The 144179-nt window shown below is 40.0% G+C and overlaps 3 protein-coding genes across 29 annotated transcripts; 2 read left to right on the top strand and 1 right to left on the bottom strand.

Moving 5' to 3' along the window:
* Positions 1–30763: 30763 nt before the first annotated feature.
* On the bottom strand, positions 30764–76556 carry LOC107402258 (uncharacterized). Its single transcript, XM_076575310.1, has 4 exons — positions 76266–76556; positions 75466–76221; positions 55244–55359; positions 30764–33633 (listed from the first exon to the last, which is right to left on the bottom strand). The coding sequence occupies exons 1-2, from the start codon at positions 76554–76556 to the stop codon at positions 75466–75468; spliced, it is 1047 nt and encodes a 348-aa protein (XP_076431425.1). The 3' UTR covers positions 30764–33633; positions 55244–55359.
* Lrat (lecithin retinol acyltransferase) lies at positions 44100–55502 on the top strand. Its single transcript, XM_006985310.4, has 2 exons — positions 44100–50321; positions 54935–55502. The coding sequence occupies exons 1-2, from the start codon at positions 49782–49784 to the stop codon at positions 55088–55090; spliced, it is 696 nt and encodes a 231-aa protein (XP_006985372.1). The 5' UTR covers positions 44100–49781; the 3' UTR covers positions 55091–55502.
* On the top strand, positions 75751–123824 carry Rbm46 (RNA binding motif protein 46). 27 transcript variants are annotated; one of them, XR_013052130.1, is made up of 8 exons: positions 75833–75937; positions 88483–88535; positions 88650–88811; positions 89582–90049; positions 90563–91345; positions 101866–102006; positions 116441–116500; positions 121883–123824. XR_013052130.1 is itself a non-coding variant. In XM_076574301.1 (7 exons), the coding sequence occupies exons 3-6, from the start codon at positions 88661–88663 to the stop codon at positions 116494–116496; spliced, it is 1458 nt and encodes a 485-aa protein (XP_076430416.1). In that variant the 5' UTR covers positions 75833–75937; positions 88483–88535; positions 88650–88660; the 3' UTR covers positions 116497–116500; positions 121883–123824. The 27 variants fall into 27 exon arrangements, 21 of the variants coding, with proteins under 21 accessions (XP_015859305.1, XP_076430423.1, XP_006985371.1 ...); XR_006073188.2 differs by lacking the exon at positions 88483–88535 and having other exon boundaries at positions 75751–75937; XR_013052133.1 differs by lacking the exon at positions 88483–88535 and having other exon boundaries at positions 75759–75937; positions 122916–123824.
* The last annotated feature ends 20355 nt before the right edge of the window (positions 123825–144179 follow it).

The raw sequence follows: 144179 nt of genomic DNA, 5'->3' as shown, positions 1-144179 counted from the left end.
TTAATAGAAGATCAGGACTTGCTTTTAAAAATAGAATTTGTCCATTGTAATAAAGGAAATGTAACTATTTTCAGTTTGGAGGAGAAATTATTTTGATTACTTAATAGCATTCTTTTTCCATGGTATTTAAAGGTAAATGAAAGCCGCCCACAGTTTAGGGCTTTGATCCACAGCCTTTGATTAATGCCATACCACATGGGGAATATTTAGCTTTGTACAAATAAAAATTAAAATCCCATTATTAGACACTCTTGAGAAATATAGTTTGAGAAGGTGATTATTGGGGTTGAAATATGCCCTTGTGGCATAAAATGAAACAAGAGCTGTGGTAGTGGGGGCCCAGGGATGTCACAGCTACATACACGAGGAACACCCAGTCTGTCCTGAGGAATCTCAGGGAGTGCTATTTCGAGTGAGAATGGGAAGATTGCTAGCAGGGATGCTCCTGTGGAAGCAATTCTAGAGGGCACAGTGTCTGTGAATATTCAGAGATGACTGGGAGTTTGGTCTCCTACAGCTGCTGCAGAGAGGTGAGGTTGACCCAGGGAGAGGTGTTAGGGCGTCATAGACTAGAGAAGCCTGGCCTAGGATGGAATTAGTGAGATCAAGAGAAATGGGGAGCATGAAGAGGGAGGGGAAGTAGAACTTAGAGGACCTTTTCGTTAATTTGACTTGAGGAGCATCAAGGACCACTGTGGACATGGATGTGGTGTAATCCATCAATGGAGAAATATGGGAGGAAAAACAGGGTTGGGTGGCTGTGGGACACTTCAGCATGTCTGCATGGCATGTGAGACAAAGCTTGAGGAGATCTTAACATATAGCTACTGATTTCATACCAACATATAAAGGGTTTATAAGAAGGGAACATCTTTCAGAGAAGGCTTACAGTGATCCACCAGGAAGGAGAAGAAAACGTGGGACAGAATGCAAACACAAAAACAAAAGCAAAAACAAACCTCAGAAATAACTTCAAAATGGACTGAATAATCATGATGTCAAATGCTATGCAAAGGCCAGATAGGATGAGCACTGAGAAGTCCCCTTCGGGTTTTATAGCAAGAATGTTGCTGATGCCCTTGGCATAACCTCCCAGTTAACTGGCCAGGGTGGAATCCAGACACCGTTTGGTTGATCAATGAGTAGGAAATAATGGTGACAGTTGTCTCAGCAAGAATGTCTGTGAAACAAAGAGGCAGATAGCGAGTAGCTGGAGGATGATGGGCAGTTCGACACAGTTTCAGTTTTTACTTAATATGGGTGACTGAATTTAAGCAGCAATGATGTGACGTTACCAGAAGAGAGCAAAAGCTACTGATAGGAGAATAGGAGGAGGCCCAAGAGACTGGAAGATTATGGGGTACACAGTCTGGAAGAGGGAACGGTCCTGCTTCAATTGTAAATGAGTGGGGAAGTGGTTTCCAGAGCATGCTAGTCAGAAGGGTGCTAGTACACTAGTACCGACAGCAGAAAGCCTGAGCAGTGACTCCTTCTCATAGGACGGGGAATGCAAGGGGTGAGTTGCATGCTCTAGTCCTTTGAAAGTTACCTCTGTGGGCACTGTGGTTGACATCACCTTATTTTTTGACTTCTTGTATGGTCACCTGTAGCTGCAAGGGAGGCAGAGAAAGCACTGCCATGCTCATGGTGGGGAAAGGAAGGGAGAAAAGAGCTGGAAATGGCCATTGGGTCAGCTGAACAGCAGCATCTGCACAGTATTGCACAGAAAGAACAGCTGGCAGTAGGTGTGATGCTTCTGTTTTCTCCAAAGCTGAAGAGAGGCTTCTTTTTTGTATCAACTGAGGAATAGAATAATTGACTGTGATTTAAAACAGGAAAGACCCTCTATGGAGGTTTTGAGAAATTGAGGATGAAACAGTGAATCCCGAGTCATCCCAAGGATCAGTTAGGAATTAGGGATTCACAGGGCACATGCCTGTAGACTGCCAGAATGTTGTTCCCTATGGCACATCCCAGTGTTCAGGGATGCAAAGTGATGTTCCAGTTGCTGTTCTTGGTTTAGGATTCTGTAGGTCAGTGGGTTTTTCTAAGTACAAACATAAGCCCTTATCAAGGAACTGGACTTCTAAAACATGTAAATAAAAGAAGAGATAAGGGGACAGAGTATGTACATTGAGGCCATTTGCCAAGCCAGAGAGCAAGGCTTGAGGATATTCACACAGGAAGAGGCTTCTTGAAGATTTATTTTGTACCATTACATTTTCACCATACTTTAGTCTTTCAATAAATAAAACAGAGTAGTGGTGATTTAATTTTGTATGCAATTTACCATTATGCAAGATGTATGTTCACAAAATAGTGAGATGCTGTTTGTTCTTGCGGGAAGGCCTTGCTGTGTGGTGCACTGTACTGGCCTAGTGCACAGTCTCCCACATGACGTCCCAGTTTCAGGATTTCTTTACTCTCCCCTGCCTTAGGCAGCATCAGTATCAGTAGTCTAAGTTACAAGCATTTCCCCAAGATGGGATCTAGCCTGCCCTGCTTCAGTGAAACAGTGATGCTTTCAGAGTTAGGATCATTTCTGACTTGGAAAAATGAGACATGAGACATGTGTGCCATCATCCTGGGCTCGGGCCTCTGGTGATGAATACAGTCCTGCTAACTCTACTTACATCAGTGCTGTCTATGGACTCTCTGGACTGTTTGTTGTTGCTTACCCCTGGCCACTAAACCTAACTGGAAATGTTCATGACTGACTTTCTAATAGAGCCTGACTGGAAGTGAGGCCACTGACCTGGGGAGTCACCACTCTGGTTCTGGCTCACAAGCCCATCCACTCCCCTGCAGGGCTAGGTCACCATTTCTTATCTTTCTTTCATCCACCTGACTCCACTCATCTCAGCTGATGGCTTTGCATCATATTTCACTGAGGTAATGGAAGAAAATTTCCTTCCTGCCTCTTTCATAATCTGGTGATTTTCTTGACTATCTTCAGCATGCAAATCTAACCACCTTTCGCCAGTTCCACACCACTCACCCACAATCAGCCTTGCATGAGTCTCTGACAGCACTCACTGTTCCTACCACTGCCTATGTGTGTGCACCTACAAACACACACACACACCACCACTGCCACCACCACCACCACCACCACACACATACACCCACACTCTACCACCACCACCACCACACACACACCACCACCACAACCACCACCACACACACCACCACCACAACCACCACCACCACCACCACACACACACACACACCACCGCCGCCGCCGCCGCCGCTGCCACCACCACCACCACCACCACCACAACCCACCACCACCCACCACCACTATCACCACACACTATTATCACAACAGCCAGGGTGATCTTGTGGCATCAGCCAGATCTCATGTCCTCTCCTTGAAACTCCTGGTAGCAAAGACAAGAGTATTCACAAGCCACTCCCCCACTCCCCCACCTTTAGTTCTGCAGACATTCCCCCATTCCACACAGCTACTTCTTGTTTCTTCACACATATCAAGCATGCATCTGCCCTCAGTACTGGTTGTCCTTCAGCCGGCAATCTCTTTCCTCTTTCTGACTGACTTCTTCTCTTATGTATAAAACAGCAGTTCTTTCTCTCCAGTCCTCCCATGCTTTTGCTCCCCTGTGCACCTGTCACCTGACATCTTACTACTTAATTACCTGTCACACCCACCCCATTCCAATGTAAGTTCAGTGCTGGCAAAAACTTTTCGTGGGTTTTGTCTTCTTCTGACCACGGCTATCTCAATGCTTAGCACTGTAGGTGCCAATAATTAGCTAGTAAGTCATTTATCCTAATCCTTGCTGATGTTTCAGCATCTCTAGGGTTTTGGTTTGGGTTTTTAAATTTTGTTTTAGGTTGAGGCAGTGTCTCATGTATCTCAGTTAGCCTTGATCTTTCTGGTTGCTGAGGATAACCTTGAACTTCCAATCCTCAAGCCTTCCAAGTGCCAGGATTACAGGTGTGTACCACCATTCCTGGCTGATGGGATTCTGGAAATCGAACCCACAGCTCATGCATAGTATGCAGGCACTAAATCCCCAGCCCAACATTTCAGTATCTTTAGATGAAGTTCATAATGTCTTCTAAAAATAAGACTTAAACTTTTTAAATACTAATTGTAAGTATTAACTGAACTCAATTTCTTGACAGCAAGCATTTTCCTAGTGACTAAAGCTATGATGTAGGACTTGGCTGTGGATCTCTTTATGAAAAAAAAAATCTCATTATGAAAGTAACTTTGAGCTATTTAGGCCTTGGTATGCTGACAAGTTAATCAGATTTCAAGTAAAAGACAGCCTCTAAGGCTCAAGAGGAAGAGAAACACGGAGTATGGCTTGTCTATTGCTACTTTAGAAATGCATTTACAGGCAAACAAAACTTAGAGAAATTTTATTCATTTTGAATTTTTTGTAAGCCCCCAAATGATCTGATTTGTTTTTCTTTTGGTGTGTGTGTGTGTGTGTGTGTGTGTGTGTAATGAGGGACAGAACTGCACCCTCGCACATGGTAGGCAAGTGCTCTACCACATAGCTGTATCCTTAGCCTTGATTTGCTATTTTGACATACTGGTAATTTGTACTGTAGTCATGGCAGAAGGAATCCAAATCACTTAAGAGGCCACATACTTACCCTGATTCTAATCCTCTGTGATCACGTGGTGTCAGGAATGTGCTTTGTAAAAGCAGGATTATTAGAGGGAAGCAAGGTGATGCTCATTACCTCTTTCTTTTATTATTATTAAGAAACTTTTTATTCATTTTACATACCAAGCCCAGATCCCCCTCTCTTCGCTCCTCCCCTCAGCCTTCCTCCCTCAACCCACCCCTCATTCCCTCCTCCAACAAGGTAAGGCCTCCCATGGGGAGTCAGCACAGCATGATACATTCAGTTGAGGCAGATCCATGCCCCTCCTCCCTGCATCAAGGCTGTGCAAGGTGTTCCACCAGAGGTAGCAGGCTCCAGAAAGCCTGCTCATGCACCAGGAATGGATCCTGATCCTACTGCCAGGGGGCCCCTTGAGCAGACCAAGCTGTACAACTGTCTCCTGTATGCAGTCCCATGGAGGCTCTATGCATAGCTGTTGGTCTAAAGTTCATGAGTTCCCACTAGCTTGGTTTGGTTGTCTCTGTAGGTTTCCCCATCATGATCTTGATGCCCCTTGTTCACAGAATAACTCTTCCCTCTCTGACTGGACTCCTGGAGCTTGGCCTGGTGCTTGGCTGTGGATCTCTGCATCTGCTTCCATCAATTACTGGATGAAGGCTCTATGATGACAGTTAGGGTATTCACCAATCTGATTGCTGGGTAAGCCAGTTCAGGCACCCTCTCCATTCTTGGTAGTAGTCTAAGCTGGGGTCATCCTTGTGGATTCCTGGGAACTTTCCTAGCACCAGGTTTCTCCCTATCCCCTTGATGTCTCCCTCTATCACTGTATCTCTTTCATTGCTCTCCCTGTTTCAGCTTGACCATCCTGTTCCCTTATGTTCTCTTCCCCCATCCCTTACCCTCTATTGCGCGCCCACACCCCCAGTTTACTCATGAAGATCTCATCTATTTCCCCTTCCCAGGGTGATAAAATGCATCCCTCTTAGGGCCTTCTTGTTACCTAGCTTCTCTGGAACTGTAGGTTGTAATCTGGTTGTTCTTTGCTTTACAGCTCAAGGACACTTGCCCAACTATGTTCACAGCAGCATTATTTGTAATAGCCAGAACCCGGAAACAACCTAGATGCCCCTCAACTAAAGAATGGATAAAGAAAATGTGGTACATACACACAATGGAGTACTATTCAGCAGTAAAAACAATGATATCATGAAATTTGCTGGCAAATGGATGGAACTAGAAAATATCATCCTGAGTGAGGTAACCCAGACTCAGACAAACATGGTATGTACTCACTCATAAGTGGATACTAGATGTAAAACTCTTAGGAAGTCATTTTTAAGGAAAATATCAGGCTGCTTGGTCTGAGATTTCAGGACTTCTCTCAGTACTGACTTCAAGGCTGAGTCCTTACCAGAGTTATGCTGGGTTGTGTCTAGGTCACTCTCTTTTGCTGGGCTGTCTGGAAATCCCTTTTAGTTCTTGGGAGTGTGTCCTGTGTAGCACCCTGTCTTGTCTGCACACAGCAACTGGAGTGATTTTGTGTTGGAATCCCACTGCCATTAACACAGATGTGGCCTGAGGGCCTTGCTCCAGTCTCTGGGCTCTCCTCCTCCCTCAGCCCCAACTCAACTGCTCCTTGACCATGCCATGCCCAGGCCTTTAGTTCTCGCAGCCCCATCTCCCTGTAAGCTCTGCTCTGACAAGTCTCATCATCTGCTCTTCTGTCAACAGCACCATCCCCAGAGAGCCCCTCTGTATGCCACAATTAAGGCAGCCCCTCTTCAGCTCACTCTCTAGCCTATCAGCACACTGTTTTCATCCTAAAATTTACCACTGTCTTGATGTATTTCTGTGCTTGCTGCCTGTCTCTCCCATTTCAGTGTGAGCTCCTAGAGTATGTTGTTTCCAGAAGCACTGACTCCGGTACCGGAGTAGTGTCCGGCTTACAGTAGGTGCTCAGTAACTATATTCCTTGGATGAATGGATGAATGAATCAGAGGAGAACCAAAACTAAAGGAAAAATGCAGCATCCAGATAACTACTGCTCTCCTGGGGGATGCCTTGGACTATGCCTGCTCAAGACCTGGAATGCAGAATTCAAAGCATTCATTGTTTAGTAACTCTTATACTAAAATAGTTCTGGCTCTGTGTGCTGGTACATGCCTAAAGTCCCAGCACCTAAACAGCTGAGGCAGGAGGATTACAAGTCTGTACCCTAGCCTGGGCTACACAGCAAGACCCTGTGAAGGATTGTGCTCAGTTCAGTGTCCTGACCACACTGCCAAGTTTTCCTTCAGGTCGAAGCCAAAAGTTTAAAAACAATTTCCCAGCAAGTCAGCAGTACAGACCAGAGCGGGTAAGGCCTACTGTTCATGGATTAAACAGTAAACAAAGAGAATAAACTTCAGGCATAAGCAATTTATTTTCCACTAAAATTTAAAAGCCAATTTTGCATTAAAAGTTTATTTTTTTTACAAATCCTGAAATAGGCAATAAAAAGTCACCATGCATTTTCTTTTAGACATATTCAAAAAGACAGAAATCAATTGACATTACATTCATACTAGAAATCAGTCTCAGATATAAATGTGTCTTGGTTAATACCAAAAATACATATACAGGACTGGTCAGTGTGTATATTTGGTTGTTGATAGTTATTTTCATATTAATTTAACACTTTTCTTCTACATAGTTTGCTTGCGAACAATTATGAAATTCCATGTGACCTAGATAACAGGAATCTGCAGCAGGGACTCATTGCTGGAGCACTGAAGCAGAGTTCCATAGCTGTAAATGATTTCACTAATAGGAAGGGAAGAAGACATACCGCCCCCACCCTTGCCATTGACCCTTGTTTCACATTCAAATGACCGCAGTTTGACACAAACATGACAGCTGGTTCAAACAGCTTGAGATTTCAAAGTGCTTGAGTACATATAAATATTATGACTGATCGCATAAAGTGTTGGAAGACATTTTAAGAAAGGTCCTTGGTTTAACAGCTTGCATTCTCCTTTCTCAGTTAAATAAGAACATCGTAATTTTTGTTTCATATTTTGGGTTTAGAGGAGATAGAACAAATAAAAACATGAAGTTGAAGACGACAGCACCAACATTACAGGTTAAGAGTGGATGCAAACTGTTATTTTGTGAAACACTTGAGGTCCAGATTTCTGCAGGTTGATGGCAAGGCCGATTCTGCTCCAGATTAACTTCTGTGATGAAACAGCAATAGCATAGAAAAATGCATCTCCAAAAATGTATTTTACCTCCTACTCTATTTTCTGAGCTGAGACTATAGGGCAAAGCGAGCATTTGGGAGTCAAAGGCATATGAGACAGAGGTCCTTCTTGTACTTGGGACTCAGAGTCTCCAAGGCACACCTGCCTTCAAGCGTGAGTTCTTAGACATCGTTCTCATCTTTACTTCCCAAAGCTTAGTCGTTTCTTTTTTGTTTTAATTGTAAAAATTACACATTAGTTCTTTAGGGGTTTTGACCCAGTAGTCTGTGGACAAGAAAAGCATGGGATGACTGAGGAAGCGATTAGGACACTAGAGCGGTAAACAAACTCCAGAAAGATACGGTTTGTTATTGGCCACGATGGAGTAAGTTTATCAGCAGCACAGAGTTCAAGCAGAGGCTTTCCCATGAGGCTCTGAACATTTCCCCAAGCATTAGCTTCAATTAATGAAGAAGTAGTTGAGGGCGCCTGAGGGTACAGTCAGTTGACAGTGTGCTAGCAAACATAGGGCCATGGAATCGATCCAGCATCATATAAACTGGGCACAGGGGTGCATGCTTGTAATCTCAGCACCAGGGAGCTACAGGCAAGAGGATCAAAAGTGCAAGGCCATCCTTAAGTACACAAAAAATTCAAGGGCAGTCTGGGCTACATGAGACTCTGTCTCAAAACAAATATAGAGCAGGAAAAGCAGACAAAAAAATAATTGAGAAAAAATGAGTGTGCCCAGGGCCACACAGTCTAGGAATGACTATGGATCTAAGGGTGGAGGCTTATAGAGCAGACAGAATGTAGAGCCATTTTTGAGCAGGCAGGTGGGCATGGAAAGAGAAATATGTCCATAGAACAAGCTGCGATGTATGGTTTTAATCTGTGCTTCTAATATTTTAAAACAGGTATACACATAGCATAGGATTCAAGCAATACAGCAAAAGATCAAATGGGAGTGAAGTAAGCTTCCCACGGCAGGTCCCATTTGTGTCCTCGTCCAGAAGAGGACCGCTTTCTTATACATTCTTCCGGCGACACTTTGTGCAGAAACAAACCTTCCTTTTCCTGTTAAAAGCAGCCTTCATACAATGCCGTCACTTTTCACCCAGGACATGGAAATCCTATTGTTCTACGGCTGTCTTTCTTTCCTAAAGAGATTATGGACTTCATTGCTTCAGTCTTTTCCCCAGATGCATTACGTGTGCACCTGCCAGGTCCTTGTTGATGGGCATTCAGAACTGATGGGTAGTGGGATGGATGGGATGGCTGTGTGTGCTCTCTTAATACATCCCCTATGGTGTCTGTGGCTTTCTTTTGAGATAAGGTCTTGTTATGTACAGAGATAAGGTGAGGTTGGCTTTGAACCTCTAGAATCCTTTTATCTTTGTCTCTCAAATAGTTGGGACTTGAGTTGTATGCACTTGGCTTAATGTGTACACTTTCATTGAACTTGTAGTTTACATTTCCAACAGGAAAAAAAAAACCACATTTAAAGGGTATATTAATTTCTCCTTTGTTTCAGTAAGGAAATGCTCTGACAAAAACATCTTAAGGGAGAAAAAGTATTTTGGCTTATAGTTCCAGAAGGATAGCATCCATCCTGGCAGGAAAAGCATGATGGCCAAAACCAGGAAGCTGCCTTGTCACAGTGTATCTACACTCAGGAAGCATCAAGAAAACAGCAAGTTAGACTTATCGTCTATAAAACCTCAAATCCCATCCCCTGTAATGTACTTCCTCCCGTGAGACCCCACCTCCTAAACAGACCCAACCTTCCCAAGTAGCGCCGCCAAGTTGTCAAACACATGAGCCTAAGGGGGACATTTCACATTGAAAACATAACAGAGGCTTAGAATGTCGTCACATGTCACATGATCCTTTGCTTGGAAGCATTCTGTGTATTTCTTTGTATTCAGGTTAGAGTGCAGTCCTGGTTGTTATGACCCTGTTTGGACAGGGCTCTGTCTTTTCAAAGCCTTTTGGGAACTTCTGTTCTGCTCCCCCATTCCAGCCCTGCTGTTGACTCCTGTGCCATGCTTTCCCCTTCACCTTGTAATGAGAAGATAGATGCCCCTTTGTCTTGTTCTTCCTGTCGCCAGAAGTGCTTCCTTCTGTCCTTCATGCACTCTTCCTCATCACCAGCAACTTCTGTAGAGACAACTCTAGTCTAACTTAGGCTCTCTTATTAGTTGCTTTCACAGAAGATGAATGATATCTGTCTGCATTTTGGCTACTATCTCCCCCATTACCACTGTTTGTTCGTTAATAATAACTGAAGAAGCATTTTGTTGAGATTATGGAGACTTCAGTTCTAATCTACTACAACCACTGTGGTCTCGGTATACACACAACACATGCGAACATGCTCAGCCCAGTAGGTTTCTTGTAACATCATTTCTAAGGATTTAGCTGCAGTTCTTGTGCCTCTATTGGCTAGGCCAGCAATCGACCACTGAGCTACACAGTGGCCTGCTTGCCATAATGTTTTATGGGGCATTGTCTTTAATCCAAAATTTGGAGAATTTGGAGTTTGACTTTTCAGTTAATACAAGTTTTTTTATATTCTTGTTTTTTAAAATTAACTATAAATCTAGAAGGTATATATGAGCAAACAAAAATAAAAAGGTTTCCCCCCCCCATTTTATAGCTCAATTGACAGGGTTATATTTTAAGAGAAAACTAAGCTTTTCTGACTTCATTTCAGGCTTCCAAATGAAACAAAGTTCTCTTCAGGAAGAGTACCTCTCCAAGCACAAAAAAAGGACTTTCTATCTATAACACGACAGAAAAATCTCTGGTAGGTCTTAAAACAGGCAAAATGGTTTTTATTGCCCTTGAGACAGGGTTTCTCTAAACAAACAAATAAAACACCCACCAAGGTTGGATAAAGCACAGGGGCAAATAGCCAAACGAATGGAAACACATGAACTATGAACCAATGGCTGAGGGGCCCCCAACTGATCAGGCCCTCTGAATAGGTGAGGCAGTTGATTGGCTTGATCTGTTCGGGAGGCATCCAGGCAGTGGGACCGGGTCCTGTGCTCATTGCATGAGTTGGCTGTTTGAAACCTGGGGCTTATACAGGGATGCTTGGCTCAGCCTGGGAGGAGGGGAATGGACCTGCCTGGACTGAGTCTACCAGGTTGATCTCAATCCTGGGGGGGGGGCTTTGCCCTGTAGGAAGTCGGAATGGGAGGTGGGCTAGGGGGAAGGGGAGGGTGGCAGGAAGGGGGAGAACAAGGGAATCCGTGGCTGATATGTAGAACTAAATTATATTGTAAAATAAAAAAAAAAAAAAACACCAAAACAAAACTAACCCCCCGGGGTGGGGGTGGGGTGGCACAGTCCTTTAATCCCAGCACTCACCACTCAGGAGGCAGAGGCACATGCAAGTCATATATTTTAACACGATTGAATTAAATGAATCTGACTGGATTCAGTAAACTTGATGAAAAATTGTCTTCCCAGGTCTTAGCTATTTTAGATGTAGTAATAATCTGCCCCTATTCTAAGAGAATTCCTCACTGTTAAATTACTTCTCTCTTTACTTACTGCTACTTACTAACTATGGACCTTGAATTTTAAATGTTTCCTGAAGAGGTGAGTGACCCTTTACAAAAATTAATTCCTCCCATTACTTTTGATCATCCTAGGGTTTCATAGGAGTTTACCGCACTCTTTAAGAAGGAATTTTTTTGTGTGTTTGGTTTTCCTTAGCAGTAGTTGGAGGGTTTCCAATGGTAGCTTTCTGACAATAAGCCCTTTGTGCACTGCCCCTCAGTTTCCTGCAGGTTCTGGAGGGAGGGGACAGGACTGCAGTGGCGATCAGCGGCCCAGCCTCCTGCCTGCCTTGTCCATTAGCTCCCCTGGGCTTTAGAGGCAACTTTGCTGTGTATCTTCAACAGTAGCTTGCCTGTATCTAAGTGCCACCGGGGCTTCGTCATGTAAGAGGCAGGTGAATTGAGGGTAAAGTCCGTGGGAGATAAGCGACTTTCCTAGCAAGTTCCACAACAGCACTTATTAATCACTTTTTGCAGCCACCATTTTACAACAGGGAGACTTTGATTCATTGACACAGGCATTTGACGTCACATAGAAAACTCGAGGAAGAGGCTCACCTTCTCTGGCCATCTTCTATCATAGTCCAGCTTCACTGGGCAATTCTTTCTGCTCATGGAGAGTGAACAGAGTTCTGATAATTTAGTGGAGTTTTCTAGCTGCTTCATGTTCTAGTGTGTTGAGATGAGGTAAGATACGCTATATTTGGGTTCTGGATTCCAGTATGTACTGGTATCCAGAGTTCATGAAATCCTCTCTCTTTCCAAGGCAGACTCAAAAGTGTCTTCTGTTTATTCTTTTGCCTCCTAGGCCCCGAGCAAAGGCTTCCCATGCACTCCTTTTTCCAAACTGCCCTTGACAAGGTCTCCTGCGGCCTCCATTGTGCAGAAGGCAGAAGTCCACCAGTGTCTTCCCCTGACCTGGGTCCTGACCACCATTTAGTGTGTGGAGGCACCACTTACTTTCTTCACGTGCCTTCTGAGGCACTAACTCTGTGTGGCTGTTTCCCACCTGATGCCTGAGGCTCCTCCATCTCTTTGGATGGCTCCCTCTCTGTCTTCCTGACTTTATTAGAAGTCATCTCCAGACACGCAACTTGTCACTTCTTTTCTAGTGTCACCTTCTCCCTTGATGGCCCCATCTTGTCCTTGCCTTGAAACCACCAACATGCCAAATTCCTTTCTCTAGCCTCTGTATCTGTCCTGGGTACCATGCTCACACGCCTGCCCGCTCTCTACTTCAGAAAGTTGTCTGGCAAACATCTCAAACCTAACCTGACCCCAACTTTCTTCCCACTCAACTGGCTCCCCCTCTTTTTACTAGTGAGAAGTGAGAAGCGAAAGCCTTCATGCCATCCCTAAGCATTCTCTTAGTTTTGTGGCTTGTGGGTAGTCCACCTGGGATACTATCATTACTATTCCCCTGTTTCAGCTGCCTTCGCCTGTGGTAGGAATTGGCACAATGGTCATCTGCCTTGTCTCCCTGTTTCTACTCCCCACTGCCATCTGTTTTCAGAAGAATGACTCTTTAATCACGTAAACAGCTGACTCCATTCCCGTCTTCAAAAGCCTCCACCTCCAGCAAGAGCCAAAGTCCTTTGAATGGCCAGACAGCAGACAGGCTCCTCCATGTCTGGGCTGCTATCCTAGCCTTCTGTAGGCACTCAACCGGTTTCCTTCCTGTATGCTGCTGCCTCAAGGCTTACTCTTGAGTTTTCATTGGGTGCATCTGCTCATGGTGCCCTCACTAACTGCAGGTCTTGCTTTGAAGGTCACCAAACAAGGGTCCTATTTCATAGTGTCTAATGTCTCCCAGTACCTCAAGTCCGCCTTCTGGTCTACCTGACCTTCTCAATGTTGTACTTATATTTTCCATCTTATTTAAACCTACCTCCCTGAGCATACTCCCACTCACATAGGCAATCCCGAGGGCAGGAAGCTCCCTTACAGCTTATTGTTGTCCCCTTGCTACTGAAGGAATTCCTGATGTACCATAGGCCCTTGGCATGTTTCTAAAAATGAATGCACAGTTTAAAACGTTGTCATTTCTGGGCACCTGAGGTGGGGGTGAATCCACACTATCTGCTGAGAGCTGAAACTGTAGCAATACAAGAATTGTAGTATGTGGGCTGACCAGGCAGCAGACACCAACTGAGTGGCGTGTCACTGAAGATGAGGAAGGAACAAGAGTTGTCCCTGTGATCATAAGCTCACAAACCTCCCTCCACTCGAAATTTTGATTATATTTAATATATAAAATGGAAATTAAAATAATCTGTGTATTAACATATAAAGAATACTGATTGCAATCTCCTCTCCTCTCCCCTACTCTTCTCCTCTCCTCCCTCACTTCTCTTTATGTTCCAGATGGTCTGGAATTGGCGATCTATACCAGGATGACCTCCCACTCAGTTATCTGACTGCCTCTGTCTCCCAAGTGTTGAGGTTAAAGGTGTGCCACCATGTCAGCCAAGTAAGAGCTCCTTCTCTGCCCACTGTAGGCCTGAGAGAAAGCAGCAGCATGGCTCACCTGGGCCCCCATTTACTTTTGCCAGTTGCACCCCCTTCTTACTGCCAGAGTTGATTGCTAACCCGAATTTGGTGTTCACCATTCCTACAACACTTTTTCTACATATGAATTCCTAAAACACAACAGCGTTCTATGTGTTCAAATGGTATAGAATGAAGATTTTCTTTTTTTGCATTCTTCGCAGGTGTCATCTGTGTTCATACACACACACACACACACACACACACACACACACACACACACACACACGTAACTGTTCCTTTCCATTTCTGTATAACATGCCCCTCACTTGTTCATTACATTGTTAACTTCCAGTTTTCCTTCATTTGACAACCTGTCCAACAGAACTTTTTGGAATAATGTACATGACTGTATTTTTGCTCTAAAAGGACCACATCCACCAGGCAGATATGGCTACTGAGACCTTGAGGTGTACCTGGGAGCTAAAGGCTTGGCAGTATCATTTATCTAGTCTTAATTGATATGGTTAATTGAGCAATGAATGGAAAAGTACCGTATTGTCTCAGATGTGAATGGAATTAATCTTGGGAGTACCTATCAGCTGCTGTATCCTCATTGTGGGAATCTTTCTAGAATAAGGAAGGACTCAGGTATCAATGAGAGAGGAAGAGAGGATATTTCACTGTTGGACTGAAGACAGGACAGCTCCTGAAATGCTTTGATACCTGGTTCAGTTTTTATTCTCATTTTATCTTCTAAAACCACAAGGTGGGACAGGCAAGCATGGAAGACTTTACTGTGTATATGTAGCACAATTTCCTCTTCCATTCCTCTACAGCTGCACATTCCTCTACTGTGCCAATGGCCTCACTGTTTTCAATACTGCCATAATAAACATGATGTGCAAGACTCTGATCTCTTGATATGCAAGAGTGACACAGCTGGATCACATGGTGAATCAGGCATTGGCTTCTTAAGGAATTAGATTTCTATAGTGACTAGAATAGTTTACATCCCTACCAGTACTGTGTAAGTACTTCACCAGCACTTATTGTTACATGTTTTCTTCTCTTTTCTTTTAATTTTTTGAAAGGATTTCTCTATGTAGCCCTGATCTCTCTAAGTATCCCTGGTTGACCTGGAACTCACTATGTAGACCAGACTGGCTTTGAACTCATAGAGATCCACCTACTCTCTCTCCTGAATCTTTTGGTTAATTTGGAAAAAGGTTCATTGATCTTGTTTATCCATTTCTTTCTTTCTTTTTCAGATTTGTTTACTTCATTTGTATGAATGTTTTGCTTGCCTATGTGCATGCCTGGTGCCTTTGGAGGCCATAAGAGAGTGCTGGATCCCCTGAAACTGGAGTTAAGGATGGTTTTGAGCCACCATGTGGGTACTGAGAACCAACCCAGGTCCTCTGCAAAAACAAATGTCTTAACTGCTGAGTCATCTCTCCAGTCTCTTGTTCATCCTTTTAAGGAGCCAGTTCTTTGCTTCTCTGATATGCTGTCTAGTGTTTTTCATTTTCATCTCATTAGTTTCTGCTCTGGCCTTCATTATTTCTTTCTGTGTACTCTTTTTAATTTTGTAGACTTTTCTAGAAATTCAGAAACACCGATACTTTGGTAATCATATCCTAAAAACCTATTTTTCAAAAATACACACGTCTTTTGACATATATGAGAAGAACACATCTTAAGGCTTTTGACCTTAAGGCCAAAACAGCAGAAGAAAATAGGCCAATGTCCCACATGCCATCTCATCAATGCAAAGAGATGGAGTCATGAGAAATGGATGCAAGGAGAGGGGAACCCAGCCCGGCGCCAACTGGGAGACTGACTTCACAGAGGTAAAACCAGGCCTATATAGCTATAAATACTTGCTAGTTTTCACAGATACCTTTTCAGAATGGACTGAAGCTTTCCCAACTAAACATGAGACAGCTGTCATGGTGGTCAAGAAGCTGCTGGAAGAAATTATCCCGAGGTATGGCCTCCCTGTGATTTTGGGCTCAGATAACAGGCCTGCATTCATCTCACATGTAACACAAAAATTAGTTAAGGCTATGGGGACCAGCTGGAAACATCACGGTGCTTATCATCCTCAAGGTTCAGGCTAGGTAGAAAGGATAAACAGAACCCTGAAGGACACCTTAACTAAATTAACCCTTGAGAGTGGCAATGGCTGGATGTCTCTCCTCCCCTTTGCTCTTCTTTACCAGGTTCGCAATTCTCCTTACACTCTAGGCCTGACCCCATTTGAGATCATGTATGTCAGGCTACCACCCATTCTGCCTCATGTCAGAGCAGAACTGCTGGCTAAATTTAATGACTGAGGATTTCTCTCCTCCCCATAAGTTCTGTCTCAGGTGCAGAAACAACTTTGGCCTCAGCTGCGTACAGTCTATGAGAAGGCACTGCCTCCTATGCCCCACCGGTTCTGGCCACGGGACCTGGTAATCATCAAGAGACACAGGAAGGAGACCTTGGATCTGGGCTGGAAGGGATCTTACACTGTCACCCTGAAAACACCCACAGCTGTCAAAGTGGATGGGGTCCCCACTTGGACTCATCATTTCCATGTGAGGCCTGTGGACCCGCACGCTGGTCCTAAGGACTATGCTCCAGAGGAAATCAACTCTGGACTTTGGAAGGCCAATGCATATCCACAGTACCCACTAAAACTGAGAATCCAGAAGGTCACTGACTCAGATTAGTGATAGGCTTGTCCCTATGTTTCCTTAGCATATGCCTGCTGGGCTTTCCAGTTAGGTCACCATGGGGACCAAGACCCACACCTATCCTTTAATCTCACATGGAAAATCAATGCTGGCTCAGTAAAGTTCCTGAACCAGACTTCCCATGCAGCCCCTTTTGGGGACCTGGTTTCCTTATCTATACTTTGACTTGGGGACACAAAGTGGACTAGGGTAACTGATGCTAAGTTACAAAAAGTCACTCATTTTTATGTTTTCCCTAAATATGATAGAGATAAGGCCCAGATAGAGACCCATGGGAGAGCCAATGACTTTCTATGCTTCATGGAACTGTGCCTCCACAGATCACACCTGATGAAAGGTCCCAAAGGATGGAAACTTCACAAGCCTATAAACTTAGAAGAAAAGCCTCTCAAGGATTTGAGATAATGCACTACTCAAGGTGGGAATGAGAGGGCCAGGGAGCCAGACCAGAGCCATGACAGGTTTCTGATAGCCCAGCCAGGGACCAGGACTTAGTTTTGGTTAACTGGAACTGGCTGGAGCTGAGTAAGCAGTTCTTGGGAAGACCACAATTCAAGGGCAACCAATCAGCAGGTGCCCCACAGCCTTCTGCTGGCTCAGCAGGAGCGCCCCCCCAAGCCTTCTGCTAGCTAAAGATGGTATGTACCCACTCATAAGTGGATACTAGAAGTAAAGCAAAGGATAACCAGACAACAACCCACAACTCCAGAGAAGCTACCTTACAAGGAAGACCCAAAAAGGGATGCATGGAACACCCTGGGAAGGGGAAATAGATGAAATCTCCATGAGTGACATGGGGGTGAGGAGTGGGCAATCGAGGGTACGGTGTTGGGAATAAGAACATGAGGGAATGGGATGGTTGAGCTAGAGCAGGGATGGAGAGGGAAAGCAATGAGATACAATGATAGAAGGAGATATCATAGGGACAGAGAGAAACCCAGTGCTAGGGAAGTTGCCAGGAATCCCCAAGGATGACCCCAGCTTGAACTACTAGAAATAGTAGAGAAGGTACCTGAACTGAACTAGCTTGCCCCAGTGATCAGATTGGTGAATACCCTAACTAAGCTTTTCCCCAACGACTGATCACGCAGAACTCCAGGAATCCAGTAGGAGAGAGAGAGAGAGAGGAGGGATTCTATGAGCAAGTGCATCAGGATTATGATGGGGAAACTTGTAGAGACGACCAAACCAAACTAGTGGGAACTCATGAAAGTTGGATCAATGACTGTGGAGCCTGCATGGGACTGGACTAGGCCCTTTGCATGGCGAGATAATTGTGTAGCTTGATCTGCTTTGGGGGGGGGAGCTGGTAGTAGACTCAGAATCCATCCCTGGTGCATGATGGGGCTTTTTGGAGCCTGCTACCTATGATGGGACACCTCGTGCAGCCTTGAGGCAAGGGGAAGGGCTTGAACTTGTCTCTACTGGATGTGCCTTCCCATGGGAGGCCTTGTCTTCTTGTGATGGGGGTCGGGGGTAGATTGGAGGGATAGGAGGAGGGAAGAGGGGTATCTTTGATTTTTGTAAAATGAATGAAAAAATTTCCTAATAAAAAAAATACTTGAATTTGTGAAGACTAAAAAAAAAAAAAAAAAAAAAAAAAAAAAAGATAGCTTTCCTTACCCTGCAGCTGGAAGGTCCCTAACCACTAAAGTCCCCAACCAATCAGCTCCAAGACTAATATTTCCTCCACTAATCAGCACCAGATGAATCCCTCCTCCCTGGAATTCCCTAAACTGTGCTTAAAAGGAGCTTGCGACCTCACTTCAGGGTGGCAATTTGCCACCCCAACATGTTGGAAATAAATGCCATTGTTGATTGCATATGTGACTGATGGTCTTTCTTGGGGGATTCTCTTGGACCCTAACAATATATATCTCTGTCTCTGTCTCTGTCTGTCTATCTATCTATCTATCTATCTATCTATCTATCTATCTATCTATCTATCTATCTATCTATCTATCTATCTTGAGTAAAGAATGAAGGACTGAAAAATGGTTAATGGGGCTAGAGAGATGGCTTAGAAGTTATGAGCACTTACTGCTCTTGCAGAAGACCTTGGTTTGGTTCCTAAAACACATGCCAGGCTGCTCACAGCCATCTGCAATTCTAGCTCCTGCAGATCTGACACTTTCTTCTGGCCTCTTTTGGTGCCTCTGCCCCACATAAATAAAATAAAAAATATCCTGTCAATAAAAGGAGCCAGAACAAACAAACAAACAAACAAACAAACAAACAAACAAAAATCAAGCCACAATCCCAGCACTAGGAGACTTTAGGCAAGAATACTGTCACAGATATGATTTATAGGTATGAACACTTAATTTTTATATGATTTTGTTAGTCTAATTCTTGTGAACATAGTTGCCATGAACATTCTTGTACACCTCCTACTATTCATATACCAAGGTTTATCTGGGTTATTGATGTAGAAGTTCAATTAATGAATTATTGGGCATGTGCATCTTTATTACATTAATTGAGCCAAGTGTTTTCCAGAATTCTAATATATGTTCATACTTGCAATTATTGAGCAATTGAAAATCTCTCCACATTGTGATATGGATTTTCTCTATTTGACATAACCTGATAATTCCATCACCATTTTGGAGTAGAGGTTACCCTGGCTTGGTAGCCATGGCAACAAACTGAGTAGACCAAAGAGGTACCACTTCATTGTAAAGTGTCACAGGACCCTCCCCTGGTATTCCACCCATCACTCTTCGCTGCCCTTTCCCTGCAACAAGTGATCTTGGGAGGTGCTAGAGTAAAATAATGGAAAGTTAACTGAAAGTGATACTCCAGCTTCCATGAAGTCATCATCATGATGGGGAAGGACATTGCAGTGATGCAGTTGTTACGGGGTCACTCATGTACAATAAGTGCCCCCTGACCCACACTCTGGGTCTTTCCAAGCTGGCTTTCCAAGCTGAGTTTCACTGGAATTGCTCCTTTGGTCTAGGTTTGTGCTCTATCTGGGTTGAAGAGACATTTGTTCATAGCTCTCTAAGTTAACATATACTCCAGTATATTTTACAGTGGCTGTTTCATTGCCACCATATGATGGGGTTTAATCTTTTATTTTCTTGTTTGTTGCCATTCCTGCTGCCTTTGGGAAATTCACACTGGTGTCTTTTGTTGTTGGATCACTGTCTTTTTCTTAGTGGTCCTGAGTTCTTCAAGTTCTCTTAATTCTGTGTATTCTGGAAACCAATCCTTTATTAAGCATGTGTGTTACGAATTAGTCCCTTCACATTCATGGTTTTGTTGGGTTTACTGGTAAGTAGGATTGTTCAGTGTGTCAAATTTTTCAATGATCTGCTTCAGATGTCTTCTGACATAAATCTTTACCTATTTGTCAGCAATTGATTCTCCTTTATTTTCTTCTCAAAGTTTTATCTCATATGTTTAAGCTCCTTAGTCCAACCTGAAGCTCCAAATTATACTTTCCATAATTGCTTACAGTAGCTGTGTTTTCTTTGTTATCTGGCAATATATTAGAACAAGAGTGTGGATAACATCCAGTCAACCTGAATTCCTTTTTTCCTTGTTACATTCACTTATTTATGTTGTGTGCATGCTGTTGGTGGTATGTGTTTGTGTGCCATGGTACACATGTTGAAATATCAGCAATAGCTTATGGGAATTGGTTCTCTCCTACCATGCAGGTGCTGGAGACCAAACTAAGGTCATCAGGCTCAGTGGCAAGCACCTTTACCTGCTGAGTCTCTCACCAGCCCCAACCCGCATTGTCCTGCCTGCATGCATGCCTGCACACTACAATAGGGCACCAGATCTCATTACAGATGGTTGTGAGCCACCATGTGGTTGCTGAGTATTGAACTCAGGATCTCTGAAAGAGGAGTCAGTGCTCTTAACCTCTGAGCCATCTCTCCAGTCCCCAACCTGCATTCTTGAAGTAAATTCAACTTGAGCACTACGCACATTGTGAAATTTAATTTGTGATTTTTAAAAAATATATATTCAGAAGGAAAGAGTGATTTATTATTTCCCTTGATTTAGGTCTCAAGGTTATTTCAGCCCAACAAAACCTGTTAATGTTTTATTTTTAAGAACATTTTACCAGTATTAATACATCTGTAGTACCAATGTATTACTGTGTGCTTATATGGCCATCCAACTATACACTTGGTATTATGAATTCTATTCTAATATACATACATATATATTATACTTCCATTAAGTATTGCATATTTTTAAGAGCTTAATGAGAAGCCAATAATAAATTCTTGTAACTCCCATCACCAATTTTAGTAAGGGAGTTAGGTAGGCAAAAAAAAATAATCCTTTCAGTTTAGAAAATAAATAAAGCCTTCATGATTTCTTTGGTGTAGGTCTGCGTTGGCAATCTGATTTTGATCTTTTGAAAAGTGTGCATATATGAAACTTGAGGGCTTTCCGGTTGAGATCAGGAATAAGACAAGGAGGTCCCTTGTCACCATTCATTCTTTAGATCACAATGAAAGTTCTGAATAATAAAGTATGACAAGAAAGGGAAATGAAAAACACAGGGAAGCAATAAGTAAAACTGTTATCATTGACAAGTAACATAATTGTCTATGTGAAAAATCTGATGGAATCAACAAATAATATGTATTTGACCCAATAAATGATGAAGTCTCAGTGTAGAAGGTTAATATACAAATATATGGGTGGAGGGAACAGATAAGCAACCCTTGGTTGCTTATCAGAGATTGAAAGTAAGTCCCTATTGCTGAAGATTCGTCGTACTTTGGACACAAGGCCCAGAGTACCTGAGCTGGATCTGACATTAAAGCCTCCACCCTTAAGACTAGCTTTCATAGTACTAGAAGGTGTTATGCAAGCTTCCAAGGGAAGGAAGCAACCAACAGTTCTACCCCACTGTGATGCCTATGAACCACAAGGATGGCATGCCTGGCATGATAACCCTAAGGGTACAGTAGTGGAGCTTATATCTTGGTGGTAACGAATAGCTCTCTAATTGGAGTTAAGGCCTGCTCAACAAGAAGGAAATCATGCCTGGCACTGGAAGCCTAGCCAACTGCCTTTGGCTAGTGAGATCCCAGAGGGATCTACAACTGCCTACAACTGCCACTTTAGTATACCATCATCAGTCCTAACTGCATTCTAAATAGTTATCTTTATGTCCCTTAGGTGCCCTGTCCCAGTTGGTACATCTACCACACATCTCCTGCACCCCAGGCTCAGGGAACACAGCACAAGAGGGAACAGAAAGTGTGAGGAGCAGGGATCTGCTGACACAGTCATCTCCTGGAAATGACAGAGAAGCTACACCCATGATATCTCAACAATATGGCTGCCTAAACAAAGGTGAAGATGTACAAAAACAAAAGACACACTAACATGAAAGGGAGGAATTACAGGGCCCCACCTGTAAGATGAATTGCTAACCGGTCTTAATAAAAAACCCAGAGCCAGATATTGGGGTAAAAACAGAGAGATCAGAAAAGCAGAAAGAAGCCAGCCATGTTCTTACCACTTGGAAATCCTCAGCCAAAGAGACCTACCTCTTGTATACCCATGCCTATATGCCTTTCTGTTCTACATCTCACTTCCTCTCTCCACACAGCTACATCACTTCCTGTCTGTCTGTACAGTCCCCCAGACCTCTATGGTTAGTGCTAGGCTCTATTCCCCAGTGTGGCCTTGAACTCATAGAGATCCAGATGGATCTCTGCCGGGGACTAGTCTCAGCAGTTTCAGGGGTCCGAAGGATGGGATACCTGGAAGGTGCAGTAATGACTCAGAGACAGTCCTCGTGCGAGCTGACAGGTCACTTCGGGCTTCTGCAGCTGCTGAGTAGCTTCTCTGCCACAGCTTCCTTAGCTTCCTTAGCTTCCCTAGCTTCTGCTTTTGCCCTGGTGACCTCAGTCTTTTATGATTATAAGCAAGGGGGAACAGAAAGAAAAGGGAAAATCACCCAATACAGAATGTTCTCATGATTCCAAAGGTTATTCTTCGAAAATCACCAATATATTCTTTATCATCTTTTACTAAACACAGGAACTATCCCAGACTTAACACCAAAGCAAGCATAATCTATTTTTATTATTAATGATTATACAATCTTCTGAGCACTTGACCCAGAGGCTAGCAACATGCAATTTCACAAAAAAGGTAAAAATAAGCACAGTGGTCAATGTACCAGACAGTCATTTCCTTCTCACACAGCCTGCTCTGACCTCAAGACCCCTGCAGCCGCCTAAGTTCTTCCTCAGCCCTCTGCAAACACCCAGCCCCATGACTGGTGGGCCACAATGACCTTAGACAAGAAATCTGTCCCTGAAAGTCAGCAACTTCTGTCCTTCTATATCCAACAATTTCAAGGAAGACCTAATCTAATTTATAGAGCTTCTATGAAAGGAAGCTCACCTTTCTTGGCAGCTCTTTTCAATCTAGGAACCCAATAAAGCTTGTAGCAATCACTCCATCAGTTGTCACATTATCTCCACACTCCTTCAGGAGGAATAAAAAAATGTCTGAATTAAAGTTGCCATCTCCCGTTTTTTGGTGGAGGCCACTATTTTCCTCCTATTCTAGGTTCCCACACTTTTAGTTTGCCATCCCATCTATATGTTACTCTGTCCACAGTCATTAGCCAATACCCCTTAGGGTCTCAAGTTTTACACAATGCCCTTGGAATATCCTCAGAAACTGGATTATTCATCATGGCCAATTTGAGTCCAGTGTGTTGATACACATCATACCATGGGCTATAGTTGACCATACATTCGGTACAGTTTATCCAAGCCTGAAAAGCTTCCCCAGGCTGCAGGTTCTTTTCCATGAACTGCACAACTGCCTTAACCCAAGCCTGGGTGATCACCTCTGTATAATTTCCTGTGAAATTTACTTCACTCCTTTCCTGCATCACAGAAGTCACCATTAATCCAGGAACACAGAACATGAAGATCAGATAGAAGAAGAAGACTAGTATTACTAGAAGAAGAAGTATTTATGTGGAGGAGGACATGGCACTTGCACGCCATAAAGCAGGACCTTGGGACACGCAGGCATTTCTGCCTTGGCCCTCTAGAGGCCTGCTAAGAGAAGATCTGGGTATTGATGGTCCACAATCTCAGGTCCCCTTTTCTCCAATCTCTGCTGGCAGCACGCCAGCCATCTTATATGCCGTCCCTGGCAGATCTCTGCCTCCCGAATGTTAGGATAAAAGGCATGTACTACCATTGCTTGACTTCTATGTTTAATATAGTGGCTGGCTTTTTCCTCTGATCCTCAGATAAGCTTTATTAGGTTGCACAATATATTGGGGGACACATTGTATCACCACACCCACCCATAGTTAAAAAAATACTATAAGTACCACATAATGCTAATTAGAGGGGGAACTAGTTTTTCCTGGGGAAGAACAACCTAATTGGCTAGCCAGTACCAAGTGATCAGTCCTGAAATCATATACATAACAAGTAACACTGAATAGAAGGAGCAGGTTGCATTTACATATTTAGGCAGACACACACACACTAAAGAGAGACCATGATTTTGAGAAGGAGCAAAGTTTCATACATGGGAAAGATTGTAGAGAGGAAAGGGAAGGAGGAAAATGATGCAATTACATTTCATTTTAAAATTTAAAATAATTATAAATAAACAAAAGAAAAATGCTCTGAAATCTTTGAAATATTTTGATTTGATCTAACCTAGAGGACTTAAAAGCATTTACAGTGTAAATAGCTATTTTATTTTTTAATCCCCTTATTATAATAAAAAACTATTAAAAATCTAATCCAAGAAAGGAAACAATTTTGAAATGGTTCAATTTGTGCTGCTCAGGTCGTCATGGGTGTGGGCCCATCAACTAGAGTGTGGACAACCTATGGGGGGCACACCCTTAAAGAAAACGGATACTCCCTCTTCCAGAAGGCATCAACCAGCAATAGTTTAAAGGGCTTTTCTCACATATTAATGTGAAGAACTATGAATGTGTCTGCCATCGGCCCCAGTGGCGCATAAACAACAAGGAAGTGAATGATAAGCTTGTTTGTAGCTGCTGCATATCTCTATCTGGAGGATTTTGATAGTCTCTTATCAAATATGTTAATGCCTCTGTTTCCCCATATTTCTTAACATTTGGAAAGCACAATCCCTAAGTGAGACACGGTGACTCAGTTCTTGCCTCCAGCATCTACAATGGCTGCTTCCAACTTTGCCAGATCACTTTGTAAAATGGATGAAGGCTCTCATGCAGAAGTCTGTTTGTCCAGAACTTACACTGGAGAGAAGCACAGACAACATGTAAGTCCCCTGTATATTAAAGAAATGGTGGCACAGCTGAGGGCTGGAAATTCAGCTCAGCGGCAGAGCACTTGCTTAGCATGGGTGAAGGTCTAGGTGGTATTCTCAGTACTGTGAAAAAGAAGCCAACACCAATGGCACGGTTTAAACCAATGCTTTTGTCTTGATATCTATAATCAAGAAAAGGCCTGAGTTTTGAGCAGATTAGACAGAATGGAAAGGGCACAAGGGCACCAAATAGAAACAGATCAGCTTAAAGATAAAATGGTTGTGGCCTTGCAGTCTACCCAGCCAGCATTTATGACCTCTCTACTCCACATGCTCCTGGTTTTCGCAGCACTTGAACTAGGCACAAATCAGATCAGAAGTCCATTGCAAGGGTCATTTTAATATGCTCATTTACTGAGTAAAAGTTGCAGGTGCTGACTGCAGTAGTTTATAACACACAGAAGGAAAAGTCAGGGTCTTACCCTCAAGTAACCATACAAATTATGCAGTCATACAAATCGCGTTAAAAGACATGCTACTGCAGGTTGCCTGCTACCGTGTGATTTGACTATGCATTGGTGTATGAGCCAGATCCACCACACCCTGATAAACAGAAGAAGGAGCTGACAATGCTCATTGCACAGACAGCTCCATTGTGTGCACCCAGCCTTTGGGAAGAGGTGTTCCTCAGACCTGACTGAATTCTCAGAGGACTGGGAGAGCAAGCTGGAAATGCTTTTCTAGGGAGATGACTGATGAAGCTGTCATCAGTCACCAATTCTCAAGAAACAAAGAGCCTTTGATTCCAGCCTAGCCTGGGGATACACTTGTTAGTTCTTCCACTTTGCTTGCCCCTGACTACTAGGTAGAGTTCATTTGCTTGTGACTGCCAGATACCTGACTACCACCCTACCATCTGCAAGCAGAGACAGGACCTCCTCAGAGGGCTTGCCCAGAAGTAGAGAAGTGGGAATAGGTCAGGCTTTTCTCACACTAAGTGGACTGAGTGTATTTATAAGTGCACATGCATGTGAGTGTAGATGCACAGTGGCCAGAAGTCAGTCTCAGGTGATCTTCCTCAGACACCATTCATGCTGAATATTTTTGAGACGGGGTTTCTCACTAGCCAGGAACTCACTGAATAGGTGAGGCTGGTTGGCCAGCTAGACCCACAAACCCAGCTGTCCCCAAAGCTGGTATCACAAGCATGTAATACTAAGTCCAGATTTTTAAAGAAATGTTGGTCCTGAGGAGAGAACTCATGTCTTTGTGCCTGTAGGCCTACAACACACAAAGAAGTATTCATGAAGACTCGGAAAGCTTAAAAAACAGAACTTCTAAGTTGGGTGTGCAGAACTCATCAGTTAATGCTGGAATTATAAGTTCAGACTTCCTCATGAAACATTTTGTTTCTACTTCTGAAATGAAAACAAAACAAAAATATTTCCTTAGTTGACATACACATAATAGAGAACATGTTGAATCTTAAAAAGAAATGGGTGTATTTATTTTTATGTTATGTGTTTAAGTGTTTTGCCTCCATGCATGTGAGGCACTGCAGGTGTTGCTGGTGCCTGCAGAGGCCAGAGAAGAGCACTAGATTCCTAAAACTGGCCTTATGGATGATCATACAGTCGGTGCCATGTGAGTGCTGGGACCCTAACCTGAGTCCTCTGCTAGAATGGATAGTGCTTTTCACCACTGACCCATCTCTCCAGCCCCTGAATCTTTAAAACAACAACAACAACAACAACAACAACAAGATACCACATTTATACTGTTTATACTGGAGACATAGGACTTACCAAGTCTACCAGGATGCATGATAATTTGTATGACACGATCACCTTGATGACTTGGTGTATTCTATAAAAGCAGTTTAATTCTTTTTCCTTCAGGGTTCAAAAACAAGTGACAAATGTGCACGCTACTTTGACAGGAAGAACTGATGTGGGGGTTGGGCATGTTAAAGTCTGGGCGTGACATACATGAATGAACTGGGGCTGGGTACATTCTTCAGTGACTAAAGTGATGTTCATGGAGAAAACTGATGAGCCTTGAGTTCTGCTTGGCCAAGAAAAACATAAAGATTATTATTGCATAAATCAAGGATATGCTTAGCACAGTGGAATTCTAAGGTTTTAGCATGAATTCATAGGTGTGATCTTATCCAGGTCAGGGAGACATAACCCTCCAGTCAAGAACAGAAGGGCATACAAAAGTAAATCACTATGGAAAAATAATCACAAATGGGATGTTTTCATTAGAAAAATGGAGAGCTTTGGAAATGTCAGCTTTCCAGAGACAGTTTCATGAAACCCAAACAAACAAGCAACTCTACTCTTATCTGTTATAGTCTTCTAGGATCAGACCTGCTTCCAGCATTTTCTATTTTCTATGCTGTGACTGTTACTGATTGAAGGGGCTCTAGCAGTTCCAGCATGGCAAACACTGCCGACAGGTTTTGCCCTTTTAACCCCTTCCCTCTCCCTTGCTAAAAACCTTACATCCCTAAAGCTACCCTCCAAGGTCTATTCCCTTATTTGGCCACTGACTTATTCCAGAGACGAAACACCAAGGTCCACCCATCACAATTCTTTATTTGGCTAGTATGTCCTATCAGGATTTACCAACTCACCCTAGCACAGACTCTCCCCTTAAAATCCCACTCCTGCAGAAACAGCCTCTCTTGCTTGCTGGCTGCTGTTACTGTCTTTGCAGGATCTCCCCATCCTTCTTGCCCCTCCAGGATAGTCTCCTTTGTGCTAAGAATTTGGTGTCTGGGTGTGTCCTGCACCGAATCTGGGGAGTTGACCTCTCTTTCAATGACGGTTGCCTGTTGTTATTACTTGGGGCTGAGGGTGGTATCATTTCCTCTGGGAACTATCTTCTTAATTCCAATCACTTTCCTCACTTACATGAAAAAGTTGTTCTTTGCTGTGATCCTTTAAGCACCCACAGTACCAATGTTCCCACCATTTTCCTTCTTTAGTTTCTCTTTCTCGTGGCTGATTTGGATTTTCCTTCCAATGTTACCACTTACCGGTTTTGCTGCTGCTGTTGTTATTGTTTTTTGGTGCAGTCTCCTTTTTATTGCATAGCTGTGTCTGTCAATGACTTATGAACTTATCATTGGAAGTCAAGTAGGCAACACAGCACTCTTTCCCTCTCCCTCCCCCACCTCTCTGTGTATGTGTGAAGTGAATACTGACTACACAACTACACTCAAGTAATATATCATGGTTAACTAGAATAGGAATTGTGTGCTTGGAAAACTGTTCAAATGATTGTAGTAACTGAAATTCATGCTCTTTTGATCTGTGCAAAGGCAAGATTGCCTGTGCATGTGAGACACAGGAGGGTGAAGCAGTTGGTCACATTGCATATAATCATGTGAGCTCTGTGGTTAGACTTCAAGTCATTGGGTTTGGGGACAAGCACCCATGTGTTTTGATCTAGTTTTTTGTCTGCATATGCTTCTGATATTTGCTCTAAGGATTTTTATAATTCAGAGTTGTAGTAGTTACATTTCTATCATTTGAAGGAGAAAAGGCTTATTTTGGCTCACAGAATCACAGGTTTCAGCCCATGGTTGCTTAGCTGTATTGCTTCTGAACCTGTGGAAAAGCAGCACAGCATGGTGGAAAGGAGTATGTACTATATAAAGGAGATATGGACTCTAAATGTCCTTCATGGGATGGTCCTGATGATGCAACTTCCTCTCTACCACATCTGAAAACACCAAAGATTGGCACCCAAGCCTTTAACACATGGGGGCTTTGGAGGATGTGTCCAAAACATGACAAGTTCAAATGATGTAATATGAACCCCTGGGGAACAAAAGCCAAAATTCTAAACATCCTTGGGTCAGAAAGTCCATTTTGTTATACGTTATAGAATTAATAGTCACTGACTGAATGTATAAATTGGCCCTTTGCCAATCTTCTCATTCTTTTCCTTGGTCCAGCCTTTGTTATCACCACCTTTCTGCTTTTTATTTACACATATGCACCTGATTTATACTGTAAGGAAAACCTCCTCAGCTTTGAAAATTCTCTTTCTCCGTTTTTTTTTTTTTTTTAAACTGGATCTTTTCCTTTCTCCTTGGAATAACTTCTCTGGCACTTTATCCTTTTTAACTCTGGAGACTTTGGAGAATGCCATTCACTAGCTCTTCATGGTAATCTCAGAAGTAAATAGGCTCTCTTTTAATCAATGCTCCAAAGTAGAAGATAAACACCACTGCTTCAGTAAAAAAAATGGAGATGAGAGTGTCCTGATGTCACTGTCTAGTGAATCTACACACTGAAACGAATCAAGGTGCCAGAATCTCAATTTTCCTAAACAATGTCTCCATTTCATCTTTTCCTGGCAAGCCTTGGATTATGGCTGCAGGCAGTGCATGTTCTTCTGCTTTACTAGCAGTTGCTGCCAGGTTGTATGACCTGGGCTCAACTGATTAGTCAATCCTTCACTACTGATGATAGAAGGGTTTGCACTCTGGAACAAACTAAGACACTCAGTGTGTGTTGATGGTTTGCCTTTCAAGGAACTGCTAATGTGACAAGAGTTCTCTCTTGTGATGCACAAATACTCTATCAGTGAGCCACACATCCTTTTGAATCTTCAGCCCATGTTATTGTTTACTCAAAACAAAATAAAAAGCAAAAGTTAAACTCTAGCCCCCACTACCTCTAGAACACCAGCTTGCATTGGCCTTTTACAAATAATTCTGTTTAATTCTTATTTTCCTTGGTGTTTCCTGAAGTATGTCAACTTTGATTTCATGAGAGCTAAAGTGTTTGGAAATTAATCTCTTACAATTCTTGATTTGCTTTTCTGTCAGTCTGCATCTTGTGGTTGCAGGGAACAGCTACAGTGATGGGTCTTCACTAGAGAAGATTGCTCAGACATGAGTTTAAGCAAATAGAAAGTTTTTATTAGTTGGCCATCCAGTACACTGGGTATTTGGGATCCCAGTGTAGCCCTGAGCCTTTCTCAGGGTAAGTTTTTAAGCACAAAAACGATGTCCTGGGTTGACATACTTCAGTTAATAGTAACAGTTAGCCAGAAGCAGAACTATAGGAGCAAAAAAGCAAGTTTAGTACATTTAGAGACTTTCCTGTATCTGTGGACTTGGATGGACTAGGCCTTTGTTTTAGTGTTGTTTTATAGCCTGAATGGTACTTCCATCATGGTGTCAGTTGTGCTAGAGTCTCAGGGTCTACTAAGGCCCTGTTACAGTGGTGTATGTTTAGTTTCAAAAATTAAAGGAATGAGGGCAGGTGGGATGGCTCATCAGGTAAAGGAGCTTGTCTCAACATCTAACCACTAAAACTCACAGGACTGTATATGCAATTTGACCAACGGCTTCAAGCTTCTGCCACTGTAACTTCCCTGCCATGGCTCACTGTACCCTGGACTATAAGCCAAAATATCCCCTTCCTAAGGTTGCTTTATAAAAGTATTTTATCAGAACAACAGGAAACGTAACTACTTCAGAAGTTAGTTATCTATATTCTAGGACTTTTGGCTCTTGTCTGCATCCTGGGAGACACAAAAAAGTAGAAGACACTGTCACTATTCTCCAGAATGAGCTGGGAATATCCACCAGACACTCTGCACACTTGTTACATTTACAGCATTTGGGGCACCTCAAAGTCAATATGTGACCGCTGAAATATGCTAAATTGGGTGGATCAAACACTTAGCCTGGAGTATAGGAGAGCTGTGTGAAATGGGCTAGAGAGAATCTTGACAGAAACAGTACTTGACAGATAGGGATACACCTTCCCATGGTATTAAAATACAAACCTCAGTATAGTTTAAAAATGCAGGTAAAGAAAATGAAGGTTATCAGACTTAGTGAAGGATGTTGCATATAGTGGTTTATTGCCTTCCTTTCAAAAACCTTGATATCATTGTATCATATGGCAGAGAAATTCTTTTGAGTGACTTGGAAACCTTTCTTGGTTGATCAAAATGACATATAGATACTAAAATGTATAGCATTTCTGAAAATTACAGGTTTACAGACTATAAAATATATTTAAAATATAGGATATTGTATGCATATTAAACGTCTACATTATATTTACGTTAACTGACATGATTACATTGTTTTCTTTAAAACAGTTGTTTCAACTGCAAACTACCCAATTATTTTATTTTATTATTTCATTATTATTTAACTTCATTTTCTGATAGTGAGTTGACTTACACAATGCATATAACTTAACAGTTTCACTTACACCCGATGACAGAGAATCAGTTGTGTTAATTTGCATTCTAGAATCAACACTTAGAACAGCAGAAGCTGTGTGTGATCTAGTAGGTGCTACTTTTATGTAGCAATCTTTCCTGAAGTCTTTGACTTTGGAATGAGGACTGGCTTATAAACACATCTCAAGATTTAAAACAATTCATCTGTGTTTCCTACTTGGATAATAGCAATGATGAAAGTGTGCATGATTTCTGGAGACCTTTCATCCAGAAATGAAGGTCCCACACTCATTCTGTACTCCATCTTACTGGAAGCCCTGCAGTCTTAAACATCTGCAAGTGTGCTATGGAAAGCTACTGGAGCTGAGTGTGCTAATGTTCTTTAATGGACAAGAGACAGAGCTGCGCATCATGTTTAGAAGCTTTCTGAAAGACTTTGAGGAAGCCAAGCAGGTAGTCAAACCAGATAGATGGCCACCTATGTTTTATGTGGAAGGAATGTCTGAAATGGACAGAGATTACACAACTGAAGATTAATTGACAAGGCTTACTTCAAGACTATAATCCAATACACTGGGTCAAAACAGTCATAAGAATTGGCAGGTTGAAGTTCATTGACTTTGTCAGCAAAGTTGGATCCAAGAAGGCTAAAGTAATTATCAGATGAGTTGGTTATCAAGGTGCACTGAGGCATGCTTAATGCATAAGACAGTCTGATAAGCAGGACCTGAGGTCTAGCTCTCAGATATAGGCAGGCACTAGTTCTCAGAGGTTATTTCGATAAGAGGCTGTATTTATCTGAGTTCTTTTCTGTATTTGGCAGTTCTAAGTCTTCCATATTCCTCAACAGTGGTGTTCCTACATCGGCCTTTCCAGAGCGGTGTTTGTGAATATAGGCAGTAGGTACAGGTTCAAATTCCTAGGCCCCTTTCTCTTTTTGTTAGATGGAGGTGGTCTTCTTGGAGACCTCAACAGGAACTCTCTAAAAGGTCAGGCAGGGGCACTTGTTTCCTTTGTCCTCCTTGCCTGGCTCCACTTTAATTCCCACCATCTTGGGCAAAGAGCCAGGCTTATAAAGCTAGGTATTTTATTGGGGTTTAGTAGAACATTGCCTACTTTAAAAAAAATCTTAGAATCAGCATCACATTTATACAACTGTATTTAAAATGCAACAATGACTTTAGAAATGCACATGTTGAGAATGGAACAACAGGGGTAGACTGAGAATTCACAGCCAAGGAGAGGCATCTAGGATTATTTCTATTCCCAAATCTTTATCAAAGCTTTTATGATTATTACATTCTGAACTTAGGTTCCTGGGGTAGGTCAGATAGTGTAGCAACTTGATTTGCCTGTGTTGTTAGGTTATGAAATGTTAGCTGAGTGATTCTTAACTCAAGTATCTGGAAATGAGACTAGGTGATTTTGCTTATTACAATCCCTGGGGAACAATACTAGTATTGAGTGAGCAAACCAGTGAGGTTGTTTTTCTCACAATACACAGGATAAAAAGCCTGAATAACTAAAAATTACCCTTGCCAACGGGGAGATGGCTCACGTTGTGTGAGCATGTGGAACTTAGTTTGGATCCTCAGAACCTATGTAACGAGCTGGATGTGGCCACATGTACTTATACCCCAGTGTTAGGGAGAGAGGTGGAGACACAGGCCAGTCTAGCTATAGAACAGGAAGCTCCAGGTTCAGTGAGAGACACTGTCCTAAGAGCATAAAGCAGAGAGAAATAGAGAAAGATTACCAACATCCTCTTTGCACTAGAACATCACATGCATGTGTGCATACACCACACACAACACACATGCATGCAGATTCCTCTGCCCAGAACTTTTCAAGCACTAGAATGATTGACATGACTGTGGTGATCTCTAGTTGGTTCCCAGGTTCAGTCATAATAACTATACTTTTTCTATTCTTCTCAAACCTACTTAAATGTGCTCAGTAGCTGAACACCTGTCTAGCATGAGGGGAACCTTGTGATGCTTACCTGATGCTATTCACATTAAACAACAAAAATTTTAATCTCCCTCTCTTTCCATGATGATTCTTTATCTATGTTTACACCATTATCCTTCCTCTCTCTTTAAAAAATAAACCATTTATCTCTTTTTCAAAGAGAACAACTGCTCCACTTCCATGAGACTTTGGTCTCATCCCAGGCCATCCCATTCTGTGCATTGCTGTGCTATCTTGCCCTATCTCATCCCATGTCACGTGTTACAGTTTGCATCTGGAATATCCCCCAAGGAACCATGTGTTAAAAGCTCGGTTGCCAGGCCCTGACACTACTGTGGAGTGTGAAACCATAGGTGGGGACAGGATCCTGGGGAGGAAGTCAGGGAAGTTAACCATAGATGTGCCCTTGAAGGGGCACATGGGACTCCCTTCTCTGCTCCCTGTGCAACTCCGAGGACATGAGGGACGTAGCCTCCCGGACATGCTGCCTCAGCATAGGTGAAAAGCAATCCGGCCAAGTCACCAGGACAGAAACACCTGAAACTGTGAGCAATAAGGGAATCTCAGACATTTCATCTGTGCAATGCAAAGTGAATATACCACACCCTGTCATCCCATCCCACTCCATTGTATCCCACTCTCATCTCTCTTTCAGACCCTTAATGCTTTAACAGCCCCCATCCTCCTTTTGTGATTGAGTACTCCAATACCGAATATAAAATGAAATTTGAACTGCTATTCCGTGCCCTGGAATTTTCCCCCTGTCATTCTTTGGTCTGGAGCTCGGCATATACAGCTGCTTCATATGGCCACTAGCTCTATTTCTTCACCATACGGTGATCTTCCAAGTTCCTTAAAATCCAATTTGTGCCTCCTAAGTGTGGCTACCCACTCACTCTTCAGATTCCTTGGATTTCTCTGCAAATGGGCCCTTCATAAACCTATCACTGTAGATCACTCCCTTTCTTGCTTCAGCTTACCTCTTGACCTCCCACAGATCTCCCTAAAATCTAATTTAGTATTTCCTGTCTGTCAACATATGCCCAGGATTGTGACTGCTGCCTATCTGGGTTCCTTTCCCCTGCCCCTCCATACACAGACATTAGACATTGGCCCTCCTCCACCATTCCCAAAACTGACCACAATGAAATCCAAGATATTCTGCTCCTCTCCTCCCCTCCTCTTTCCTCCATTTCTCTCTTTCCAGCTGAGGATTGAACCCAGGGCTTCCCTCATGCTAGACAGGTGTTCAGCTACCGAACACATCCCAAGCCTTGACATAGTTTTTATAGTGCTGTAGTATGATGATCATTTTTACATATGACTATCTCCACTACTGGCCTAAGAACTCCATAAAAACAAAGATTACTTTCTACTAATTATTTGGTATATAGCATGTATAGTGCTTTAAAGGTGTTCACTAGGGCTTGGTTGGTGTTGTACCTTCGTGGTAGAACTCTTGATTTACATGTGTAAGTTTGTGGCTTCGATCTCCAGCACCAGAAAACAAAAACAAAAACAAACAAACAAAAAAACAGTTGCATAATCAACAAGTGAATGTGACCCGAAATTCCTTTGTGAATATAGGGTATATTCTAGAGCAGTGGTTCTCAACCTGTGGGTTACGACCCCTTTGGCGGTCACAGAAATCCTGCATGTCAGATATTTAAATTACAATTCATAACAGTAGCAAAATTATAGTTATGAAGTAGCAATGAAATAATTTTATGGTTGGTGGTCACCACATGAGGAACTGTATTCAAAGGTTGCATGCAGCATTATGAAGGTTGAGAATCACTGCTCCACACAGTGTTTAGCACAGCTATAGATACTAAACAAGCTACTTTCCTGTTTTATTGAGATAAGGTCTGAACTTTGCAGCCCAGGCTAGCCTCAAATGAATGCTCAGTTATCCTATTCCAGTGCCCTGAGTGCTAGAACTGCTGGCATATGCCATCGTGGTTTTGTTTCCTTTCTTTCTTGTTTTTAATAAGCCTTTTCCCCTAAAGCTACCTTCTGCAGTCTTTTCTAGTAATGTTTAGCAGCATTTCCTTGTAACCCAAGTTGCAAAACTCCATCTTTCTAATCCTGTCCTGAGCATAAAATCTGAGTCACCTAGACTGGTATGTCCACTTCAGAGATTTCCTTTAATTCAGTTCTACTCTCACCATACTAACAGATACTTCCTCTTAGAACAAGATTTCTCAGCCAGTCTCACTGTAACCCACCACAGTGTAATAGAAGGTATTTAGATGGAAAAACAAACAAACGAAAAGATCTTTCCACAATTTCTTTGCCTAACTTTCCTGGGTAAGTAGTGTTAGGCCACCTTAGCAGAGCTCACAGATCTCAGCAGATTAAGCCACATCACTTTATTGTTCATATTTTATGTCCATTACACGTCAGCAGCAAGATTGCTCATATTTAGGGACTCAGTGGCTCGAGCTGATGCACACTTGACAGATGCAGGAGAAAGCTTCAGAGTGCTTGCTTGCCTTGATGAGGAAGTAACACATTTGCTGGCTTTGCACAAGTGTCCCTCAAAGGCCCATGTGCTAAAAGTTTTGGTCCTTCACAGGTTATGCTATGGAGAGGAAGCTGGAAGCCTTTGGCAGGTGGAGCATAATGGAGGTTAGGTCATCAGGGGTGTGTCCATCTTGAAGATATTTGACATGTGGTTCATCTCTTTCGTCCTCTCTTCATTCAGAGCATCTCATTCTGGCATGCTCTCCCACAGACCCAAAGAAACCATGAGCCTAAATAAACCTTTCCTCCCTTCATGTTGATTCTCTTAGGCCTTTTGTCACAGTGACAGAAAGCTAACACATATTTTACTTCTGCTCTCCTCTAGAGTGGTTACGATATCATATGATACCAATGAATGAAGAAAAATAAAAGGGAAAGGAAAGGACATGACTGCTCCTAGGTCTGGTGGAAAAGAAAGTTTATTGTAGATAAAAAGAAGAGCACAGCCAGAGGCAGACATCTGGGAGAGTCCAGAGTGGTCATGACCCTGAGCCATGTGGGGAGAAGGGGAGGGAAAGGAGAGCCAAAAGAGAGGAATCAGGTACAGCGGCCAGGAGGACAAAGGCACAAAAGGGGCAGGAGACCAAACTGTCTGCACTATACAGGGAAGAGCCTCTGGGGGAGGGGCAGCCCAGACCCTGAGCTGGAGAGTTCTGGGTAGGGGGCAGTGCATGCCAGCCCTACCCTCTAACAGGTAGGGATTGAGGGAGGCTGGGAGAACCCAGAGGCCAGGTCTGCTTTGATATGTTAAATAGGGACCTCAGTGTTTATCCATGTTTCAAAGTTAACCACCCCTCCACAAGAGTCAGGAAATGCAACGGATCATGAGACTGGAAATATTTGGCCAGCAGCAGCAACCGCCCAAACCGCTTCCATGTCCTTTATAGTCTTCACTGGCTCACTTTTTAGTCAAGCCTCTGCATGGCTGTTGATATTGTCAACTTGTTAGGATCGAGACTCACTCAGAACATAAACCTTTGGGCGATTAGGTGAGGATTTACCTGGATTAGATTAGTTGGGGTGGGAAGATCCACCCTAACTGTGAGCAGCTGCATTCCATGATAGGTCTTAAAGCAACCTGTGACCCTGCTGTGGTGGTTTAAATAAAAATGGCTCCCATACGTCCATAGGAGGTAGCACTACTAGGTGGTGGGGCCTTGTTGGAGTACTATGGTTTGTTGGAGGAAGTGTGTCACTATGGGGGTGGGCTTTGAGTCTCAGAAGTTCAAACCAGCCTAGTGGTTGGTCTCTGGCTGCAGTCTGTGGATCTAGAAAACATTTAGGAATCAGGGCTTCCACCTGCACTGTGCTGCATGCAAATCTCTCTTTAAACAAAGCGAATGGTCACTCTGCCCTAATAACATTTAGAATCCCTTAGTAACTCCCTTTTGGTCAAATGCATACTGGAATGTATCCGGGAACTGGGGACAGTGGGTCAGTTTAGCCTAGAATTGTTTTGAGTGAGTGTGTAGTATTGTGTCCTGTGAGTGAGCTTTTAGTTAAAAAACAAACAACCTATTTACCACCTTATACCTAGCATGAGTGGATGTTCATGATTAAAATCAGGTCCACCAGGGGAAAGAACATGCACATGAAAGGAGAGCAAAGGCCCAAGCCCCAAGCCTATCAATCAAAAAAGCAAGCAAGCAGGCAACTAAACAAACAAAAACAATCACCTATACTCCATTCCTACCAACTAACACATCTTTTTGGACCCACAGTAACCAGGAACTCTTAAGCAAATCTCATTTACCCCATGGTCCCCTTCAGGGTATCCACTCTGTACTTTTTCTTTGCTTCTGAATATATCCTTTTTGAAAACAAGATTCCAATAACCTGGAAACAGAGACCATGAAGTCCCAGAATGAATGAAAACTATATCTGCATTATTCTTCCTGACAGGATACAATGTTCCTGGATGTGTCCATGTTCCTTTTCACATTCCTTACTGCCATGGTGAACTGTATCCCCTAACTGAATCACAATGACTCTTCTTTACATTGCAAAGGTCATGCATTTTGTCACATCAATGAGAAAAGAACAATTGAGTCAACTTTGTGGCCATTCATTCTAGCAATTCACTCAGGGACCAGTAAATACATACTGATTATTGGCTATATTAGACACTGTGATAGAACTGGGGAAGCCACTGTGGCCAGGCTCTAGGGAGGGAGGGAGATGGTGAGCAGTGAAGTTCATTGCTGTGCAGGATCACGGAGGGCAGGCACCAATCCCCTGTCTGGTGTGTGTGCCTGTTAGCAAGAGAGGAAGTGAAGGAGTCAGGAGTGAGAGGGAAGTAGAGATGGAGGGAGAGGGAAGAAGTAAAGGAAAGAAAAGAGGGGCAGAGAGAAGGGAGGAGGAAGGGAGAGGGTGGAAAGGACCTAGGGAAAAAAAAGAAATATGTGGAGGGGTAAGAAAGGGAGAGAAGTGAAGGGGGAGAAAGAGGAATGGGGACAGAGAGGAAAAGAGGGAAGAAGTGGAAGGGGAGAAAGAGAAAGGCAGAGAGAAAGAGAGAGAGAGAGAGAATGCGAGCGAGCACACAAGAGCACATTAGGGCTAGTGTCCTGAGAAACAAGCAAAGGGCATTTTGTACAGAGATGGCAGTGGACAGGAACCCCAGGGAGGAGAAGGGAATGGGGCAAAGGCAGCCTGAGCTCTGGGGACAGGGATAACTTTAAGTGAGGCTAAAGGAACAGGTGAGGCTGAAGAAGGGAGCTCCTGAAAGAACATGTAAGACTTTGACTTTAAAGAACTTTGCTTTCTTCAAAACATAATCAAATACATGTCTCTGAGCTCACTATTTCTTTCAAGCAGTTTTCCCTTCTTTTGGGGCATTTAAAAACACACTGAATATTACAGTAATTTGAGGTTCATTTATCTTGTATAGAAGTCACAGTGTTCTATTGGTGTGTTAATGGAAAGTATAACTACTAGGACCTGAAAGATGGTTCAGTGAGTGCAGTGGTTTGAATAACAAATGTCCCCATAGCCTTGGACATTTCAATACTTGGGCCCCAGTTGGTGGTGCTGCTTGGGTAGCTTAGGAAGTGCAGTCCTGCTAGAGAAAATATATCACTGGGTAAACTTTGAGATTTTAGACAAATGTACTTCTAAATAAATAAGCACTCATAAATACCATTGAAAGTTGAATTGCCTCCAAGTGAGGTGGTATACACCTACAATCCCAGCACTTGGGAACCTAAGGCAGGAGGATCCTGAATTTAAGAACAGGCCGAGCTACAGAGCAATTTCAAAGCTAATGTGTAATATATACTAAAATCCGGTTTCAAATAAATAAATAAAATTTAATTTTTCTAAGCATAAAAATGCTAGGTCAGGGCTAAGTCCACACATACCATCTGAGTCCTGGAAAGCACCAGTGTCCACTCTGCAGAAGAGAAAATATGATAGAAAGTAGAAACAACTTATTCATAAAATGGAGAGCTAAAATACAGATCATGAAGAATGGAGATACTGGTATTAATGTATGAATGCTATAGAAATACTGTACCAGAGACTCAAATACTTTCAATTCCAGTGTTCTGTTCAAAGAAGCATCAAACTCATCAAGATATTCTTGGTCTTTAAAATATGAACCATTGGGGCTACAGTGCTATCTCAGCAGTTAAGAGCACTTGCTGCTCTTGCAGAGGATCTGGTTTGGTTCCCAGTACCCACATGGCAGGTGAAAACCATCTGCAAGTCTATAATTTCAATTTCAAGGTTTCTGACCACCCTCTTGCCACTTTCTTTGGCAGTGCATGTGCGTGTGTGTGTGCACGTGCACGCGCGTGTGCATACACACATACACAATGTACATACATACATGCAGATAAAACACCCATACACATAGTTGACATTTTAAAAAGAGTGAGCCCTTTCAAATATATCATCAGTTCAATATCAGAGCAAAGTTCCAAACCACATGTAGGACCCATTTTATTTATACCTTGCAAGCATCAACATCTAACTTTATAAAAAGAAACAGTGCAAAGCAGAGTATCTGCTCCTTACAGCAAACAAGGCTGACAGGCATTCCATTGGTGAGGAAGACTGATATATCACAGGGTCAAGGCCACAGATCTGTGAGCTGAATTGCCTGGGTTTGAATCTAGCCTCAATCACTTTAACTGTAGCATATTATTTCATCATTATGTGTTATGCTCCCACCCAGAAACACAAGTCTTTTGAAAGGAAAAACTAGTGAATAAATACTAAAACCCATCACTAAATCATTTCAATAAATGATACCTATTGACTGAACTGATTAGCTCAATACATACTCAGGTACTTTTACACATAGGATATTGTCTAAGTCTAAATGAATTTTTAAAAGATTCATTTTACTCTTATTTTATGTTTGTATGAGTGACATTTCTGCATATACAAGTATGAGTAGCACGAAGTTCCCAAGGAAGCCAGAAGAGGGCATTGGATCCCCTGGAAATAGACTGGGGCCCCTCATCTGTGGGTGCTGGGAACCTCTACAAGAGCAGCCAATGTTCCTGTTCCTAACCATTCAGCCATCTCTCCAGCCTCTCCCACCATGACCTTTAATGTTATTGATTTGAACTTATTTAGTGAGCTTAAAGAACTAAAATCCAGTGATGGCTTTATTTCCCACTCAATTTATGTACCATGTGCTTACTTTGAATATTTAACTGATAGTAAATAGGAATGTGTTCTTATGCTGCTAATATGAAGTGTGAGACATTGTTTAAATAGAAGGGGAGAAAGGACACAAACAATACATGATGATAAGGGTTGGATTCATGGATCAATCAACAACTCTGTGTCAGAGAGAGCAAGTGTATTTATATGGAAGCTGATTCATGAGTGCATTGGCCTCTGTCAGATCTTATGTTTATTTGTTTGAGGTGTAGGGCATGGAATTCCAGGGCTCACACATGCTGGGCAAGAACTACACCACTGAACTGTATCAGAGACCTATTTTATCCTGTGAGCTTCCAAAGTATATATTGTTCCTGTTACACGCTGCTCTCTATTGATGTGGATAACTGATACACACCAGGCACCACGGAGCAGAGATACGTGTCCAGAACAGGAGGAAATTAAAACACGCTAGGGAGGTTTCTGTATTACCTGAAATTCACAAGCTGACATATCTTTACATATAACTGCAGCCATGGAGCTGGAAAGGGACTGTTCAACAGGTAAAGCTACTTTCCTCGAAGCCCGATGACCTGAATTCAATCCCCAGAATCCATATAGTGGAAGGAGAGAATTAACTTAGTAGTTCTTTGACTTCCACAAGTTCACATGTACACGTACACACATACACATACACACACACACACACACACACACACACACACACACACACACACACACGGAGAGCGGGAGGGAGAGAGGGATGGAAGGAGGGAGGGAGGGAGGGAGGGAGGGAGAGAGAGAGGAAAGTTTAAAACTATCAAAAATATAATTGTATCATTATGAAAGTCTGCTTCATACCAGCCCAGTAAATGTTCAATTTTCTTATTAAGCCCACATTCCACTTGATTAAATGTATTAAAGAAAAATGAGTCAGTTTATGTTACTATTATTACTAATATTGCTAATTATTACTAATATTATGTTATTAGTCATCAATTTATAAAAGAAATAGTAACATAAAGGGTAGGTTCTCTTATTTAAAATGAATCTATTAAAATAACAACTTAGAAATTGCTCTTAATGTGATCTTTGTTTGAATAATAATGAATGTATTCAGTTCTGTATAAAATTGGTAGCTGAAAGTGCATGATGGGAAAAGAAGTCACAGACTTCAATAGTAAAAAGTTTGAGAGAAAAAAATAATTGTCCTTTATGGAAGCTATGATTATGATTAATTAAAAAAATCTGTGTGCATATGGCAAAACAAAGTGAAAAGGTTGTTTTCAAAGATGATGAATTTAAGTCTTCTGTCAGACTTAAAGCTAGATCAAATGTTCAGGCTGTAGTTCAGTAGATAAAGCATTTTCTAATCACCACATAAAATTGGTTGTGGCAGTACAAGCCTAAAATCCTAACACCTGGCATATGGAAGCACTGGGATCAGGAATCAGGGGCATGAGCTAGCAACATGGCTTAGCAGATAAGGTACTTGCTTTGCACACTGGAGGACCTGAGTTCACACACACACACTTCCACTTCTATTATTACTAATGAAGAAAAGCAAAAGTTCAAGGTCATCCTTAGAGACATTATTGCCAAAACAATTGGTATTGGTTGGTATTAGGTAATTTAGAGAAGATTTAAGGGTTTGTTCTTGTTTGGATGTGGTCAGGATGCACAAGTGAGTCTACAACTGAGTGCTCAAAATAAATCATACAGAAACTAAAGCTAGAGATGCAACTGGCAAAAAAGGCAGAGACATTCCCACTAGCCCCAACGGAGGGACTTTAGGGTACACGCTCAACGATGGCAGTGCTTGTGGTTCTGTCTCTCTGCTGTGGTGATAATGGTATCTTATCATAAGGTCATAGAGTGGCCTTGACTGAAGTAAATCCGAGGGATAATTCAGGGGCTGGAGATAATGGCTCAGCAGTGAAGAACACTTGCTGCTTTTGCATCAAAATCAGTTAGTTCCTAGCACCCAAAGGGGGAGCTTAAAACTGCCTGTAATCCCAGTTCCAGGGCATCTGACACCTACCTCTGGCCTTTGTGGGTGCTTGCATGCAGATGGTACATATATATACTCTATATACATACATACATACATACATACATACATACACACACACACACACACAAACACACAAAGGCACATACACATAGTCTAAGATAAATAAACCTTAAAGAAAAGAGGAAGCCTGGGGTTTGATTCTAAGCATCACCCTGTCTCCAGCAACTCCGAGGCTGCTCTGGTGTCTTCTCAGATCCTAGATGCTGGGAAAATCACCATCCATAGCTAACATACACTCAAAAGGACACACAACCACTCTTGTGGCATTCCTGCCAAAAAAGCACCATCTGAAACTCAGCATGGAGAAACACAAAACACAAACTGACTAATGTCTGAAAAAAAAACAGTAGTTCTGTGTTCTGCCACATGTCAATATCATGAAAAGGGCAGTTTTAGGTGAAAGGACACCAGCAAGACATAACAACAGATGGCAAGGCATCATTTGGACTCTTTTTTTCCCTAAAGGCCATTACTACAGCAATCAGAAAATTCTGAGGAAGTCTGAAGATGAGATGATTATACTGCTAATAATTTTCTGACTTTGATAATTCTAGTGTGATTGTGTTAAGGAATGTTTTATCCTTTGAGAGAATACAGTGAAGGGTTGAGGGATGAAGGGACATCATGGTTATACCTTCTAATAGGTGGGGAAAATGTATGTGCAGACATGTGTCCACATCTACAGGTAAAGGGTAAATCAAGATTTGGAGAATATGGATGAAGATCATGTGGGAATTCGTTGTACATTTTTGCAAATATTCTAGAAATCTATTACTATGGCAAATTATAGGCTAAAAAAAGTGTCTTCCTTTCCCTACTTATTGAGTCCTTTCCATTTTAGTGTTGAACATCATGAGTGAGCTCAGCTATGTTCCTGAATTGTCTAACTGTCACACTGGCTAGAGAATCAGAAAAAAGGTCTACCCAGGGACCCCCAGTGGCCATAGGTGGCAGTGTCTCAGAGGCAGACAATCCACAGTCACCATATTCTCCTAAGAACCAGAAAGGACAATAGAAACCAAGGAATTGAATACCCACCCAACAAACACAAGACCAGATATTAGTTAGCATCTAGAATTATAATCAGCCCAATCCCACATACCCAGACACCTGGGCATTGTGTAAAATCACATTAACAGTCAGGATAATATGTCTCCATTAGAGCAAAGCAATCCTAGTACAGCAGACCCTGAGAAATACAATATAGCTGGAGCACAAGACAGGGACTTCAAAATAGCCATTATGAATATGTCAGAAGTCCTTAAAGATAGTATGAATAAATCCATTAATGAAATCTGCTATTGTGAAAACACAAACAGTAGAATGAAATGCAGAAAACAGTTCAAGACATGAATGCTGGCTAAGATGGTCCAGCCTCACAGGGTACTTCCAGCCAGGACTTCAGATAAACTTTGCATTTTCCCATTGCACAAAGACTGGACAACAAATAATACAACTAACTCTCCCAGGACTTGACCATTATCCCAATTTTCTCAGGGTCTCCTAAAAATGCCAGTGCTCCCAGACAACAGGAAGCAGTCTAGAAAACATGAAGCCCATAATGCCAAGAGGTGAGGTGGATGTTTTTTGGTCATTCAATGGGTTGTAGATGTTTGTCAATAGATGTCTGGGTTGGTTACAATTTGTTCTTGGTCATGGTGAGGAAAAAAGCTAAACAAAGGAGATTAGATTCAGGGATCTCTTTCTAAAGGGTAAAGGGGGGATATAGTATAGAAATGATGTGATAAAAAGATGAATTGTTGTATCTACTCTTTTTTTTTTTTTGGTTTTTCGAGACAGGGTTTCTCTGTGTAGCTTTCCGCCTTTCTACTTTTGAACAATCACTACTCTCAAATATTTTACATTGGTATGGATTTTTGTATATTTATACAAATTTAATGTTATTTTTGTTGTACAGTATAGATGTTTCTACTCTTGTTTAAGATATTTTTGAATATTGACAGAAATTTAAGGTTATTTTTGTTAAAACATACTGTACATATGTTTCTACTCTTGCTTAAGGTATTACATCTATGCAGCTCATTTAAAAATGTAATGTAAATTTCTAGTCCTTGAAAGTTATTACTATAAACTATTTAGGATAATAAAGAAATGCAAGTTAACAGTCACTTATAACAGTCAAACTTGTAGTCATATTAGGCATGTTTTCAAGGTCAAATAGAGATATATTTTAGATAGACAGGTGGTCTTCAAACACTTCAGAGATTTACAGAATATGGTATTTAAGATGTTTAATAACTTCAGTCTTTCATGACAATGAGACCCGTCTACTCCTGGCAGCACCAACTTACTTAAAAGAAGATGATGATGGACATCGAAGAAACACCATATGGAGTTTGCTTTCAATGTGGCAAAAATAGCCACTGGGTAAAGAAACTACTCTTGCTTCAACTGCTGACAGTATGCTGTACAAACTAGACAAGCAGGACACAAAGGACAAAGGCTGCCAAACTTCGCCAAGATAGGGCAGGACAGTCCTTCAAAATTCCTGTTTCATGGAAAGGTCTGCCAGACATTCTGCAGGATACACAGGAAGGTGACTGCTGAACTTTTCCAGGTTTAGGCAGGACAGTCCTTCAAAATTCCTGCTTTGTAGAAAAGTCTGTTGGATATTGTAGGTCTGTAGGCCAAAGATGGATGCCCCAACCTTACCTTGGGTGACTGTCCAGGTCCAGGCAACCTCCTGTTTCTGTCATTTCTTTTAGTTTTGGAAGTTGTGTGCTATGCACTTCCTTTTTACTAAGGTAATATTATATCCTTCTGGGGTCTTTGATGGAGTTGAAGACTAGATAGTCATAGTTGTAGTTTTCCTTAGTTATGATAGAAGGTAAATTAGGTACAGAGCTTTGGACTCATGAAGATAAAATAAATAATGGAGTATTTTCTCCAAATATGCCAAATACAAATGAACTGGATGCTGTAAATATAATTCTTATGTGATAATTGTTCTTGTTTATAGTTTTATTATATTAGAGTTAAAACCTTTCCTTTTTATTTAGACAAAAAGGGAAATGTTGTGGAATAATCTTTTTGTACACTGTGAAGATTTGTCACTTAGATTGGCTTAAAAAAAAAGCTGAACAGCCAATAGGTAGGCAGGATTTTGGGTGAAGAAAGGACACTGGGAGAAGAAGGACAGAGACACAGAGAGTCGCCAGCCAGAGATGGAGGAAGCAGGATGGTAGCATGGGCAGTACGGAGTAAAGGTAATAAAGCCATGAGGGTCAAGAAAAAAAAATTAAAAACTTTTTAAAATTGAATGAAGATGAAAATACAATATACCCAAACTTATATGCCACAATGAAGGTGGTTCTAAGAGGCAAGTTCATAGCACTAAGTACCTAAGAAATAAATTGGAAGACATTTCATATTAATAGCTTAATAGCACAAATGAAAGCTCTAGAGTAAAAAGAAGAAATAAGTTCCAAAAGGAGAAGTTGGCTATAAATAATCAAACTCAGGGTTGAACTCAATAAAACAGAAACAGACCAAATTACAAATAATCAAGAGAACAAAGAATTTGTTCTTAGGAAAATCGGTAAGATTAACAAATCCTTAGCCAACTAACTAAAAGGCAATGAAAGAAGATCCAAATTAGCAATGCCCCATGCCCAGCAGTAGATGGCCAACACAAAACAAACACAATGGCACTTCCGGAGGAACCTAAGTCTCATAATGGTTTGTCAGGGCATTTTTTTTTAACCTTACAGGTCCTTTGAGTAAATATTATGTGTTTTCTGTTGTTATGGGATTCCTGTGTGTGTGAATGTGCATGTGTCTACATTTATATGTCTTTCATGTGCTTTTTGATTTAGCTCCTTTTCTTCTGTTTTTCCTCCATTGCAATTTGTTTTTGTTTTATCTTATTTTATCTATTGTTATTCTTTAGATGCCTATTTGTTTTCTAAGAGAGATAGAAGGGGTGTAGATATGAGTAGGAGAGTAGGTGGGGAGGAATTTGGATGAGTTGGGGAAGGGGGCACTAATCATAATATATTGTATGAAAAAACTATTTTCTATATAATAGAAAAATAGTATCTAGTTATTTATATATAGTGCTCCAACCTGAAGCTGACTGTAGGTTTCCTTGAAGGTAAAGACTTTAGTAGTCCTTTAGTTGGTAAAATTTGTTATAATTTTTTTGTCTCTTAAGATGATTTATGAACTAGCTGCTCAATTTTTAATAATACATAGGCTTCAGAGATACATAGAAATCTACTTTAAATTATAATTATTTTACTCTATTATTAAGTAGCATAATAGCTACATTAGAACAATTTTATATAATAAAATTGTTTAAAATTTTGCTGGGTATGGTGGCATATGACTTTAATGCCAGCATTTGAGTGTCAGAAGCAGGCAGATCTCTGTGGTTCAATGCCAGGGCTACACATGAAATCTTGTTGCTGTGGAATAATGTTCTTGTACACTGGTTTAATAAAATGCTGATTGGCCAGTAGCTAGAGCAGATGAGGAGAATTCTGGGAAGAGGAAGGACTGAATCAGGAGTCACCAGCCAGACACAGAGGAAGCAAGATGTCAAGGCAGAACTGAGAAAAGGTACCAAGCCACGTGGCTAGATATAGATAAGTATTATGGGTTAATTTAAGTGTAAGAGCTAGTTAGTAATAAGCCTGAGCTAATGGCTGAGAAGTTGTAAATAATATAAGCCCCTGGGTGTTTATTTGGGTCTGAGTGGCTGTGGGACAGGGTGGGACCAGAGAAACCTTCTGACTGTACCTTGTCTCTAAATAAATAAGTACTTTTTGATAAGTTACTTGAAGAGTCCAATTTTCCCATAATTTCTATCATTAATGTGATTCCTCCATCAGCACCTCCTCATCATATACCTCATTTAATCCTAAAGACTGGTATTAGTAAGAGTGACATGCTTGTCAACCAATGAAGAAAGACATAAAGGCTCTTCTAATAGATGTGGACAAGGCACAAGTTGGGTGCTCCGAAGGCAGCTCTCACAGGACTCCCTTTCCTGTTAACACTGCAATGTGAGCTAACAGCACACTGTTGTCCCTGTCTTCACCACAACAATTTCCTTGAGTTTCATGGCTACAGCAAACATCAGGCCTCTGCAGCCTGGTGGATGACAATACCACCTGGTAGGTTTGTGTAGCTTCTCCAGAATCTACAGGACAAGATAGGCGGTGGGTGGGTATCTTTTGTTTCTTTAGTACTGGAGGTAGAGCCCAGATCCTCACATATGTACTCATATGAACTACACCTCTAGCTCCAAGTTTTTGGCCTTCCTCCCAAAGGCCTTGTACTTTGTTCTCCTTCGTCTGTTCCTGGCAGGCAAGCAAAGCCCTGCATTTTGCCCTGATGCTAACTCTCTATGGTTTTGAATCCATTGCTTCCCACCAATATATGTCATGCTGATTTTCTTTTTCTTTTTCTAAGACTGGGCCTCAATGTGTAGCCCTGGCTGGCCTGAATGTCACAATGTAGATCAGGCTTGTCTCTTCCCCACAGAGATCTGCCTGCCTGTCTCCTGAATATTAAGATTGAAGGCACCAGTCACCATGCTGAGCAGTTAAGTTCTTCTTTACTATGTGCTTTTTGTCTCCCCTTTATTTACCCCTTTTAATGTTCTCATACCCCTCAGAGAATCTGCATTTAAACAAAACAACAAAAACTTCCATTTGACCCTGTTTCTTTTCCACAAAATTTCTTGAAATAGTCTATTTCACGTTTTTATTATTGTGTGTGCATGCAAGTGCCATAGCACCCATGTGGAGATCAAAGGAAAACCTTCTGGAGCTGGTTGTCTCCTACCATGGGCTCTTTGGATGGAACTAAGGTGGCTTCCTGTTAATCCACAACTCACCTAGCCCTTTCTCACTATCTCAGTATAAACAACCTTTCAAAAGAGCACCGTTGGCCTTAGACAAATGCAAAAAGGAAGTACAATGAGAGGTGGTGTGGGAGATAAGTACAGGCTGACTTTGTTGAACCTCCAAGCAGGGCACAGCACATGGCATATAACAGGTAGGCAGTAAGGGAAGATGATTGCAGATGGATTGATGGAAGATCATGCCTACCTCCTCTTTCCCACTTTCCTCTCTTCATTCATTTGAGGTACTTTTCTCCTTGGGGGTGGGAAGTGTACTGTAGTGAGATTTACAATCATCTGTGGAATGAACAAAAGTTCCATGACAGGGACAGATCACTGATAGCAGACAGGTTGGGAGCAAAGGCCCTGTCCTCCATAGAGAGGTGGCCTCAGGCCTCAGCCTGGTCCAGGTCCCTTCATGGGAAAAGGAGATTGCAGCCTTAGCCCAGAACTTAGCCTTCTTAGCCCTGTGGCGCTAGGGTGGCTTGCCCTTGTGGCCTTTGTCCTCGGATTTAATCATTTACATAATACATAATACAGAACTCCAGGCGGGCCTGGGCACCCAGAACCCAGCCCAGCAGAGCCAGCGCCCCAGCTGCTGCCTCCCTTGGCAGCTCCCCCACCACCTCTACTGTGCCGGGGTTCCCGCAGCAAGCGCGCTGGCCGGAACTGCGCTGCTGTGTCCCAGCGTTGAGCTTTCCCTAAGCGCGGCAGCGCTTTACCTAAGGCCATAACAGTTGGATGAGTGACACGAAACTGGGACCCTGACATCAAGGAAACTTGGCATAACTCTTGTTTTGCTAGACGACGTTGGGGTTTCTTGATGACCGTTGAAAGGCGCGCGCTCAACGGGCCCTGGAGCCTTGGAGCGTCCTGAACTGTAGGGTTCCGATCTTTCGCGCTGGGGGTCTGGACGCACAGCGAGCAATTCCACTTCTCCGCGTGCCATCTGAGTGCACCTGGACTCTGTCTAAAACGACAGAGATCAATTTTGGTGGAGCCCGCAGGCATTCGCGGCGCAGGCACTTTTGAGATTACTAATTCTTTAGTAAGCCGCGGTACCAATACCTTTTAGAGCTGTTCTCACCTAGAAACCATACCGTGGTCGCTTCTCATCAGAAAGGAGCTCTATTTGCGATAGGTGCACAAACTTTCGCGCGACCACGCCTCTGGCCTTTCTTTTACGTGGGCTGTTTAAAGGTCTTGAGTGAGCAGAGTCCTCGAGGAGAAGAGTCAGGGTGCAGAACGCCCGCGCCCAATCCCTATTCTCTGGCCTGTGACCGCATTCGTCCCGCCCTCTGCACTTCTATAAGAGCGGCAGAGAGAGCGCACTGGGAGTACCGCTCCCAGGCGCGCTACTTCTCCCGCTCCTCAAGAGTCCGTACCACTGTCCCCAGGGCTGCCGGCTACCGGATACTAGTTCCTCCCCTTCTCGACCCCCAGCACGGGGTGGCTGAGCTAGGCGCTAGATCCTCTGCTGTCTTGTTCTCCGGGCCCTAGGCAATCCCCCCCGCAGTGTTGGTCCGCAGGTGAGCAGCGCTGCAGCGCCGCTGTCAGGCGAGCTCACCTTGCACAGCCCGGCAGCCAGCGCAAAACTTTGGTCCCTGCAGGATGAAGAACCCGATGTTGGAAGCGGTGTCACTCCTCCTGGAGAAGCTACTCCTCATCTCCAACTTCAAGCTCTTTAGCGTATGCACTCCCGGAGGAGGCACAGAGAGGAATCGGCCCTATGAAATCAGCTCTTTTCTCCGGGGCGATGTGCTGGAAGTGTCACGGACCCATTTTACCCACTATGGGATCTACCTCGGGGACAACCGTGTCGCCCATCTAATGCCCGACATCCTGTTGGCCCTGACCAAGGACAAGGGACGTACTCAGAAGGTGGTCTCCAACAAGCGTCTTATCCCGGGAGTCATTTGCAAGGTGGCCAGCATCCGTGTGGACACAGTAGAGGACTTTGCCTACGGAGCAGACATTCTCGTCAATCACCTTGACGAGACTCTCAAAAAGAAGTCATTGCTTAATGAGGAGGTGGCATGCAGGGCTGAGCAGCAGTTGGGGCTCACCCCTTATAGCCTACTGTGGAACAACTGCGAACACTTTGTGACCCACTGCAGATATGGCGCTCCGATCAGTCCACAGGCTGAGAAGGTAGGAGAGACATGCGGGGGTGGGGGTGGGGAGAAGGGTGGGGGGGCGGCTAGATCTGAGATCTTTTTGGGCATCTCCCCAACTACACCAGTTTTAGGAATTCTAGATTAAGGAAAGGTCCGGTGTTTCTAGGAGAGATCTGGTAAATAAATCACAGTGTGGCTTGCAGTAAGGATATCTCAAAATGTGAAGTAAAAGGGTGTGGCCACACGGGATGCTTCAGTGATTCCTCAGGGCTGCCTGTCACTGCTGCACAAGTCATCTTGGTCTGCACACAAGAGATAGTTCAAGTGATCAGGGGGAGGGGCTGAAAGACTGAGGTGCAATTGGCAGGAAGGTGTCCAGTTTTCTCCTCTTGTTAGATGCTTAATAGGCTCAAAATTCCTGGTAGGAGGACATTCTGTGTTTGACTCAGAGAATTTTTTTCCTTGGTGTTGTGACTTCTTCCTAGGTCACTTTAACTCCACTTCAAGTCTTCATTCATTGTTAAGCATCTCCTAGCTATTAGCTCCAAAGATACTCTGGATTTTAAATCCCCCAGAGATTAGTTAAAACAATTCATTTTCAGCATCCCTACAAATTGGAAGGTAATTTTATGGGTACTGTGGGGGAAAAAAAAACCACCAAACAAGTATTAGAAAATGATTGTTAAATAAGCTAGAAACCCAAAGGGGAAATAGATTATTTCCCAAAGAAACCACCCAACTCACAAATGATACTTAGTTTTTAATTCTGCACATTTATTAGCAATTGAATCCTTCTCAGCCTTGACTATAATTATTAGGGGAGTATTAATATTTGCTTTTCTTTATGGAATCCTGGGCAATCACACAATAAACTTTGGCATTATTTTTCACGTTTAGATGCTTTTTTTGGACTCTACACTCTACAGTCTAGATTAAATTGATCTGTATTTTAAGTAATTTTTGACACAGCAGAGAACAAAGCTATTTGCTTTTATATTGGTATTTTAAACTTCTTTTTGATTTTTAATTGAACCAGAATACTTATTTTAGGAATCATTTTTCTGTGGTAAATTAAAATACAATTAGAATACTGTGCAATGATTAAAGACTCTCTCCTCTAGTCTCCTCTAGTTTAGAAGTGAACTTCCCCACATTTACAAGCACTGGCTCCAAAAGTGTACCAAAGGAGATACGTTGGATTTAGTTAAAAGTAAGCCAATCATTACTGTAAGGAAAAAGTTTTCCTATTCAAATTGAGTTATCCTTTCATAGCATACATGTAGAACTGTTACATATTTCTACACAAAGGAGGTATAAGTACTTTGTACCAGTAATAAAATATTAATCACAAAGAGAATTAGTTGGGTAGTTTCTAATTTGGGGGAATGTTGGTATGTTTCACAACAGAGAAGAAATGTTTTAATTCATGGAGCTGTAGGGCCTCCAGTGAAACTGAGTTTCTGTGTTTTCCTTGAATGGCCTAACAAACAGTCCAGCCCCAGACTAGATTCCTGCAGGGGGGAAAAATTCTCACCCCAAATTCATAATTCTAAGAACAACAACTTCTCCTCCTCTTCTTCTATTTCTTCTTTATAAAAAGGAAATTAGTACTACATGATTTCTACTTCAAATTTTAATACTTCAAATTTTAAAGATTTTTACTTTGATTTTTTTTTGTTTGTTTTTTGGTTTTTTTCGAGACAGTTTCTCTGTGTAGCTTTGCACCTTTCCTGGAACTCACTTAGTAGCCCAGGCTGGCCTTGAACTCACAGAGATCCTCCTGGTTCTTCCTCCCGAGTGCTGGGATTAAAGGTGTGAGCCACCACCACCCAAGCCTTTCATGATTTTAATTACGTGTATGTGTGTGTGTGTGCATATGTGCACAAGTTCAAGTTTCCTTGAAGGCCAAAGACTCGAGATCCTGGGAGATGGAGTTAACAGGTAGTTGTGAGCTACCCAGTCACTGCTGGGAGGAGTTTGGGACCCCTGCAAGGGCGGCATGTGTTAAAGGCTGAGCCATCTCTCCAGCTTCATGGTTTCCACTTTCTAGAAACAAACTGTTATTTGCTTCTGGCTCTGACTGATGATGTTTTCATCTTCACAGCTATTGTATCTTACATAAGCCATCTCTTCTTAAACTTCAGTTATAAAAACTTTTCCAACACCTTCCCTCAGGTGAACACTTCTTGATGCTAACAGTGTACACTAGCAGGGCACTGAGGAGTCAGTGGGTACAGAGGTTCCCTGCTCAAACCTCATGTCTGAATCCACAGTGGAAGAAGGGAACCAACTTCCAAAGTTGTCCTCTTGAATACACACACATACCCTCTCTAATAAGTAAGTTTCTAATGCACTAAAAGAGAGCTTTTAAATCTTTGCAAGAATGCTTTTTTCTAAAAAAATTTATTGACAATGTCACACATGTGTACAATGCATTTTGACCACACACCTCCTCTATTATCCACCCCTCCCAGCTAACCCATGTCTACTTTACAAGTCCGCTCCTACTTTCTTTACTTTTTAATGTGTGTGACTCACAGAATTTAGTTAGTGTCTTGGTCAGTGTTCTGGTGATGGGAAGAGATACCGTGACCACAGCGGTTGCTTACAGTTTTAGAGGTTAGTTTGTTGTTATTGTGGTGGAGAGCATGGTGACACACAGGTAGACATGTTGCTGGAGAAGTAGCTGAGAGTTCTACATCCATATCTGAAGGCATAAGGAAGAGAGAGTCACTGGGTCTGGCTCGGGCTTTCAAAACCTCAAAGACCACCCTCAGTGACACACTTCCTCCAACATGGCCATGCCTCCTATTCTTTGTCATGTAGTGCCACTCCCTGACAACTAAGCATTCAAATATATGAGCCAATGAGGGACATTCTTATTCAAACCACCACAATAGTTAGGGTTGTTTGTATGAGCATGGGTGGGTGTTATTTACTGGAGTACAGGTAACTGATCAGTGAAATATCCTCTCCCATTAACTTGCTAGTGTCTCCTCAGAAAGGGGTAGGCCCTCCCAAGACCCTCTAAAACTTGCCTCTATTACATACAGGAATGTGTACGATTTGTGTGGATGCACGTGTATCTGTCTCCATCTCTGTGTGTCTGTCTCTCCCTTCCCCCCTCCTTCCTGTCCTTCCTTCTTTCCTCTTTTCCCTCACTTTCCTTCTCTTTTTTTCTCCCTCCTTATTTTCCCTCCCCCTATTCTCTGTCCACTGGGCCATCAGGCCAGGAAGCATCTCTAGAAAGGCAAAATTTCTAAGACTGGAAATATAACTGAGTTAGGTAATTGCCTAGAATGCAGGAAACACTAGGTTTGGTCCTCAGAACTGTATAAATTGGGTGACTGGGTGTGGTGAGGCATGCCTGTAGGAGGTAGAAATAGAAGGATCAGAAGATCAGAACTTCAAGGTCATCTGTCATCCTCTGCTAAGGCTGGAATCCTACAGGACTACTTCCATATCTGTGGTTGGTCCTTAACTGAGAAGTCTCTTGAGGTCCTTGACTGTATTAAACTGCTTATTGTATTCATTAATAATTTATAAATTACGTCAAGCACAGTGGTGCACACCTTTGACCTCAGCACTCTAGAGGCAGAGGCAGGAGGATCCCTATAGTTCAAGGCCCACCTCTTCTACATAGGAAGTCCCAGGCAACCAGGGATAACATGGTGAAAGTCTGTCTCAAATCAAGGAAAAAAAGAACATAAAAACAAGCCTGGAGAGATGGTTCAGCAGTTAAGAGTTCATACCACTCTTACAAAGGACTAAAGTTTGGTTCTCAACACCCACAACTGCCTGTAACTCTAGCTCCGGGTATAGATGTGTTTCTGAAGCTTCTAGACTCCATGGGTACCTGCACTGATGTGCACATGCCCACACACAGATACACACATACATATAATTAAAAATAATAACAATAAACATTAAAAAGTAAAGATTTTTGAAATCTTCCCAGCTCCATTAAGCCCTGGAGTTCTGGGTCAACTTGAGCAATACAGTAAGACCTCATCTCATATACAATGCCATACTCTAGAAAAGGATCCTGAGTCTGGTATGGACAGCAAAACTCCCATGACAATGACAGCTGTTAAATTCTAGCAATGACAATGGGACAGAGATCGCTGTCAAGAAATAGAGCAGTGATGACAATCACTGAAATAACTACATTTATATTGTACATAGAAGAATACCAACTATTCCTTTATATGAAAGACTTCATTTTCTTTATCTTCAGGGCTACCCTGGTACTCCCATGAAGAAGGAAGTCTGGAGTCTAGACCGGTTAAATGTCTTTTTTTTTTTTTTTGAGACAGGATTTCTCTTTACACTTTAAGTAATATAACTGGTATCATCAAATTTTAGGGTACTGAAGTAGAAGAATTGCCTAATTATTTTTTAACTCAAGGTTAGAAACTTCTTTCTTAGGTTAGTTTTAGAATATGCTAATTAGTATTAGTTTAATGTTGTCTTTAACCTTTAATGCTGTGTGACTTCTACGTGGCACATTCTATACTTTTCTGTAACACTGTATATTATCTCATAAATCCCAGGGAACATAAAGTATTCCTGGAAGACGACTTAGACTATGGGGTGAGTGCTTCCTTGCAGCCATGGTTGCTAACATTCTGAACTTTTGTTTTCCAGTTTCATGAGACTGTGAAGATAATCATTCGTGATCAGAGGAGTTCTCTTGCTTCAGCTGTCTTGGGACTAGTGTCCATTGTCTACATGGGCCTGGCATCATATATGACCTTTCCTGCAATCTGTATCCCATTCTGCTTGTGGATGATGTCTGACTAGATTCCAATCCCCATGTGAATGTGTATGGAGTTTGTGTGGGACTATGTTTATATTTAGAGAACACAAGACATTAGAAGCTTGTTGAGAAAACGTGGCATTCAACACTGTGTTCTAGATAAACAAAAGTGACTAAGAATCATACACAGTGCTTACCATGTAAGCCGAACAGAGCCTTTCCGTGTCCTCTCAGGCAGTTCCGCTGCAGCGCACCATGAGCCCTTGGAAGCACAGCAGCCTGTCAGGACTCAGCAGCCCCACAAAAGCAGCCCCTGAGGTGACATTCACAGGAGAGTATCTGGGTTATTCTTGTCCTCCTGTAATCATTATGCTGTTATCAACTGAGATCGCTAACTTTACTGTAACTGTATTCTGCTTATTGAATGACCGGTATTAAAGGGAACATTTTCCTTCATTTAGATGAAAACGTTTGATAATTAGCCACAAAGAAACCATGTCTCACATTCTGCCTTTCTTCATGTAATAATATAATATCAAGTCAGCTGAGAATATTATTTTCATGTTCTGAGATCAGTGTTGACAGAACTTACTGAAAGTAACTGGCTAAAAAGCACAGAAATATTTTCTTCTGCAGAAACAGTGACAGTAGCTATTTATATTCACTTTTTTTTTTTTTGGTTTTTCGAGACAGGGTTTCTCTGTGTAGCTTTGCGCCTTTCCTGGAACTCGCTTTGGAGACCAGGCTGGCCTCGAACTCACAGAGATCTGCCTGCCTCTGCCTCCCGAGTGCTGGGATTAAAGGCGTGCACCACCACCGCCCGGCTTTATATTCGCTTTTGAATAGTCTGATACTGTGTTTTTCTTCTCTTTTTTTTCATATGCCTGTATGACTACTTTAAAAAGGTAAATGGATGTAGGATTGAAGCAATTCCAGTATTTGGTGTACATACATACTAAATAAATACACCAATGGTGTACATACTAAATAACTACGCAAATATCTGCACACACATAGATTGATAGGTAAACTGTATTTCTGGTTACTTTATTATACTAGTATGATTATTAATGGGGATCTACAAAGGTGAACATAAAATCAAGTCCAGTGTTTTTTCCTCTGCCCTTAAACCTGTATATATGTCACTGGTTAGTTTGTTTTTTTAAAGCTAAATTTACTACTGTCCTTTTTCAAAACACCTGATTTGTTTTACTGTCAGTGTAAGTATAAGCACTGTAAGTGTAGTTTATGAACTTAGAGGTCTATCACAGCAGTCAGTATATATAGCCTATATAGGTAGAGCCAAAGGAAATTAATCTGATAAAATTAACAGTGCCAAGCATGGAAGATGATCTCACTGAATCCACTGGACCAGAGCAGTGTTAAAAACATGCCTTCAAGACTTTGGTAAATTCACTAAAAATGACACCACAGGTTGGAGTTGCATTTCAGGTTTTGGAACTGTTTTATCAGAGGTGGTACATGCCTAAATACCTGCATGTAGAAGGCTGAAGCAGCAGATGGAGAGCTCCAGGCCTGTATGGGCTGGAGGGCAATACTTGTCTGTGAAATGTCAAGAGTTACAGAACAGGCACCCAAGAGATGACTCAGCACTTGAGAGCTATTGCTGCTTTTGCAGAGGACCAGGGTTCAGTTGCCAGCAACTCCTGGTGGCTCACAATCTGTAACTCCAAGTCCTGAAGATACAACATCCTCTTCTGGCCTCCATGAGCATAGCACACACATGGTAAGCACACACATAGGCAAAGCACCCCCACACATAAATTAAAAATATAGCTTAAAAAAAAGGAATCACAAAATAACCAAGCATGGTGGCACATACTTTAATCCCAAGGCTTGAGATGTGGAGGCAGGAAGATTGGAGTTCAAGATCAGCCTGCTACACAGGGGGGTTTAAGACTTGCTTGCATCACACAGTGGGGCTCAAAACCAGCCTGCGCTACCTAGGGAGTTCTGGACCAATCCAGGCTACATGAGACCCAATCTTGAAACAACAAAGGAATCAAAAATGTTGATTCTTATGGTGGAAAGGAGGAATTGTTTTAGTCAGTGATCCACCTGGAACAAGACCGAAAAGTAGAATTTAGTTTAACTGAGGCTTTATTACCCTGAGTTTTCCTACAACAAATTCAGTTGGGGTATAATGATGATTAAACTTTGTTTAATATTCAGAATACTTACAAGTTTTATATTACTAAAACATTAAATGGCACAATCAAAGAATACAGGTGTTCTATGGACCTGTTCCAACACTTAAGTTACCTTAAGCATCTGTGCATGCTGACAGCCATTGTGTTTAGTGCCATTTCCCCTCATCTGCGAGTACTTAAGTGAACCTTTTTTCAGACAAGTATTGCAGAAAAGACTATTTGACATTAAATCTGTGTTCATAGACAGTGTTTCCTCTTTACATACTATCTAAGTTCTTTTGGAGCTGGGATTAACCTAAGTAATCTTGCCTCTCTTTATATCATTAGACCAAGACATTCATCGTTCATTGGATGCTCACTTTGTGCTAAGCATTCAAGTGCTGCAATTTCATGTTCTATTTTACTTTTTTTTTTTTCATTTTTTGAGACAGGGTCTTAGTAGACCAGATTTGCCTCCATTCACTCATATAGCCCTTAGGGTCTCTGCTTCCCAAGTGCTGGGATTAAAGGTGTGCTCCACAACTCCTGGCCTAATATCACTTTTTAGCCAGCTATAAAAGCCTGTATATAGTGTGGTGGGAATATAGAGAAGATCAAATAATTCTGCCTCAAGAGTAAGCATTTACTTGAAGAAGGCAATAACAAGCAGGAAGCTGAAAGACTGAGGTTATTTTGTTACAATGACATCATTCAACTGACCTTGGCAAGAGAGGGAAGGAGGGAAGAAAGGTTCTATTTGGTAAATGTTCCTCAGCAGGGGAACTGCTGAACTTGTAGGTAAGAGGGTGTCTCTTATATTGCTTCAGTTTGATTAGTTAGCTAACAAGGTAGAAAAATGCCAGTTAGGGAAGAAATCCTGAGCCAATCATTTCTTTCCTAACCCAAGGCAGGCAGGTCAAGAATTTCTCTAGACTTCATCAGTCAAGGCTCATCATTATGAGCCAAGTTCCTCATATCATAATATTTCTATTCTATCTTACAGCGATAGCCAAGTCATAGCTAATGAGCTTTTTCACTTCTTGTTTTTTTCTTTGCACAAACGAAGGCCAAATGGACTTACTGGATTTAAGATGAGTTAATGCAAGTGTCAGGGAGTATGTTGTGTATGGAATGAAAAGACAAGAGACATGGACTAAAATATACGGCCCAACAGTCATAGCTGCCCTGGAGTTTCAGTGATTGGTATCTGCACAGGGCTAACTGAAGGCACACAGAGAGAAGGGACTAATTTTAGCTGCTGAAACCAAAATCAGACAGCAGGTACTGAGACTTGAACGAGACAGATTTTGGACAGGACATTGCACACATGGATGGGAACAGCACAGGGAATGCATGGAAACAGCCTACAACATGCACCATGCACAGCTGTGAGGTATTCTATGTCAGGCAAATGCATATGCTAGGGGTTAGTAGAGCAAGGGAGCTGACTAGACATGTGGAAAGCAATGCTGAGATAGTGTAAATCTTTTGTAGACCAAGAAGTTTGGACTTTATGAACAGGCAGTGGAGAACTGGAGTATAGAAAGGTCATTTCCCAGAATAAAGAAGGTGAGGGTGGGATAAGGAGACCTGAGAGGTTTAGCTAAGATCTTCTGTTCTGTCAAATAAGGGCCTAGAGCAGAGGTTCTTAACCTTCATAATGCTGTGACTCTTTAATACAGATCTTCATGTTGTGGTAACCATAAAATTATATTTGTTGTTACTTCACAACTGTAATTTTGCTACTGTTATGAATTGTACTGAAAATATTTGATATGCACAATATCTGATATGTGACCCCTGTGAATGAGTTGCTTGGCCCCCCAAAGGGTTGTGACCCACAGGCTGAGAACCACTGGCCTAGATGGTGAGATGGCTCTGTGGGGAAGTGTACCTTCTGTAAAACCTGAGGACCTGAGTTCAAATAAGGGTCTGTAACTGCAAGGCTAGAAAGCAAATATGTCAAAGAAGTGCCAATCAACTTGAGCCACACCCTTAGACTTGGCTAATAAAAACTCTTGATCGAGTCTTAGGGTTATCATGTGTCCTTGCTTTTCCTGAGAAAGAACTGATTCCTGCAAAATAAATTAACTTGACTACTGTGTATATATTGGATACTCCTGATATTTGCTCTGCTAGGCATGCTCCTTTTTAATGACAAGCAAGGACGTATGGATTGGTTGTTTTAATTTTTGTCAGAACCTACTTCTTACTTTCCCATTTTCTATTTCATATTGTTCATGTCCAAGACCAGAAGCTGCTCTCCAGGAACATGTAATTACTATAATGGCGAAGTCTTTGTTATAGATAAGAAGTATATGGGCAGAGTCTTCATTTTATATGATTTAGCTGGGGTTTTTAGTTAAACTAACTTTACATTGATATACAAGTATTTTGAATAAAATCAATTCTACATATATCATTTTCTTGTCTTTCAATTTTAAATACCTAAGAGTAGACAGCAAATATTTTTGAACTCAGTAGCCTCAAGAATAAGCTAATTTATCATTTATTGAATGGAGTAGCTTCATATAGTCGAAATGAAGTTTATGTGGACCTGCCTGTAGACTGATATGATCTTTGTTACCCACATTTTTATGCCTACCTTAATTATGAGGAACTACACAGCAAATTCTTCATCCTCCTGACAAAATTAACAACAACAAATTATTGGAGCTATGCAACCAGATTTTTAATGCTACCAAAGTAACCTGCAGCTGTACTCTGTTAGTGAGTGAGATCAGAATGGGATCTGAAGTGTGTGTGTGTGTGTGTGTGTGTGTGTGTGTGTGTGTGTTGGCAAATGCCAGTCTTAAACACACTTACGCCGGGCAGTGGTGGCACACGCCTTTAATCCCAGCACTCGGGAGGCAGAGCCAGGTGGATCTCTGTGAGTTCAAGGCCAGCCTGGGCTACCAAGTGGGTTCCAGGAAAAGGCGCAAAGCTACGCAGAGAAACCCTGTCTCGAAAAATCAAAAAACAAAACAAAACAAAACAAAACAAAAACAAAACCCACTTACAGTCAAGGATAGAATTAGAATCTTAGTCCTATTGCTTTTGGATCTGATGAGAAAGAATGGCATGAAAACAAGTTTTAAAACACTAACTTTTTTTCTGCCTCCTGAGTGCCAGGGAAGGAGGATATTAAAGAATGTCGTTACTCAGAGTACTGACTAGGTGGCCTATCTGAATGTCTGCCCTGCTCTAGTCTGTGCTATCTTTGAGGACAGCCGGCTTATAGGCTGGAAGTCTCTCTTCATAGGTCTACAAACTCTGTCAGTCATCCAGACCCCACATCAAACTTCATTATAACCTCCTATTTATACACTACATGACACACTCTAGTAGTAACACAGCTACCAAGGAGGTAGTGGCCATGTTCCTAGAAAACATCCACATTGCCAGAAAGACATTACCCTCCCTCCTTTATTAGTCTACATTTTCCTCTCCTCTCACCCTATGTCTATAATCTTCCAACCCCCATGGCAGAGAAGTTGACTCCGAGTTTATTTCTCAGTTCTCATTTTCTTGAAGAATAAAACTGTCCTTTACTGCTCAGTTGCCGTTGGTATTATCCGTTCCACACTTCTGAAAAGGGGAAAGAGGGTCCTGTTTGAGGTCAATATGGGTAACAATATTGTTAGGTATCTAGTTAAAAATTGGAAGACTAGGAACTGCAGAGATGTCTCAGCAGCCAAGAGTACCTGTTGGTCTTGCAGAGGACCTGGATTCTGTTCCCAACATCTACACAGAAACTCACAACTGCTGACATTTCCAGTTCCAGGAGATGCAACATCTTCTTCTGACCTCCTTTGGCACCAGGCATGCATGTGGTGCCCATCATACATGCAGACACTCACACACATAAAAACTCAAAATAAATCTTAAGAAAATAAAAATTAGAAGTCCTGAAAGTCACTGAGAATTGACCTCTCCCTCATAAAGAGTTTTAGACCCCAACTTCTGGTGTCTCTGGTAGCATATTAATTTCAAGAAAAGCAAAAGTACTACAGGTACCTTTTGACAGGATTTGAAACACCATTTAAAAGAAAGAAATGTGAATGCAGCAAGGCTTTGTTGAAGCGCCAAGGGAAGTCTACGTTCTCCTAGTAAAAGATGGTTATTTTATAGACTTTTTTCTTTAATTAAAAAAAAATCTACTCTGTTATATGCTTAAGACAATATCTACCCAACTCATTGAACATGGAGAAATCAAGCTGGTGCCTATATAGAGCCTTCACCACTATGTTCTGTTACAGGAATCTGCATGCCATCAAAAGAGAAATGGAAACACATATCTAGCCACAAACTATCTTGCCTGCAAGATATGTGAGTGCAATGGTGGCATAAAGCTTGTGGGAGTAACCAACCAGTATCTGATTTCATTTAAGGCCCACTCCACAAGATGGTGCACATACCCAAGACTGCTTAGGTGATCAAGAAACTGAAACTAAACAGCCCAGGAAGACTCAACCCTGAATGGGATGTCTCAATCAAATACCTCCCCTCAAGGCTCAGAGAACCCTGTGGAAGTGAAGGCAGAATAAGAGTTAGAGGAGATGGAGCACACCAAGAAAACAAGGCCCTCGAAACCAACTCGATCAAAGCACATATGAAATCACAGAGACTGAGGTAGCATGCACAGGGCCTGCAAAGGTCTGTACCAGGTACTATGTGTATATAAATTATGGTGTTCAGTTTAGTGTTTTTATGTGATTCCTGGGTATGTGAATGAGTGGGTCTCTGATTCTTGTGCCCTCTCTAGGGCTCATTTCCATCTGTTGGTTTGTTTTATCCAAATCTGATGTCTTTGTTTTTGTTTTATCTTATCACATTTTATTTTCTTATTATCCTTTAGAAGGCTGTTTGCTTTCTAATGAGAAATAGGAAGGACGCAGATGGGAAGGGAGGTGGGGAGGAACTGGGAGGGGAAAACCATAATCAGACTATACGAGAAAAAAATATATTTTCAATAAAAGGAAAAAAGAAAGAGAAAGAAAGAAGAAAAAAGAGAAGAGAAGGAAGTGCCCATCCTTTCCAAAGGAACTATTTTGGGAAAAACTCTGACACAATGATATTACAAGCAAGAGGCATTGTCACAGAGGGCTTTGTCCTAGAGGAGTCTAAAGTCATTTAGAAAGCACTGTGTAAACCTTCCCACTGTCTCAGGTGAGTATTAGGAATAAGCAATTTGGCTAGGTTGTAGGGAAGAGAAATGCAAGCATTATGGGTAAAAGTTTATTTAAGGATACATGGGGAAGTGGGGGGTATAGGAATCAATGCAGGGTATGGTGGTTTGGATAAAAATAACACCATAGGCCCATATATTTGCATACTTGGTCCTCAATTGATGAACTATTTGGGAAGGATTGTAAGGTTTGACCTTGTTGGAGTAAGTGTGTTCATGTTGGAGGAGGTGTGGCTCTGGGGATGGGCTTTGAGGTTTAAAAAGCCAAGGCCAGACCTAGCGTCTCTCTCTGCCTGCTGCCTGTAGATCAGGATGTAGCTCTCAGCTACTGCTCCAGCATCATGCCTGTCTATGTGCTGTTATGCTCCCCACCATGATAATAATGGTCTGATGCCCTGAAACTATAAGTAAGCCCCCAGTCAAGTGCTTTCTTTTGTAAGAGTTGTCCTCGTCATGGTATCTCTTCACAGCTACCGAACAGTAACTAAGACACAGGGAATGTTTGCTTCTTCCTGCTCAGCTTGCTACTGAATCTATATTCCAACAGCCACCTTTACACAACACCATTTTGTTAATTCTAGGTACTAGTGTTATAATCTTGATCTGCCAAATCACACTACCATATGGTCCAAGAAGCCATGAACTGTCTATAATGGCCTACAATGGATCCTCCTTTGAAGATGGTGTCAGCCTTAGTTTAAAATGGGAAGGTAATATCTGCTTGTCATCCTTTAATAGTTTTGAGGATAGATTGGCTGAGACTGAGAAGATATACAGGCCAAAAAGTATTTGTCTTTTATAGGACATATATAATTAAATATTAAATGAAGAGTGTGGAAGACAAATGATGAAGATTGGAAATAAGTTATTGGCATTAGAGATGATGGGGCTACACGAATGGATGACTTTGATCAGGTAAGGAAGAGGGCTAAGTGTTTCATTCAGAGTCCAAACAAAACAGCAACCATTATAGCTATAGCCAGGTCACATGTGAACATGTGTGCATTAATGTCCTGTTTTCTCCTTTCCTCTTACTGGCTAATCTTCTCTGACGGTCTCACATTGGCTAGTAACTCATAAAATAACTGCTCATTTGCCTGAGAATAAGCTTTCTGGAAAAAGCACAAAAATAATTTGAGGGATATTAAGTTATAAGGCAGTACTTGGGAAATGTTCGGATTGTGTATAGGGGCTAATATAGGTTATTTTAGGGGAAATGTGCCTCAGGAGATAAAGGATAAACCTGAATTGGGCTTTCTGTGTCATCTGAAGTCTCACAGTTAGAAACAGAAGAGATCATTGTTTCTTTAAAAAGGATATATTTTCTGAATCCAGAGGGATTGGGGAATCATGCTGTGTGAGACTCTGGACTCAAGTTGCCATTTAAACACCTTGAGTTAAGTCTCTTTCATTTCTTTCCTGGCATTACAGAAATCAAAATAGGAAAAAAATAAAAAAAATAAAAACAAGACTCAAAAACAGTTCTTCTGGAAACTTTCTGAGCAATATGATCTCATAAATATTCATAGTCTCTGCAATTAAATATCCATATTTTATAAAATTAAAACATTCTTGGAAAACATAATGAAGATCAAAGAAATTCAAGTGATTATTATGTTCTCAAACTGAACAGGTTAATTATTTCTTATCCCTTTGTTTTACTGTGACTCAAGCCATGTAAATTTTTAACGCACCCTTATCTGGTGCCTGACTGAATCACCTCTTCTTTGAAGAAGAATGAGTTCATGTTCTTGACAAAATCTCTTTGTTTGTGTTGAGTCATAAAATAAGTCAAACTGCAAAATTCAAGAGATCAACAGCTCTTGCCCAGTAAGTGTGGTTCAGCCTGCAGCTGCTCTAGGGATCTGCTCGGGCTACAGCTCTTTAGTGCTTATGCTGGTCCAGACACCTAATGTGACCAGCTGTCTCACTGCTGGGTGGAAAGCAAAAAAGGAGCAGTTGCTACATGATCCGTCAACATGGAAACGTCTATTTTCTCCAAGCTTCCCATGACACCATTCACTGCCCATATCTCTCCACTTTGCCTCTAGTATATCACACAGAACTTGATGACAAAATCTTTTCATATTTCACACAAATATTCTGGATAGAGATTTATGAAGCCAGTAAACTTCATAATAACTATTTCTTTTTTTCTTTTCTTTTTTTAAAAATATATTTTGTTTTAATTTTATGTGCATTTGTGTTTTTGCCATGGATATTGGGGTCCATTGAAACTGAAGTTACAGACAGGTATGAGCTGCCATGTGGGTGCTGGGAATTGAATTCGGGTCCTCTGGAAGAGCAGTCAGTGCTCTTAACCCCTGAGCCACCTCTCCAGCCCCATAATAACTCTTTCTGAAAACAAAGGTGTTGTAGAATATTATTTTAAGATGTGTTACATTTGTTTATGCTGTGGAACATTTGTTTAATGATGCAAAGATGTGTTGCATTCTTTTATGTTGCATTTGTTTAACTCTGTGAAGCTGTGTTACTGTGCCTATCTAAAACACCCGATGGTCTAATAAATAACTGAATGGCCAATAGCTAGGCAGGAGAAAGGATAGATGGGGCTGGCAGACAGAGGGAATAAATAGAAGGAGAAATCTGGGAGGGAAAAAAAGAAAGAGCAAGAGAACAAGAAGAGGAGGATGCTAGAGGCCAGCCATACAGCCAGCCATGGAGTAAGAGTGAAAGTAAGATATACAGAAGTAAGAAAAGAAAAAAGCCCAGAGGCAAAAGGTAGATTGGATAAGTTAAGAAAAGCTAGCTAGACATAAGTCAAGCTGAGCACTTATAATTAAGAATAAGCCTCTGTGTGTGATTTACTTGGGGGCTGGGTGGCAGCCCCCCCCAAAAGCAAAGAGTTAAAGAGCAAAACCAACTACACAAAGAAATTTAAGGCATAAAACAAGATGGAGGAGAAAATAAAACATGTGGTTTAAAAAACTGGGATAAAAATTTACTGCACCTCAGAATGTTTGAAAGCCACTTCCCCTATTGAGTGATGCTTCACAAGACCATCAAGAATGTCTGCTGTTGACATATGTCCTTGTAGAGAGCAGTAACATCTGTCTACATTGCTAGTATTTATTCTGACCACCCACTGTGAAATCATGCAATGTAGGTATCTTTTCTTAAAAGTGTGTGTGTGTGTGTGTGTGTGTGTGTGTGTGTGTGTGTGTGTGTGTGTGTGTCAGAATGCAGGACTTGTACTAGAAATGTACTGACTTATACTCCATCCCCCAACTTGAGACCTTTGAGAAAATGGTCCTATTGCATTTATTTCTCTTCCCCTATAAAGTGTTCTCTTAGTGGGTTTATCTTTCAGTTGTGGTTGCTTCAACAGTTAGTATTCTGTGTTTGGAAAGGTCAGAAGACTGTGTCCAGTGAGCTATATCCTCAGTCCAGCATAGAGAAACTACACCTCAGTCTGATTACAACTTAAGTTCACTTAAACAGTAAAAATGCTCCAATTGAAAGAACATGGTACGTGGTGGTTTATCTTGATTGTCAGCTTGAGAAGACATGAAATCACCATGGAAACAAATATGTGGGCATGCCTGTGACAAATTATCTAGATTAGGTTAATTGAGGAATAAGATCTACTCTAAAGGTGGCTATGTATCAGGATTGAATAAACAGAGAAAGAGAGCTGGGTACAAGCACTCACCACTCTGGACACATTGGGGACGGCTACCTCTGGCTCCTGCTGCCATACTTTCTTGGCCATGATGAGCTATAGTCTTGGTATCTGTAAGGTAAATAAACCCCTCCTTCCTTACATAAGCCACTATTTGGAGGTATTCTGTCACAACAATGAGATAGGTAATTAATACACAGTAATTTAAAAAAATGCTTCATGTCAGACACCCAAGTCCCAATGCAGAAAAACCGGACAAAAAAATTAAGGCAATATACTCATCTAACAATGACTCATTCCACAGTAAAATTTTCCAGTGAGAGTGAAATACATGAAATCCCAGATTAAGAAGTGAAAATAAATAATTATAAGAATATTCAACAAAATAAAAAAAATCCATTAACTTCGAATTGAAATTTTGGAAATGAAAAGCTCAGTAAGTCGATAAAAAAGCATTAGAAAACCTCACTAATAGATCAAACAGAAGCTACACTATCAGGGATTTAAGCCAGGACAGATAAATTAGCAACTGTGAGACAAAAGAGATGAATTAATAAAGATGATAAACAAGACCTTCAAGATACAGGTGCACCATTAAAAGGCAAAGCTTACAAATCATGGGCACAGAAGAAAGAGCCATACAAACTACATACAAAGAAAATATACTCAGCAAAATCATAGCCAAAGCTGAGTGTAGTATCATCTGCCTTTAGTCATAGTGTTCAGAAGGCTGAGGTAGGTGGATCTCTGTGAATTCAAGACTCGTATAGCCTACATTATGAACTCCAGGCCAGCCAGAGCTAAATAGAGACCTTGTCTCAAAACAAAAGTAAAAGGCAAAAAATCAAAACCAAACCAAAACAACAACAAAACAGACAAAAATTTCCTAACCTAGGGTAAGTGATATTCATCAAAACTTAGGAGGTATTAGAATAGCAAACAGATAAACCCAGTAAAGAAAGCCCCCAAATCATTTTATATTTAAAACAGCTAAGTCAGGTAAGAAAGAATACTAAAAGCTACAAGGGAGAAGCACCAAGAAGCACCAAGTCACATATAAAGGTAATCCCACTAGAACAACAGCATATTTTTCAACAACAAATCCTAAGGCATGGGATGATGTATTGCAAACTTGGAATGCCAATAACCGATATCTCAGATTACAATGTGCAGCAAACCTATCCTTCACAATCGAGAGAGAAAGAAACAACCCATGGTAATCACAAACTGAAAGCTTTCAAGACCACTAAGCTAGTACTGCAGAAGACACCTGAAGGAATTCTACACACTGAAAAAAAGATAAGTGCAATGTAAGGTCATAAAAAAGAACAGAGGATGAGCAAATGAGTATTAGAAATGTATCAAACATTACAAAAATAACAAATGTCAGCAATTAATATATATACTTCCCAATAATAGTTCTGAATATTAATGACCTCAATTCTTCAATAAGACAATCTGGCAGACTGGATTAAAAACTAGTCCACCATCTACTTGTTGTTGTCTGCAAGAAACAAAACTCAAGGAGGTGACTGGACCTGCCTCAACTGAATCTACCAGGCTGAGCTGAATCCCCGGGGGGAGACCTTGCCTTGGAGGAGGTGGGAATGGGGAGAGGATTGGAGGGGGGAGGCTAGGAGGGAGGAGGGAGGACAGGGGAATCTGTGGCTGATATGTAAAATTAAATTAATTATAAAATAAAAAAAATAAAACTCAATGGCAAAGACAAGCAAAATCTTAGGATAAAAATATTTCAAGCAAATAGACTTTGAAAGCAAAGAGACATAGTTATAATAAGTCTTCACAAAGAAGACTTGAAACAAAAATTAGAGATTTCATACTACGAGTCATGCTGTTTATGGAGACTCACTGGATTGTCTGGTTTCCCTTTCGGGGAACCCTCCCTGGGGAATCCAATGCTCTAGAACAGTGGTTCTCAACCTTCCTAATGCTGTGTGACCCTTTAATACAGTTCTTCATGTCGTGGTGACCCCAAACATAAAATTACGTTTTTGCTACTTCATAATTAGTAATAATTTTGCTATTGTTATGAATCATAATGTAAATATTCGATATGCTACTCTGGAGGGATGATGACCCACAGGTTGAGAACCACTGCCCTAGACTCATCTTGATCCTCCTTAGCTCCTAGTCGGTTTCCCAAAAGGCTGTACACAGCCTTTTTTTTTTTTTTCTTTTCTTTTTTCCTTTTTCCCCCCTATGGCCTATAAAGCTGGTTTATAATAAACCATTAAGAGGCTATTAAAAAGAAGAGGAAACAATCCACCTGAGACTATAATAATTCCAAAACATAGCAAATATCAGCACATCCACATTTATAAAATAAACATTGTTGGATATAAAGGAAAGACTCATTTCAGCACAGCAATGGTGGGTAATTAAATAATCCATTCTTATTCATACAAAAATGTCAATAAACAGCAGTTAAATGAAAATATTGGCCAAGTGGACTTAATAGATATCTGAAGAAAATTCCACTCAGCAGAAATATGGTTCTTTTCTCAAGCCTATGGAATTTTCTCCAAAATATTTTTTAGATATAAAGTAAGTCTTAACAAATAGAAAAAAAATTGAAATTGCTTCTTTTACTCTATCTGATCATAGGGTAATAAAATTTGACACCAACAGTTAGTGACACTACAGAAAATATACAGATAATGGAGACTGAACAGTACCCTGAGGATGAATACATCATTGAAAAAAATCAGGAGATAGAGTTAAAATTCCTAGAATAGAATGAACATGAAAACACAACATAGAAAAATCTATGGGATACAAAGAAAATGTTCCAAAATGGAAGTTACAGGTATAAATGCCTACATTAAAAACCAGTGATATCTCAAATAAATAACTTAATGATATTCTTCAAATTCTTAGAAAAATAACAAATGAAATCCACAAATACTTGATGAAAAGTAGGCTAGAAATCAGTCAAATGGGAACAAAAACAAAACAAAGAACTAATAAAACAGTCGGTTCTTATAATAACACTGACAAGCCCTTAGCCAAGAAGAAGAGGGAGAGATTTCAATTGATAACAGTGAAATTCAGGTTGTTATTAGATCATACTTTCAAAGCCTGATACTCAAATAAATTAGACAATCAAAATGAACAGGGTAAATTTCTCAACATATACGGCCTCCCATAATTTAACCAAGAGGACAACATAACTTAAACAGATCTATAATGAGCTATGCAATTGAAGCAAAAAGGGAAAGTCTCATGGCTTAGAGAACCCTGGGCCCTGATGGATTCGCTGCTAACTCACAGATCTTTGAAGAAAAATTACCACCAAGTATCCTGGAACCACCCACATAATGAAAAGGGAAAGAATGCCACTAAACTCACTTTAGGAAGTCAATGTTGTCTTGATGATAAAACTGGATAAGGATCCAAAAAAGAAAAACCAAACAAAGTAAACAAAAATAAGGATAAGGATGCAAGAAAATTACAAGTCAATTTCACTAATCAATATGGATATTAACATTCTTAATAAATTTGTAAACTGAATTCAATAACACATTAAAATCATCATTCACCACAAACAAGCTGGCTTCATTCCAGGAATGTAAGCATTATTTCAATATATAAAAGATCAATCAATCCAAGACAGAACATAGACTCAAGAACAGTAATCATAGGGGCATCTTAATTGGATGTAGCAAAGGCTTTTTGATAAAGTTCACCATTCCTTCATGACAAAGTCCTGAAACTAGTACTACAAGAAACAACACACAATGCATTAAAAGATATATATGACAAACCTATTGTCAACAATACATTAAAAGGGGAAAAAATCAAAGAAACTTCTCTAACCATGAACAAGACAAGGGTATTCAGCATTTCCACACTTACAACACTGTGCTTCAAGTTTTACCTCGAATGAGAAGGAAATAAAAGGACTAAATAAAGACACACCAGAAATGCCCACTTCATAAAGCTTCTAGTCAGCTGTGAAGGGTGAGGCTCTCAGAGGAAATGTACCTGCACATAGAAAATGTGTCAAATGCAGACTGGAAGATAGTGCTGAATATTTGGGGATGGTCTTGTTGGAAAGCCACATGGTACAGTCTATTCTTGTGAAGACAGGCCCCTCTGCTTCATCTGGGTCCTTTTGGCATCTCTTAAATGTCAGCCTGAAGGGTAGCAGAAATATGAGAAAACAAGAGAAACCAAGACCATATCCTAACGACCCTCTGCAGACTAGTCACCTGGTTGATGCAGACCCTGTACCTTTCCTCAGGCCGTGACTATAATATGTGCTTGAAAAGGGGGTAACAAGAGACCAAACGGACCCCAAACACCTACAGCTGCAAGTTTGAGACTGTTGACTATATCTTGCTTACAGTTGTTTTATTTCTCTTTAATAAATTATATATTTTAAGGCATTTCAAGTACTCATTTCACACACACACACACACACACACACAGTAAATTTTAAAACACACCAGAATGTCACTTTCTTTCAGTGTTACAATTATTTTTCATGTTTATAAACATGTAGCTAGGAAAGATCTTTTTCATTTATAATTCTCTAGAGACATACATTCAAACATGTACCTATACAAATAGATGTGAGGCACCATATGGGTGCTGGGAATCAAACTAGGTCTTTGCCAAGAGCAGCAAGTACTCTTTATTCATGATATTCATATTTTATTTGATATATTCAAGTTACCTTTTCATAAAGTTTTAGGGGTTAGTTATAAATATTGTTGCATCTGAAGCAACCACAAAAATTTCCTATTACAATTAAACTTAAGTAAATAGAATAAAGTTGAATAAAAAGTACAGATAACAATTATGAAAAATGTAATATCCACAATAAATACAAAACAGACCCAAACTTCAGAAAAGTAGGAAGAGATGAAAACATTTGGCGTTTAGGGAATTATCTCAGAGTTAAAACAATTTTCTCTCAAGTTCAAGGCTCTGAATTTGAGTCTATGTATCACAAACAAACACAGCTTAAACATTACCCACAGAAACATGCTTAGTGAAGACTAGATCCATTTCTCAAGGAACAGAAATGAGGCTCCTGCCACATGCTTTTATTGCTAGTATACAAAATGTAAGTAATTGTAGTACACTGGTTTCTGTCTTCCTAACAGCTTACTCTTTAAAAAGCATGTTGAAGGCATTTGGTATTTTCATGTCCACAGATACAACCATGCATTTGATTTCTACTCATTTTATCCTAACAGGCAGAAAGTATTTTCAACTGCTGAGCCATCTTTCCAGCCTAGCACACTACTCTCCTACTACAACAAATTCATATTATCTAACTGCGAAGCAGATGTTGGGCCTTTGATGGCTGTAATGTAGAAAGTGAGCCACTAGACCTTGGAGACCAGAGGGACAGGGTAGCCCTATGTGGTCTTTGCCAGGCTTCTGCCTGCCAGGACTACTGGTGATAATATGCTGGGAAGTTGTGATCTGGGTTGCACATTTCCACATGAACTCTTTTCCTTATCTCTGCATCTACAACTCAGAGTTTCAATTCCTCACTTTAAGTACTGGCTCTGGGTTTAAGGTACAAAAGGTGTTTCCTTTGTCTTCCGAAATTTCCTGTTGTTCAGGTGAGAATCTTACTAAGGATAAGCCCTGGCTCACCACAGTCAGAAGTGCCACCCCTTTCCAGGCATCTACTCATGCTCCACATTACCCCAGCACACACCCAGGAAACTCACGGGGTTCAGGGTGCTTTACCCTTTTCTATTGCCACTACCATTTTTTAAAAAAATTCTCTTTTGTCTTATTATTTTTTCCTTTTATCAAGTTATTTATGAATGCAATCAACATGATTATGAACAAAGTAACTCATGCTTATCTGGAAATGATTAGGACTGCCTGCAAACATCAAGTAGCCTATGACAGGGATTGGGTGCAACTGCAAGGCTATGGTAGTTGAGAGGAAGGAGAACCTTGTGTGGAAAGTCAGCAGAGGTCAATAAGCAATGTTTCAGGAAACTGCCAGTTTGGGCTCAGTCAAAATCCCAGCACTCTTGGGGGTGGGTGTGACTGAATCCCAGCTCAAACATTAGTCTGCAAATGCACAGTCTTGCTAGAAGGTTCATCCAGCAGTGGCCTGCTGGGTCCATCTAAAATGCCTAGAACATCCACCACTGTATTTGGGTTTTCTTCTATGACAGGACCATCTGATATAATAAGGGATATTTTGTCAAAAATTATTTCTACAGTAAGAGTAAAATCTACTGAGATAAGTTTGTGTATTAATTATTTATTCAACCCACTATTTTTTCCTATGTGTTTCATGATCATTTGTTTAAATTTTGCTACAATAAGTTTTCATATTTTGTGGTTCTTTTGTTTGGTCTTCCCTGGGGGAATTCTCTCTGATTAAGGGGGAGGATCCTGCTTTGTGTCAGGCTCCCAATTGGCTGGAACCATGGACAAATGATTTCAGCCTTCACTTTCCTGAGTAAAAGTGGGTGTTTCTAACTTCTAGAAGAGATGGTGAAGTTTCTTGTATGTTGTGCTGGTCAGTGGACTTGACATGTAGATGTGCTTCATAGGTTAATCTAGAGATTGTAGGCGACACTGCCTCCCCACATTCTGAGTAGCAGTTTTAGGTTTATAGTTCCTTCTTGTAACTACACATCAGGGGTTTTTTTTCCTGATAATAATAAAAGAGGCTTGTTGTATGAATGAAATGTACGCAACAGGCTCCTCTGTCATGTGCTTGCTTGATCCCAGCAGTGCTGTGGTTGGAGGTGAGCCTAGCTGAAGAAAGGAGATTACTGGAGGTGTGCCTCTGAAGATGTGTTGTGTTCAAGCCCTTCCCCTCTGTCTTTGTTCCCTGTCCCTCACAGTGAGAAGCCTCTGCAACATGTTCCTGCTATTAACTAAGAACTAGTACAAACCAGAAATTCTGTTCTCATCAGAACTTCCTTCAATTTGTAATGTTAACTAAGGTCTTGGCCATGGGTTTGATACTGATACCTTGACGCTGAGCTACATGCCAAGAACGTGATGTCTGTTTTACTGCCATAAAAGCAAGACTGCCAATCACAGGACAATATAGGTAGAACACAAGATGGCTCATTTCTATCACCAGAGGAAGCCCGGCTGAAGCACTCACCTTGCCTTAGAGACATCTTGATAATGGCTCAGGGTTCAAAGTGACAGGGACTTCTGGCCAGTCAGCCATTCTGCTGCAGAGAGTATCACACCCCAGGAGAGAGTGGTCCACTGGGCTGGGAAGATGACTGCACCGCCATCATAAAAAACAAGTCCAAAACACCAACTTTTGCAAAGGTGTCATCTTGACTGAAGAGTAATCAGATTAAAGCAGAGCTGTTTCCTGTGCTGGAGTTCTGTACTGGTGATAAAAGTTCTAGAAACACACCAGGAGTTGCCATGTGTTTGGCTCTGTGTCATGACTGCCAGATACGGATAGAGGAGTCTCTTGCAACACACCAACCTTTATATGGAAAATTCACCTTTATTTCTATCAGGGAGCTGGAGAACAAACATTTACAAGGACTTCCCATTGTTTTCCTTACCTTTTGGGGATTTGTATTTTATAAGACATCTATGAAACTAACTTCTCAATATCCCAAAGCTTGCATTTCATTGGGGGAAAATATACTTACATATATCCAAGCTATTCTAACCAACTATCTTGCACATTCCTTCCATTTTAAAAAGATTGTTTTATTATTTTAAAATTATGTATGGGTGTTGGTATGTGGGTATGTGCCCACAGAGGCCAGTGGTGCTAGATCCCCTGGACCTGGAGGCCTTACAGTTGTGAGCCACCTGCCCTGGGTGGTAGGAACTGGTGTGGGTCCTCCGGAAGAGCAGCGAGGGCTCTTGATGCTGAGCTATCAGTGATGCTTCACTTCCCTCCAAGCTGCGGCACTTCTCTTCTGCCGTCGCCTTCAGCAAAGGCTGTTTCCTGCGTCTGCTTCTTTCTTGTCCAAAGCATCACCTACATTTCACATATTTCCCCTTTCGGATCACTTTCCCCATCAAGCCACTAACTAAGTCTAATGTGGAATCTATTCTTGAAGAATTCTAGTGGCAAACAAGGTTTCAGATATCCATTTCTTGGAAATCTAATAGAGGCTATTCCTCTATTTTTGGTTGCAGAAATCACAGTCTTTTATAGCATTCGATGAAAAAGACATCTAATGAATTTTGCTTAATTTCTTTTAAGATTTTGACCGAAATGGCATATCTATAACAGGAGTCTTTTAACACTGTCTTACTAAAGCAAGGTTTTATGGTCTCACTCTAGTGCCCTTTAAGAAACTCTTGTTTGCTGGGCGGTGGTGGTGCACGCCTTTAATCCCAGCACTCGGGAGGCAGAGCCAAGCAGACTTTTGTGAGTTCGAGGCCAGCCTGGACTACAGAGCAAGCTCCAGGAAAGGCGCAAAGCTACACAGAGAAACCCTGTCTCGAAAAACCAAAAAAAGAAAGAAAGAAACTCTTATTTACTTGGTTTCCTTTATACTGGGGGTGGGGTGTGAGAAGAAAGCCCCAAATTGGGAATGTTAAATAGCCCCCACCCCGCCCCCCAGGCTACCAAGAACTTTCATATCTCACAATGAAATATTGCCACCTACTGGCTCTAAAAGGTTCCTACAACGCTTAAAAACCATTTCACCTAGTCAGAAACTTTTTGTAGAATTCATTATTGGTAAAGGACAAGCCACCCACCTGAAAATAAAGAATGTGGGCAGCCTCCTCTTCCCGAAGAAACAAAAAGACCTAGCAAATAGTGTTTAACAAATCTTACTTTTGCAGTTTTTGAGGTTAAAAAAACATCTTAAAAACAACAAAGCCAAACAAGTCTATCAGACTAGGCTTAGGCTTTCAACTTGTTTTAAGTGTACTGAGCAGAGCGGAGTTTAAGAACGAGTCCTTTCCGAGTTGCCAATGCGCCCCTGGCGTTGTACGTGGCGTTCTCCTGGTGGGCACCCTTTGGGATAGATAGTACATAACACCGTGCTTCTATATGCACCTTTCGGCACAGACCTGGAGCCACTTACTGTGCAAAAGTCTGAAGCTGTCTGCGTGGGTTTCTGTCCGTAAAACACACCGCACCTTTGCTAAAGTACTGCGAGAACAGATGCAAAAGCCTGAAGCTGTCTGCGTGGGTTTCTGTCTGTAAAACACACCGCACCTTTGCTAAAGTACTGCGAGAACAGATGGACAACGCCCTGGGTAGCTGCCGGTATGGAGAAGCAGAAAAGGGCTCAAACTATGTTAACGTTATTTATCATCAGGGTCTCATCATATCCGTTTGAAGGAGACTTGGAGAAGTCTTTGGAGGCCACCCCTCCCGTCCTCTTTTATAACGGTTCCCATGACTGTTTGGGGGGGTCACACGAAGTAGTTCCAGATTTGCAAATTCCATCCAACAAGACCGAAGAAACTTTCTCAGCCTACCTACACGTCTCCTCCACCGCAGACACACAAGTTCACATTGTAACTTGTTTTGTAACGCCTTCCAGTCTTCCACGCGCCAAACCCCACTCGCCCAGATTCGCTCTCCTCGTCCCGATTGGCCAGCGCGCCTGCCACTCCACCGTCCCCTTTTTCCTGTCGCCAAGCGCCTCTTCGGGACTCACTCAGTCCCGCCCCCCTCCTCTCCAGGGGCGGCCGCTGATTGGCCGAGGTGGGGCGGGGTGGGGGGGAACGACTCCGCGTGAGGCTGAGGCGAGGGAGCCCGAGGCCCCGAGGCGCGAGGACGGCACGAGCCCCGCTTGGCCACGCCCTCCCCCGCCCCGTCCCGCGGCGACTCCTCCCTCCGCGGCTTCCGCCCCCCCCACCCCAGCGCAGCTCCCAAGCTCCCGGCGGCGGCGGTTTGCGCTCGTTGGTCCGGGGGATTTTTAGGTCTGGCCTTAGAAGACCCGACGGGGTGAGAGGCGGGGATGGGAGCTGCGGGGGTGACCGGCAAACCGCTGCCAACGGCCACCGTCGGGGGTGGTGGTGGGGGTGTGTGCCCTCGCGCCGGGGGTCCGGGGCGGCACCGTCGTCCATCCGGGGCGGCGTCGGTCCGCGGGCTGGCCTGCGCGGCCGCCCCGTCGGCAGCGGCTTCGGGGGCGGGGGGTGGGTGGCTCGGCCGCCTGGCCGCGCTGCACACGACCCCGCGGGCCGCCCGCCGTTGCGCCCCTCTCGCTTGTGCTGCGTTGCCCGGAGTTCCTAGAGGGCCGGGCCTCGAACTTTCCGCTGCCCGGACTCGGAACGTGCTGCTGGTGGGCCGCCGCCGCCGCCGCCGAGCGCAGCATCTGCGTGAGTGGCTGTCGGGTTCCAACTGCCCCGACGCGCCCGCTAACGCACGCAGCAGCAGCAGCGCAGCCGTCCGTCGGGGGTGGGGGTGGGTGGGGGACAGGGGCCGGTGCGGGAGGACCACCGAGTCGTAGGGCGGGTGCTAGAGGCTCCTGGCCTCCTGCAGGGTGGGCCTGCCTTCCTGGGGAATCATCGGAGGGGACCCCAGCGGCACGGGGAAAATCGCGGCGTCTAGTAACCCACCCCATTTAGCCTTCCAGAATTGAGTCTAAAAAAAAAAAAATCAGGAAGCACCCACCGTAGGTCGCTTACATGGGACGGTGACATCTCGCCCTTTCTATTCCGGCACGTGGAGATTTGCTCATTTAGGTAACTGGGGATTTTCATTTCAAGGAGCATCGCAATGAGGAGTTCGAGAAACTTCCATGTGCAGTCTTTCAGAATTAAGTCTACTTAGTGCTGTCCAGGTAGATTTCTGTCGCGTGTGCGTGGTAGTGTTTTAATAACTGCAACTGTTTGCCACGAAGGACATAACGATTGTTGTTATGACTTTTTTCACCAGATACCAACAATGCCTTATTTCCTGCGTGTGGCCATGTTTTAAATGCTATTTTTCATATTAGAGTCTTGGACTTTAACATTAATGCCAAAATTATAAAATAACTCATGTAAAATGCAAACATCCTTATAAGGTAAGGATTATTAATACCAAGAATATATTCAGGTATATTGTTTGGCTCAGATTAAGCCTAAAGTGTCAATAGTGTCGTTTTGTTAGTGGGAAACCTACCATAATTTTAAGGAAGGATTGCAAATAATTAGTGTAAATTTTAAATTTTAATGATGAGTAATCTCATCATTTTAGTATATGACTGTTGGCAAGGTAGAAAAAAATGAGGGAAGATGTGATTTCTATGTTCAAATGGCTAAGATTTCAAATGACATTATAGAAGACTATGTAAGAAATGGTAGCTATCGTATTTAGTTTGGAAAAGCATTTATAGCTATCTCTCATAAATTCAGAGAGCCCATAGTTGTTGTGTTCAGTATTTAAAAATTATTTACAATAATTTGAAATAAACTTTACATGTTTGAGAGAGTGCAGGTACTTGCAGGAAAGTCCAAGGTCAACCTTCAGGAGTTGATTTTCTTCCTGATGAGGTTCAGAGATGGACCTCAAGTTCACAGGTTTGAGTGGCAAGTGCCTTAATCCACTGCATGATGTGGCCCCCCAAAGGATTTTTCTAAGTACTTCTCTCTCTTTTTTTTTTTTTTTTTTTTTTTTTTTTTTTACTTTTTACTTTTTTGGTTGTGAGTCTAGCCTTTAACGGCTGAGCCATCTCTCCAGCCTTCTTTTTTTTTTTTTTATGATCCTAGATTAAAGTCTGTTCTAAATGAAATACCTAGTGCTAAAACTTTAAACATTATATATTTAACTTTTGTAATTAAACGTGCTCTCATTATTTCATAGAAATAATTTAAAGTGGAATAGAATTGATCCACCTCTGAACTTGATATTTAGAAATTGTTTTAGATGTATAGGACCACACTTTATTTTTCAAACATGTTGCCTTTAGTACCCTGTCTAAAGTAAATGTTGCTCAGAATCTCATGGGTTCAGTATACCATGCTCAGTAACACCTGAATTAACATATCTGGAATTTAACATTCACATGATACAGGGAATGTTATAAAGATATAATGTGCTTTGTAGGAAAGTGATTTTATGTCTCAAATCATTAAACTACACAAATTTTTTAAGACATATATAATATTCACATTTATAATCTAAGAAATTTTTGTGATAATACAGAAGACAAAGTTTCAGTTTGAGTTATAATACAAATAGAACAAATTCTTTTAGACAAGTAGTTTTTTCCTATATTTTGTTGTACTTGTCATTTTTATTACTGCATTATTTTTGAAAGGCAATACAAATATATATATATATATATATATATATATATTTCACATACATACATACATACCGTGTGGGTGTGTGTGCACGGGAATACAGTTGCCCTAGAAAGCCATTGCCCTAGGAGACCAGAGGCATCAGATCACCTGGAGCTGGAGTTACAGGCCATCTGAGCTGTCTAATGTCCTCTATAAGAGCATTATGTGTGCTTTATGGCTGACCCTTGAAATTTACAGTTTATAATTTGTTAGGATGCTATAAGCTAATGAATATGTATTTCAGTACTTTAAAGATTTGTTGAGATTGTTACTTGAATATTTGTCTTATAATTAGCTATGCTGTCCTGACATACAGCTTAGTGGGTTCGAGGCAGTGAGGTTTTGTTCTAGTTTCTTTGTTTGTTTTTTTAAATTCATTTAGAGAAATCTTTGTAAATTCTAAAGTTTAGAAAAAAAAGATTTACCTTTGAAAGTTAAGAGTAAAACGCCAGGCGGTGGTGGCGGCACACGCCTTTAATCCCAGCACTCAGGAGGCAGAGCCAGGTGGATCTCTGTGAGTTTGAGGCCAGCCTGGTCTACAGAGTGAGTTCCAGGAAAGGTGCAAAGCTACACAGAGAAACCCTGTCTCAGAAAACCAAAAAAAAAAAAAAAAAAAAAAGGTACAGAAACTTCCAATGCATTGTCTGTTTTGCTTTTGTTTCCCCGTCTCCCATAAGTCGTTAACATCATTCTTGCTCATTCAATTGCTCAGGACCCCTTCCTACATTAGTGGAATAAAAGTTTGTGGGGCATTTTGGAATGTGAATACATACCTGAAAGTAACTGAAGGCAATGAACCTGGGAACCTCAATAAATGTGCCTGCTTACACTTCTGTGCTTCTCTAGCCATTTGAGTAACTCTGATTCTGGAATATTTTAGGATGAACTTTAAAATACAGTTTGCTTTAGATTTTCTTATAATTTCACAGTGAAATTTGATTTTAAAGGAATTACACATCAGTTGTGGAAGTTAGGTCTTGATCTTTCCTAGTTGTGCATTATACTTGTCTGTGTGTTCTTTTTTTAAAAGGAGGTTTTAGGATAAGAACACACTACACTTATTAATGAGAAGATAGAACTGGTGATGTTGCTGTGTTTCATATTTCTTTGGTTTCAAGTTTCATATTTTAAGATTTCTTGAAGTGTACAGTCTTGTACATCTTTCTATTTATTCTGTAGTAAAGGAGTGTTAAATATGTGAAGTGACTTAGTATTCAACGTAAGTGTGTGAACAGTCTTTTTAGCATGCACCTTAGTGACTGTGTTAATTGAAAATAGATGTCTGTAAGGGAACCACAGGCATAGACTCGGTTGTGGAACCATTTGAAGCTAGGTGTGAATGACAGTAAGAATAAAAATCGGGTGTTTAGATTGAATATGACATGTTCAATCAAATGGGAACAGACGCTCTATGTTGCTTTTATAGTCAGTAAGTCACCTTTGTATGGTAGTAGCAGCCTTTATTTTCTTTAAAAAAATCAAGTATCACTTTCCTAGTTTATGTATAGTTAAAAGTGTGATCTTTGGTGTTTGATGTTAGAATCAATGCTATTCTGGACTAAATTATGGAAGACAATTGATTTTAGAACTTCTGTCTTAGTGTGAGTTTGAGTTCCAGGTCTTTTCAATTGCTCGTTTGCTGTCTTAAGCAAACATATATTATCTTTTTACTTTTTTACACTTATTGGAGGTTGTCCCAGGGCTTCTGGTATTTTCTTCCAACAGACTCTTTAAAAAATGATATAAAGGCAAATTCTAGAGTAAAAATCTTAAGTGGATAAAGAGTGTTGTATAACTGAGTATATCTAACCTGAAATCTAAATATTTCAAAATCTAAGTTTTTTTGCACCATTGTAGAACCTCAATGTTAAAGTCCACACAAGTGCATCAAGAATATTATATAAAATAACCTTCAGTGTCTATGTATGGGGTAGTTTTTGTATTTAGATTTTTCTCTTATCTGCAAGATACTCATTAACTCAGATATCCCCAAACCCAGAATTGTTTGAAATCTGAAATATTTTAGAGTTTAAACATTTCAGATAAGGGATATTAAACCCGTGTCAGTTAAAATTGTTTTAAAGAAATGAAGGGAAAATATTTTATTATTAAAGAAAAAAAAGCTTGAAAGTTGGTCAGTTAATCTTTATCTCATTGTTTTTAATTTTCAGAAATTAGCAGTTCTTTTATCAGAATGGGTTAAAAATATTTATTGGATTTGAAGTCACATAAAATTTGTCACTATTTATTATAGTAAAGGGCACACATTTAGTGCTAATACAGGTTCACGATCTTTTTCTTGATAACAATTTATCCCTATTTCCTGTTCCTTAAGTAATGATAAGGAGAAATACGGTGGTGTCTATTCTGAAACAAGAAGACTAGAGCTTTTATCTATGCTGTAGTTGAGCCTTTTTTAAAAAAAAATTCTCATATTACATTCCAACTACAGTTTCCCTTCCCTCCTCTCCTCTCCAGTCCCCTTCCCCTTCTAACTCCCCTTTCCCCAAGATCCTCTCTTCCTTTCCCTTCAGAAAGGGCAGGCTTCCCAGGGATATCAACCAAACATGGTGTATCAAGTTATAATAAGACTAGGCACATTTCCTTATATTAAGGCTGGATGAGGCAACCTAGCAGGAGGAAAAGAGTCCCAAAAGCAGGCAAAAATTAGAGACAGCCTCAGCCCCCACTGCTAGACTCCCACAAGAATACCAAGCTACACAACCTTAACATACATGCAGAGGACCAAGATCAGACCCCTACAGGCTCCCTGATCATTGGTTCAATCTCTGTGAGTCTTATGAGTTAGTTGATTCTGTGGGTCCTTTTCTTATAAAATGTAGCTTTATTATGTAAATAATCCAGCATTTGACAGGCTGGGGCAGTCCAAGGACAGAAAGCCTGGGCTAAGTAGCAAGATTTCTCGTCTGCAGAATTTTCATATACATATTTAAAAGTAAATATTCAGACTCAAGTGATGTGGATATTCTGTGTCATGATAGAACAGTGTTGAATAAGACACTGAAGATGTCTGTTTTTAATCATTGCTCAGACTAGAGGGGTTTTTGTTTGTTTGGTTTGGTTTTAGTTTTTGGAAGTTTTTGTATGTTTGTATTTATTTCTTTAATTAATTTTGGAGACAGGGTCTCATTATGTAACCCTGGCTGGCTCGGAACTCCCCAGGTAGACTGAGATGTGCTCATACAGAGATCAGCCTCCCTCTGTCTCCAGATTGGGTTAAAGTTCTGTGACACCAGATCTGGCCAGAAAGGGGATTTTAATGATGTTTTCTAATAATTTTGGACAGGTGCATGCTAATTTCTCTGTGTGTTGGTTCCTCCGGCACTGGCCATCATTTATTTATTTATTTTGAGTCCGAGTTTCTTCACTGATTGATAACTGAAGCTGTTTGGTTATCCAGCTCCATAGATTACCACATTTTTAAACATGAGTTCTGGAAATGGAAGTCAGGTCCAAACACTTTTCTGATTGAGCTGTCTCCCTAGCTCATTTTTTAAACATGAGAAGTAATGTCTTAAGTGAGGTGGGCAAAGTAGGCAGTTTCATGGATGGAACACCACAGGTCGGTAAAAATGTTTAAAGTGAGGGAACATTTGCATGCACAGTTACCTAATCTGTAATTTTACCTGTCTTTGTCTCATTATTTTTAAATGAGAGAGAATAGCATTTGCCTCACAGGATTATTGTAGGAATAAATGGGATAGCATCCAAGTCCATTATTTTCAGTGAAATCTTAATGTCCGTCCTTTCAGTTTCTTCATTGACTGTGCATCATGTGTCAGGGTGCTATCTGGTGCTAGGGAAATAAGACTACAACTTAAAGTCTGGTGGGGGCTAAGGGAGGAAGAGTGTAGAGGCAGAAGAGGAGGGGATTGGCCATCACAACACTCGGAGGTGGGTTCTGTGATAAAAGTAGATATTAAAGAACACCACCTAATTTAGAATTGGGAGCTAGAGATAATTAATAGTAAGGAAGTCTAAGGAAGTGGGGGAAAGTCCATGGGATCAGTGCCGTGAGGGCTGATGGATGAGAGTGTGGCACATTTGAGAAGTCAGCAGCCAGTACATACTAAAATATAAGAAATGCAGTTGGGGAGGGAGATTCAGCCGGTTTATGAGAAGTCCATTGTGACTTTGTAAATGGGTTGGAGCTTGTCCTTAAGGAACAATAGGACACTAGACATGGTGAGACATGCTATAATCCCAGCACTTGGGAGGATTGCTGGGAGTTGACAAGCCTGGGTTGCAGAGGTAGCAAGATACTGTCTGAAAACCAAACAAAGCAAACAAAGAAACCTTGCCTGGAAGGACTCTTGTAAAAGAATACACAGAGAAGTGAGAAGGAAAAGTATGTTTTCACCAATGATTGCAATCTTTAGTTGCTTGTAAATTGCACTATAATTTTTATATACCCATGTAAGAAACTATCAATGTATATATGTTTATCTAAAAACTCCAACATTTGCATTTGGTATTGTAGTATTCTCTAGAGTGTTCTTTGAAGTTTTCTGTATTCAGTACATACAAAGGCATGGCATTCTTTTTCTTAATGTCTTCATTAAATTTATTTTATGTGTATTTTGCCTGTATGTATGTATGTGTACCAAATGCATACTCATGAGGTCAGAAGAGCATTGGATCCCCTGGAACTGGAGTTATATGTGTGGGTACTGAGAATACAACCTGGATTTATTGGAAGAGCTTCAAGTGCTCTTAACCACTGAGCATGTCTCCAGCCCCAGGCATGACATTCTTTAAAAGCCTGTCAATATACCATTGTGTAGTTAAATGGTGACTTTTATTCTAGTTTGTATAATGAGTTGATACTTATTTTGTAGGTTGTTTTTATATATATCATTGAATTTGTACATATCTTTGTGTACATGGGAAATTCTATCTTTACATTCTTGAATTACCAAGTACATGTATATTTTTTACTTAATAGAAATTGCCAAATATTGCTATAAGAAAGAAGTTTCAATTTAAAATATAACTGCCAACAGTGCATGAAGCTTTGTCAATTTTTTTTTAAAAAGTTTTGGTTGGCTCTTCAAGAAATATTGTTTGAGTACCTGTTATAGGTACTAGGGAAAGTGTTGACAGTTCAGAGATGGAGCCATAGGAGATATGTGGCTGTTTTGTTTCGTCTATAGAGGTCAATTAATGTTTTTATAATTTCCACTTTTTAAATTCTCGATTTAATGTGAAATCAAATCAAGAGATTTAACATTAAAACTCTTCAAATTCCAGGTTTCTTTAAAAAACTTTGATACATTTGCTATTCCTGCATATCTTTTTTTTTTTTTTTTTTTTGTGGTTTTTTCGAGACAGGGTTTCTCTGTGTAGCTTTGCACCTTTCCTGGAACTCATTTGGTAGCCCAGGCTAGCCTCGAACTCACAGAGATCCGCCTGCCTCTGCCTCCCGAGTACTGGGATTAAAGGTGTGCACCACCACCGCCCGGCTTATTCCTGCATATCTTAGGTTCTTTCCCTGTTGCTGTAATAAAAATATGCTGGCAACTTAAGGTAGTTATTTGGCTCACATTTCAGTGGTGCTGTCCATCATTGCAGGAAGTCAAGGAGGTAGTAATTTGAGGTAGTTGGTTTCATTGCATCCATGGTCAGGAGGAAGAGGAAAGGGGATCCATGTGTGCCACCTCTCAGTTCATCTTCCCCACTTCATACAGTCCGGCATCTCCTTCTGAGGGAATAGCTCCACTTAAAAATGAGATAGCTCTCGGCCATTGCCAGTAGTCTTTTGTGGGGGTATCTGTGGATTTCTGTGGGCCTCTTTAGCACTTTGTTTCTTCCTTTTCTCATGTGGTCTTCATTTACCATGGTCTCCTATTCCTTGTTCTCCCTCTCTGTTCATGATCCAGGTGGGATCTCCCGCTCTCTTTCCCTCGACCCTCGCCATTCATTGCTCCCACGGGACTGACCTACTCTGGTGATGGGATGGCCAAACACCCTAAAAGTTGGGCCAGAAACCCCATCCAAGGACTGAGGAATCTGGATGCAGACATCCACAGCTAGGCCCCTGGGTGGAGCGCTGGGAGTCTAATTAGCGAGAAAGAGGAGGGTTTATATGAGCAAGAATTGTTGAAACCAAGGTTGGATAAAGCACAGGGACAAATAGCCAAACGAATGGAAACACATGAACTATGAACCAAAGGCTGAGGGGCCCCCAACTGGATCAGGCCCTCTGAATAGGTGAGACAGTTGATTGGCTTGATCTGTTTGGGAGGCATCTAGGCACTGGTGCCAGGTCCTGGGCTCGCTGCATGAGATAGCTGTTTGAAACCTGGGACTTATACAGGGACGCTTGGCTCAATCTGGGAGGAGGGGACTGGACCTGCCTGGACTGAGTCTATCAGGTCGATCTCAGTCCTCAGGGGTGGCCTTGATCTGGAGGTGGTGGGAACGGGGGCAGAAAGGGGGAGAACAAGGGAATCTGTGGCTGTTATGTAGAACTGAATAGTATTGTAAAATAAAAAAAAATGGAAGGAAAAAAATGAGATAGCTCTTTCCATATCAGTTGACAGAATCCATGATAATCCTCCAGAGGTATGTCCAGACATTGGTTTTTCAGGTGACTCCGGATTTTCACAAGTTGACACTACCCGTCACAGTGGGGAAGATAAATTCCCTCCAGTTTAATATGTCCAAAACTGAACTGTATTTTATCCATAGAATCTGTACAGCGTTCCTCTTTTCTCATAGCTCAGACTCAGACTTTGATGTTATCCTCAACTTGACTTTCATTCCATGATATCCAAAAATTCTGTAGGTTGTACCTTTAATTCAGATGAGACCACTTTCACTTGGCACTTTGAATTTTGATCTATGCCATCCTCATCGCTCCACCTACATGGTAGTAGTAGCCTTCTAATAGTCTCTACTTCTACCATTCTGTTGACTTCTTACCCGCTAAGTTATCCTTTTAGATGTTTTATTTATTAGATTTATTTATTAGATTGACTTACATGATAAGAGTCTGCGTAGTCCACTAATGGCTGTTTTCACACTGGAGAGGCTGAGAACCTGCTATATGTTTCAACTGTCCCAATCTGGTGAGGAACTCCTGGAGGATTCCTGGGGATCCATTGATCGTCAGTCCTTGTTGGAAGGCCAAAGAATATGGGTCCTAGCGTTGGTGGAGAGTGGAGGAGTGATAGCATCAGGTAAAGGAACTTGAGGACAGGATGTGAAGGCAGCTCATTGAAAAGCAAAAGCCCCTTTCCTCAGAGCTGCTGATGTCTCAGCCACCCTTGGAATGGCAGCCCAAATTTAACAAGGGAACTCCCACTTCAGTTAACATAGTCAAGAAAATCACTCACAGGTGTGCCCAGAGATTAATGTACAAAATTCTCCACAGTGTTCCTAGAGGTCTGTCTCATCAGTGACTCTAGAGCAGTGGTTCTAAGCCTTCCTAATGCTGTGACTCTTGAATACAGTTCCTCATGTTGTGGTGGCCCTCAACCATAAAATTATTTCCATTACAATTTCATAACTAATTTTGCTACTCTTATGAATCACAACATAAACCCATTTTTTGTGATCGTCTTTGGCGACCCCTGTGAAAGGGTTGTTTGACCCTAAAAAGGGTCTCAACCCACAGGTTGAGAACTACTGTTCTAGACACTGTCAAATTGACAATGAATATTAACTGTCACACTTGTCTTCTGCCAACCTCTGACTGCCACATATCCTTATCCTGCTCCTCCTCAGTAGTATTGTCATTCTTATACATTATATGACTTATTAATAGACTATTTTCTGTACTAGGATATAAGCTACAAGAGTTTTGGTGTTAATTTATTGTCATATCCCCAAAATAAGGAACACATGTGGTACTCAGTAGATACTTGTACTCAGTACACAAGTAAATGAAGACATTATATGTCAGAATAATTTTCCTGGCAAGGATGAGTTTTTGAGATGAAGTGGAGCTGGTTTTCAATTCTGTATATACCACTTTCTGGCTCTGGGATCTTAGATAGTATAGTTTCTCTCTTTTTATTTTTTCTTGATATTTGGAAATAATTTCCTTTTATAAAGGCACATTTCTATAATTCATTGAGACTAGAGAGGATACTTATTAATGCCCTTGTATTTATAATAAACCTGTAAAAGTAAATCTTTTATTATTCTTTCTTTCTAGTTGGCATTGCATTTTTGTTTTGAAGCCAGTTACTGTACAGATAAACTGAATAACTAGTTTCCATAGTTATTTCATATGTTGATGTGAAACATTCCAATATATGTATAAAATTAGCATTTCTGAAATTTTTAAGATTAAAAGTCCGAATGCTTTTACTTAATCACCAGCTGGTTTATTTATCAAACATTTTCTTATTTATAGAACATTTATGAGACTAATGGTGTTATCAGCATATTACAGATGAAGAAATTGAGGCACTGTGTAACTAAATTCCTTTACTATTTATCTAGTGAGTGAAAAGAAGGGTTATGAACCCAAGCTACCTGGCTCCAGAGACATGTTCACCCCTGAAGCACTAGTTGAGAGCTGCAGTGATAATCTCCCTTGCTCTAGAGAAGTGGTTCTCAATCTCCTAATGCTACGACCCTTTAATACAGTTCCTCCTGCTGTGCTGACCCTAACCAGAAAATTATTATTATAGAATGCTTTATAACTGTTACTTTGCTACTGTTGTGAATTGTAATGTAAATATATGTTATGCAGGCTATCCGTAATGTGAGGCTGGGGGTCACGACGCACATGTTGAGAACCACTGTTCTGGTTCTCGAGCAAACTGCTAATATCTTCTTCATCCCCGTCCTCTACAGAACCCACTGTGAACCTATGAGTCAGTGCTTATAGTCAGTGTGACTTTGCATCTGCTGTGTCTCACCTAAGCCACCTTTGAGAAATGAAAATAATGTGGCTGATGTCAACAACATGAGCATCGAAAAAATTAAAATGGACTGCCTTTCTAGTATTTATTAAGGCACTTATTTGATCTTTATGTAAATTTTTAGTAGTCCTTTTAACATACACTGTGTTAGTCAACCTTAAAAAAAAGGAGTCCTATGAGAACTTACATTGTTATGTCTGTTTAAATGAATAACGTATAAAGAAATGAAGTTGTCAACATTGTATAGGTAGAAAGGCTAAAATGGAGGTGCACTGGCTTAAAATTTTACTTCTCCCATTTTAAGTACTAACCAGACACAACTCTGCTTAGCTTCTAAGATTACATGAGATTGGACATGTTCGGGGTGGTATGGCTATGACCAAAATGTACCTCTAACAATGCTATACCATAGAAGCCTGGTTTCCATTTTGTAATTAGGAAGATCATATTTGCAGCCAAAATAGTTTCACAATCCATTTTCATAATATGAATTTAAAATTTTTGTAATTATTTATAATACTAAGTATGTGAGAGATAAAACCACAGTGTTGATCATTAGGAAGTGCAAATGTGGTAATTAAGTTAATTGTAAAAATTAAAATACAGAGATGGAGAAATAACTCAGTTGGAAAAGTACCTGCAAACAAAGAACTGGACATAGTGGTATGTACTTGTGATTCCAGCACCAGAGGAATCACACCCAATGTTAATCATTGGCTACGTGCATGTATGTGCATAAACATGTTCCCTTCCACACGTGAAAACATGCACATGTATACATTTTTATATAGGATGCTGAAAAATGCTGTGGCTCTTTTGTTTTAATTCCTATCTACCCAGCTAATAAAAGTGTCCTAAGATGATGCTAATTGCTTATCACATTAGGTCTTGTTTCTTCTCAGATGACCTGAGAAGAAGGTATTTTTATTACCATTCATCTCTGGTAACTTCTAATAGATTCAAATGGGTGATTTGAAGGCTTCGTTTCAGGTAAACTTGAAACTCTTGAAGATTTCTGAGAAAGTGAACAATGTTGGCATCAGGTCATGGGTATCTGACAAGTGTGATATTTGTACTCATAGAAAAAATTCAGCTGGCCTATATGACAGAATGATTTAAAACTCTGGCCGAGTAGATTGGCAGTGATCGTGAATTCATTGATGGAAGTATATTTTACTACTACAATGCTTTCTTTTTATCTAACTCTCACTTCTGATTTCTCATTTTTTCTTTATTCCTCTTTTCTTTGGCTCCCTTTCTCCCACTTAGATTATCTAAAGGTACTGCTTAATTGATGAGTAACTTAAAAATTGTTTTCCAGTTTTTAACTACAGGAAAGAGCTTTGGGGCAGACCCTAAAAGAGAGTAGTGAAGGTTAGTCACCATACCTGTCAGCCATACTGTCCTTGGCTTCATGCAATCCAAAGAAATATTCCCCAGAATCCTGGAGCTCTGCTCTGGGCTTACAGTTATTTGACTTTGTTTTAGGAATTTTAGCCATGAATGAAGAGAACACCGATGGAACAAATGGATGCGGTAAAGTACGCACTGGCACTCAGAATGAAGCCGCATTGCTGGCGCTGATGGAAAAGACTGGCTACAACATGGTTCAAGAAAATGGGCAAAGGAAATTTGGTGGTCCTCCTCCAGGTGAGGGTTTGCTTAGAGGTGTTTAACTCTTTAACATAGTCGTTTAGATGAGGCATGTATCCTCACAGACACTATAACCACTCTCAGCTGTGATTTTAAAGAGATTATGTACTTTTTAAAATCTTGCTCTGGTTTAAAAAGTGACTGAGAAATAACATGGTTTGGATTGAGAAATAAGTCAGGATTCAGGGCATCAGAGAAAAGTAAACTCAAGGGATTAAAGACAAGTCATTTAGGGAGGAATTTGAAAGAGCAGTGAGTAGAGGCATAGTATGTATATAACCAGACCCAAATAGGCATGGGGTCTTACCATGCATTTCTTTGCTCAGGATATCCAGATGAGTACATAAAATTGTGGCTTCTGGTTTGCTCAGTTGCTACATCAGTTGTTACTGCTCTCCTCTATCTAGTATACTTCAGGCAAGAAGGCGTCTGTAGTCTAGTTTTCTTTTGATTTCTCCTTGTACTTCACTCCCTTAGCTTCATTCAGATCATTGCATGAACTTTGTGCTCAGAGATCTACCTATTTTATTAATGGGAACACCTCTTATGTAGCTATATTTTCCTCACAGTCTTTTATCATTTATGCATTATCTCCTACAGTTTTGTTAAAATAAATTTCACAAGGGAAGGAACTTTACTTTTTGTATCCCCAAAACTTAGAATACTGCTTGTAATTTAGGTGGCTGGTAGCCAATTTGTGGAGTGAATAAATGATTCAGGTATAAATATAGATTTTTAGTTGCACTTATCTTTTTTTTTTTTTTAAGGTTGGGAAGGTCCACCTCCCCCTAGAGGCTGTGAAGTTTTTGTTGGAAAAATACCTCGTGATATGTATGAAGATGAATTGGTTCCTGTATTTGAAAGAGCTGGGAAGATATATGAATTTCGACTGATGATGGAATTTAGTGGTGAAAATAGAGGTTATGCTTTTGTGATGTACACTACTAAAGAAGAAGCCCAATTAGCCATCCGGATTCTTAACAATTATGAGATTCGACCAGGGAAGTTTATTGGTGTGTGTGTCAGCTTGGATAACTGCAGATTATTTATTGGAGCAATTCCCAAAGAAAAGAAAAAGGAAGAGATTTTGGATGAGATGAAGAAAGTTACAGAAGGTGTTGTGGATGTGATTGTTTATCCCAGTGCAACTGACAAGACCAAGAACCGTGGCTTTGCCTTCGTTGAGTATGAGTCCCACAGGGCTGCTGCGATGGCCAGGAGGAAGTTGATTCCAGGTAAGATGGCCTTTCAAAGGCTACCTTACATACTAACCCCACTGTAAATATGGAAAAACAACAGTGAATGATAGACCATTATTAGTGAGATATGTAGTGCCACTTGAAGAGGAATAAAGAATTGTTTTAATGCGGAAGTAAATTAAATGACTACAAGGTACAAGAAATTATTCCTACAAAATGAGTCACATTTGCTAGTTACTGACTGTGTATGTATATGTAAATTTAATGTGTATGTAACTTTAACTTTGTTAATTATGTTGAATAAAACTCCAGAATGCATTATTTAATTCTAACACTAATCAGTCTTTAAAGTCTTATTTGTTTTACCAACTCTTAAATTTTATCACAAGTTCTGATTAGGTTGCTTTAGTCAAAACTTTGGTGTGAGTAGGCACAAGTGGCTAATCAGATATATTGATACTTGCTTGAGTTAATTCGAGAAATTATTTTATATAGCACTATAAACTTGTATTCTTTGCTTTAGTTAATTTCACATCAATTTTTTTTCAGGAACGTTTCAACTCTGGGGCCACACCATTCAGGTAGATTGGGCTGATCCTGAGAAAGAAGTTGATGAGGAAACCATGCAGAGAGTTAAAGTTCTCTATGTAAGAAATCTAATGATCTCAACTACAGAGGAAACAATTAAAGCAGAATTCAATAAATTCAAGCCTGGGGCAGTGGAACGAGTGAAGAAACTTAGAGATTATGCATTTGTTCACTTTTTCAACCGAGAAGATGCAGTGGCCGCTATGTCTGTTATGAATGGAAAATGCATTGATGGAGCCAGTATTGAGGTAACACTGGCAAAGCCAGTGAATAAAGAAAATACTTGGAGACAGCATCTTAATGGCCAGATCAGTCCAAATTCTGAAAACCTACTTGTATATGCTAACAAAGAAGAAAGTCACTCCAAAGCTCTAGGCAAGCCACCAACTCTTCCTACTCGTCTCAATGGTCAGCATAGTCCAAGCCCTCCTGAAATTGAAAGATGTACTTACCCTTTTTTTCCTGGAACAAAGCTTACCCCAATTAGCATGTATTCTTTAAAATCCAATCATTTTAATTCTGCAGTGATGCATTTGGATTATTACTGCAACAAAAATAATTGGGCACCACCAGAATATTACTTATATTCAACAACTAGTCAGGATGGAAAAGTACTCTTGGTGTATAAGATAGTTATTCCTGCGATTGCAAATGGATCCCAGAGTTACTTCATGCCAGATAAACTCTGCACTACACTGGAAGATGCAAAGGAACTGGCAGCCCAGTTCACGCTGCTTCATTTGGGTAAGTCTGGAAGTGCTTGATGTGTTGACATTAGAGAACGCTGTGGTAGACTATACAGTTGTTGATTTGAACTCTGAACATTAGTAATGAGTCTTTACATTTTTTTCTCAGTTCTCTGAGACCAGAGCAGGAGAACCACAAGTTTAAAACTCATGATTAATTATCCTGAGACTTGGCTCCTGTATAATTTTCCTACATTTTGCTTTTAAAGCACTACTTAGTGGGAGGAAAGATGAGCTTTGGTTATAGAATTTAGGCCCCATTTCGTTACTTTATTGTTGCTTAATGACTATTGCTCATTTGATAAAAAAAATTTTGATGAATGTTACAGAATTTGTTATATCAACCAATTTTTAATTCTGTCCTTGCATCTTTGGTGAAGTCTACACTATGAATTTTTGGTGGAAAAGGTTAGAGATTCATAAAAATCACAGATGTTTCATGTGGGTCATGTGTAGATATGGCTTTCTGCTCACCAATCTGGAAATTTGTCATTATGACTCATGAAAGGCAAAAAGCATCATTAAGAGATGTTGATGACAATTCTCTTTTCAAATTTCATATTTTGAAGGAACTCCATTTTCTTAAATGTTGGAGGGATGGTTAAGAATTAGGATGTATAAAGTATGCTTGCCTGATACTCTTAAAAAAAAGACATTGTAACTCTGGGGTTGTCCATATTTGTACTATGTTTATAGTGTACTTTATGGAGACAAAGGTTTTTCCATCCAGTTGCCACCATGAAGTCAGAAGCCCTTCATTAGCCTTTGTCTCCCCTCTGGGAGGCTTTTAAATTCACCCTAGGGCTACAGTTTGATTACTGATCAAAGAAAAGATAGAGGATTTCTAATTTGTTTTGTTTAGGGATAAAATTAGCTGTGTGTCTTAGTTATGGTTTCTGTTGCTCAGATAAAATACTAAGGCCAAAGTGACCTTGGAGAGGAAAAGGTATATATGGATTGCTCTTCCATACCACAGTTTATTGAAGGAAGTCAATGCAGGAACTCAGGCAGGAACCTGGAGGCAAGAGGATGTGAAGGAATACTGTTACTGGCTCTGTCCCAGTGACTTGCTCAGTCAGCTTTCTTATAGTACCTAGGACTACCAGCCCAGGTATGGTAACATTCGCAGTGAGCTGGGCCCTCCTCACACATCAGTCATTGAAGAAAATGCACCACAGGCTTTCTCACAGGCCAGTTTGGTGGGACACTCAACTGTGAGTCTCCTCTTCTATAATGAGTCTAGCCTGTATCAAGTTGACATAAAATTAGCCAGCACTTGGGCAGATGTGTCCAATATGTCACATTGTGACACAGTATTGTCATATACAAACTTCACACTTGACAGCTGCACAGTTGAGGTTTAAAATTGCAAAACAAATCTCAATGTTTAGAGTAAGTATACAGTTTTGTGTTTGGCTACATTCATAGCAACACTGAGGTGTATGCTTTCCACATGCCACAGATTAGATACCTGCTAGAGTATGTATACAAATGGCTTAAATCACTTATTTTTGGATTTTTAATTATTTTTGTATCATAACTTTTAATTTAAAAGTACATAAAGGTTTGTATTTTTATGTAATTTTCTTGTTTAGAAGAGTTCATAGAATTTGATTAGTATATAACTATTAAAAGAAATTGGGCAGAGATGTAGCCTTAGCAGGTGCATGGCCCTGTATTAAATACTCAGACTAAAGTATGGTAAACACTGGAGCCTATTAGGGCACAGTAACCAGGTCTGAAGCTAAGTCGGGAATGCAGTACAACAGTGCTTGTTGTGGTTGACTAATGTCTAAATGGAAGCTGTTGAAAATATTGTTTAGACAAGCGAAGAACAAGAGAGAAAGGAAGTGGAAAATCTAGACCAGGAATCTAGAAAGCCTTGGTCAGAAAGCATATGTGAGGCCTTTATTAAAGATCTTAAAGCATTGTCAGGGAATGTGTGTGGACAGGAGGTGCTGTGTACCATGTGACAGTTAAGTGTTCTGGCTTGACCTTTCCTTCAGTAATGTTGGGTCCTTGGGTAAAATGTGAAGTATTTTATGCCACGGTTCAGACTTGGGGTTAGTTGGCGGTAGTGATGTGTCCTAGAGAGGTGTTGGTGAGGTGACATGTGCTTTCATAGTTCTCAGTCTACCTAGCACTGATGTTTTTTCTTGAGGGTTTCTTAAGAGTGCTTCAAATAGAGTTGTTTTTTTTTTACTATATTAATACATCTTTTGGTTCTATTTTTAAAAAGCATTTCAGAAATATAATTTTACAGATAGTGTGAATTACTTAAAGATATTTTCTTTGGATATAGTAATTTTTTTTTAACAATTTGCTTTAATACTCCTTCAAACCCTGACAATTTAGTGCTTTTTTTTTTTCAGTCATCGTTATCCAGTTTTACCTTGGTGTTTTTTTTTTTAATGACATTGCTAAGCCAGATATTTACCACCAAGCTAAACCCAGTCTGACCTGGTGAGCTTTGACAATCTTGTATGTGATATCTTGTATTTGGTGTCCTCATTTTTCAAATTTGAAAACTTGAATGGAAACTAAAGGTTTTATGTGTTTAAATGACCATATTTGTTTCAAGGGAAAAATATAGTCCTTTAGCAGATACCTGAATGAGTGTTAGAAGCCATCTATTCACTTCAAGTGACTCTTGATCTGAAGAACCTTACAGTGGTTAAAAATGTATAGATTTTGTCCCTTCTAAAGCAAGCTCTCTTCTGTTAAAATGCCTTTGGTAGAATAAGGCCAAAGGGGAGTTTAAGGGTTAATCTCTAGTATAATCCTCTTTATTTTCACTTCATAATTAGAGCCTGTCTCTATCTTTGTCAGAATGACCTTCCTCATCTCAGTCATCCAATGGAATAAGCAGTAATGCATTCATTTACTTACTTTTAGAAATACAATGCTTATTTTTAAAACTAAAAATATTATTTCATGTAATATAAGTAGGATATATTCAGCGAGTTTACCTATTATGTATCCAGGTTTCTGAGACAGGATCTTGCCCTATTAGCTTAAACTGGCCTTGAAATCAGTTAATTTAATGGGTCAGATGCAGATGTGTGTGTGTTAGGATAACAAGTTCAATACTTAATGTTTGCTCAGTGGAGACACTTGAGATTATTGAGTATCACTTTTGAACCTGGTCCTGTCAGTATTGCCATTGCTTTTGTAGATGACTATGCTTTTTTTTAAAAAAAATTGCTAGAAAATAAGTTAATGAAGGAGAGAGATAGTCTTCATCTGTGTTGATATTAATTGACCTCATCAAGTAATGTACTAACAGATCACCCCAAGCATGGTGCACCTTTCCTGTTTCCCTGTGTGATGTTCACTGATAACCATGGCAGGTTGTATGACCACTTGATGTTTTAAAAACAGGGATGAGAGTCTCTTCTGGAAAGTAGCTTGTGTCACTTCAGGGAGCTCTGGGAAAGTTTGCTTTGGTGATTTCTGGCATATTTTAAAAGTAGAAATCGAAAAGACATGGCATTAGTTAATTGGACATTGGTTAGTTTTTCTGTTTGAAGCTATTTCATCTGGTTTGTATGCTGATTTTTTTTTTTTTTTTTGCCATGACCAGTACAGCTTACATTCAAGAACAGGCCTCTTGAAGGTCTCCTATGTACCAAGTATACTTTTTCAAGCATTTGGGAGTTAAAGATAAACAGAGCATTGTTTGTTTCTTGCCTTGAGGGATCAGAGAGCAGTAAGAAGATAGATGCATCGGTTCTATGCATATGCTGTTTGGGGATAAAGGGAAGGGTGCAGCTTCTGCCCCTGACTTGTAACTCTTCAAGCGAGTTTCTGGGCAGTGCAAGAAGCCTCCAGATGAACAGGCATTTTTTAGAAAAGTAGCATAGTGGTGGGTTAATAGCAGGTAACTCTGGTAAGGTTTGATTCAATGATTTCTGGCAGATTTTAAGAAGAATTGAAGAAATTAAGATGTGGCATTAGTTAATTGAGCTTTCATTCATCTTTCTGTTTTAAAAATAATCACAGTATGGTTTTCTTGGCTGTACTTGCTTTCCCACTGAGCAAGTAATTTTTACAGATAATTCTAGTTTGTAGAAACATTTTGTGTGTCAGTGTTCATGTTTTTAATGCCACTGTTTTTCTCAGTATTTAATCTGCAACTGAGACCTATTGTATCTTTTATTTGATTTGAAATGACACATAGGGTTTTTTATTTTTCTCATTGTTCAATGGAACTTTATAAATATTTTATTTTCTATCTTCACATGTAAATTAGGTTTTGATTTCTCTATGTCACACAACTTTAGTTAGATGCTGAGGGAAAAAAGTATCACTTGTGAGTTTTTATCTGAAAGATGATTGATGCTTTTTTTCTCATGAGCTATTATTTCCAGATTGATGGGCAAATTATAAAACATAAGCAGGATTTTAGATTTAGAACATTTGTCAGTAAAGTATTTTGAAATATAAAACTTTAGTTTTTCATTAAAATAATTTAAATAGATATTTAAGCTAAATATGAAATATTGGTTATGTTACAATGGAACTTTTCATTATAAATAGAAGAAAATACTTTCAGAATGTATTCCTTCTAGATTTAAGTAGAGATCTCAGGCTGATAATTAAAGAATAGAAAAGTTGAATTTGTTTTAAAATTCACCTAAATGAGAAGTAGCCATCAGTTTTAACATTTTCAGTTTCAACATTTTTACACAATTCACTTTCACATGACCAAATGATAAGACCAAAATTCCATTAACTCAACTATGTGTCTTTGACCCTTGAAGGAGGGATTAGTTCTTTTGGAATGTATTTATACATTCCAATTGGAATTTCCTTTTTCTTTAAGATTCTTTGATCTCATATTCATCATAATTCTCATCTTGATAGAACTGATTTTAATTAATGGGCCACAAATACTATGCATTGAATGTGAATGAAGTGGCTTAAAGGTGGGCTAAAATGAAAGCTCAAGTATTGGACTGTACTGTTTAAGCATCAACACTGGGAATGTAAATGGGATACGAGTCATTTGGGCTTTAGACTTCAGTACCTTCACCCCTGAAATGTCAGGGTAATTTGATGGGTTCTAGGAATTTTTTTTTTGAGATGTTGTCTCAGTCTGTAGCTCTGGCTAGCCTATATTATATACCGGGTTGGTCTTGAACTCAAAAGAGATACTCCTGTCTCCTTCTTGAGTGTTGGGATTAAAGGAGTCACCACACCTGGTTTCTGAGGATTCTTTTTCTCACAAATTTATAGTTTTGTTTAAATTATTAAAGGGCATGTTCAAGTATGGATACAACTAAAATTAGTACTTTTGCATATTTATATCTGCCAACATACATATTTGGGTTCTGATAATATCAAATCAGGAGCTTCTTTTCTAAGAATTACCCTTTATCAGCATATTATTTCTTTATATAATTCAAAGCTTGCATATATATATATATACACACACATACATACATATATATGTATATATATATATATATGTATGTATATACATTTTTTTGAGACAGGGTCTCAGCTGTGTAACTCTGACTGTCCTGGAACACACTGTGTAGATCAGGCTGGCCCCAGACTCACAGAAATCTGCCTGCCTCTGCCTCCTCTATGCTGCAATTTTTATGGTTTTCATAGCTGAACAACACTTTGGAAAAGTGAAGGAGTCAGTCATCCAGCTCCTTTGTGATGGCACATCCTTTTGGTTATTTTCTTTTCTGAATTTTCCTGTAAATTATAGTCAAACCAAGACTGTAAGTTCCATAAAACTTTAGAAGTTCAGAAACATTTTTTGTAACAGGATCCATAAAACTACTGCTTTGTGTTAAAATATATTAGGCCAATATTTGTTCCATAGTTATATTTATTAACTGCTTAAAGTTAATAACTGTAGCTTAAAGTTAATAATTCCTATAATTTTGCTTATAAATTAAATTAGCTTGATCCTTTATGGTATAATTTCTTAGTATCTTTGTGTATTGGGGTCTCTGCAGCCATCATGGCCATCAGAGTAATAATCCATAGGAGGCAAGAAAGTTTTGTTCAACATGACTAGGTAGCCTGCATTGGTTCAGACTTTGGGAGTCTGACCCCAAGTAGTTGTTTGTTTGTTTGTTTTTAAGGCACATTTGAACACAGGAGAATTTCGTGAAAAATTTCCTGGTGATGATTCACTCAATCCTGTTTGCACAATAAAGCTTAAGATGTGACTACATTGAAACTCTTTATGAAGTACATGTGATATCTTCCATAAAGATGGGTTCTATAAATTGACTACATGTGACACCTTCCAAAAAGATAGGTTCTATAGATTGGAAAAGCTCACAATAAGGATCTGGGAGAGGTTGCAGGCCACATAGATAGTGCCAGTGTCCCCAGACTGTAAAACATGACCAGTACCAGTCTTCAGGATAGATAACAAGTTGTGCGTCTGCCTTTTAAAGGAAAAATCCTGTGTGTTTAAGTTTAACATTCTTGTGTGTACAAGAACCTCTGTGCCTTCCATATTTTTGTCTAATATATTTCTAAAATTCATGCATTAATATATTCATTAGTAGATATTTTTATATCGATAATTGATTTTCTAATTTGGTCATTTAACTCATATTTTAAACAATGGTTTTAAAATTTCCCCTCACATTAAATATTCAAGTATATTATAACACATGGTGGATGTTAGTAGTAATTCATAGTTCTGCCACATGGTGTCGCCTAAATACATGATTTAATGTAGCTTTAAAAGGATTATTTTAAGCTCCTGTTTTCTTTCTGGTTTTTGAGTCTGGGATACTAGTATGAAACATAGAAGATAGTTTTCTTCAGCCTTACTTGCTTTTATTTTTGGTTAATTAGTATTTAATCTGCAACAACAGTTTATGCAGAGGCACTATAGTGTAACGAATGAACTAGTGACTAGAGACAGATGTTCACAGTAAGGATTTTTACTTAGAAGAATTTATTTTGTTATTCTTTCTTTCTTCTTGTTGAGGCAAGGTCTCATGAATCCAAGGCTGACCTCAAACTTGCTATTTATTTGAGGCAGGCCTTAAATGTCTGGTCCTTTTGCCTCTACCCCCAAATGCTGGGCTTATGAGTGTTTGTTACTATGTTCATCCTTTTTGTGCTTCTACTATTCTAAAATTATTTCATATACCTTTGCTTCTAGACATTTTCTTAAAATCAGATAAACTCTTAGTAGCCAATATCTAATATAGCATCAATCCTAGAACTTATCTTTCTTGTAGAGGTGTCCCCTGTCTAGTCTCTGGTAGCATGTTACCTCAAGAATAGTAGATTTGTCTGTAAGCTTAAAAAAGGAAGTACAGTGTTGGCCTGCTGACAGCTGGGTAGCTGGGTAGAGGTGTGTGGATTAAAGAGACAATGAAGAAGACAGAAAAGAGTCGAGAGATCTGCCCGTCAATGCCACACAGCCCCGAGTTTATTTCACAGCCAGCTTATATACAGTTTTGAAAGACAGAGGTAGAACAATGCACAGCACAGGCATTTAGCCACTATCTATCCTGCCTTGCGTCAAGGAGCAGGGAGTTTTTCTATCTCAGTGTACCTGTGGCTGGCATCAGCAGCCTACATCCAGCTAGATAGTGTGTTCCTTCTTGTGGGCTAGTCAGGACTTTCTCATAGCCCTTCAAGGAGACTCTGTGGGCCAATCAGAACTTTCTCACAGCCTTGGAGCAAACAAGCTTGAACTCTATTGACTCAGAATAGACTTCAGATTCAAACTGAGAAACTGAGTCAGTTGTGGGCTCCCACATTACAGTTGTTTCAAACCTTAGTTATCTCAATCAGAAGTTTTCAGAAACGAGAATATTAGTAACTACTTGAGTGTTTTTGCTCTTTAAAGTGGTTATTATTGGGTAGACTTGTATTAATTACATGTGGCCCCATTTGTCTCCTAGAAAGTTATACTTGAACTATAATACCTGCAATTTTATTTTTATTTAGGCAATAGCTCATATTTTAAGGAAATGAATTGTTGGGTAACTAAATATAACCCATTATGTATTGATTTGATCCAGTAGTCCTAGGATTTATACCACACTGATTATATAATGAATTGTATTATAGTTTTGTTTATAATTTAGACTAACAAGTCTATAGAACAGGGCCAGGAAGGATGGCTCAGAAGTAAAGTGTACTTGCTGCTCTTCCAGAGGACTCCCAGGGTTTTATCCTCAGAACCCATATCAGGTGGCTCACAGCAACTCTGGATATCCATCATCATCTTTTTCTGACTTCCAAAGGCACTGTGCTTATATGCACAGATCCACACATACACACATAATTTTAAAAATTAAAATCTTAAAAAAGCATATTAGACTGGGACTAGGTGTATAGCTTAGTTGTAGCCTTCATTGTTAGTATCGTTGTCTGCTGCATAATGCCCTTCTTCCCAGAAAAAAAAGTGTGTAGGTGCATAATCATTGTAAAACATTAACTGATTGTAGTTGCATTGCCTGAAAATTGGTAATTGTTTATTAAACCAGCCTTTGTTGTGTGTTTAAAATAATGTAACTTGGGGCTTGAGTGCTCTCTTATGAGAGCTGGTGTTACAGAGGAACTGGGTTTGTTTTCCATGTGGAAGCTCAGCCATCTGCAGCTCCAGTCCCAGTAGAAAACAGCTAGCCCTCCTGCACTTTATAGGCAGTAGGTTTGCATCTAGCACGCAGACCGTGAAGGTCAACACTTACAGAAAATAAAAGCAGATAACATTTTAAAAATAAATAACTGGTTGAAGCACAAATATAATTAATCTTATTAAAAGCCAGGAGTCAGATATCTTGGTAAAAACCTGAAATCTCAGAGAAGCAGCCACAGTTGTTCCTACCTCTCTGGTTCCTCTGACCAAAATGGATGAGACACTGTCTCTGCCATGCCTTATCACTTCCTGTCTCCTCTCTGTACAGACGTACAGACCTCTATGGTTAATTAGTGGCCAGCTCCACCTTCTGACTAGCAAGTTTTATTTTTCAGAACACAAAATATCACACATTTTCTCCTTTTTGTCTAATAAAATGCTAAGGTTTTAACTAACATAGAAAAGGTATATAAATAAGTATAATAACTATATACAAATATATACCAGGAATAATTGCATTAACAATGTCTAGTCCATTAGCATTTGACAAATTAGGAGAAAATATTCCATTATCTATCCTAGCTTGGTGAGTCCAAAGTGTTGTACATAATTCACTTTCTATCCTAACTTGCATTATCACCCCAAAACTATCTTTTTGTGTTTCTCAAACTTAGACACTTTACCCCTCCCTTGTTTCTTTTCTGTATTTGTTAACAAGGAAAACTGGAACTATGTAGTCTTCAACTCCATCAGAGACCTGAGAAGGACATAATATTACCCAATTAAGCAGGAAATGCAGAGCAAACAACTGCCAAAATTAAGAAATGACAGAAATGGCTGCCTGGACAGTCACCCAAGATTCCTTTGTAACTTTGAGGCAGCCATCTTTGGCCTGCAGGCCTAGAATATCTGACAGATTTTTCTGTGGAGTAGGATTTTTGAAGGACTGTCCCATCTTGTCTTGGCAAGGGTTGGCAGTCCTTTCTTTTGTGTCCTTCATGTTCAATTTGGACAGCATACTGTCAGCAGTTGAGGCAAAGGTAGTTTCTTGCCCAGTGACTTTTGCCACAAAGAAAGTAAACTCCATGTGGAGTTTCTTTGATGTCCATCATCTTCTCTGAAGTATATTGCTGCTGCCAGGAGCAGACATGTCTCATTGTCATTAAAAAAAGAACCTTATGCTATTAAAATATCTTAAATTCCATATTCTGTAGGTCTCTGAAGTGTGTGGAGATCAGCTGGGTGGTGGTGGCGCATGCCTTTAATCCCAGCATTCAGGAGGCAGAGGCAGGGGGATCTCTGTGAGTTTGAGGCCAGCCTAGTCTATAGAGTGAGTCCCAGGACCACCAGGACTGTTTTACAGTGAAAACATATCTTGAAAAATCATTAAAATAAAATTAAAAACAAACAAACAAACAAACAAATATCTTATATGCCATATTCTATAGGCCTCTGAAGTGTTTGAAGACCACCTGTCTATCTAAAATAAATCTGTTTGACCTTGAAAACATACCTAACATGACTACAAGTTTGATTGTAACAGGTAACTAACTATTAACCTGAATTTCTTTATTGTCATAAATAGTTTATAATCATAACTTTCAAGGACTAGAAATTTATATTACATTGTTAAATGAGATGTATAGGTATAAAATCTTGAACAAGAGTAGAAATGTATTTACAGTATGTTCTAACAAAAATAACCTTACATTTGTGTCAATATACCAAAATATCTTAAGAGTAAAAACGTGCATACAGTATAGCAGAAATAACCTTACATTTGTGTCAATATACAAAAATATCTTAAGAGTTTGCATCAATATACAAAAGTCAATATCAATGTAAAATATTTAAGATGAGTAGTTGCTTTTTTGTTAAATAATGATTTAATAATCTACATTTTATCCTATCATTTCTATATTCCCCCTTTTTCTTTTCAGAACAAGATCCTTGAGTCTAATTTCCTTCAGATTTTTTCCTGATCATTACCAATAACAACTTGTAACCAACCCCCCTAAATGATGACAAATAACTATAACCCACTGAACAACCAAAAACTGCCCACCCCAACTCTTGGGAATGTGAGTGTTGTGTTCTTAAAATTACTTCCTGCTGTCTGGGGGCAACAGCATCTGTAGGGGATCCTGAAAAAAAATTGAGATAATTGTCAAGTCCTGGGAAAGCTAGCTAAATCATATGTTGTCCAGTCTCTGGGTAATGGGAAAGTGCAGGACTTATCTCAAGTGTTGGTTAGAGTAGTGTGTGAGGTTGGACCATCTCAGCTAGCCATCTTGAAATTGTTCTGAGTAGTTTGGAGTCCAAAGCCAATCTTTGGGTAGTGTTTGTCATCTTAGTGGTGCTACCATAGTCCCGGTGGAATCATTGTTGTGGGGCCCCATCCTCCTTTTAGAGACCTCAAAGGTCACTGTTAGGCATGGTCATGGTTCACTGCAGAAAACTTAAACATTTTAAATGTCATATGCAGCAGATCTCAAAGAAGTTAAAAGACTATAATTTGTTAAGTACATCCAGAGTACAAAAACTTAATTCCTACTTACCTGATAGAGAATCAAACCAGAAATCACGTATAGGAAGCTAGATGAAACCTTTTTCTAGAACGAGTTAATATTCTATGTGACCATTAATATCTTGACAAAAAGTTTAAAACACACACACACACACACACACACACACACACACACACACACACACTAATTTTTAGAAAATTTGAGATAATATTTATACCTTAAGAAAAGTGTTAAAGAGTCAAAACCAAAGGATTATGAGATTAGTGGTAATAGAATAGTCCCTTAATTTTGGTTTTTCTTCTATATCAGGTGGCTCTTCTGACACGATACAGAGATTTTTGGATTTTCTTTTTAACAAGCATTCTTGGGTTTAGAGAAGGAGAGAGCCACACTCCACAACTCCAAAGCCACCTTTAATTTTTAATTGAGCTGGGACTACAAGAACAGCAGAAACAAACATTTGGGAAGATTTGTGAAATTTTATTCTGTTGGAAATGTGATATACTATACTAATAGGCCAGTGTACTCTTTTTCTTGGGACATTTTCTCTGGATGATTCATCCTTTTTCTTCAGATGTCTCATTTGTCCAGTGGTCTTCAGATTCTTGAGCTGGATGCCTTTATTCTCCTATAAAGACAAAAACAAAACCTTGCCCCAACCCTAACTTTGAGGAATTTCCCTAGTGGCAAGGTATATCTGATTAAATAAAAATTATTTATTAGTCTTATAAATTAGCTTAGATCAAATGGTCACATTGGTTGATGACCTATCACCTCTTCTAATCAAGAGGTCTCTCTTGTTCAAATATAATCTTTATCAATCTTGATGATATCCACAGCTTTTCTTCTGTGGAAACAAAAACAAAACCTCTTCCCCAATGTGACATATCCTGGTTTCCATTCTGAGGACAGCACAACCTTAAAGTATATGGGCTGATTTAATTCCGTAGTTTTGTTTTTTTTTTTTCTATTAAAGACATTAGTCTTTCTGTAGCTGGCATTCCTTTCTCATTAGCATTTAGAAAATACAAAGTTAATAAAGCATTATGCAGTCTATCTCTGAGGGTCTTTATTACCCATTCTGTTTATTAAACATACGCTTTAGAGTTCAATTAGATCTTTCTATAACTGCTTGTCCTATAGGATTGTGTAGTATACTTGTAATATGTTTTGTGTTGTAACATGCAAAATCTGTTTCATTTTACTAGAGACATATGCTGGAACATTGTCAGTCTTAATTTGTACAGGTATCCCCATGATGGCCATAACTTCTAACAAATGTGTGATTACAGAATCAGCCTTTTCAGAACTCAAAGTCATTGCCCACTGAAATCCTGAATATGTATCTATGGTGTGGTTGGTATACATATTTTAATTTACCAAACTGCAAAATGAAATACATCCATTTGCCAAATTTCTTTTCTTTGAGTACCCTTTGGGTTACTTCCTGCAGGTAGTGGAGTTTGATTATACAAGGAACAAGTAGGACATTTCCTTATACTTTTTTTGGCTTGTTGCCAAGTGATAGAAAAATCTTTTTCCAAACCCTTGCTATTGATATGGTGTCTTTTTTTTTTTAAATGAAATTCTGAAGCTTCTAGCACATTCCCTACCAATAGTTGAACAATTTCATCATTACCTTGTGCTAGAGGGCCTGGTAGACCCTAATGGGATCTGATATGTGTTTTGTATATAAGGGATGGATTTTTATTTCTGATTATTTCTTGTAACTGAGTAAATAGCAATGTCATTTCTGTATCATCTAGCTCAGTTGGTAGAGCATGTGACAGTCTCAGGGTTGTGGGTTTGAGCCCCACATTGGGCATCAGATAAAGTGTTATTCTAATTAATCTTATCAATAAAAACATGGAGCCAGATATCGAGGTTAAAAACCTGAAAGATTAGAGAAGCAGGGGAACAGCCACAGTTGCTTTCTACCTCTCTGGTTCCTCCAACCCAAGGGGCCGAGATTCTGTCTCCACCCTACCTTATCGTTTCCTCTCTCTTCTCTGTACAGACTCCAGATGTCTATGGTTAACTAGTAGCTAGCTCTGCCCTTTGACTCCAATCAAGCTTTATTTGTCAGAACACAAACAAAATATCACACAACAACTGGTTCTTTGTGTAGGAACTGCACTTTATGTGGTTGACAAACACGAACTAGTGAAAAATGTAAACCCAGGATATAGAACTTCAGCTTTTTTTTTTTTAAATACAAGAGATGCCTATGGTTATTTTTACTTTTTCTGTCTTATGTTTTGATTGTTCTTTACCATATTTTTAAGTGTGTTATATATTTTTCTCTTAACGGCTTTTTTTTGGTAATCCTGTTTTGCTTATGGATTATTTTAAGACCATGAGCTTGTTAATTTATTTTTTCATATTAACTTTATTTCAGCAGTACATGTTCATGTCTGCTTGTTTACTAGCCCAAACCATAAAAAAAAAAGAATGTCGTAAAATTGGTAGGATGTGTGTCATATATGTGGATAGCTTCCTTCCCTTCTCTTTCCTTAATTTTTGGCTGGAGAGGGACCAATTCTGTAGTTAATACTTCATTAAAATTTAGTAACACAGAAGTCATAAGGTTCAGGTGAGCCATTGTGAACCTTTAGTAGACAAGTTTAAAATTGTGTATGACACTGAAAATTTGCAGAGAAATGTCTATTAATTTAATAGGATCTCACCCAAGGAGAAAAAGAATTTGACGGATTCCTTTGTATGAAATTTAGGTGTACCATGTATGAACATAATAATGATGCCAGAACATGGGAAAATTACACTTTTCCTTAAAATTTAAAGGGAAAGAGGAGAGACAAGCAAAAATACGATTTTTATGATACATAAAGTACTTCTGGTTCATAGGGGAATTACAAGTATGGAAAGGTTTTCCTGTACTGTTTTTGTTTTGCGCGTGATTTACTTAGTATACATGTTTTTAGTTCTTGTACTCAAATACATAGGTAGGTGTCTGTCACTTCTCTCAATTATGTACCAGCATTAAAAAAAAAAAAAACAACTTCTGATGTCTGTTTGGATGACAGAGCAATGACACAGAGGTTAAGAGTATTTATGCAGTCATGAGGACCAGAATTGGGATTCCAGGACCCACATAATGAGCCTGATGTCCAGTATATACCTGTAACAGCTCTAAGGGAGCTATTACCCTCTTTTTGGCCTGTTGTATGTGCACAAGCACATGTGTATACTCATGCTTACACAAACACACACAAAATTAAACTTTTAAAGGGGCTTTTCTACTTTTTCTCACTTGTTTCTTTTTGTAGTTTGTGCTATAACCAGGGATTTGCTACATTAACTAACATTGGTTGAGGTGGATGGCCAGGCTCTTTCATATATGTTCAGAGACTCAGAAAATAGCTTAGTGATGACAAGTATTCTGTTAGTTGAATAGGGAAATTATTCCATCTTCTTAGGCCTTTGTCTAACATTTTATTGAACAATGAGTTTTATTTTCAGTTTTTTAAGTTTGAGATTCTGAAATTCTAAGTTTTATGTGATGAAAAATTTCTAGTCAACTCTAGAGATATCTGAGGCATGAGTACATTAAGGCTACACAATCAATATATAATTGGATTCTTTAATTATTTGTCTTGGGATACATTTAAAAGCCATTTTAAAATATGTAAAACAGAAAATGTGTAGTTTTTAAACTGAAAAATTAAACAAGGACAAAGTGATTAGGCAAATAAGGCCAAATAAAACTAAAAAATGTACTATAGGGCTATATAAATATATAGTAAAGCTCCTTTAAAAAGCAAGAATGATTAACAATCATAATTAAGTAGATCATGATTATTTTTAAAAATCAGGGTATGATTATGGGTTAGAGGGAGAATTTGAAAGAATATAAAAGGAACCTCGCCATTGAAATTTTTGTATCTATGAGCATGAGTTTTCATTTTCTAAGTTACATAACTTGCTCATCTTTATTATATACATTTCTTTGTGTGTTTTTATTGTTAGATAACTAAAGTGGCAAAGAATAAAAAAAGTCAGCAAGCAACTGCTTGCATTGTTTTGTTTTATTTGTCAAGCAAATTCAGAACAATAGTCACTTTGTTCTGCAAAGTAATTGAAAACAAAACAGGGAAGTTACATAATATCCAGACTAAATAACTGTATTCGGCTCAGAATATGTGGAGTGTTTGCTTTTGGGTACCATGGTCTAGTTAAACACTGACAATTCATGAGGCTCTGAAGACTAATATGAAGCAGAGAATGGATAGTTGAAATATCCAGGACTTGTTCAGTCTGTAATTTCTGTACTTATATAGTTGCTATCTTCAGGTGTATGAGGAGTTGGCATGTGGAAGAAAGACTAAAATTTCAAAGTTCCAGCAAGTGGAAGTAAGTATAATAGAGGAATGTTTTATTTAGGGAGGTAGATGATGGCATGATTCTAGAACTGTCTAAGGCTTTAAACTATTGAAGGTAAAGATACTGCTACAAAACTAATATTTTAAGTAACTCATATTTTCAGTTTGTATTTCCTAAATAAACTATGGAAGAAGGAGAGTGTGGTGGTCTTGCCATGTAGCGCTGGCTGGCCTTGAACTCTGCTTCCCAAGTGCTGGGCTTAGAAACGTGTTACTGTGCCTGGAAAGGTTTCATTTTCGGCAAAAGGTTGAATAATTTCCTATTGTCTAAATGTTGTGCCCAGATCGCAGGAACCACCATGAAGACAGAAAAAATGTAAAAGCAAAGAGCCTTTATTTTAAGCTTGGAGCTGTCCAATGCAGCAGTGAGAGCAGAGTCCCAAGCTCAGTTGGGGTACGGTTTTGTTGTTGTTGTTGTTGTTTTATCATAGCAGAGGTTGAGGTGAGGGGATTTCTAGGGACCCTGACTGGCTGACATTTGTCTAGGGGTATATGTGAAAAGGAAATGGGTGTGTGCTAGACTCAGGAACATTGATGATCTTATCTAATTTTATCTATTGATTGGAATGTTTGGGATGTCGGGTACTTTCCCTTAAATGCTGGCCCATCTCTGGGTGGATCCCTGGGTGGTGTTAGCATATGGCTTTTTCTGGACCTGGGTGTTGCCTATCAGTAAGCTTGTCACAGCTGTGTCAGGGCCCCTAATCCTGTCATGGCAGCTGTGTGGTCAAGCTGTTTTGGGCCCCCATATAGGTACTTATATTGTTCGAATCTTAGATGGTCTTATTAATAAAAAGCCCAGAGCCAGATACAGGGTGAAAGCTGAAAGATCAGAAAAGCAGAGCAGCCACAGCAGCCACAGCCAACCTATTACCTCACCAACTCCATGAATCCTGAGTCCTCACTTGAAAGGGTCTCAGCTGAACTGCTTAGTTCCTGTTTCCTCATACATTATATACCTTTCTCTGCCCATCCATGTCACTTCCTGGAATTGAAAGTGTGTGTGCTTCCCAGTACTGGGATTAAAGGTGTGTTGCCACCACTGCCTGGCTCTTTTTCCAGTGTGAACTTGAACTGATATCTGGATCTCTGCCTCCTGAGTGATAGGATTAAGTGTGTGTGCCAACACTGTCTGGCCTCTGTGTCTAATCTAGTGGCTGGCTCTGTCCTCCAATCCCCAAGGCAAGCTTTATTAGGGTACACCATATATCACCACATACTCATAATAATTAACTCCTAGTCTTTGTAACTTTACCACATAATTCCAATGAAAACCAGCATTTTTCTAATGTTAAACATCTGATAACAGATTGAGGACATCATGACTAAGGCAAATTTTACAAAAGAAAGCATTTAATTGTGGGCTTGCTTACAGTTTTAGATATTTTGTACATTATCATGGCAGGGAGCTTGGTGGCATGCCTGGCACTGGAACAGTATCTAAGAACTTCTGATCTGCTGGCTGAGATAAAGAAAGTGAAAAACACTGGGCCTGGTATGAGCTTTTGAAAACCTCAGAGCCTACCCCTAGTGACATACTTCCCTCCTACAAGGCCATATTTCCTAGTCCCTTTAAATAGTGCCACTCCCTAGTGACTAATCATTCAAATGTATGAGCCTCTGGGAGCATTCTTTTTCAAACCACCACATTCTACTCCCTGGCCCCTATAGATTTGTAGCCATATAGTGCAAAAAATGCATTCAGTCCAACTTTAAAACTCTGAGACACTGTAAACCCCTGTAAAATCAAAATCAAAAAGAAGATCACATACTTCCAACATATAATGGCACTGAATATATATAAGCATTCAGAAAGGGAGGAAAGGGAGCATGGTAAGGAAATTCAGGGCAAACTCCAAGTTCTGAATCTCCATGCCTTATGTCAGTGTGCTTTTCAGATCTCCAACTCTTTTCTGCTTTGTTGACTGCAACACACTTGTTTCTCTTGGGCTTGATCCACTCCCAGCCTGCCACTTTCCATGGCAGGTATCCCATGACTCTGGCATCTTTAACTCATCTTGGGGTTTCCAACATTATTCAGGTTTCACCTTCACAGATTCATGCAGTGGCCTCTCTGAACCTCTATGTGGGGACACTCCTGACACATGCCTGGCCTTAGGGGCTTTTCAGTGGCTTTCTTAGTGTAGAGGGAGATTCCACAAGTCCTTTCTTGCATCCTTGATTCTAAAGCCATAACCACATGGACCAAGCTGACTTGTTCTACTATTTGATATGGCTGGAACTTGTCCACCTTGTTTAATTACATTTGTATCAGCTTTCTGTTATTGATAGCTTCCTTCACTGCTTAAGATTTTCTTTAATTCCTTTTCACAACTTGGAAGCTTAGCTGGGTGGGGTCTTACCCTGAGGTCACCACCTCCTTTAGTCCATTTATTGTCAGTAAACTTTTTATCTCCTTGAGCACTGGAACTCCTATCTTCTACATTACATTTCCTAGTGCCCCTTTTCTCCTCAAATTGTACATTTTGTATTTTTCTTTGTCCAGTTTGCTCCTTTTCATTATGTATCTATGTAAGAGTGACTACTAATAACGATTCAATACAGTCAGTACTAGGTTGCCTTGAAATCTTCTGTGCCAAAGCCATTAAACCAAAATGCTTTTATTTTTAAAAGCCTTAGCCTCGGGCAGGTTTTTAGTACAAGGGCAAAAAGTAATCTCATTTTTCGCAAAAAATATCATAAGAATGGTGTCTCTAGGCCACTTAATAATAATATTCTTTCCCTCTGAAACTTCTTGAACTGGGCCTCCATAGTTCAAATCACCATCAGCACTGTCTCCTATGCTGCTACTACAAGGCCCCCTACACCCCAATTGAAGCATCCAGCCACTTTCCTATTCCAGACTTCCAAAGTCTTTATATTCCTCTAACAAACAGCATGTCAGGCCTGTCTGAGAACTACATACACCACTGATACAAACTTCTGTCTTAGTCACTGTTCTATTGCTCTGAAGAGACACCATAACCAAGGCAACTCTTATAAAAGAAAGCATATAATTGGGTGCTTGCTTCTAGTTTCAAAGATTTAGTCCATTATCAAAATGATGGGAAGCATGGCAGCATGCATGGCACTGGAGAAGTAGCTGAGAGCTACACTCTGATCTACCAGCTGACAAAAAGAAACCACTGAGCCTGGTATGGGCTTTTGAAAACCTCAAAGCCTACCCCAAAGATACATTTCTTTCTTCAAGGCCACACCTTCTAACCCTTTCAAATAGTGCCACACCCTGGTGAGTAAGCATTCAAATTTAGGTGCCTATGGGGGCCATCTTAGTCAAACCACCACAGTGGACTTGGGACAACTGGCTGAATCCAAAATGAATCATTGCATTATGGAACATTTTGAGCATACCTTGTTACAAACTAGCCTTGGGGTTTAAAATTTATAGGATCCTTGCCAGTCAGTCCCATATATATCAGGATAGCAAACAGTAGTTCTTCTCCTGTTCAGATGCAAGACATATTTCATGGTCTCTGGTTTGGTACTTGGAGTTTATTTCTTGGTTATGTTGTGTCTCTATACATACAACCATATGAATTATCAGTATAAGTATGTTTAACTACTTTTTATCATTGTTGCTCAAAAACCTACCATGGCTTTGCTATTTTAGTGTATTATGAATTCCGATTCTAGTTCAAATGCTCTATCATTTGGTGCCACCCTCCCTACCCTCTTCTGGATGTGTACCTGCTGCTTTGATCATTTCAACTTGTCATCTCACTGTTGGTAGTGCTGCTCGCTCTGCTTGGAATGTTCTGCTTACCTTCCTTTGCTTCGCTCTTTGCATTAAGCCTTTTTGGGACATCGTAACAGAAAATGATTTGTTCTGTATTATAATATCAGGCTACAGTTTAATACAGGAATTTTATGTGACTCTTAATTTACTATTGGTGTATTTTATGATTTTTTTAAACATCATCTTGATGTATAGTTCATGCTGGCCTTTGAACTCACTATGTATCCCAGGTTAGCTTTGCCTCAAACTTGTAATCTTGTCTCCACTTCTGAGTGCTAGATTTAACATCATATACCACAATACTTTCCTATCTACTGTTAGACAGTTTGATCCATAAAGATTTATGAAGTTAATGGATTTTGTATCTAGAGAATTGGTTGTTTCTGTGCCCTTCCTTGTGTAGGTGAGTGCTTGTCATTTATTACTCCTTTGGTTTTCAAATTTAAAGTGATAAGTATGTTTTAAGGTTTGAAGAGTCTAAGTAAAATCAATTTTGATTGTGCTCTGGGTAGAAAGAAGAAAGAATTGAAAAAGAAATATTCGTGATACGGAGTTTGCAGGCACAGACACAGGAGCATTTTAATTATGAATGGTGGTGAATGGGTGGTTGATACTGAGTGAAGTGTGTATTTCACTGAAGTAGAAATTTTGTTAGCATATAATTTTCATAGTGATCATAAAATGGGTGTTTCAATTATTAGCAGCCTTTAACACTTAAATATGTGGATTGGGATGTGTGTATATTATATGTAAAATGGACATAAATAATTTGTATATTGGGAGTACAGGCGATTATGGTTTTACTAGTTTTTAAAGCATCTGAGGAAACATGTTTAATCTAGGTCAGCAGATGTACTCTAGAATAATATTAGGTCATTTAATATGTAGATTTATAATAAATTAATTGCATATCTGTCTTGTGTGTGTATGGCTGGCTGTGTGCATGAAATGTGTGTGTGTGTATGTTTGTGTCTGTGTATGAGAGAGAGAGAGAGAGAGAGAGAGAGAGAGAGAGAGAGAGAGAGAGAGAGAGAGAGAGAGAGAGAGGAGAACATGCTTGAAGGCCAGAGGAACAAAACCAGAGCTAGGATCCTAAACAATGGTAGTTTATCTTTCTGCTACATGATACAAAATTAAAAAGAACACATGTAATGACTCTCATTTTTCAAAGAACAGGTCCGCTTCCTGTTTTTGACTGCTCTTAATCCTGTTTTTGACTTTTTGACTTTTATTTTCCTTTTGACAGTCTCTTGTCTTGATTACTGAATATTCTCTTTAAAATATTTCTCTGAATACACTCATTAGCAATTGAAACCTTTAAAAAAGAAACAACCCCAATAACATAGGAATTAAATTGGACCAGCACACCTGTAAATAGTACTCTCAGACTTGACATGAAAGTAAGACACTCCTTATTGTTTTTGGATTTCCTCTAAGAATTATCATTATCTTTTTTATGTTGAAAGCATTTACTTGTAATTGATAATGATTTAAATTTAAATTCCAGTATTTTTCTGTTTGACTTGTTTCATTGAAATTAAAGATTTAAATGAAATCTCCAAAACTCCAGTTGAGTAGGTAGCAGGGATGTTACAGAGATTAATAGGGAAGATAGTTTCTGTATTTTATAGTGTTTTCATTCCACACCTGTACCGAAAATAACCATTGGAATTTTAATAGTCTTTATAGTTGGGATCTCTCTTACTTTGTGTTATCTGGTTTTGATAACCTGTTGGAATCACTGGTTTTATATTTTGTGACAATATATTAAGAATATTTTATATCAATGGAAGGTGCCATATTCCCCAGTACTTTTACTTTTTTTACTCATTATTTACTACATATAAACTAAATATACAGACAGTGTCATCTTAGTGACATATGTATGTAGTCTACTGCCCACTTGAGGATGCTTTATTGTATTTTCCTCCAGACATTACCCTCTTTTCTTCCATAATTTAGTCATTCTTATAGTGGTTAATTCTTTATGTTCTTGAAATCTATACATTTTATATACTTGGTTCTTTGTCATTATGATTCTGAAGATGATCCATGTGGTGTTGTGTAGCAGTTTTGTTCACTTGCTGTTACTTTATTTTTTCTTTTTTTCCTTTTATCTTATTTTATAATACTATTCAGTTCTACATGTTACTTTATTTTTTATTCAAGACAGGGTCTCATATGTATCAGGATGTCCTGATCTATAGAGCGAGCTCCAGGAAAGGTGCAAAGCTACACAGAGAAACCTTGTCTTGAAAAACCAAACCAAAACAAAAAGCAGAAGCATCTATCTGAAAACATACTGATTTTGTGTGGATATACTGATGAAATTATTTCAGCTTCATGTCTCATATCTTTGGTATTTGGAGGATAGTTTTTGCTGTGCTAACAGGTTTTATTACATGTCTGAGAAATGTCTAGTATTGTCTTCAAATACCCATTTTGCCTTTACTTTTATCATTCTGCTTACACCCCTGTTAGACCTTAACACTTGTCTTCAGTATTTTCTGTCCTTTTGTATGTTCAGTCTGTGTATTTCCTTCATGCTGGGAAGAAACACTGAATTGGATTTTTCAGATTTGGAATTTTACTTGAGTGTATTTAGTTGTTTTGATTATGTTTTGCTTTGTAGCTTAGTCTGACTCTTCAGAGCTAGGATTACAGACCTGTGTCACCATGCCTAGCTCAATTTAGGATTTCCAGTTTCTTCTAAAAATTTTAGCCTTTAAATTCCCGAGCATATTGGGCATAGCTATTTTTATTATCATTCATATGTATTAGTGTATTTGCATATGTTCTGCGTGCATCTATGTATGAGTATTCTCACTGTATGGACATGTGTATGTATGCTCATTTTTACTATATGGACATATATGTGTGTGTACATGTGGAAGCCAGAGGTTGACATCTGGTATTTTCTACTTCATTTACTCTTGCTCTCCAGTTTGCCTCCTTTCTCTCTTAGCTTACCCTCAGGATCCTTTCTTCTGAGCTCTGAGATACATCCTTCCAGGCTTTGATGTAGGTGCTTGGGACATCCAGTCCAGTCCTCACACTTACACAGCAAGCACTTGGGTGAGCTGTCTCTCCAGGCCCTGTTGTGTCCATTAATCATAGGAGATAACTAGGATTCATCCTAACACCATGATATCATATGTGTATGGTATGTTCTTTGATTATATCCACCCCCATTAATCTCTGTTCACTCTTAAGTCATCCTGCTGATCCTATTTCTCATTTCAAGTAGTGTCCCTTTTTTTTGTGGGGGTTTTGCTTATAAATATAGAGTTTGCATATGAGAGAAAAATGTAATATTTAACTTTCTGAGTTTATATCATATAACATGATGGTCTTCAATCCAATACATTATCTTGTAGATGCCATGATTTCATTTAAAAATATTTTTAAACATTGATTGATTGATTGATTGATTGATTGTGGGGGGGGGGGCACACAGGTGCATGGCATCCAAAAGGAGGGCAGATCAGTTCTCTTCATCCACTGTGTAAATCCCTGGAGTTGAACTCAGGTTGTCAGGCTCAGCAGTAAGCACATTTACTCACTGAGCCATCTTGGTAGCCCCTTAATCTCATTCCTATGATTGAATAAAACTCCTTTGTGTATATATGATACATTTCCTTTATTTGATCATCTGTTGCTGGGCTGGTTTTATTTTGTTAGTTAATGTGACTGTTGCTGCAGTAAATATGGACGTACAGATATGTCTGTGGTGTGCAGATACAGAATACCTAGCATATATCCCAGAAGTTTGGTATAGATTGATCATGTGATCATTCTTAGTTTTTTGAGGAACTTCCATACTGATTGACGGAGTCCTTATCTCTACTAATTCACACCCCTACTAGCAGTGGATAAGGATCCCTACTCCTTGTAAGCACTTACATTTCCCTAATGGCTAAAGATATGGACCACCTTTTCATAAATTTTTGGCCATTTATATTTCTTTTGAGAATGTCTATTCAATTCAATTCATTTGCCTATTTGTTGGTTGGATGATTTGGTTTTTGACAACAAATTCTTTGAGTTCTCTATTTTAGATAATAATTCTCTGTCTTTGCTGTGCAGAGACTTTATTTGCTGCAATCTCATTTTTTAGTTCTTGCCATTGTGTCCCAAGCTATTCAGAAAGTCACCTTCTATCTCCATATCTTGACATGTATCCCCTATAGTTTAGAAGTTTCAGCTTTATTACTTGTTTGATCCATTTTAAGTTGATTTTTGTGCAGCATGGAAGATAGAGGTTTAGTTTTACCCTATAACACAGCTTCTCGGCTTCTTATCATGGTCTTTCCTCTGACATACACTAGGAAGCACATCTGTCAGAATGAGACAGAATGAAGCAGGTCCTCTGTTTTCTCATTGGTCTACATGTGGGTTTATGTGTCACTGTTAAGACATAATTATTTTAATATCCAGTTTGAAGCTTATTATCTAAATATCCTAGGAATCTGTTTTTTATTGCTATTTCTGTTGGCTTTAGATGATCTAGTTTATTTTCTAGTATACTGATTTTTTTGTTGGAATGCCAGATATTGCGCATGAAAAATTATAGAGAATTTGAGGTCTAAAATGATGTTTCCTTTATTCCGAGAGGAGTTATTTCTCATCACAGAAGTGCCAAAGGATTGAAAAGTCTGTATTGTCTTATTCCCATTGGGAATTGAGATGCTAAATTCAGTTCACTCTGCTGGTCTACTTGAGATCAGTTCACTCTGCTGGTCTACTTGAGATCAGTTCACTCTGCTGGTCTACTTGAGATCAGTTCACTCTGCTGGTCTGCTTGAGATCAGTTTTCACCAGGGTTGGTCTTGTCTTAACAGAAGCTCCTCCTCAGCTCTCAGTTTGTTACCTCTGAGCTTCAGTGATGTTTCCATGTATAATTTCCCCTTGTTTATCATCTTCCTTTTGAGACTTGACCAATCCTTACAGGGACAAAGACGATTCTCAGAAATCTGTACCTCTTTGGATTTTCAATGTCTTAAGATCATGACCCTATGATTTGTTATCCTCTTAGCTGTTGTCAGTGTTTAGACAGGTGTTTTGTATTTAAAAACAAAATCAATTATTAATGTTACCTAGTTCATTGTGTGGTAACAAGTTATTGTGATATTTTTATACTGAATTATCTTTAAAGTATTATTTAAAACTCTACAGTGCTTTTGGAGATCATCAGACATGCTTTACTTGTGCATGCTTGTGTGCAGTTTCTTAGCGTGGAGTTGGATATATATTCTTGATGGAAAGACCCAGGACATATGGAGTGATGACAACTAAAATAGATGGACGTTACAGTGGAACTTGTTTGGTTGTAGTAGTTTCCTAGGAAAATTGACTAGTCAAGAAAATGTTTGAAGTTTAGTAGCATTATTTTGTCCATCTGTCTTTTCTAAAGGCAGGAAGGAAATGATACTTCATGTGTAAGTGGCTATACCTACAGAACATTTACATTTCCTGAATTTGTTTAGATCTCTCTGCTTTTCTGAAATTATGAAGCCTTGCTTAATTTTTAAAATCCTTTTTCCTAATAGAGTATTTCCTGAGTACACTGATGAGTAAGAATTTAATTGGCTGAGAAATGTCTTTTTCAGAGGATGTACTAACTCATGACTTTCATTTAGATATCAGAATACTGTTCTCTGTTCATCTTTTCAGAAATGACACCTGTTTGCCAATTGTCTCTTTTTCTCCTTTTTTCTTATTTACCAATCAAAAAGTTTTAAACAAAAGTTATCAAGGATTCCATGCACTTCCAAGATAGGGATAACATCAACCTAAAGACTCAATTCTTTTCTGTCTTCACTGCTTACAGACAGGGAACACAGTCTCTTCAGCCTGGACCTGTGTAGAAGAATTTGGAGAAAATAAGCAGGTAAGAAAACACCTCTTAGGAATATTGTGGTATATTTTGTTCTCAGAAAAGCAATTTTCAGCTAATCCTCTCCTGGCCATATGAGGAAATGCCTAGAATTGTCTAATAAAATCCTGTGTGGTATTTTGTTTATAATAGTTTTATTAGCTATAGAATCATTAAGAAAAAATTGAAAAGTTTCCATATTTCAGATATTTTCCAGTCTTTGAGCCTGACAATGTTCTGATATCTAAATTGAACCACTGAGATTATAAGTAGTAGTTTAAATCAGATACAGTTAAGAGTAAACAATGCATTTCAATTTTCTGGCATTTCTCAAACTAAGCTGAGAATGAGACTTTTTTTTACATCATTAAAATAATATTTTGACTCTAAATTCTTTCTATATCAATTCACTGTGTTGTTTTCTCACGGGGCACAATAAAGAGACCTGTAAGGGGGGTGGCTTGAAGGCAGTTTATGATTTGCCAAAACTCCTTTTTTACATGTAAAGGAATCAGCCTATGTAATAATTCTGTGTTCCTGATTAGGTTACTTCAGCATTATGTGCCTTAATTCAACATTACCAAAAGGAATAATGAGAGTGCTTGCAATGCTTTTAGAGATTTCCATTATACCCGATCTTACATGGTTAATTTTGGCATGTACCAAGTGCTAGACAAGTATTACCTGAGATTATTAATGTCTATCAGAAATATGTTTATTATTCTTGACACTTAAGTCTTAGATTCTATATTTATCATCACTGATTTTAGTAAAACTAGCTGCTAAACTTACAGATCTTAAATCTTACCTAAATTTCAAACACACAATGCTATTTTAGAACTACCTTCTTTTAACCTCATAGGTTTAAAGCTTGACTTAGAAAGAGCAATTGTGAGGACAAATTTACTGGCAGAATGAAACCTGAGAAGAGTTGCTGTCTTTATTTAAGTCTAAGCCTTTTCTCTTCAGTCTGGCGCACATACTTATCTAGTGAGCTACACTTTGGGGCCTGTTCAGAAGCCTAGACTCTCAGCTCCAGTCACGGTTCTTGCTCTGAGAGGATGCTGTCCAGGCAGTTTAGAAACCAGCGTTAGAAGGAGTCTGTCATTATGATCTTAGTACACAGGGAACAGATCGACATCTCACAATATGGTTTGTTTGGTCTTCTTGCTTCTTTCAAAGGAAAGCAGCTAGACTAATTTCAGTGTCAGTGGGCACTTGCTTTATATGTGGTCCTCCTTTATCCTTTTGTTTGTGTGCTAGGTTTTGGTCTCTAGTGAGATTTATTGTTTGCTTAAAGATTTATGGTAGAGGACTGCCAGAAATGCTACTGGGGAAATAGAGGCAAAGGGATCAGAATCAAGCTCATCCCTGGTACAAGTTAAAGGATAGCCTGGGATACATGAGACACTGGCAGTGGAGAGGGAGAGGAGAGAGAGATCTCTAGGAGAAAATTCTCAGGGTTGATCTCCACACCATTGCAAATGAAATTACAAAAATTTTTAGCATGTAAGGAAATGCAGAGGGAGCTGCATGCATTGAGAACAGAACTTGGGAAAATGGATAGGTACAAGTCACACCCAGGTAGCTTAGAGAATAGCACCATTGACTTGACCTTTGTTCTGCTGTCCTTTTGAAATGGAGACCTCTGGAGGCCTTTGGAGTTGCTTGCTTTCAAATACTCTGCTTAAAGTTTCTTGAGGCCAGCCTGGTCTACAGAACGAGATCCAGGACAGGCACCAAAAACTACACAGAGAAACTCTGTCTTGAAAAAACAACCAAAATTTCTTTTTTTTTTTTTTCTGTTTCCCTTTTTTTTATTTTATTTTTCTTTATTAAGAAATTCTCTACTCACTCCTCATGCTATCCACAGGCCCCTTCTCCTCCCTCCTCCCATTCCCCCAGCCCTCTTTCCCAAGCTACCCCACATCCCCATATCCCCCAAATCGAGGTCTCCCATGGGGAGTCAGCAGAGCCCAGCTCACTGAGCCTAGGCAGGTTCAAGCCCCTTCCCACTGCACCAAGGCTGTGCAAGGTTTCACACCACAGGCACCAGATTCCCAGAAGCCTGCCCACGTACCAGGGACAGATCCTGATCCCCCTGCCTGGGTGCCCCCCAAATAGTTTGAGCCAAACAACCGTCTTCCGTGTCCAGAGGGCCTAGTCCAGTCCCATGGGGGCTCCACAGCCACCAGTCCACAGTTCATGGGTTTTCACTAGTGTGGTCTGTCATCTCTGCATGTCCTCCCATCATGATCTCAACGTCCCTCGCCTGCAGTATCTCCTCTCTCTCATCAATTGGATTCCCGGAACTCAGCCTGGTGCCTGGCCGTGGATCTCTGTATCTGCCTCGATCTGGACAAAAGCTCTATGATGACAGCTAGGTTATTTGCTAGGCTGGTCACCAGAGTAGACTGGTCCAAGCACCAGACTCAGAAGGACAAACATAGTATGTACTCACTCATAAGTAGATACTAAATGGGAGGGAAGGGATGGCCAGACTGCAACCCACAACAGAGAGACTAGCTAACAGGAAGAGACCCTAGGAGGGACACATGGATGACCTCATGAAGGAGAAGTGGATGAGATCTACATGAGTAGACTGGGTGTGTGTGTGGGGGGTGGCAGAGGGCAAGGAGTGGGGGATGAGAACATAGGGAAGTGGGAGGGTCAAGCTGGAACAGGGACAGAGTGGGAGAGCAGGGAGGAAGATACCATGATAGATGAGGACATCATGGGAATAGGAAGAGGCAGGGTGCAGGGTAGGCTCTTAGGAATCCACAAGGTTGACCCCACCTTGGTCTGCTGGCAGTGGTCCAAAGGGTGCCTGGACCGGTCTACAAAAAAGTTTCTTAAAAGCTTGGCCAGATGGAAATAATACCTTCCTAAGAATCAGGAGGTCTAAAATTTTAATTTGTTCTATATCCATATACCTGTGGACCTTATATCTATGTACCTGTGGATCTGCCTTATCTAAATCAGTTGTCTTCTCTCTTTGTCATTCATATGAATTGGGGTCATTTGAATTAACAACTTGTAAAAGTTTCAGTACATTCTCCATTTTCAATTTGGAATTAGATTAGCACAAATTTTATTGGTATCAACAGTCAAAAGACAAAATCAATATTAATGAGCAAGAGGCTTAACATATCTGAACAAAGTTATTTACATATGTAATGCACACATTATTAGTCATAAAGGAGTCTAATCAAAACCACAGTGAAATACAATATCACATGTACTGGCATAGTATAATTAAAAATAATAGACCAGCTTTGGTGGTGTATACCTGTTACCACATTATTTAGGAGGCAGAAGTAGGAGGATCAGTACAAATCTGAGGCCAAACTTTTCTATAAGGTGAATTCCATGCCAGCCAAAGCCAGAGTAAGATGTACTGTGCAACACCCTCCACCCTCTGTGTGTGTGTGTGTGTGTGTGTGTGTGTGTGTGTGTGTGTGTGTGTGTGTAGGCTGGCATACCAACTATTATGGAAGATGAGATGTGACCAACTGGCAATTTCATATTTTATTATTTGAATACAGTTTGGTCACAGTGAAAACTCTAGAGCATAATATCTCTACCCCATGCCTCGACAGCCCTGTTCCCAGGTATTTACATAAAAGAAAAACATCAGAAAAGGTTTATATAAGAACGAGCATAGAGCGTATTTGTAAGAGATCAGTGTTAGAAAAGTTCATATATTTTTCAATAGGTGACTGTATAAAAATTATAGTATATTCATGTAGCTGAGTAATACTTAACAATGTAATGGAAGAAATTGCTGAAATAGGTAACATGAATCTTAGAAATTATATTGAACAAAAGAAGCTCAAATAGCAAATATTTTAAAAATAACAAAATCCAAAACCAGATGAGTGGATCCATGGTGGTAGGAAGTGACTACAAACTGAAAAGAGACAGATGTCTTGGTGAATTGATTTGTTATCTGTTCAGTGTGGATTGTATAAGCTTATATAATTATCAAATCAATAAATGAATGCATAGTGTGTGTCTTTCACTGTTTGGAAATTGTACCTCAGTTTTAAGTATGAAGATAGCTGAATTGCATGAAGTATGAATAAACTCTGAAACTGGCTCTCTGTCATTCATTAAAAAGGGGGAAAAAGATGTACAGTTCAGTTTGGGTCTGAAACAGTGGGACTGAAGACTTGAAGATGTACTTGAAGAGGAAAAACTGGGATGGGGTGGGGGCAAGTATATATATGCTTGGAAGTTTTACTCATTTGTTAATTTTTTTTTTTTGCTTTCTGCTTTCTGTTTTGCATTATATGTAAATTATATCTAATGAATATGCAAGCTCTGAGGTGTATTTAAATATTTTCACTTTACATTTAATTTATTATCTTATTTGACATGTGTTCTATTTTCTAATCAGCCAGTTGTTTTTTTGAATATACTTAGTGGTTTTAGGAATAGAATTTATTTATGAAATACTTGTGAAATTTTAAGAAACATTTAGCAAAAGTCTTTCACTTGCCTAATTCTTGCAGCAGTTTGGAGATTTTTCTCCTATTATCTTACATGAATTATGTTATGAGTCAACATCTAATTTTGGATTTAATGTAGTTTTCTTTAAAAATGAGAATATAGTAGGTGATCCATGTTTGCTTAAAGATTTATGATAGAGGACTGCCAGAAATGCTAAGTGTTATGCTCATAGCCAGCTATCTTGCTTGTTTTTAAATCTTCTGGAGATACCTTCTGAGTCCACATTTTATAAGTAGGCTCCATTACCACTTGAAAATATTTGAATACAGTTTGGTCACAGTGAAGAACTCTAGAGCATAATATCTTTACCCCATGCCTCGACAGCCCTGTTCCCAGGTATTTACATCAAAGAAAAAAAACCTAAATAATTGTGGTAAACTCAAAGAAAGCATGATATCTTTTTGAAAACTACATTTCTGATCTACTGAAGTCACTTTTAAATCATACTGTTGATAACTACATTAGTAAAATTTAAAGAGTTGGTGTATTAGAGGTATGTGGCTACTAAGGGACAGACTTCGACAGGAAACAATCAGAACTTTTAAAGGGCAATGTATTCATCAATACAGAACATCTAATGTTTCAGTTTATATTCAATATTTTAACTCTTGGTTAAAGTTGATTCTGTAAAAGAAGAAATAAATCTGATGTTAGAAAAGCAAATGGTTTCAAAGTAATTTCTCAATTCAAAATATCCAATATTTTAAACACTTTTTGGACATTTCAAAACATGTTTATTATTCCTTAAAACAAGCTGCTTTATTGATCTTGTGGTACCATTCATAAAAATTAGCTTATAAAATTAATCTAATTAGAGTTTTACAATGCTAGCAATTAAACCTATTTACAACTGATTTTCATTTTTTTTATTTTTTTCTTAAATAGGTCCTTTCTGATGTTGCTTGAGCTTATTCTCCTGCAGTTGGTCTCATTCCTGTTGGTTAAACATTAAGTCCCATGACAACATGTGTTCTAGGCTTCATAGTGAATGCTACTGGAGGGGAAAGCTTGACCTTCCATCAAATGACCTTATTCCATTTCTTCCATTCCAACAATACAATAGCTTTTATAAATGATCATTTTATAGTCTCAGTCACCACTTTGACTTACACTGTAGTAAAGAGCATAGTTGAGTTTTTGGAAAGTACAGGATCTACAAATTTGGTCAATAAAACACACACATACAGAATTACTATAATTAAGGAAGCAGGAAATTATTGGTACATACATAAGATGAACGTTTGTTTGAAATAATAATTTCAAATATAATTGTTTTAATAATTTGGTTAATTTTGGATATTTTTCTATACTATTAAGTTGATAATGGTTTTTGAAGTTCATTTGGTAGAAATGATTCATTTTACTGTTTTGTGGTACCAGTGAGACTCTAATGTTAAATTGATGTGTTTGGTTATATGAATGTTTGTGCCAGCATTTAAATAATGAAATTTTGGACAGTTAGCTTATACCAGAAGTCCAGAGGCAAATGTTTATGCTGGTTTGATGCCTTTATAGCTTCAAAAAAAAAAAAAAAAAAAAACAAAGAAACTGAATTTGCTGTTCTTTTTTTCTTCATGATATATACTTGGTGTCATAACCAAATTTAAAGAAGCTTTTTTGTTGATTAAGAGAAATCAGAGGTTCTCTTTTTCTGTGTTAAAAAGAAAATAATACCCAAGAATGCACTATAGTAAGATCTTTGAAGCAGTGTTGTCAGTTAAGGAAAGAGTCCTGATTTGATGTAACTGTTAGTGTCTTCACTGCCGTGATAATAATATACCATCATTACAGTAGTGTCAGGTATTTAAATGTTAGAACATTATGTTAAAATGTGATTGTTGTCTGAATGTTTTGTCTCTTGAATTAAATTTGTGTCCTTAAAGATGTGCAGCATAATTGTTCATATATTTATTTACAGACTACAATTTCCGTCGCAGCTCAATAAATAGTCTTTCCCCTGTTAGTGCTACCCTCTCTTCTGGGACTCCCAGCGTGCTTCCTTATACTTCAAGGCCTTATTCTTATCCAAGTTATCCCTTGTCACCAACAATATCACTTGCTAATGGCAGCCATGTTGGACAACGACTATATATCTCCAATCAGGCCTCATTCTTCTGAAGAAAGTCTGGATACATTAGTATAAACTTTTCTTTGTATACAGCATGAAAATTAAAGTACTGTTGTATTTTATAATTGGGTTTGCACATTTGCCTTTAAAAACTATTTTAACATATTAAACATCAGCTATAATAGAAAATGACAAGAGTGGTAGGATCTGTGGAGATGCACTTAAAAGTTATTCAGTGGTAGAAAACTACTTCTGTTCTTTGTAAACTTTGGGGATTTCTAATTCCCGAATTTGAAAAGATTCCAGTAGTTTATGTTTTTTTGTATAACAACTTTGTAAAGCATCATCTCACAAGTATTGAAGTACTTAAAAACAGTGTTTATACTAGACTAGATTACCAAGGATCGCTATCTGTAGTGGAGTTTGGAACAGTTATGTAACCAGAAGCATCTAACTATTATGTAGAAAGAAATGATGAGACAAAAAAGATTAAGATGCAAATTTTTGGCAGTCGTAATGAAAAATCAGTCTACCATTGTGGTCCTTGAAAGTAACTAAATATTTTAGTTAATATTTGTTACACAAATAAATTACAATTTTGCTGTTAATATATTTAAGGTTTTTATAGTTATGCTTCACTTATGTTTTGATATTCATTACATTGTTTTGGTAAAAAGTGTTAATGTTTTTTAAATGTTAAAATCATGTGTTGTTTAATTTTTATACTTCAAATTCTTCAACATTAAATATATGATGCTACTAACGTGTGTTTTGTTTTTATTAGAATTCACATTCACACACACAGATGTCTCTCATGTTTTACTTGCCAGGTCAACAGTTGCAGGGTCTTAGGTTTGATGTCTTCATGAGATCAAAGTGTCAGATACTGTAAAGAGAGGTATAAAATAAAAATAAAATCATTTTCAAGTGCCAGTAGAAATGTTTTATTGGTAGTTACAGAAATTTCCCTTTTTACTAAAGAACAATTAATGAATTCAGATCATTTTGACTTCATCAATTTATTAGCATACATAGATAATTGTAACAATGGTTTTTATAGTTGATATCAGATATTTTAGATATCATTAATATCTAAATATTAAAAATAACAAGTGGTAGAGCCAGGACTTGCATACATAGAATTAAAAATAGTAGCAAATAACTTTCATTTCAGCTTCATTTGATTTTTCTAGCAGAAAGTTGTAAGAAGAGTAAATGAATCTCACTTTTTTTTAGTGCAAAAGAAGGCTTATTCCCCATAAAGCATATGCACTACCTTTGTAGTGAAGTGCTTTAGAGTTTGTGATTTAAAAGAATATAGAGACTAAATCAGCACCTCATATATTCCACACAACTGTCGGATATAGGATAGGCTCTTGGGTGAAAGTCATCTATTCAGAAAACATGCAGTGAAATGCTTCCAGCTGCTGGGAGAGTACCACGGGATACAGGCAACTCACTCTAAGCCAGAAAAACAGACACATTTAGTTTCTCATAGAAAAACACTTGTAAGAGCTCAAATAACAAGTTATTACAAATTTTCTCATGGGACTGTTCATTTTGGGGAAGAAAAAAAAACTTCAAAATAATTTAGCTATCAACCACATAAAATATTTGAAGATCCATGGTGATGTAATGGTAAGTGCATATATTTTGGTATCAAGTTTGATTACTACTACTGTCAAAAACCTGTCTATTTGAGTCTAGTTGAAGGCCCCTGTGGAGGCTGATACGGTCCTCATAATATTAAAGCTAAAACATTAGTAGCTGACATTTTGGGGGTATATTTGTACTAGTGTAGTATTTGTTTTTCTGCACAACTTTCATCACTTCCCCCTTCAAGCCTAAGTGCGGTAGTCATTGCATTTATGTGAAACACCCCCTTTGTGCAGTGGTGTGCATGAGTAGTAATCGTGTTCATATTGTAGGAAACTTGACGACTAGTGAATATAACTAATCCCATGCTGCCTTAATTTCTGTAGAACAGGTTAATTACATACAGCCTTGGGCATAATATAGCTCATTGGGCTAAGAAACAGTGCAAATGACAACCTTAGTGAAATATTGTATGCAGCTTTTTGCAAATATCTATTGCTGACTTTTGGGGCTATTACTACAGAGCTGTGGTCTTCAAAAAGATGGAAAAACATAACTCTCAGAATTTGTTAGAGTGAATAAGGCTATTTGTAGCAATGATTCAAAGTGTAGAAACCATAATAAAAGGCTGGCAAAGCCAATTTTAAAAGAGCCTGCTTGGCAAGAAAGAACTATTGATTATATCAAAATACAAATATTGACTATAATATTGTCATACTGAGCAAAAAGCTGATCTCTAGATGTCCCCTGAATATCTAAAACTTAGCATATTTATAATTTAGGTAACCCTGTGTCTTTTCTTCTAAGCTAATTAATTTTATAGCCACCAATATTAACATGATCTGTTAGATTTTTTGTTGTTGCTGTGCTAATATACCTGAAAATTTTTAAAAGGGAAATATATCTTTTTGCTTATGTTTTCAATGCAAATCCACTGTTGTAGGCCTGAGTGGAACGTGGTTGGGTGGTGGGTAGAGCAAAGCTGCTAATCTCAACAGCTGGAGTTACAGAGTGGGAGGGAGAGGATATGAGGATGATTATGACTTAATACCCAATACGGGGAAGGACTGTGGATAAAACAGCAATGAACCTAAACAATTGCTGCAGGCAGATCTGATGAAGGCTCAGCTGGATTCTGGGAATTTCCAAGGTCCCACCTTTGTCTCACCCAGTTAAGTCCCCACTGTCATTCAAAATGATCCAGCTGGCTAAATGCATTCTGCCCATTCCTGTTTCAAGAAAGGAAAGGAACCCAGCTCTATCCCATACCCTATTAAAAGCTTTATATAACACATACAGGGCCAGAAGGTGCTGCTTATCTGGACACCTCCTGCCCTGTAGTAGGCACTTGTCTCTGGCTGTGTGTGCTATATGCTGTCTCTGTTGCAACAGACCTTGTGTGTAGTGGAATGCAAACTTTTTGTTCTGCAATTCTTTTCTTGATGGTGTCTTAGTGATGGTTTCTATTGTTGCATAAAACACCATGACTAAAAAACATCTTGGGGAAGGAAGAATTTCAGCTTATACTTGTACATCACAGTCCATCATCAAAAGTAAGGGCTGGAAATCAAGGCAGGAACTGAAGCAGAGATTGAAGTAAAGGCCTTGGGAGGAATGCTGTTTACTGGCTGGCTGGCTCAGATTGCTCAACATTTTTTTTTATATATACATATACAACTCGGGACAGCCTGACCAGGGGTGATACTAACCCCCCCTCCCATGCCATGGGCTGGGCCTACCATAACAAGCATTAATCAAGAAAATGCCCTATAGGCTTGCCGACAGGCCAATCTGGTGGGGGCACTTTCCCACTTAAGGTTTCTGCTTCCCAAATGACTAGCTTTTGTCAAATTGATAAAAAAAAAAAAAAAAAAAAAAAAAAAAAACAAAAAAAAAAAAAAACTTGTCAGTACATTTTCCCATCATAACCTCTATGTCCCTTGCTCATAGAATCCCTCCTCTCATTGATTGGACTTCTGGAGCTCAGCCTGGCACCCGGATCTCTGCATCTGCTTCCATCAGTCACTGGATGAGGGCTCTATAATGATAGGGTATTCAGCCATCTGATCACTGGAGGAGGCCAGTTCAGGCACCCTCTCGAATATTGCCAGTAGTCTAAGGTGCGGTCATCCTTGTGGATTCCTAGGAACTTCCCTAACACCCTGTTTCTACCTATTCCCATGATGTCTTCTTGATGGGAAAATGCACAGAGATGGCCAGCTAAACTAGTGGAAACACATGTAGACCAATAACTGAGGAGTCCCCATGGTACTGGACTAGGGCCTCTGGATAGGCGAGACAGTTGTTTAGCTTGAACTGTTTTGGGGGCCCCCAGCCAGGCAGTGGGGTCGGGACCTGTCCCTGGTGCATAAGTCGACTTCTTGGAGCCCAGTGCCTATGGTGGGACACTTTGCACAACCTTGGTGCAGGGAGGAGGGGCTTGGACCTGCCTCAACTGAATGTACCAGGCTCTGCTGACTCCCCATGGGAGACCTTGCCTTGGAGGAGATGGGAATGGGGAATGGGTTGTGGGGGAAGACTGGGGGGCAGGAGGAGGGCAGAGAGGGGAATCTGTGGTTGGTATGTAAAATGAATAGAAAAATCTCTTAATAAAAAAAAATACTTGTCAGGACTGATGGACTCACAAGGAAGGAAAGCTAGCAGTCAACCCAACCATGGTGTAAAAAGAAGGGGACCTTCACACATATGACATCTGAGTGGATGCTTCCACCCCCCACCCCCACCCCACTGCCACTAATAGCTTATACTCTCCCATATTAGAAGACTGCAGTCAGCTCCTGAGCGACATGACAGCATGACCCTCCTACCATCAGGCCTTCACATACTCCCCTCCAAGTCTTAATTTCTAGACTTACCCTTGAATTTCAACACAACCACGTGGGCCTGATGTCACAAAATGTAGCGTGTCCTGGTAAGGAGCCAAAGGATGGCACAACTAGGTTCTAAAGGGCCTTGATCAAGGGGGCTAGTCTAATAGGCTGGTCTATGAGCACTCTTCAGTGATACAAGAATTCACGCTATGCTAAGGATCCTAGAAGATGTGAATTTGCTATGAAGATGGCTCTGGCTGCCGGTGCCTAGCAGAAATGTGCAGAAGGGGTGGGTGGTAGGTAGCCAAGCCACAGGAGACTGTGGGTGGGTGTGTTGGGACAGAGCAGTGCTAGCAGACACCTAAAGTTCTGCTGCTGCTCCACAGCCATTGCTGCAGACTGCCCAGTGACCTTGAAACCTCTGTTTCCCAGAATTAGCATTAGGAAAGCCCTTTCTTCAAGACTAACTTCCCTGAGTCCCTAAGCAGATGTCCTGGTGGGAACTGGATCTCAGCTCCGAGAGGCTGTGCTCTGCTTTGATTCTGTTGCTGTGACAAACACTATAGCAGAAGTGACTCAGAGGAAAGCATGTGAAGTACTGTGGTCCAGACCACGTGAGCTTATTTGTAACCTGGAGGGCCATTTTCCTTCTACAACTTCCATCAGAACTCCCTATGTTCAGCTCAGATGTCAACTTCTCCAAAGTCCTCTGTGATTGCAAGTTGGAACTGATTTCTGAAATCGTCATTTGTAGGTGTTTTACCACTTGACTAATTCTGAGTGAGGGATCAGCTATGAACATGCAATCCCATCTTCTCTATTCAAAGCAGAAACCATCTTGCCCCAAACACCCAGTTTTTTGTTTTGTTTTGTTTTGTTTTAAAAGGATCTCACTATGTAGCCCTAACTTTTCTGGAACTCAATGTGTAGATCAGGCTAGCCAAAAATTTATAGATCTGCTTCCCAAGTGCTGGCATAAAAGGTATATACCACTACACCTGGCTCAGTTGCCAAATTTTATCTATCACTATGTACAACCCATAATGCCTGTAAAGTGTTTAAGAGCAATGTATTCATCTAATCGGAAAGTGACTCAAACCCCAAGGTAAGCATTTACTATCCGGTAGACTTCAAAGCAAATTCAAGTTCCCTGGGGCTCCTGGGCTCTGTGGAATCTGAGCAAGGTAGGATTACAAGCTCTTTCCAAGGCCTTTGACTACAATGTCCATAATGGTTCTGTTGCCCCACACTGATTTTTCTCTTCCTACCTAATTTTAATAAAATTGGCTTTTGGAAAGATTCTTCAGCTTCAGTGTCACAAGACATAAATGACATTTGAAAGAGTAGCTCTTGGAAGTGACTGAATATACATAGATCTTTTCTAGTGAAAACACATTACCATGAAAAACTCCCATTAATAAAGGAAAACTGATTCATACTAGATCCTTAGATTCTCCTATTACTAAGGGTAATCTTGGTTCAGAAGGTGTTTTTCAGAAACACTGCAGAAGAAATAAAGTCCTTCCTCCCTTTCCTCCCTCCCTCCTTCCTGTGTTCCTGTTCTCTCTCCCACCTCTATGTGCAAGGCAGCCCTGTAAGGATAGTACTAGGATATTTTTTTACAGAAGTCTCAGGTTTACTTATTTATGGGACTGTTGGTAACGACATATGGTGAGTTGCATTTTTCTAGCAGGAGAATACTCATTTTTTACTAGATGGATATTCTCTATCAGGTTCTATACAGATGGAGGCAAGTTTAGAATAAAGTGTCTGCCAGCTGCTCTGCCACACCCTAGGTCATCTTCACAGCTGGGCTGCATGCATATCCACTTTCCAGGCTGCAGGAAAAGCAAGAGGAGCCAAAGCATGCCTATAAAAAGATTACTTGGAAGTTGTCAGTGTCCCTCTTCTCTCATCCTTTCTAGAGTCTCCCAAATAAAGAGGCTTAAATTTAAAACCACTTTTGTATTATGGGGAGTAGGGGCATGCTGTTACTGGAGTGGGGGAGTCAGAAGACAATTTGTTGGCAATGTGAGTTGTGGGGATTGAACTCAGGCTGCCAGACTTGGCAGCAAGTGCCTTTACCCACCGACCATCTTGCCTGGGAAGGTATTTTGTTTTCTTATGTTTCCTGTGATGCCGGGGGAGGCCATAAGAGGGCATCAGATCCCCTGCGACTGTAGTTATAGATGGTTGTTACTGCAGTGTGATAGCAGGGAACAAAACCTGGCTTCTCTAGAAGAGCAGCCAGTGCATTTAACCACTGTGTCGACTCTTCAGCTCTCTCAGGAATTCCAAACAAACAAACAAAAAACCCTGGTGTATGTTAGTTGTACAAAGTAACATTTTTGTTACAGTATCACATACATATGTGTACTTAAAGATGTACAAAATGTGCTTTGCCTATGTTTACCACATTACCCTTGTTCGTGTGTGTGTGTGTGTGTGTGTGTGTGTGTGTGTGTGTGTGTGTGTGTGTTTCATATTGATTTTCACAGTGGCTTAACTACTTTACATTCTCCCTGTAGCATTTGAGAGTTGACTTCCCCACTCTCCATGTTAGCTAACATCTGTTGCTTTTGATTGGTTGCCATTCTGGTTGGGATGAGATGGATTCTTGTAGTCTTGATTTGCATTGCTTTGTTTACTGGAGATGTGAAACATATTTTCATATGTTTATTGGCTGTACTTCTTCATTTGAAAAATGTTCATTCAGTTCACTTGCTCACAATAAGATTAACTTTACAACCATCAGTTAACTTGGTTTTCTATTTTATCTTGTTTTGAATAATAATTGATCTTATGTATGATAATAACCTAGGTTTGGGGGAATTTAGTAAATAGTTTTGCTTAGGTCACAAAAACAGAAGCCAGCACTTATGTGCTAAGAACAAATCATTTTATTACTGGGAATTAGAAGCTTTCATGTTCACTATAAGGAAATAAAGAGAGAGAAGTTATCAATGGTGACATCATCTGGAAATGCTGAGAACTCACCAGTAAGCTGCTGTAAATCTCAGGATCCTTCATGAGACTGCAGGCAGTCACCTCGGTTGGCAGCATCAGAGGCCATGACCCTCACAAAGTTACTCCCTGTGATGTCAGTTGTCTCGGCTGCTAAAGAGTTAATTTGAATTATGTGCTGCTACCTGGTACTATTAATAAGGTATTGTAAGACAGTGATATGGTCATGCTAGAATTAGCTTACTTCCTCACAGAGGAAGAATCCAAAGACCAGAGATTTGTGATGTTAAAAAGTTGGAAACCTGATGTCTTTTATCCCTTCTATCTCAAGCGTAGATCTCACAAAGACCTTTGCCTAAGCCCTCCTTCCCATTAGAGATTTCTCAGCCAAACCATGGCAGACAACCCTGAAACAAAGCTCAGAGTAAGAACATTTTCTTCACATATAAGTTTAGAATTTTAGATGCCCCAGTGTGTCTGTCAATAAGCAAGGAAGCAAGCTATGGCCTTTGTAACAACATACAACATAGGCTTAAGATTTTGTACAGAATAGTAACCTGGCTAGTTTACCAGTACAGGTACTGACTGGAGGCAAATCAAACCAGAGACTATTATATTTTTTATTCATACATTTATTTTACACCTTGGCCACAGCCTCCTCCCCCTCATCCTCCTCTTCCAGACCCTCTCCCTCATCCCTCCATCTCCCCATCCCCTCCTCCTCTGTCTCCATCTAGGAAAAGGCAGGTCGTCTATGAATATCAATAAAAAATGGCATATCAAGTTGCAGTAAGACTAAGCACCTCCTCATGTATTAAGACTGGCACAGTGACCCAGTATGAGAAGTAGGGTCCCAAAAGCCAGTAAGAGTAGGAGACAGCACCTGTTTCGACTGTTAGGAGTACCATAAGAGGACCAAGCTACACAACTGTAACATATATACAGAGTGCCTAGGTCAGTCTCATGCAGGCTCCCTGGTTTTCGGTTCAGTCTCTGCGAGCCCCTATGATCCCGGGTTAGTTGATTGTGTGAGCTTTCTGGTGGTGTCCTTGAACTCTCTGGCTCCTACACCACTTTCTCCTCCTCCTCTTCTTCTTCCTCCTCCTCCTCCTCCTCCTCCTCCTCCTCCTCCTCCTCCTCCTCCTCCTCCTCTTCAGGATTCCTGTACTCCACCTAATGTTTGACAGTGAGTCTCTGCTTCTGTCTCCTTCAGTTGCTGGATGATGCTTCTTGGATGACAATTGGGCCAGGTACCAATCTGTCACAGGAGATGGCCAGCTCAGGCTACTTACCCACTATTGCATAGACTCCTGGGAGATTCCCCCACATCAGGCTTCCATTCAACCCCCAAATGTCCCCCTCAGCACTCTCTTCCTCCCCACCCCCTGAAATTGATCACTCATGTTCCCATCCCCACCTTCCCTCAGTCCACTCAAGAAATCTCTTCAATTTCCCCTTCCCGGGAAGATCTCGGTGTCCCCCTCCCCATGAACTCTTCTTGTTGCCTAGTCTCTCTGTGTCTATGAATTGTAGCAGAGTTATCCTTTATTTTACAGCTGATATCCACTTATGAGTGAGTACATACCATGTTTGTCTTTATTGGTCTAGGTTACCTCACTCAGGATGACTTTTTCTAGTTCTATCCATTTGCCTTCAAATTTTGCTGCGGGCCGCAGGAATGTCATAAGAACTCAGCTGGTTATGGCAAAGTCACTACCTGGAGGAATCAGGGAATTCCTCCAGAGGAAGCCAAATCCCAAGGAGTTTTTGGTGTTACTTGGCTTGTTATATATCAGCTGTATTCTGTTATGAAAATCATGTGTGCCTTCATAGTTTTCCCAATTGACTTTTCCCTAAGAAGGGCTAACAATGTGGACTGATCACTCTCTAGACATACACATTCCAGGCATTTGGAGAACAGCCTCAGGAAAGGCTTTCTCTGGAATCAGATATCTCCCCTAGCCACTTTCAAGGACTAAAGGAGACACCACCCAGGTGGTCACCCAATTTCCGAGGATTAACAGTGATAACAACCCACAGGCGAGTCTCCTGACTTAAGGTAAATTCCACAAGGGGACACCGCCTAGGTCAGGTAGACATTAAGTAATAGCTTTACACAATTTAGCTCAGACCCCTCCTTTCTTACAGCCTTACTAACTTTATAGACCTCTAACTACTTACCTAACCACTTCTAGGAATATTTAGATAACCTTATGTGCTAACAGCTATGCTCAGCCAGAACCCCAGTTCAAGCCTCCCTGTAATTATCATTATTGGTAGCATCCGGCCAGGTGCTACCTGGATCACCGGATGGAGGAAAGTACCTTATCAGAGATACCTCTGTACTCTCTAAGAACAGACTTAAGCATCCAGGCTACCTGTTTGAGAAGGCCTGGTGGATGTGCTAATTAAGCTTAACTTCCTCCTTTTCCAAACCTTACCTCCAGTTCCAGATCTCCCTTTAACTATCACCAGAGGCATCTAGCTGTACACAGGTTGCCTAGAGACTGAGCACACTTTCCCCCACCCTGCAGAAAAACGGCAGACAGCTTGGACAGATAGGAGCCACAGGAAAAAAGAAGACAGTTTTATTTTCTCCCATTGACCTAGAAACTTATAGATTCTTAACACTTTCTAAGATTATAGTTGAGCACATAAGAGCCCTCTTCTTAGATATTACCTGAATTTAGCCTTTAGTTAATCCATTTCCCCATTGGTCACTTCCTTTTGGGGTTGCAAATGGTAATTAACGGTTATTGCGATTCTTATCACCCCTCCATTTGACCCTGGAAGCCTGGCTTTGCACTAAGGGAATACTGCTTGTAAGTGTATATATACCAGGACTTCCAGGGCACAGAGGACAGAGAGGAGAAAAGAGAATGAAAGAACTAGATGGGTAAGAACTTGAGAGAAACAAACTGAGATGGGGAAGAAGTAGATTGAAGGGCTACAGGAGAGTACTAGAGGAATGAGATGGAAGATGAGAAAGAGCCAGATGGGGAAAAACAAAATGAGGTAGAACGAGAAGAGGAGAGAGGAGACGGGAGAGGAGATGATATGGGAAAGAATAAGATGGATGAGAACCTAGAAGGGGCAGAACTAGATGAAGGAATTAAGATAAAACCTAGAGGAGATCGCAGACAAGTGTAGAGAGGAATCAGGTTAAAGATGACCTAAATATGAGAGCAGAATATAAACTTATAACTGTCACAGAATAATAAAGTATATGGACTAAGGAGTTTCGTGTACATAGATTCATTTCTTTTCATCAAAGATTAATTATCAGCTGGTTGTAGATTCTTCCCAGACCCTGGGAGGGGACTATCGAGGGGCTGGACCCCCATAGTCCTCGATAAAATTTCCTGGTGTCCTTGTTTTTAACAGCTGAGTAATACTCCATTGTGCAAATGTACCACATTTTATTTATCCATTCCTGGTTGAAGGACATCTAGGTTGTTTCCAGATTCTAGCTATTTCAAATAAAGCTGCTCAACATAGTTGAGCAAGTGTCCTTGTGGTATGATTGAGCATCCTTTGTCTTTCTATTGGCAAATTGAGTCCATTGATATTGAGGGATATTAATGACCAATGGTTGTTAATTCCCATTATTTTGTTGTTGTTGTTGGTGGTGGTGGTGACAGTGGTATGTGTGTGTGTGTGTGTGTGTGTGTGTGTGTGTGTGTGTGTGTGTGTGTGTGTGAGATTCTCTTCTTTGGGTTTTGCTAGGGTAAGATTATCTGTTCCTTCTGTCTTTAATGGGTGTAGTTAACTTCCTGGAGTTGGGAGTTTTCTTTCTAGTACCTTCTTTATGGCTGGGTTTGTGGATAGATATTGTTTAAATTTGTCTTTGTCCCGAACTATTTTGTTGTCTCTATCTATGGTAATTGACAGTTTTGCTGGGCATAGTAGTCTAGGCTGACATCTTTGGTCTCTTAGAGTCTGCAAGACATCAGTCCATACTTTCTGGATTTTAGCGTCTCCATTGAGAAGTCAGGTGTGATCCTAATAGGCCTGCCTTTATATTGGACTTGGCTTTTTTTCCCTGATGCTTTTAATATTCCTTTTTTTAATGCTGTTTGTAGCTGGAGAATTTCTCTCCAGCTCCCACCAAGTCCCGCCATTCCTGGAGCCCATTTATAAAATAAACACACAGACTCTTACATTATTTAAATTGTTTGGCCATTAGCTCAGGTCTATCATTGTCTAGCTCTTACTTTTATATTTAGCCCATTTTTATTAATCTACACTTCACCACGTGGCTTGTGGCTTACTGGTACCTTATATCTTCTTGTCCTGGCGGCTCCAGGCAGTCTCTTCCTTCCCTTCCTGTTTCCTCAATTCTCCTCTCTGTTAGTCCCACCTATACTTCCATTCTGGCTATTGGCCAATCAGTGTTTTATTTATATAGAGCGATATCCACAACAGCTGTCTCTTTAGTGTTTTGGTTATTATATGTTGAGGGAATTTTCTTTTCTAATCCAATCTATTTGGTGTTGTGTAAACTTCTTGTACTTTTATAGGAATGTTTTATTTAGGTTGGGGAAATTTTCTTCTATAACTTTGTTAAATATATTCGCTAGGTTTTTGAGCTGGATTTTTTTCTCCTTCTTCTATTCCAATTACTCTTACGTTTGATCTTTTCATAGTGTCCCAGATTTATGGATGTTTTGTGTTAGGACATTTTTAGATTTAACATTTTCTTTGACTGGTGAATCTATTTCCTCTATTATATCTTCAGTGCCTGGGATTCTCTCTCTCATCTCATGTATTCTGTTGATGAGGCTTGTGCCTGTAGTTCCTGTTCACTTACTCAGATTTTCCATTGCTAGGATTCCCTGTGTGTGTGTGTGTGTGTGTGTGTGTGTGTGTGTGTGTGTGTGTGTGTTTAATTCCATTTTCAAGTCTTAAATTGTTTCCTTTATCTGTTTGTTTTTCTTAGTTTTCTTTTAGGGATTTATTCATTCCTTCCAATTTTTTGTTTGTCTTTTTCTCAGTTTCTTTAAGGGATTTGTTTATATTCTCTTTAAAGACCTCTATTATTTTCATAAAGTAATTCTGAATGTCGTTTTTTTTGTGATTCAGCTGTGTTGGATTATTCAGCTCTTGCTGTTGTAGCTGAGCTCTGGTGATACCATATTGCCTTTTCTTTTATTGATTGTGTTCTTACACTGGCCTTTAGACATCAGAATTTGAGATAATTTAAGTCTAGGTGTTCATTCCTGTGTTTGTCTATGTTGAACGAGTGTTTTACTCTCTGGTCTTCTGGCTTAAATGGCCAAGGGTTCTGGTGACTAGCACATCTTTCTGTTCAGTAGGATGTCCCCTCTTTTATATATTTATTTATTTTAGCTAAGGTTCCTTAGTTCTGTCCTGCCCCTTGCTAAGACCGAAGTCCTCTTATGAAGCTGTAGACCAGGATGTGGAGACCAGGGAAGGGGATACAGACTGGGGTCCCTAGATCTTATCTGGCCTCTGGGGTCTTTAGGACCAGCCTGACCTCTGATACAGCTGCTGGAGCTGGGGTTGTTATATCTGTCCTGTGCACCAATAAGACTGAATTCTTCTGAAGTTGTAGACTATTGGCAAAATTATTAAGGCCACTCCACATAGTTAAAAGGAAGATTTATTTAGTGGATAACTTACAAATGAAGGGATAGGTAGGTCACGGGGTGTGGGGAAGGCGTATCTCAGTCCAGCAGTGTTCTTTGGAGCTCTGCTCAGTCAACCTCCACTATATAGGGTCCAGGAGCAGAGAGAGTGCTCACCCATCTCGATCTCGGGTCTCCAGGGTCCTCCCTTGGCCCCCGCCTTGTAGGCATGACAGTTGCCGAAGCCTCAATGGGGGTTGGAACTTCAAGATCAAAGCTGGAATGGCTACCCACTACAGTAGACTTTTATCTGGCCTTGCCTCTGGGGATCCTAGGAGTAACCTGGCCTCCTATAGGATTGCCAGGGCTGTGAGCCCTAGTATGGAGCCCAGGGGAGGGGGTGCAGTCTGGTGTTGGTAGGCATGCTTTAAGGAGTATTACCTGACAGTAGGCAGTCATACCTGGGGATTCTTGATCCTGCCTGGCTTCTGATAAAGCCAAAGACTTCTTCCAAAGTAGTAGGCTGGGATATGGGACCCAGAGGTGGGGGTTACAGTCTGGGGTTGTTGGACAGGCTTGAAGGAATTTAGCAGGCAGTGGGCAGTGTCTTTTCTGGGGTCCCTAGGACTGCTCTGGCCTCTGGTACAGCTGACTGGGTTGTAGGCCCTACAGTCTGGGCAGACCATTACATTTTTGATGAACTTTTAAGGCCATAGAAATTATAATCATGAATTGTCACTTTTCACAGCAATCCACAGGGTGATTATTATCTTAAGGTGTCAATTTGACTGGTCAACAGTAGCCAGCTGTTTGTTTAGACATTATTCCATATGTATTCAGGAGGATAACTTAAGAGGCTGTACTTCTCTCTCCTGTGTAGGTAGGGCTCCCTAATTGGCTGACTATGTGAATAGAATAAAAAGTGGAGTAAAACAGGTTACCCTCCCTGCCCAGTGTTCTTTGACTAGGATTTTAGCATTTTCTGTCTTTGGGCTCAAAATTGGATTGGAAATCATTCCATCAGCTGACCTGCTTCTTAGTCCTTCAGAATGGCAATGAATCTATGCTGTTGTCTCTTCGTCTTTTACTTTATTTTCCAATTTATTTTAGCTTTGTTATTTATTCTGATTGATTGATTGATTGATTGATTGTGTGTGTGTGTGTGTGTGTGTGTGTGTGTGTGTGTGTGTGTGTGTGTGTGTGCAGGTGCAGAATAAGTGCTTTCTTAACTCCTGAGCTACTTCTCTCTTATTTTGAGGAACGTTTCACGCCTTTATTTCATACACCAACTTAAAACTCCACATTCTCATGAAACCTTTGTTGATGTTTGGTCCTTTCTAATGGTTGTTGTCATATCCTAAGGCATATATTTAAAAAAAAAGCTTTTGGTCACAGGAGCATTTTCTTCAACAGTTTTCACTACATGATTTGGATGCAACCTAATAATTAAGAAACCAAGTTTGCATTAAGTGGCCCTTGGTGGCTACGCCCATCACAGTTGGAAATTGCCCTTGTACATGACAAACACTGCTGTAGTCTTTTAATCTTTGGTGTCCCTTGGCTTTAATCCTGGGCTGTTTTGTTTAGCATTGTCCTCTTTTATTCTCTTGTTTTCCTTCTGAGCTTTTGAACTTTGATGGAAGCAAAATTGCAAAATAAAGCCCAGAAATGATAGTGACAAAGAGTTTCTGTATATGTGGCAAAGATAAAAATGGGGAGGTCTTACATCTACTCTTGCTCACTTTAATCTACCAGATTTTGATTTTAACTGTAACTTAACAGCACTTACAGAATACCCTGCTATAGAGATATGTTACTGAAAAATCACTCAGGCAAACAGTTTTGAATGGCGAATCTAAAGTCTTGTCCCTGCTCTTTTTCTTGAATCATTCTTTTGAAACTTTTCATATCTTAAAATTTCTTAAGTATGTGTGTGTGTGTGTGTGTGTGTGTGTGTGTGTGTGTGTGTGTGTGTGGTGTAATGTAAGTACATCTTAACAGAACATACATACATGAAGATGCCGAAAGTTCTCAAAGGGTGGTAAGTATATCTGTGAATTTTATAATGCAAACTTTGGCACCGGATAGGAGACAGGACACAAGAGGAACAGATCAAATATCATGTGATGTTTGGTTAGAGTCTATCTGGAACTTTAAGTAAGTTCACTGGCAGAGGAAATTAATTTGATAGATGTAATTGCTCTTTTAAATATCTTATAGACCTAAGGATTCACAGTAAGATATCTCACAATAACTTATGGAAACAGGATTTAAGAACACACAGAGACATCCTATAGATAGACTGGGTAAAGAATAGATTTAGGTAATAAAAATGGGTAAGTTTTTCAAGATGTCAGTTATTACTGGCTAACTCATATTAACTGAAAGAAGTAATTTGTTTTGATTTTTATAGATGGTTGTGTGGTTTCTGTTTGTATCAAAATAACAAAAGAAGAGAGCAGTAGTGATTCCTAGCTTAGTAGCTAGGAATGTGGCTAATTTCCTCAGTACCTCTTCAGTTAACATTCCATATTTGTAAGAGTAGGAGAACCAGCATTCTACAAGATACCACGTGGAGAAGCACCCAGCACATGCCAGCATACCGGGCACATAACCAGTAATCAGCACCACACTTCTGCTGTGTAACGAGCAGAGATAATTCAGAGTTTCCTGAAGTGAATGCTAATTAGAGGCGGAAATACAGGAATGAGACCTGTGGCCTTGGACAGGTCCTTAAACTTTCTGTACTCCGCTTTCATTCACTTGTAAAATGGCAATGCTGAGACCTCCCTTGTGGGGTGTATTAAATCATTCATTGCCTAGGAAGCATTTGGAGCAGTGCTAGGCAGTGGCAACCATTCAATAAATTTCAATGACTGTTAAATCACATGCGAAGGACTGTGCTAAGAGTTGTCAAGGGTAATGACTCTCAAACATAAATGTGCTTTGATGCTTTGCAAGTTTACAATAGTGCTTATGTAGGGAGGGAGGGGAGGTGGCCACCTTTCATTACAGGGACCAATTCTTAGTATTGCACACAAGATCACCCCATGTGAGTTCCAAATGCAGTCCCCCCTGAATGCAGTTACCTCCATTTTCATACGCCTCCTACATCCCTTGGAAGTAAGAGCAGACCACACTCGTCGTTGGTGCTTGTGATCCCCCACAGCCCCTAGTGCAGCAATTTGCAATCAGAGGATTTGGAAAGTTCACTATGAGCAGCCGTGGAAGGTAGTTCCAGACAGTGTTGTGGTGTGTCACCAGAGGATGTGAGAGAGACTTTGGAGGTAGGTAGGGACCCTGGATCTTGCCTCACATTAGAACCTGTCCTAATTGACTTATTGAGGCAGACCCTAATGGCTGCCTTACATTAGAACCTAAACTGCGGCTGACCTTGATGACTGCCTGCACAATATTTTAGTCTTGCTGATAGAACCCTGAATTTCCTCACATTTTGCTCAAGGTTTTTTTTTTTCTTTTGTTTGTTTGTTTGTTTGTTTTTTAAGTTCAGGAACAATTTTATAAGAGTTTGAAAGAGAAACAACCAAGCAGACGAGGAGTCAGTCCCGACAGGCACAGGAAAGATGGAGAAGAGAAAGAGAGGAAGAGATGCCTGTTGAGTTGAGAAGCAGTCACATGGGGGCGGGGGGAGTGGAAGTCAGAGAAGCGTGAGTGCCCAGAATGCCAGGGAAAGCTTGCTTGTGTTTTGACTAGTATTAAAAAAAGAAAAGAAAAGAATTGGATAGAAGGAAAATGAAGAGTGGGAACTTGTTTTGTTTTATGTGTGTTAGAATTCAGAAAAAATGGGAGGATTACCCATGCTGCTTGGTGGCACTTCTGTAAGCAGCTTGGCCATGTCCTTGGTGGTCTAAGGTCCGTCATGGGGTTGTGGTTCCACCTGGCATCAGGAGTGAATCACGACTGGCTTTAGAAGTCACCAGAAGACCAGGAAGGGATAGGCTTGGAGGACTAGATAATGTTCCTGGGTGATGTTTCCCAGTCCCGGTAAGAAGATTTGTCTGGGGCACATGCTTCTTCCGAGATCTAGATGTGGCACTCCAACATCAGCAGTCAGCCTGTGACCCTGAAAGATGGCAGCCTAGAATAACAAGCAGGCACATTTGCTTTTGTATCTGTGCATGAATATTACTTGCTGCTCAAGTGAGACAGAGCTCATTGACAATTCTACCCACATTACTCCCTGTAATAGACTTAAGTGCCAAGAAACCTGTTTATTTGAATAAGCAGAGGGGAATGGAAGGTGATTATATAACAGCGCCTCATTTATTCCTTCTGAATAATTGCGCTAATCAAAAATTTATTTTTGGTGATCTGTCTGCTGACATTAGGTCCTCAAGTTTTATCAGAAGCAAAGATTTGAAAGCGATCTAAATACAATAGCAGCAGAGATACGTAATGCCCTCAGTTGGGACACTGACTTTCCCCACCTATAAGTGACATGTCTGGTGGTCTCTGTGGGATATCAGGATGCTTAACATCACAAGGCTGGTGGGAGAAGAGAAACAGGTTTATGCTTGAAATTCAGTGATGTCCTGATTATGCTTAAGAAAAATTACGTAAGAAAACCAAAGAATAGGATACTGTTACTACAGTACAATGCATGCCCCAATATTCCTTGGGAAGTCTGTGTACTCCCAACTTTTTATTATATTTCTATTATTTAAAGCACAAGGTGAATGATAATGTATGAACATAATTTTTTAAGAATTTAATTTTTAAAAATATTTTATTTATTTTTATTTTATGTGTATGAGGGTGTGCCTGGTACTGGAGGAGATCAAAAGGAGGTGTCAGAGTCCCTGCAACTGGAGTTATAAACAGTTTGTAAGCTGCTATGTGAGTGCTGGGAATTAAACCCAGGTCTTCTGGAAGAGCAGCAAGCTCTCTTAACTGCTGAGTCATCTCTGAAGTCCCCAAATTTAGTTAAAAAATTGAAAATTATGTGCACATATGTGTGTTTATGTGTGAGAATATGCCACTGACAGTGCAGGAACCTGTGGGGTCCTGAAGAGAGAGACAGATTCCCTAGAGCTGGAGTTTCAGGTGCTTGTGAGTGGCCCAACATGGGTGCTGGGAACTGACCTCGGGTCCTCTACAGGAGCAGTACATGCTCTTCACTGTTGATCCATTTCCCAGCCCCTGAGCATAAAGCTAATTAATTCATTTCAATGTCTTCCACATTGTTTCAAAGGCTCTCCTCTCTTATAACCCCAGAAGAAACCCTCTTTAAAACTTCAGCATAAGCCTGAGATGCTTTCCCTGGCTTCTCGGATGTATATGCTCTGGAGTGGCCAGGTTTCCTGTTTTCCACTCAGGTAGTGCTGCATGGTTGTTTGTGTGTTTTCTAGATATTCCCACTTAGTGCTTGTGATCCCCCACAACCCCTAGTGCAGCAATTTGCAATCAAAGGATTTAGGAAGTTCACTATGAGCAGCCGAGGAAGGTAGTTCCAGACAGTGTTGCCGTGTGTCACCAGAGGGTGTGAAAGAGACTTTGGAGGTAGGGACCCTGGATCTTGCCTCACATTAGAACCTGTCCTAATTGTCTTATTGAGGCAGACCCTAATGGTTGCCTTACATTAGAACCTAAACTGAGGCTGACCTGAGAACATGCTTGTAAAAAAAAAAAAAAAATGGGTGTATGCATCTCTCTAATTAAGGGATGTTGTAAAGGAAATGAGAAATAGGTATAGAAGATCCCTTAGAAATTTAATTAAAGATGACTGATTGTAGTAATTAGGGGAAAATGATGAACTGTTGGGAGGGAGTTATGACAGACAGCTTAGTTGTACATTCAGTTGATGACAATGCATTATGGGGGGAACATACAGATTGATTATCCTTTCTACTCGCTCTCTCAGCTAATGTGTCTGTGAGATTAGGTTTTCGCCAATGGGATGTAAAGAGAGCCGCTGCATGTGCACTGCTGTACACATGTACTGTACACTACTGTACAACTGGCTCCACATGCAACTCTCCAGACAGTTTCTTCTTCTGCAGATTGAGCAGAGAACATGGTGGCTCTGGGAGCTGCATATTAACCTTAAAAAGCCACAACACAGAAGAACATGAACCCCAGTTTCAGAACTCACATAGGTAAGAAATAGAGCTCTAGTATAGTAGTCCCCGAATGCTGGAGTTTTGCTGTACTGTGGCTAACAGTACCCTCAGTAGTAGAGAGACTAGCCCCTGAAGTACAGTTCTCTAGTAACAGGTTTACAACCATCAAGCAGCAAAGAGCAAGAACACCTAGATCTCAAAGAACAAAAAATAAGACTGAGTCTGCAGAGAGCCTGCCCCACAGCAGCAGTGAAGTTGGTGTGTGTGTGTGTGTGTGTGTGTGTGTGTGTGTGTGTGTGTGTGTGTGTGTGTAAATGCACTGGCTCAATGTTTTTGATGTCACAGGTGAAGATTTTGATTCATATCTTTAGAGAGAAAAAACTGAGAAGATGCCCCAAGAACAAACTTACGGATTTCCTGTATTTAAGAGATTAGAAAATCAGAAGAACAATTAAGGAGATGGAGAAGGAACAGACAGTCTGGGAAACAACAAGGTGATCATTTTAGGGGTGGGGAGGAAAGGAGGCAGTTTCAGGGATCTGAAAACAGAGGGAGGACTCTGTGCTGTGTCCAACAGAGGGGACCTGGCAGATACTGTCATCAGAGAATGTGTTTGTACAGAGAGGAGGGACTGATATTGTCTGAGAGAAAAGCTGTAAAAGAAGAAGCCAAAATACTTGAGGAGAAACAATTATCTATGTACTTTCTCGTGAACCCTTCTTCGGTGAATGCGGAGCCTACAACTTGCACAAAGGAAAACTTAGTGATATTCATTATTCTTTAATATTTGTCTAACTCATTCCAATATAAACATAGTAGTCTTTCTTGGCTCCTTTTCCTGACCAAATCATGAACTTCTGTGAGTCCAAACTAACATTTATTGATGTAGTTCTAGCAACAGTGATTCAGTGTTTTGTGACTTATCTGAAATTTAGAAATCTTTGAGTAACTCTTGATAAAGAAGACTGCATTTAGGGCTAGACTTTTGCTTTCCATCTTTTGAAATGTGGCTAGAAGTTGTTCCTTCTTCCAGGTAGTGTTCACTGGGCCTTGAGGGGTCATAGAGATGCTCATCACTCTACAGTCCTTTCTCAGGCTGAGAAGAGAACTCAACACTTAGACCAGTTGTGAGTTTCTGCCCACTTCAGAGAGAAGTTCCTTTGCCCAGGCTGAGAGCTAAACTAGTCTGTGGGTACAAACACAGTTACTTTTAACTTTGTTTTTTCTGAACCCATAATTTAAAGAAAATCCAGTGTTCTTCATATCTATTGCTCTTAATTAATAATTTCCAATGAAAATTTATTTGTGAAATAGACATACAAATGTCTCATATTCAAAAGTTACACTTCAAAACCATCCCACACTATAAGGAGAGTCATAATAATTCACAAAATTGGCACTTTTTGAAATGATGGTCAGAGACAAAGAATAGCTTACTAAATATTTAAGTTTTTGTATGCCCCCAAATGCCTTACTCTGATAATTCTCTATAGCCATAACCAAAGTCAGCCCGTTCACTGTGAATTTATTCTCCCAGGACAGAAAGCCTGTTGCCTAGGAACAAGAGGTTCCATTTTGTCTGTTTGAGTCTAATAAACGAGTTAGAGACTCTGAAAGGGCTTTGCATTGTTCACAGTTAGGAACAAATCTACTATCCTCATCATCTTTATTCCTGTCTTTGTATCTATGTATTCCCATTTTAATGTCTCACATGTACATATGGCATTAATATGTGGCACTGCTATTAATATGTAAGAAATATGATGTAGCAACTTTCAGAAAATGGGCATGTTAGTAGAGAATTATATTAAGAACCAGAAGGAGATAACATTAACCTTTTCAGGATGATATTTATTTCTTTGGTGAGAAATAAAACAAGAGGAATGACCACATTAGTAAAATTCAATTTAATCAAAGACATACAGTCAAAGATCAAAGTCATGGTTGATTCAATGGTTCTCCTTTGCATTAAAGATATATCCACTTTCAGAAAGATTTCAATTGCTTTAGTTTTATATAAAGGAAATACCTTGCATCTGTTTTAATGTTTGCTTG

This window comes from Peromyscus maniculatus, chromosome 6 (genome assembly GCF_049852395.1).
Source record: "Peromyscus maniculatus bairdii isolate BWxNUB_F1_BW_parent chromosome 6, HU_Pman_BW_mat_3.1, whole genome shotgun sequence".
Lineage (NCBI taxonomy): Eukaryota > Metazoa > Chordata > Mammalia > Rodentia > Cricetidae > Peromyscus > Peromyscus maniculatus.
This window is presented reverse-complemented; position numbering and strand designations above follow the sequence as displayed.

What these genes read in the sequence shown, in the direction of transcription:
- Lrat (XM_006985310.4), top strand. Translation starts at nt 49,782, where the DNA reads ATGAAGAACCCGATGTTGGAAGCGGTGTCACTCCTCCTGGAGAAGCTA. An exon ending in TCAGTCCACAGGCTGAGAAG is followed by an intron (nt 50,322 to 54,934) that starts GTAGGAGAGACA and finishes TTTGTTTTCCAG; the next exon opens with TTTCATGAGACTGTGAAGAT.
- LOC107402258 (XM_076575310.1), bottom strand. Translation starts at nt 76,556, where the DNA reads ATGGGGTGGGTTACTAGACGCCGCGATTTTCCCCGTGCCGCTGGGGTC. An exon ending in CGGCGGCCCACCAGCAGCAC is followed by an intron (nt 76,222 to 76,265) that starts GTTCCGAGTCCG and finishes CCGGCCCTCTAG; the next exon opens with GAACTCCGGGCAACGCAGCA.
- Rbm46 (XM_006985308.4), top strand. Translation starts at nt 88,661, where the DNA reads ATGAATGAAGAGAACACCGATGGAACAAATGGATGCGGTAAAGTACGC. An exon ending in ATTTGGTGGTCCTCCTCCAG is followed by an intron (nt 88,812 to 89,581) that starts GTGAGGGTTTGC and finishes TTTTTTTTTAAG; the next exon opens with GTTGGGAAGGTCCACCTCCC. An exon ending in CAGGAGGAAGTTGATTCCAG is followed by an intron (nt 90,050 to 90,562) that starts GTAAGATGGCCT and finishes ATTTTTTTTCAG; the next exon opens with GAACGTTTCAACTCTGGGGC.